The sequence below is a fragment of the Myotis yumanensis genome, unplaced genomic scaffold (assembly GCF_028538775.1).
Source record: "Myotis yumanensis isolate MYYU_CA2020_CCGP unplaced genomic scaffold, mMyoYum1.0.hap1 SCAF_23, whole genome shotgun sequence".
In the NCBI taxonomy this organism is placed as follows: Eukaryota; Metazoa; Chordata; class Mammalia; order Chiroptera; family Vespertilionidae; genus Myotis; species Myotis yumanensis.
The window spans coordinates 10,335,188-10,456,699 of record NW_027223774.1 but is presented as its reverse complement, the minus strand read 5'-3'; the positions used below and the strand labels follow the sequence as shown (position 1 = coordinate 10,456,699).

General features: G+C 49.1%; 5 protein-coding genes, 1 non-coding gene and 1 pseudogene across 6 annotated transcripts; 2 read left to right on the top strand and 5 right to left on the bottom strand.

The window, feature by feature from the left end:
- Positions 1 to 8,848: 8,848 nt before the first annotated feature.
- LOC139000343 (tetrapeptide repeat homeobox protein 2-like) lies at positions 8,849 to 10,778 on the bottom strand. The gene is made up of 3 exons (XM_070402574.1): positions 10,583 to 10,778; positions 9,941 to 10,110; positions 8,849 to 9,433 (listed from the first exon to the last, which is right to left on the bottom strand). Exons 1-3 carry the CDS (start codon positions 10,776 to 10,778, stop codon positions 8,849 to 8,851), a joined length of 951 nt encoding a protein of 316 aa, XP_070258675.1.
- Positions 10,779 to 14,037: 3,259 nt separating this feature from the next.
- LOC138999727 (large ribosomal subunit protein uL4 pseudogene) lies at positions 14,038 to 15,307 on the top strand (annotated as a pseudogene).
- A 10,179-nt stretch (positions 15,308 to 25,486) lies between these two features.
- LOC138999488 (cone-rod homeobox protein) lies at positions 25,487 to 28,003 on the bottom strand. Its single transcript, XM_070401606.1, has 3 exons — positions 27,904 to 28,003; positions 27,112 to 27,263; positions 25,487 to 26,134 (listed from the first exon to the last, which is right to left on the bottom strand). Exons 1-3 carry the CDS (start codon positions 28,001 to 28,003, stop codon positions 25,487 to 25,489), a joined length of 900 nt encoding a protein of 299 aa, XP_070257707.1.
- Positions 28,004 to 30,638: 2,635 nt separating this feature from the next.
- On the bottom strand, positions 30,639 to 30,749 carry LOC139000416 (U6 spliceosomal RNA). The gene has a single exon (XR_011469593.1). It is a non-coding gene; the product is annotated as a U6 spliceosomal RNA (small nuclear RNA).
- Positions 30,750 to 45,921: 15,172 nt separating this feature from the next.
- On the bottom strand, positions 45,922 to 60,389 carry SULT2A1 (sulfotransferase family 2A member 1). Its single transcript, XM_070401977.1, has 6 exons — positions 60,186 to 60,389; positions 58,048 to 58,256; positions 55,061 to 55,187; positions 50,475 to 50,569; positions 49,753 to 49,933; positions 45,922 to 46,466 (listed from the first exon to the last, which is right to left on the bottom strand). Exons 1-6 carry the CDS (start codon positions 60,316 to 60,318, stop codon positions 46,354 to 46,356), a joined length of 858 nt encoding a protein of 285 aa, XP_070258078.1. The 5' UTR covers positions 60,319 to 60,389; the 3' UTR covers positions 45,922 to 46,353.
- Positions 60,390 to 92,473: 32,084 nt separating this feature from the next.
- BSPH1 (binder of sperm protein homolog 1) lies at positions 92,474 to 102,567 on the bottom strand. Its single transcript, XM_070402573.1, has 6 exons — positions 102,518 to 102,567; positions 102,276 to 102,364; positions 98,288 to 98,308; positions 94,513 to 94,542; positions 93,287 to 93,418; positions 92,474 to 92,637 (listed from the first exon to the last, which is right to left on the bottom strand). Exons 1-6 carry the CDS (start codon positions 102,565 to 102,567, stop codon positions 92,474 to 92,476), a joined length of 486 nt encoding a protein of 161 aa, XP_070258674.1.
- Positions 102,568 to 110,322: 7,755 nt separating this feature from the next.
- ELSPBP1 (epididymal sperm binding protein 1) lies at positions 110,323 to 121,205 on the top strand. The gene is made up of 6 exons (XM_070402346.1): positions 110,323 to 110,396; positions 112,496 to 112,499; positions 114,524 to 114,653; positions 115,083 to 115,229; positions 117,647 to 117,805; positions 121,048 to 121,205. Exons 1-6 carry the CDS (start codon positions 110,323 to 110,325, stop codon positions 121,203 to 121,205), a joined length of 672 nt encoding a protein of 223 aa, XP_070258447.1.
- The last annotated feature ends 307 nt before the right edge of the window (positions 121,206 to 121,512 follow it).

The following is a 121,512-nucleotide window of genomic DNA, read 5'->3' as shown; positions in this document are numbered from 1 at the left end:
TAGCCTTCTCTCCCTGTCATATAACAACACCAATGCTTTTCACAGCCAGGTGTGATGTAGGTACTCATCTCAGTTGTGATGCTCTGGCAGGGGCCCCTGCTTGGGGATTAGATCCCAGAGTTCTCAGTTGCAACTCCCCACAGCTGAGATATCTCCGGAACTTCAGTTGCTGCCTGTGGGCACCTGGCCAGCCCTTGCGCCCCTCCACACCACCTACCAATCTCTGCAGTCTCCACTATCAGTCCTTGGGTATCAGGGTTCCATTGATTATGCAGGAAGTTTTTCTGTATTTTAGTTGTAATTCCAGTTTGTTCCTGGGGGCATGTTCTTGCAGCATCCCCTTGCTCTACTGCCATTTTTAAACTCCTCAAGAATTTTTTAAAGTAGTTTTGTTATTTATTGATGAGAGAGAGAGAGAGAGAGAGAGAGAGAGAAACAATGATGTGAGAGAAACATGGATTGTTTGCCTCCCACAAGCACCCTGACCAGAGCCAGGGATAGAACCTGCAACCAGGTATCTTCCCTTGACCAGGAATCCCTTGACCCAGAATGGAGCCCTCAGCTTTCGCGTGCATGACACGACCTCTCACCTACTCAGCCACACCAGCAGGGCTCTGTTTGTCTTTCCATTGGAGCATGTCATCGATTTATATTTAAAGGGATCATTGCTAGTTATGTGTGCTTCCCATTTTATGGTTTTCTGATTGTTTTTACATATTTGTCCAAACCCATGGAATGTAAAGCTCCCAGAGTGGACCTGAATGAATATTGTGGATTGGGAGTGATACTGAGGTGTCCATGTAACTCCATGGATTGTCCCCAATGGCCCATGCTTGTGTGGATGTTGACAATGGGGAGGCTGTGCATGTGGGGGTACATGGGAAATCTCTGGACTTTCTGCTCCACTTTTCCATGAATATAAAACTGCTCTCAAAAAGGAAAGTCTATTTTACAAAAACGAAGGAGGCTGACACTATGATGGATGGTTCTGAATTAACTAGCCTGCATGTGGCCTGAGCTTTGAGAGTGTTTAACTCTCTCCCTGGGTGATTCCACATGTGGCCAAGGTCAAGACTCTCTGAATTTAGGGCTGTTGGAGAGCTTTACAACCAGGCAGGAAAACAACCTCCTGAGACAGGCATCCTATATAATAAAAGCCTAATATGCTAAGTATCCAGTCGTCCCGTCACCCATTCAACCAATCAAATTGTAATATGCTAATGATATGCTAAGGCCACCCAACTGCTTGCTATGATGTACACTGACCACCAGGGGGCAGAGTTAACCGGTCGAACAGTCACTATGATGTGTACTGACCACCAGGGGGCAGATGCTCTGACTGGTAGGTTAGCTTGCTACTTGGGTCAGGCTGATCCGGACTGGATACTCCCTGGAGCTCTCCGCGGTCCCACCCCCCACAACCCTCCCGCTGCTGGCCAACCTCCCGTGTCCCTCTGTGGCCCTGATCGTGCACCAGTGGGGTCCCTTGGCCTGGCCTGCACCCTCTCACAATCCAGACACCTTGGGGGATGTCGGAGAACCGGTTTTGACCCAATCCCGCAGGCCAGTCCGAGAGACCCCACTTACTTACTAAATAACAGAATAAACTACAAAGGAAGCTGAGGCCAGGTGGACAGTGGAAAGACATTGAAGAACATCTGGACTGAATGATGCATCCAGCTCCTTTTGAAGCACCCATCTTATATAAAAGCTGCTGTTTGAAATTTTAACCCTGATAGTATGGCTTCTGCAAATACTTGCTTGCTTGCTTAAATAATAGAGAAAATAAGACCGCTCCCATTCCAAAGAGGCCATAAACTATGCCCCAGACAGAGCTGTCAGTGCTGGCACCAGGCCAGGCCTTGAGATGGGGTCTCATGGCTCCTTCCCAGCACGCAGGCCTTCTTTCTCAGAAGGCCCGGAAGTCTCATTCCAAATTTGGGAGACAAAGGACTAGAAAAAGTATAAATAAAGAGAGTTTCCTCCATGTTGGGGGCCCAGAACTTGAAAGACAAATTTTTCTCGGGGCCTGCAAAGAATTTAATAATAAAATGCAACTCCTTTTCTCTAAGCGTGGCTTGGTTTTTCTCCGGTCTTCTGCAACATTTGAGATTGCACCCAACCAAACCAATTATAAAAAGACATCTTTGTGAATATCTGAGGAATTAAAAATTGGGCCAAGGATTATTTCATATTCAGGAGTTACTACGTTCATTTGTATAATGATCTTCTATTTATTTGTAAAAAGTAAAATCTAGCCCAAGAGAATGGGAAACAAGAGCTGAAATAAAAACTTGTGCACAAATGTTCACAGCAGCCCAACTAACAATAGTCAGAAGGTGGACACGACCCAACTCTCCATGAACTGATGGATGGATAGACAAATTGGGATGTCAAGACAATGGAATATCGCTCAGCCATAAACAGGAATTAACTTTATTTTTAAATATATTTTATTGATTTTTTACAGAGAAGAAGGGAGAGGGATAGAGAGCCAGAAACATCGATGAAAGAGAAACACCGATTAGCTGCCTCCTGCACACCTCCCACCAGCGATGTGCCCGCAACCAAGGTATATGCCCTTGACCGGAATCAAACCTGGGACCCTTCAGTCCGCAGGCTGATGCTCTATCCACTGAGCCACCCCAGCCAGGGCAGGAATGAACTTTTAACACATGCTGACATGGATAACATTTTTTAAATCTCATGATTTTTAAAGAATGTTTTGGGGTGACATTGCTTAATGAAACTATATAGGCTTCGCCCTGACCAGTTTTGCTTAGTGCTTACAGTAGCCACCCAGGTACGGAAGGGTCTTGGTTTGAATCCTAGCCAAGCGCACCTACCTGGCTTTCAGGTTCGATCCTGGACCCCTGTTGAGATGTACCCAGGAGGCAAACAATCTATGTATCTCTTCTCTTCTCTTCTCATCTCTTCTCTTCTCTTCTCTTCTCTTCTCTCCTCTTCCCTTCTTCTTCTTCTTCTTCTTCTTCTTCTTCTTCTTCTTCTTCTCTCTCTCTCTCTCTCTCTCTCTCTCTCTCTCTCAGCAATAAAAAATAATTTTTTTGGAAGTAAAACACTTTATTTAAGGAAAAGGCAGCTTGGGGGTGGGCAGAAAGCCTAACAAGTAACCAATGGCGGCTGCCTTCAGCACATTGAAGCCAGTGTCTGCGACAGCAATGAAAACATGACCAGAAACTGCTTCACCAGAAATGAGTCCAACTCAGGCTGAGTGTTGCAGGTGTCCCTGTCGGATGGTAGGCTTTTAAAACCCACTTTATTGAGGGACAATGGACATACAAAGCTGTATATGTTCAAAAGATGCAACTTGGTGAGCTTGGAGACAAATAGACTTCAATTTTTGTTTGAAAATGCAAATGCAACCAAGGATGTTTGTGAACATCTCTACTCAGTCCATCCTCTGCCCAAGTCACTACAGATGAATCGCAGCCACAAGACACTGCGCTTCTCTGTCTCTCCCTGAGAGCGACTCCTGGGTCTCGCATGGGGGAGGGGATCCCAGAGACTCCGACGCACCTGCAGCCCAGGTCTCACAGGCACCGAGGAGGCAGGAGAAGGTGGGAGCAGGGCTTGAGAAGGGTATAGACCCCCAGGCCTGCAGGGGGAACATAATTTGTCCATATGACCCATGTCCCCTTCATTTCTCCTCTGACCTGGCTGAGGTTCTGTGGACATTGACTTCCCGGGCCTGGGCTGAAAGGGTGGGAGCAGGTGGTGAGTTAAACCAGGTCAAGGCCAGGGAAACCCACTGGGGAGAAGCCCAGAGACTGAGGAGGAAGGAGAGAAACCAGAGGAGAAGAGGAAGGGAGAGCAGGGCATACACAGTACACACAGGTGGGAGGGGGCAGGTCAGAGGAGGGGTCACAGAGACGGCATCTAAGTGGCAGGATGGTAAGACTCCCATTGATTCAGGACCTGTGACCCAGGCTCTGTGCTGAGCATGTTAATGGCACAACACACTGAGTGGTATTCACCCCCACATGCGTGGAGAAGGTGATGTCGTTACCCAAAGTCGCATGGATGTCCAGCTACCCACATGTCCTTCAAGAAGCAGGTTGGCTGGACCCAACTCCCAGAGCAGAGGGTGGGGGCTGTGCTCTCCAGCTGGGCAGCCGGCTCCCGCAGCTCAGATGCTGGCTGTCTTCTCAGAAAGTTGCTGGAATGCTCTGGTGCGTGGTGGGGCCTCCTGTTGGCATGGGATTAGGCTGCCGGCCTTAATGGACATTTATAGGGACATTAGACTACATGGGACAGCTGCTGTGACATGGGAAGTGACCAAAGCTGGGGGCACCCTGGCTTTTCTGGTTCTGAGATCAAGAAATGTCCCTGCCTCGGTTTCCCCTTTCTCCGTAACCGCCATCTCGCCCCTCTCTGCACCTATGTTTCCCCTTCTGTGTCCCCTCTCCTGCTCCTCAGTCTGTCTTCCTCTGTGTCCTCCTTCTGCAGTTGTGCTCACCCCTCAACCACAGCCTGTCACGTGTCCCTCCAAATCCCTGCTAAGCCTCCCTATATTTTGCTGAGGTTGGCCTGGCTAAGAGGATTGGAGCCTTTGCTAAATGGGACCGGCACAGGGTCAGAGGAAGGCTTTGGGAGACTCAGGGGCCAGGGCAGCCACAAGAGGGCGGCAGAGGAAGCTGGAGACTGGAGTCAGACGGAACATGTAGTTCAAGCCTGTCAAACTCCCGGCCGGCAGCCCGCATGGAGCCCACAACGAATATTTTTGTGGCCCAGGCAATATAACGATATGTAAGAAACGTTTAACTAAAAATTCTATAACCTAATTTTTTACAATATTCTGTTGTGCAAAATTATTAATAACGAACCACAACGTTCCCTAATGACCGATTACTATAATCGTGTTGCACTCATTTCCCTTAAGCGCCTTGTGCGCAGGCGCACCATTTCTCTCCACTAATATTAGCAGCGAATATTGTAGCAGCCGATGGCCACGTCATTCGTCCTGGACTGACTTGTTTGGTGTGCGCAGCAGGAAATATTTCACTTTCGGAGAACTAGAAAAATAGATTTATTTGCACCGTGCTCATTAATTTGTGCAGTGATTCAGTGTCTGGTAAGTTAATGTCCAAGAAAAAAATGTCAGTTTTTATTAAAATGTTCTATTATTTTATGTTAAGGATTGCTCTTTATTTCAGCCCTTTGTATTCAGCATGTCTCTATCGAAATAAACCTACGTTTTATGAAAATTGAAGCTTTTGTTCTTTGCGGCCCACATAAGCTTAAACCTTGTTTATTTGGCCCGTGTTAGCCTTTGAGTTTGACATGTTGATGTAGATGGTCAAGTTTATAGATAATGTGGATGCAAAATGCAGTCAACCTTGGTTCTCAAACATCTCAAACAACTAGGATCTGGATCCAGAAAAATGTCGGTTGTCGACCCAAACTTCAGTGTTTGACCTGACAATCCCTTCCTGCTGATACCTCAGCGTGACAAAAAGCACCTCTCGGGCAAAAAACAAAGGAGATAGAACACTTTTGCTGCTGGGGAAATCCACCCTTAGCACATTTTTTAAAAGATAAGCCATCAAGAGTGCTGACATTGCTAAGGGTGTGAAAGTGCTCCCAACACTACAATTCCAGGCACTTGAATAGATAGAAACCCTGTTGTTGATTGGAGAAAGGAAAGCCTTCAGGGCTAGTAGGGTGTGGTTCAATACATTTAAATAATCTGTTTATTCACACAAAGGTTAAACCCTTTTTATCAGTTGGCGGTCTAGAACAGATTAATGCCATTTACATAATGTCTAACGGGGAGGGGGGAATGCTTGGGTTTTCAAACAAATTGCTTCGCTAATGGCCTTCTAGAACTAATGAAGTTTGAGAAAGAAGGTTCCACTGTACAGATTTTGCTCTACAAAGCAATGTTCATTGACCCTTGACTTACTGTTTATTTATACATGATTCTTTTTAACAATTAATTTTACAGAGAGGAAGGGAGAGGGAGAGAAACATAGAAACATAGGTCCCTTGCCTCCAGAATGCTCCATGATTGGGGATGGAACCCAAAACCTGGGTCTGTGTCCTGAATGGACCGCAATCTGCCACATTTTAGTGTCAGGGACAAGGCTCCAATCAACTGAGCCACAGCTTCCGGGGTGACTTATTATTCTTTTCATTGAAAAAAAAGGCTTTCAATTAGAGTTGACATTCAATATCATATTACCTTCAAGTGTACAACATGATGGTTAGACATTTCTATAACTTGGAAAGTGATTTCCCCGGATAAGTTTAGAGCCCTCACGCCAAAACCGGTTTGGCTCAGTGGATAGAGCGTCGGCCTGCGGACTGAAGGGTCCCGGGTTCGATTCCGGTCAAGGGCATGTACCTGGGTTGCGGGCACATCTCCAGTTGGAGATGTGCAGGAGGCAGCTGGTCGATGTTTCTCTCTCATTGATGTTTCTAACTCTCTCTCTCCCTTCCTCTCTGTAAAAAATCAATAAAATATATATTTTAAAAAAAAGTTTAGAGCCCTCTGGCACCATGTATGCTATTAGTATGTTACTAAGCATATTCCCCATACTGTGCTTTACATTCCCATGACTATTCCATACCTGTCAACTAGTACATCTCCATCTCTTCACCTTCACACCCAGCCACGCCAACCCCTCCCATCTGGCAACCATCCATTTGTCCTCTGTATCTGTGAGTTACTTTCTGCTTCTCCCTCCCCCCTTCTGATTCCACATATAAGTGAAATTACATTACTGTCCTTTCTTGTTTGACTTATTTCACTTATTAGCATAATATCCTCTCTAGGTCAATCCCTGTTGTTGCAAATGGTAAGATTCCATTCTCTTAGTTGTTGTTGTTAATCTAAACCCAAGGATATTTTTCCATTGATTTTTAGAGAGAATGGAAGGGAGGGAGGCTGGGGAAGAGAGGGAAAGAAGGGCAGAGAGAGGGACAGAGAGATATGAGAAAGATCCATGGATTGGTTGCCTCTCGCTCCCACACCAAATGGGGTGGACAATCAAACTTGAAACCCGGGTTGTGCCCTTGATCTGAATTCAAACCCCACACCCTTCGATCTCACTGGCCAGAGCAAGATTTCCTTCTTTATTATGGCCCAGTGATATTCCATTGTCTATGTGCACCATACCTTCTTTATCTATTTGCCTTTCTATTGGAGCAATTAATGTAAAGTCATCATTGTTGCCCTAGCGGGTTTGGGTCAATGGATAGAACTTCGGACTGTGGAATGAAGGGTCCAACGTTCGATTCTGACCAAGGGCACATGCCTGGGTTGAAGGCTCGATCCCCAGTAGGGGCTGTGCAGGAGGCAGCTGATCAATGATTCTCTCTCATCATTGACGTCTCTATCTCTCTCGCTCGCCCTCCCTTCCTCTCTTAAATCTATAAAGAAATATATTTAAAAATAATGAATAAAGTCATTGTTAGCCCTAACCGGTTTGGGTCAGTGGATATACCGTTGGCCCAGGGACTGAGAGACCTCAGTTAGATTCTTAACAAGGGTACCTACCTGGATTGTAGGCTTTATACCTGGGCCCGGTTGGGGGGCCTGTGGAAGGCAACCAATCGCAGTGTCTTTCTCACATTTCTGTTTCTCTCCGTCCCTTCCACTCATTCTAAAAACGAAAGGAAAAATATTCTGGGGTGAGGATTCACAATAATATATATAATTTATTTTAAAAATATACGACAATCATTGCTATTCATGTAATTATTGCCATTGTTTCCTGGTTGTTGTTGCTTTTAATCTTCTTCCATTCCTTTCCTATTCTACTGCTCTATTTCCTGTATGTTGATTTTGTGTAGTTATCTTTGAATTCCTTTCTCCTATTTCCTGTGTATGTCTTGCAAGGTTTGACTTGTGATTAAACGGACCCTTCACTTATGACATATCTCCAGCCACTCTATGAATTGACAGTTGGAAATCCTTGATGAAAAAATAACCCAAAATTGAACTCCTTTCTCACCGAATCAAGACCAGATGTATTAATGGCCAGTTTGCAACCAGAAGAGGAGCTACAATGAACACGACTTCTATAAATTTGTATGTCAATTTGTAAGTGAAGCTTATGAAAGTCATTTTAATTTTTAATCCATTTATTATTTTGCAGCACCAGTTTTCCACTGATGCAAAGGACAAAGACATAATCTAACAACAGGTAATGAGTCATAGTGAAATGGATTACATTACAATCAATAAATCCTACCAATGGAAATTACAAATGTGACAAAGTTAGTAACACGTTCATTGCCGAGAAAGAGAAGCAATTCAAATACGTTATGAAAAATTAATAAAAATATAGATACTTTATGCGTTGACTATTCCTGGTGTCCAATGATGCCGCGAGAAGGGGGACAATTCTCCGAGTCCAGGGAATGCGATGGGAAAAGCACATGGAAGCCGCGAGTCACGGATGTGCACGCTCGAAAAGCTCGCCCAGTCCTACGGGCGCCAGAGCACGCCGCCGGGAGGAGCGCTGAGGCTGGGCTGGGTCCTTGGGAAGGTTCTGGCCTGCAGAACCCAGTGGATCCCGCACCAGCAGCAGCTATTGCGCTCCCACCCTGAGAACAGGCAGCGAGGTCACGTGCCCCCTAATGGGCTCAGCCTGGACCACGGACTCAGCAGCTGGACGCCACGCGCATGCGCAGTGGCCACGAAGGGGGCCGAGCCCAGGCCACCTCCCCAAGGTGGATGCTTAGAGGTGCGCCGACTCTGCACAAGAGCAACTGGCGGCCAAGACACACTGACCTGCGCTTCTCACACCCGCGTGGGCGCACACCCGGGTCCCCCTCTGGTCCATCCCGCGGCATCTGCAGGACTTGGCGGGGACAGAATCCCTTAGAGATCCAGGAGCTTGTAGGAATCCTCCTCATGCTCAGCCCAAGGCTGAGAGGAGGAAAAGTGCCCCTCCCAGGGGCCTTTGGGTGAGCCCAGCTCTGTGACTCTCGGGGTCACAACAGGGTTGGTAGAGCAACTTAAGTCGTAGGGGCCCTGAGGCCAGGCTCCGGCCTGGGCTGGAGCTGGACCTGCAGCTGGAGCAAGTGCAGCGGGGACCGTGCCCTGGACGCCCTGCGCAGGGCCCCAGCAGGCCTGGCTGTAGTTGAAGGCGCGGTGATCTGCTTCAGAGAAGACTTCGAAGGGGCTGTGCAGAGGAAGGCTGCAGAAAGCTGGGCCCCCGTGGTACAGGGGGGCGGCGGGGAGCACAGGGCCGGCTGGGAACACAGGCTCCTCAGGGAACACAGATGAGGCAGGCAGCACAGGGCTGGCAGGGAGCACAGGGTTCCCCTGGAATGCAGGGCCCCCAGGCGCAGGCTGAGGGGCGCGGACCCCAGGTTCCTGGGGCGCAGCGTGGGCTCCCTGGCCTTGCTGCCCGCTCAGTCGCTGCAGCCTGCGGTCTTTGGCCCTGCGGTTCTTGAGCCACACCTGGGGAGAGAGGGGACAGGGAAGGGAGCAAGTGAAAGCGGGGAGAAGCTGGGCGCAACCGCCTGCGCCCAGGGCTGAGGAGGCTCAGGGAAGAAGGGCCGGCCTCACCCTCTCCCTCCGCCCCCAGACCCAACTCTCGGCCCGGGTTGGCTTGGGCTCCAGGGAAGGCGCAGAGGGCAGGAGAGGCAGGGCTTGGACACCCAGGGACCAGGGATAGAGGGTCCCCGGGTTCCCAGAGGCCCGGAGGTCTGGGGCCGGGCCTGGAGAGAAGCGAGGGGCTGCATCGTGTTGGCGGGTTTGCCCCACACAGGGCTGAGGTGGACTCGGGGTCCAGCCCCGGACCACACGGCTGACCTAAGGCAGCACTTGGTCCTTCTGGCCTGGTTTTCCCTCCTCCTCTCCCGCCCGCCCCTGCTTCGCGGAAGGGCATGGATTGGGCCAGGGTGCAGCGGGCAGTGGGAGCGAGTGGGGTGGTCCCTGGGGTGGGGGTGGGAGTGGGGGCGGTACCTGTACTTGGTGCTCTTGCACCTTCACCTGCTTCGCCAGGGTCTCGCGTTCCTCGTAGGTCCCGTAGCGTTTCTTCTTGTAGAATTCCTCCAGCTGCAGCCGCTGTTCTATGCTGTACACCGTGCGCTTCTGCCGCTTCTTCCTCCCATGGGCTGGGGAAGATGGAGAGCCTGGAAGAAGGGGAAACAGGCTGAGATGAGACCCACAGACAGTCCGCAGCTCACCAGGCCCTTGTGAGACGTGGGGTCCCCAGGCGCAGGGCCGCTACCGCGCTGTGGATAAGAGCCTGCCAATCTGACCCACACCCCCAACTGCCCGCCCCGACCCCTGACCTCTGTAGGCCTGGGCGTCCACATCTCCGAAAGGGGCCCGGGAACAGCGCCTGCGTTCTTCTTGCGGGGCCCACAGCCAGGCACGGCGGTGGCCTCAAACTCACCCAGGCTGGTGCCCCGGGTGGGCTTCCCCTCCCCCGGCCCTCACCCCGACGGCCTCATTCCATCCCCCAAACCCACCAAGCCTCCCAGAGAAGCTGGCCCTGGTCTGGAAGCCCAGGAGACTTCAGCCCCGGCCCCAGGATCACCCCTCCACAGCCCTGTCTTCTGTCCTCTCCTGCCTCCCAACCCTCCGACTTGGCAGACTCACCCGGGGGCGACTCAGGTTCCTGCATCCTGGATGCTGCTGGGTCCTCTGGGCTAGAAGCTCTTGCCACCAGCCGTGCGAGTGCCGCCTTAAATACCTGGTAGGCACCCACCACCCGCTGGGCCCACCCTAAGGCTTCTGCCAGGGACTCCTCCTCGCCCCGCCCGGCCCTCCTGGGGGATTGGAGAAGCGCAATCATTGTTTAGTCCTTTGATTGCGAATCTATTGCACCTGGACCTTTTCCTGGGGGCTGGGAGACCTCAGGGGCCAGACAGCCTTGGTCTTGTCCCCAGGGGGACGCAGTAGTGTGTCTGGGTGAAAGGGTCCCTCTAGTCGCCAGCCATGCTCAGGGGTCATCCTCTCCCTTCCCGAGGGGATGGGGAACCCGGCCTCTCATGCCTTGGAGTGTGGGCTGGTTTCTGAGACAGACTTGGTGATATCTGTTTAGGCCCCTCAGCCAAAGACCATGAGGAAGACCAGTAGTTGAGCAAATTTGGGTTTATTTGTTTGTATTTATGTGGGGGAGGTTACTTATTTTTAATAAAAATTTTAATTAAAAATTTTATTGATTGACTTAAGAGATAGAGAGAAGAGGAGAGAGAGAGACATCTTATTTATACGTTCATTGCTTGATTCTTTTTTTTTAATTTTTTTAAAATATGTTTTATTGATTTTCTACAGAGAGGAAGGGAGAGGAATAGAAAGTTAGAAACATCGATGAGAGAGAAACACCAATCAGTTGCCTCCTGCATGCCCCCCACTGGGGATGTGCCCGCAACCAAGGTACATGCCCTTGACCAGAATGGAACCCGGGACCCTTGAGTCCGCAGGCCGACGCTCTATCCACTGAGCCAAACCGGTTCTGGCATCATTGCTTGATTCTTGTATGTGCTCTGACTCGGTATCAAACCCACAACCTTGGCATAGATGGACAACTCTAACCAACTGAGCTACCCCGTCAGCCAACTTGGGTATATTGTCTATCTCTAGCTTCACACCCACCTGGAAGCTGACATCAGCTCAGGTGAGAAATGGTCCCAACAGCTGAGAGAACTCCCATTGTTTCCCAGGTTTGTGCCCAAGGCAGTGCTGCTCCACCTTTTCTCCACCCTTCGGGAGATACTGATCAAACGTTATTACCGGAAATCCAGCCTCTCTCCTCCCACAGCACAGCCAGGAATTTTCACGGGCTTGTGGGTATCAGAAACCCCCAGAGGGCTTTATTCCCAGATTTAGTAGGTTCAGGGTGGGGCTCCAAAATTTGCATTTCTTTTTGAAAAAAAATATTTTTAATGTATTTTATTGATTTTTTACAGAGAGGAAGGGAGAGGGATAGAGAGCTAGAAACATTGACGAGAGAGAAACATCGATCAGCTAGCTGCCTCCTGCACATCACCCACTCGGGATGTGCCCGCAACCAAGGTACATGCCCTTGACTGGAATTGAACCTGGGACCCTTCAGTCCGCAGGCTGATGCTCTATCCACTGAGCCAAACCAGTCAGGGCTGAAAATTTTTTTATGTATTGATGAGAGAGAGAGAGAGTGAGAGAGAGAGAGAGAGAGGGCTTTAAGCATTTTTCTTAAGTGAGGCACATTTCTAGGTGTTTTATAATTATTCACTGGGGTTTCACTGGCTGCATCCCCTACCCTTAGATCCTCCCTCTATCACGACAGACTCTCTATCCTGCATGCACCCTCCTCTATGGACAGGTTCTCTATCCCTCAGAGATTCTTGTGGCCCCATCATTCCATTCCATATCAATTTTCTCTCTACTTTTGTGCCCTCCGAAATCTTCCCTCCTGCCCCCAAACTATCCACTCTTCAAATTCCAGTGCTGGTTTTAAGATCATCCTCAGTCCATCCATCCATCCACCCACATATCTTTGCATTATCTACCCATCTGTCTATCTCCCAGTTGGTTCTGAGAACAGAGGTTTCTTGAACCAAACTTGAGGAACAAAAAGGAAAGCAAGGACATGTAGAAACAAAGATGTTACCACACAGGGGACCTGGCCTGAGCGGGTCTGCCCAGGGCCAGCAGTAGTATGGATTTCGTGCAGGAAAGATTTCACAAACGAGTCCAGGTGATTATGAGAGTTTGTTTGTTAAAGCTGGTGGACAGTGAAACAAGAAAAAGCTTAGCATAGAAGCAATAGGAGAGCCTAGGCAGGGATGCTTTAGTTCACTGGGAAGTCAGAAAAAAGGGATTCTTGGAGTTAGGTTCAGTGGATTAGCCTGGGACAAGCTGGCACTGCCCGTTTCTCCCCTGGTTGCAAGTCTTGTGGGGTCCCTTAGAGTTCAGGAAGTGCACACCTGTGGGGGAAGAGAGGGAAAATGGAAAGGGAGGGAGAGTATAGACTGGGTCCTTTTTTTGAGTGTTTTTAAAGGCTGAGAGTTTAGGGGAGGTCAAGGGGAGATCTGAATAGAATATTCATTCGCTTTTCCAGGCGTGCTCTTGCAGGGTCGTGGTCTCCACTGATTGGTCAGCGCCAGGGCAGGAGGTCATTAGTCATTGCAACTGGTGATGGCTGCTTTTCTGGGCCTGGAACTGAAATACAACTGAGGCCTAGATGTCACTTCTAGGAAGGTGACCTTCTGTGTCTGCTGTAAATTGCTCCACCAGTTTGTCCCGCTATCTGTCTTTCCCCATCCGCTTGCCAAGGAATTTTCCTAGTTTCTTACTATCCTGCCTCACAAAGAGGAAATAGGTACAATTTTGCTTCCACATGCATAGCCTGCATCTAGGAGAACATACAAGAAGCTACTAAGAGTGGTAGCCCTGTGGGAGGACAACTGTGGGCTGGGAGAACTTCCACAGCTCTCATGACCAATTCCCCACAGTGCAGTTATTAATGGTCAAATCCACATTAAATAAAATGAGGCCTATTCTCTTTTTGGAAAACGGGTTCCATTTTCTGATCTCTCCGGGAATGAGGCATTTTTCCCCCAAGTTCATCTGAGCCTCAGGTTGACACCATGGAAATTAACCCTTTTCCCATTTACTGCTCTGTGTTTCAGTTTTTTTCTGAAAAATGTCCCACCTATCTGGGCCTCTTTTTTGTCCTCCCTGGAAAAATTGGCTTCAGCCTCATCTTCAGAGAAACATAAAAAAATAAAATAAAAGAGGCCGTTGCTGGGTAGCTCAGTTAGGTCATCATTCCGATACACCTAGGTTTCAGGTTCGATCCTAATCAGGGCACATTCAAGATCAACCAATGATATATAAATAAGTGGAACAACAAATCAATGATATTCTCTCTCTCCCTTCCTCTTTCTCTAAAAAAAAATCCATAAAAAAACAAAGTAAACAAATAAATAAATATTTCAGTGAAGGATAACACTGCTTGAGAAAAATGCACAAATTAATAGGTTATCAGAAAGTGAGCGCTTTTCCTGTGGGAGCCGCTGGGTAGAGAGGAGTGTGGCTTTCTCCTCTCCCCGCCATGGCATGTGCTCATGTACTCTGAAAAGGGGGAAACATCTGGCAAAAATGTCACTTCCCTGCTGTGTCCAAGGCTCCCATTCGACCAGATATTGTAAATTTTGTTCACACCAACTTGCGCAGAAACAATAGACAGCCCTTTGCTGCCAATGAATTGGCAGGTCATCAAACCAAGTGCTGTGGCTCGAATTCCCAGAGTCCGAGGTGGTGGAACTCATCAGTCTGGCCAGGGTGCTTTTGGAAATATGTGTCTTGGGGGCCGCATGTTTGCACTAACCAAAACCTGGAGCCGTTGGCACTGCAGAGTAAACACAACACAGAAACCATATGCCATCTGCTCTGCCCTCGCTGCCTCAGCCTTCCCAGCACTGGTCATGTCGAAAGGTCATCCTATTGAGGAAGTTCCTGAACTTCCTCTGGTGGTTGAAGATAAAGTTGAAGGCTACAAGAAAACCAAAGAGACTGTTTTGCTTCTTAAGAAACTTAGGGCCTGGAATGATATAAAAAAGGTCTACGCCTCTCAGCAAATGAGGGCTGGCAAGGGCAAAATGAGAAACTGTCGTCTTATCCAGCGCAGGGGACCTTGTATCATCTATAACGAGGACAACGGTATCATCAAAGCCTTCAGAAACATCCCTGGAATTACTCTGCTTAATGTCATCAAACTGAACATTTTGAATCTTGCACCTGGAGGGCATGTGGGCCGTTTCTGCATTCGGACTGAAAGTGCTTTCCGCAAGTTAGATGAGCTGTATGGCACCTGGCGTAGAGTTGCCTCCCTCAAGAGTAACGACAACCTTCCCATGCCCAGGATGCTCAATGCAGACCTGAGCAGAATCTTGAAAAGCTCAGAGATCCAAAGAGCCCTCCGAGCACCAGACAAGAAGATTCGCTGCGAAGTCCTGAAGAAGAATCCACTGAGAAGCCTGAGAATCATGTGGAAGCCAAACCCATATGCAAAGACCACGCGCAAACACCATTCTTCGTCAGGCCAAGAACCACAAGCTTCGGGCGGATAAAGCAGCAGCAGCACTAGGAGCCAAATCAGATGACAAGGGGGTTCAGGCCAGAAGCCTGTGGCAGGGAAGAAAGGAAAGAAGGCTGTTGGCCTTAAGAAGCAGAAGAAGCCTTTGGTGGGGATAAGGCTGCAGCTACCAAGAAACCAGCAGCTGAGAAGAAGCCCGCAGAAAAGAAACCCACCACAGAAGAAAAGAAGCCGGTGGCATAAACTTACATTTGTTTATTCCATAACGGTCAAATCACTTTGGACAGCTAATTTTGAATAGAAATATGATCAAAGGCAATGAGGAAAAAAAAAGAAAGTGAGCACAGAATATTTCCAGCAACACCGAAGCTCCCTCATGGGAGCTTCCATTCTCGACCAAAGGTAATCATTACCCTGCTTTCTAATACTACAGGTTTGTTTTGCCTGGGTTTGAACTTTACATGCGTAGAATCATAGACAGTGTCTTCCTTTGTGTTCGCTTTCTTTCATTCACCATTGTATGTAAGAGTCATCCCTCGTGCCTTAGCAATGGTCTGTCTGTGTTCTGATGTCGGTGTCGTTAGCCATTACATGATATAGCACCATTAATCTATCCAGTCTCATTGATGTGAGTCTAGATTGGTTCTGGTTTGGATTATTACAATGATGCTATGAACATTCTTGTGCCTGTCTTCTGACACACACAACTATATGTACATTTCTGTTGGTATATTCCTATGAGTGGAATTTCTAGGCCATGGAGGAGGCATTTGCTTAAATTTAGTAGATAATGCTTAATAGATTTCCAAAGTTATTTTACTTCATATCCTCACCAAAACTTAGCCGTGTCTGTCTTTTCATTTTAGCCACGTGAATTGGTATGTAGATGAAGATCATTGTGGGCCTGTATTTTCCTCATAACCAGAGGAAATGAACACATTTTCCATTCATTATGGTCCACTTTATTTTATTTATTTCCCATACCCACCCAACTAGGTATTAAACTTAAAAACTAGGTATGTGCCCTGATCCAGAATCAAACCCGAAACTTTTTGGTGTACTGGACAAGGCTCCCAGCAACTGAGCCACCTGGCCAGGACATTATAACCTACTGTAAATCTCCCCTGACCCTCTGTTATATTGTAGAGATTATATCTATGTAGAGATTATACACAGATTTTGTTAGACATTTTTCCCTCCTAAAGTATTTGATATTATTATTGATTGTGTCAGTTTTTTTCAAATTTGTTTCCTGTTTGTGGCTGGAGTATAATAAAAAAAAAATATGTTCTTGTTGACTTATATCCAGGAACCTTGTCAAATTTTCTCATTACTGTTAAATAATTATGCATCTATAAATTCTTTTGAGTTTTCTACCTAAACAGTCATGTCATTTGTAAAAAAATGATAGTGGTAGTTCTTTATCTTTCTTTCTAATTCATATACCCTTTACTTCCTTTTCTTTCTTGATTGCATCTTTATTTTTTTTATTTTTTTTAATATATATTTTATTGATTTTTTTACAGAGAGGAAGGGAGAGGGATAGAGAGTTAGAAACATCGATGAGAAACACCAATCAGCTGCCTCCTGCACACTCCCCACTGGGGATGTGCCCGCAACCAAGGTACATGCCCTTGACTGGAATCGAACCTGGGACCCTTGAGTCCGCAGGCAGATGCTCTATCCACTGAGCCAAACCGGTTAGGGCTTGATTGCATCTTTATTTCCTTACTAGAGGCTCGGTGCAAGAATTTGTGTACTGGTGGGGTTCAGCCGACACACCCACATTGGGGCCTATCAGGCTGGGCTGGCCAGCGGGGAGGGGATGAGGGAGGTTGGCAGCTGGTCCACCCTGAGCAGGGTGTGTGGGGTCTATCGGGGGTGGGGCCAGCTGGGGGGGGGGGAACTCCGGGGTCAAGGGGACAATTTGCATATTACACTTTTGTTATATAGGATTGAATGGACCTTTACTATAGTGTTGAAAGAAGTGGTGAGAACTAGATGATTGTCTCATTCCCAGTAACAGAAGAAAATCTTTCAACATTTCAACATCAAACATAATGTTTCCTACAGGATTATTCTGCAGATACCCTTCATCAAATTAAGGAATTCACTCTCTTCCTCATTTCTTTTCCTTCCTTCCTTCCTTCCTTCCTTCCTTCCTTCCTTCCTTCCTTCCTTCCTTCCTTTCTTCCTTCCTTCCTTCCTTCTTTTCTTTCTTTCTCTTTCTTTCTTTGTTAACCTTCACCTGAAGATAGTTTTTCCATTACTTTTTAGGAGTGAAAGGGAGGGGTGGAGGTGGAGGGAGGGAGAGAGAGAGAAAAAAAAAACTTGGAGGTGAGAAAGACACATCCATTGGTTGCCTCCCACACCCACCCTGACCAGACCTGTAACCGAGGTACGTGCCCTTGATCAGGAACCGAACCCCAGATTCTTTGTTGCACAGGCAGACTCTTCGATGAACTGAGTCACACTATCCAGGACCCTCATTTCTTTTTTATTTTTATTTATTGACTTTAGAGAGAGAAAGGGAGAAAGAGAGGCATATCAAGTTGTTGTTTCACTTGTTTATGCATTTCTTCATTGGTTGCTTCTCTTTTTTTGTATAGTCACTTTATTATTTACTTAAAATTTCATTAGATATGCATTACATTATTGTTGTGTTTCTTTAACTGGACGTGGCTTTATTAACTTTTTTTATTTTTCTTTCCAGGATGGCAAAGAAAACTAACTCCGTTGAAACTTCAGGGAGGAAAGTAGGTAAGCACACGTAATGACAGAACTGGAACACCTCCCAAATGCCAGGGCTGACATCACAATATCTCACAGCAACATCTGCAGCCACAAGTGGTTTCCGATGAGCCCAGTCCGTCAGTGTCCACTTCCCCAAAGGCCTCTTCTCGATCCTGTGTGAAATATGCCACCAGAGAGAAACCCACAGTTGAAAACTCCATGGGAACCAGTGCTGGGGTAGGGCCATCAGAACTGGAACCGGTGAGGTGCAGGAGGCTCAACGTGGAACACTTGTGAGAGGCGGGAAAAGGAACCATTTTCCATTTGGTTGCTTCTTGTATGCACCCTGACCAGGAATGGAAGTGGCTACCTTTCAGTGCACTGGACAATGCCCAACTAACTAAGCCACTCGGGCCAGAACAAATTTTTCTTTATTTTAATGTTGTTGCCAGGCATTTTACACCAAAGTTATGCAGGTCTCATGAAATAAAATGAGAAATGCTTGTTCTCTTTCAAGGCCCTGAACATTTTTTTCAGACCAACGTAATTTCCTTCTTCTTTTTTTTTAAATATATTTTTATTTGATTTCAGAGAGAAGGGGAGGGAGAGAGAGATGGAAACATCAACGATGAAAGAGAATCAGTGATCGGCTGCCTCCTGCACGCCCCCTACTGGGGCTTGAGCCCGCAACCCAGGCATGTGCCCTTGACCAGAATCAAACCCGGGACCCTTCAGTGTGCAGGCCAACACTCTATCCACTGAGCCAAACTGGCTAGGGCTGTAATTTCTTTTTTAATTGTTATGTGAAAGTCTTTGAGGAAGCCAAATGGTCATGGAGTGTTCTTTGTGTGAAAATTTTTAATTATGGATTACTCTTTGCTAATAGATTTCCTGTTTTGTGTGTGTGTTTGCTTTGGGTAATTGTATTTTGATTAGTTATATTTTGCTAGAAATTTGTCATCTAAATTTTCAAATTTCTTGGCATATAATTGTCCATAGCATTCTCTTACCATCCTTAATGTCTCTAATGTAGGATCTTTAGTAATGTCCTCTTTTTCTTTCTTTTTTTAAAAAACTTCAATCTTTTTTATTATAACTTTATTCTCTTTTTCATTCTTAATGTTGGCTTTGGGGGAGCTATTGATTTTATTTAGCTTTTAACAAAACATGTCTTGGTTTTTTCTACTGTACATTTTTTTATTTTCTCAATTTCTGTTCTCATCTTTATTTTTTCTTCCCTCTCTCCTAATTTCTTGAGATGATGTTTAAAATGGTTGATTTTAGTCTTTCTTCTTATCTGACATCTGTGATATCACTTAATGCTATAGATACATGAAATGGAAGTTGGAATATTATGAACAAACATATGCCAATAAACTTGACAAGTTAAAGAGAAACAAGTTCCGTGAGAGATACAACTTTCTTCAGCTGGTTGAAGCATTGTGGGGTTTGAGTCCTGCTCAGGGCGCATGCCCAGATTGGGGGTTTGATCCCAGGTGGTAGGCGATTGATATTTCTCTTTCGCAGCTCTCTCTCTCTCTCTCTCCCTCTCCCTCTCTCTCCCTTCCTCTAAAAATGTTTTCAAAAATAATACAAGATGAACAATTGTATAGCTGGTCCATGAATTAAATACATAATCAACCTCACTACAGACAACTCCTGGCACCTGCTTGCCCTTTCTTCCCCTGCCTACTACTGTTCCTCCTTGGAAGGCATTTTCCCCTCCGGCCCCCCATCTGGGCTTCCCTCTCATCCACTCCATATTGTGAGTGTACTGAAAGTTGCACCTCTGAAGTCACCAAACAGGAGCTGCCCTCAAGGATGGTGGCCACAAGGTCATTCCATTCTCACCTCTGGGCCCGAGACGCCCAGAAAGCTGGGACTGGATTCTGGTTTGTCTTGGGAAAGTCACCTAACCCCTCCGGACCCATAAAATAGGGGACAGGGAGATGGCCCCTCCCTCATGAGGTGTCTGAAGAGGCAGAGAGAAATGACAAGTACTCACTAACAGTGCCTGGCACGTGTCAAGGGCTTGATATTTTTCTTACTGTGTGTCCCAGGTGGGATTTCACCTGGAGGGGGTGGGAGTGGGTGGGCAAGTATCTGATGGGGAAAACTCGGATGTCTCTGCGAAGCCCCTCCCCCGTGGGTCTGGAGTCTGAACCCAATCCCCGCTAATTCCCTGTGGTGCGCTGAGGCTGGGCCCTCTCCTAAGAGGATTAGAGCGTTTGCTGAATTAGTGCTGTTCTGGGAGAGGGAACAGCCAGGGGCAGTCTCAGAGATCAGGGAGGGACACGGGGGAGGAGGAAGAAGAGGGGTGAGGGGAGAGATGGAGAGAGGAAAAGAAAGCAGAGAAATACTCAGGCCTGTAGTGAGGCCAGGAAGGAAGAACCCGGGAAGAGAGAAGCAGGAGTGAAAGGCAGGACCAAAAATCGGGGAGGCGGGGGGGGGAGGGGGGGGAATTGCCAGGAAGGGCTGCATCCCAACAAGATACACAGAAATCCCAGTTCTACCTCTTCCTAGTTGTGGACTTTGGGCAGGTTACCTACCTGCCTTGCCTCTGCCTCAGTTTCTCATCTGGGAAATGGGAATAATAAGAACATACATCAGAAAAAAAAAAAAGAACATACATCTGAATATAACAGCATGTCTGGTGGGCTGTGCTGAGAATTAGGAGTTAGGATTGGCTTTCACCTGGGTCTGGAAAACAGCTCAGTACGTTTTTCGTTTTTCCTTTTTGTTTTTAAATATATTTTCATTGGTTGCAGAGAGGGGGGAAAGGGAGGGAGAGATAGAAACATCAATGATGAGAGAGAATCATTAATCGGCTGCCTCCTGCACACCCCCCATTGGAAATCGAGCCCAAAACTTGGGCGTGTGCCTTTGACTGGAATCGAACCTGGGACCCTTTAGTCCGCAGGCTGACGCTCTATCTACTGAGCCCAAACCAGGTGGGGCTTTCTTTCTTTTCTTTTCCATTGATTTACTGAGGTGTACTATATATACTATACAATCCACCCATTTGCCCAGCCGGTGTGGCTCAGTGGTTGAGCATTGACCTATGAAACCAGGAGGTCACGGTTTGATTCCCAGTTAGAGCACATGCCCGGGTTGCAGGCTCGATCCCCAGTAGGGGATGTGCAGGAGGCAGCGAAGCAATGTTTCTCTCTCATCATTGATGTTTCTATCTCTCTCCCTCTCCCTTCCTCTCTGAAATCTATAAAATAAATATTAAAAATAAAATAAAAACAAAATCCACCCATTTGAAGCATAAAGCTTGGAGGGTTTGGGCAGTTGCAGACAGTCATGGAAGCACTCCCATAATCAAGATATAGAACAGCGGTTCTCAACCTGTGGGTCGCGACCCCTTTGTCAGTCGAACAACCCTTTCACAGGGGTCGCCTAAGACCATCCTGCATATCAGATATTTACATGACGATTCATCACAGTAGCAACATTACAGTGATGAAGTAGCAACGAAAATAATTTTATGGTTGGGTCACCATGTGAGGAACTGTATTTAAAGGGCCAGAAGGTTGAGAACCACCAATATAGGACATTTCTAGCCCCTGAAGATTCCTGTGTGGTGACTCCTGCTTGCTGATCCTCAGCTCCCAGCAACCACTGTTGGCTCCCTGCCACTGCAGCTCCCCCTTTTCTAGAATTTCATGTACATGGAATCACACGGCATGGACCGCTTTTCACCGTGTTGTTCTGTTGGCCAGTTCATTGGTTTTTATTGGTGAGAAATATTCCATTGCCTGCATGCACCTCGGTTGGTTTATCCACTTGCCTGTGGACGGGCATTCGGCTGGTCTCCGGTTTGAGGCCGTTATGCATGAAGCTGCCATGAATGGCGCAAGTACAAGTTCAGTAAAAAAAATAAAAATAAAAAACAATGTCAGGTTAAGGTAAACATTTAGACTTGGCTTGGGGTGGCGAACACACAATTCAGTCTACAGTTGATGTGTTGTAGAATCACACACCTGAAACCTGTGTGATTTTGTTAATCAGTGTCGCCCCAATAAATTCAACAAAAAGAGAGGAAAGATAAACATTTAGCATGATGTTTTCAAGGCCCATCCATGTTGTCAGAGCTTCATTTCTTCCCCGCCCCCCATTGATTTTTAGAGAGAGTGGAAGAGAGGAAGGGAGGGAGGGAGGGAGGGGGAGAGGGAAAGAGAGAGAAACATCAATGTGAGAGAGACACATGGGTTGGTTGCCTCCCAAATCTGCAACCCAGGTATGTGCCCTTGACCAGAAATCGAACCCAAGGCCCTTCGGTGCACAGGCCAATACTCTAACCACTTAGCAACACCGGCCAGGGAAGAATTTCTTTTAGAGGCTGAATAATAGTCCATTGTCTGGATCTACCACATTTGTTAATCCATTGTTGACTTGAAGGTTGTGTTTGTTTCCATATATTTTTTGTCTGTACACGTTTTTGTTCAAATACCTGTTTTCAATTCTTTGGGGTGAAATTGCTGGGTCACTATCTTATTTCGACCTTTTTTGTCACCCAAATAGAAGCCTTGTACCCATTAAGCAGTCTCGCCCCTCCCCCTCCCGCAACCCCAGGCAACCACTAATCTGCTTTTTATCTCTATGGATTTGCCTGTTCTGGACATTTCATATTAACGGAATCCTATAATATGTAGCCTTTTGTGTCTGGCTTCTTCTGTGAATGCACTTAATGCCACTGAATGGCACACTTCAAAATGGTAAATTTTATGGAATGTGTATTTTAACCACAAAAAGAAATGGCTATATATTGGCCTGTTAGCATGCACCAGTCTTCAGGACCACCTGCGGAATATAACAATCTCATTGAATTCTCTCAAGGTAGGTCTTCTCGATGCCCCATGTGGGGAAACTGAGGCTGGGAACTGAGGCTGAAAATGAATCACCCGAGGTCATGTGACCAGCAGTCTGTCTCATCCCCATCGATCCTGTGTTCCGCCCACATGGGACTCAGCAACTGAGAGGGACAGGAGCAGCGAAAGATGACAGAGGCGGGGGAGCAGAAAGGCAGAGGCAAAGGGAATGAGAAGAAGGAGAGAGAAGGAAGAAGACAGAAATACAGCAAAAAGAAACGGACTGGGGAGCCCAGGAGACAGTCCAGATGAAGTGAGATAGAGAAAACAAGAGATTGGAGAGAAATGGTGGGAAGTGAAAGTGATCCAAGAACAAGAGATGGAAGGAGAAAGGTGTAGGATGAAGCCACGGAGGTTGAGGGGGAGGCTTCATTCCCTGGGCCACTGAGGCAGGAAGCATGGGAGGCCCAGCGAGGCCCTGGCAGGTGGAGGCTGGTCATCTGGAGCCCATGTCCCTGCTTCACTGGCTTTAGGGACATGGCAAGGAAAAGACGGAGGAAGCACATGGACGGGCCTCCAGAGACAGAAGGTGGGGGGAGAGGGCATGGACAGAGCGACCCTGTTTCTACCTTTTCGGCCTGCCCTTCCATGGAAATTTAAAAAATCACCCAGACGTTAAGTGAATTCAACATTTTAATCATTTTCACTCCGAGAGGGGCCAGGGAAGGGGGATCTAGAGTTCCGGGGAGCGGGAAAGGGGAGGACAGAGGCCCTGGGGTCCCTTCCTTCCGTCCCCACTTCCCTTGTCACTCTTCCCAGTTTTGGAAAGTAGATGCTTTGACATGGACAACTGGAGAGCCAAAGGCTAGCCCAGGAACCTCCTGAACAAATCTATCCTGACTCTTTCCAAGTCCTGGAGAAGTCTTGAAAGACCCCCAGATAGGGATGCATGTGTCCCCAGCCCCTGTTGCCCTCCAGCCTCCTTCAGAACATCGTGTCCATCCACCAAGCCCTCCTCGAACCCTCTTATCACGCTGCCTTTGAATTGTTTGCACAGACACGCCTTCCCCGTGGATGAGGAACTCAGTCCTGTTTACGCCCAAGATCCCAGCCTCCCGCACAGAGCCTGGGGGTGTCTACAAAATGAATAACGAACACTGCGTTCTGGTCCCCACTTGGGCACCGATCCAGAGCACAATGTCGCCTCTGCCAGTCCCTCCGCTGTGAATTTTGTCTGGATCCCCCATCCTGCACCCCAACATGTGCCATCCTCCTCTGCTTATCAGGGTCCCACTCTGGATCCTGAGCCTCTCCCGGGCTTCATGTCCCAGAGCCCAGCAGCGCCCAGCCCCACAGAGGTGACCAAGTGTTGTGTTGAGTAAAACATTTCCGTGGGCTCTAGTGATCACACTGTGCCCCTCGGGGGTTCAGGCTTAGGGACCTCTCTTGGCCTGTACCCAGGAAAACCATCTGATGCCTCCCAGCCTCTCTTCACACCTTGGCTTCCTCCTGATCCCTCTTCCTGCTCTGGGGGCCTGGAGCCAGTTCCTACCGGGTCATGAGCACAGATTACACACATCTCTTCCCAGCCCTGAGTTCAGTGACCTCAGATTCGTGCCTTGAACTCAGCCATAGCGGGAGGATTTACACCACAGAAATTGGCAAACGCTACCAATCAGGGCTCTTCCTCTTCCTGGAGAGCAAGTTGTCCGCCATCTCCCAGCGTACCACGGCCTCCCACCCCACTCTCTTTCACCGCGTACCTGGCGAAACCCACGAGTGAAAGGCTCCTGGCTCCTGCCTCCCCTGAGCTCGAAATGAAAGAAGTCAGATGAGGAGGAAGAGGCCAGAGCACCAAACTTCCAAGAGTGTCAAAATGCCCGACTCTTCCCTAAAATTCTCACGGTGCTCTTCTCTTTGCTGTGGGTCGAATTATGTTGAAAGAAATATGGCGTTGCCCCAGGGGAAACATCCTCAGGCCAAGCACTGTTGTCCAGTCCCACAGTCGAAACTGCAAGCGAACAGTCTAAAAGAGGAATTGTCTATTTTAAATGTGGGCATTCCTCCAAATCCGGTTCTCACCCCACCCCTACTTTTGTGTATTTATAGGTCGGGAAGCCTGTCCACCTCTTTTTCTCTATGAAATCCCCACAATTAGGGCTGGTCCACCCCTTGAAACTACCCCAGTTCCTCCCATGTTTGGGTGAACTTCACCTTTAGACAACCCTAAACCAAAAGGAAAAAATATACTAGTAGACATGGAGCAGGCAGCTTGCCTTCCATTCTCCTACCAAGTGTGTCCATTCCCAATGTCCAAATGAATGAATGACCGAACGATGAAGTATCTTTAAGAAGAAACTAAGAAATAGATACTAGATACATAGCAGACAGGCCCCTGTACCCACCATGTAACTGTCATTTGTAAAGTGGGTTATCATAGACAAATACATGGCCTAAGGTTCCACGATGGGGCCTCTTAAAGTCTATCTTTGCAAGTTCTAGAAGGATCGCCAGCCAGGTGCTAAAGAAGAGTTTAAAATGGAAAGTTAGGGAATCAAACCTCCCCACTGGTTTGTTCAAGGGCATCTCGATTGCAACCTAAACATTACCCCCAGATCAACTGTGAGTTTGGTTTCGTGTCATCTCGGGGCCAGTTCTCAGTGCCAGTTTCTGGAGTCTGGGGCTCATGTTTGAAAATGCCAGTTAGAATCGGTGTGAGGTGGTGCTGGGTTGAGAGAGTTACTGAGCCCTGCTGAAGGAGCCCCTCTCCCAGGGAGGAAAGGGGTGGACTGTATTGTGTTAAGGTGCTCAGGGAGTCAAAGTGGCCACAGCCTTTGGCAGGATGGCTGGCTCCTGCTGCTTTCTCAGAGCTGCCGTCCAAGTACCTAAGCTTCAGGGAGGAGACTTAAACAAGAGGTGGAGAAGTCGCTTCTATAAGATCTGAAACTTCCAGGCACTCTGATCTTTGTAGTCCAGAGGATCCATGGGGTTGTAGGCAAATTTCCAGGTGCCTGTAGGGTCCTTGAATTCCAAGCTGTCCATGGGGCTGTAGGCGCCATAGCTCTGGCCTGACAGGGAGGTGGGTGACTGGGCCAGGGAGGAGCCCATGGAGGGGCCGGAAAGGGGGCTGAGAGCCGGGCCCCCCAACTGGGGCACCATGGGAGAAAGATAGGGATCCAGGCCACTGAAGAAGGAGCTGGGAGACCCATAGGCTGAGGGGGAAGAGCAGAAAGCGGAGGCTGGGGCGTAGGTCATGGCGTAGGGTGCTGAGGTCAGAGAAGACCCCGAGGCCACTAGCCCAGCCCTCTGGGCCTCGGGCAAAGGGGACTCTGAGGCTGGACTCCAAATGGACACAGTGGCCACTCCCGTGGTGGGGGAGCCTGAGGGGCCAGGCAGAGGGGGGCTGTAGGAATCTGAGATGCCCAGGGGGTCAGGACAGACATCAGTGGAGGGCCTTGGGGATGTGCCCGCCTTCCTCTTGGCAGGACGAGCCTTGGCTTGCGCCCCTGGGGGCTGCTGCTGCTGTTTCTGCTGCTGCCGCTGCTGTCTGCACTTCGCCCTGCGGTTCTTGAACCAAACCTGGGGGGTAAGAAGAGAGCACGGGGCGGGGGGAGAGGGGGAGTAAGAAGAGTGCGGTGGGGGGGGGTGAGTGGGGAGGAGGCCCTCATGGTGCTCAGAAATGATGCTGCTCATTGGTGAGACACGCCAGAGTCCTACCTCTTCACTTTGCAGTCAGATATGGACCACTCCATCCATCCATCCATCCATCCATCCATCCATCCATCCATCCTTCCAACCACCCAACCATCCAACCATTCATACATACAACTGTACATATATACGTTCATACAAACACACATCTGCGCACCCATCCAGTCATTCATATGCACATAAATACATCCATCCATCCAATGCATACATACAGTCACACAGATATACATATAACTGTGCACACATATCCATCCAGTCACGTGCACATGCATACAATCATCCAAACACACATGTATATATTCATCCATTCAATCAGTTGATAAACATGCTCTAACCGTCTTCTACATCAGTGAAGCTGACATTCTAGCTGAGAGAGACAGGTTATAAACTGTAAGCCAGTAAATCGCATAGTATTTTAGAAGGCGATAAATACTATAGAAGAACCAATTGAGCAGCCTAAGGGGGAGCAGTAGAGTTGGCGGGAGGGGAAAATTGCAACTTTAAATCTGACCGTAGGTAGAGGTCTCACTGACTGACACAGTGACTTGATTGGCTGGTGAAGATCTTGAACAGGTGATGGGGAGTAGCCATTCCAGGGAGAGGGAACAGAGAGTGCAAAGGTCCTGAGGCAAGCGTGTGCTTGCAGGCGTGTTAGAGGGGGAACCGGGGCCAGTGGCTGGAGGGGAGTGGGAGGGGTAGGAGTGGGAGAGACAAGGCCAGTGACGGGGTGAGGACTTTAGGCCCCTTTATGACTGACGGTGGGGATCACTCTGGGACCTCTCCTTCCTCCCCTCACTCTGGGCCCCAGGAAGGGCTGGGAGGGGCCCAGGGAACAGAAATCCCACCTGAACCCTGGACTCCGGCAGATTGATTTTCAGGGCCACCTCCTCGCGGGCGTACACATCTGGGTACTGGGTCTTGGCAAACAGGGCCTCCAGCTCCTCCAGCTGGCTCCGGGTGAAGGTGGTCCGCTCCCGCCGCTGCTTTCTCGGGGCGCCTTGGGAAGGGGGGCGGGCAATGGAGCTCTCAGGTGACCGGGCCTCCCATTCTCTTCCTCAGCTGGTGTGAGGCCCTGAGGGTGCGTGGGACCCCAAGAAGCCCTTTCTGGGTGTTCATCTGACCTGCTAGACCTCCCTCTGCCTCCCTCTGACCCCCTTTTGCCTGTCATATTGGGGCTCATGCCTCACCCCGAGGAGAACTGGCTTTAGCCTTGCAGGGAGGTGTATGGATTTATTTTTTTGTCCCCGTTCCAAAATTCCTTAGGCACGAAGACATAACGCTGTGGATATCCAACCATTTCTCGCCCATCACGGTCCGTAATGTTCAATTTAATGGGGCAAAAAGCCCAGCTAACAAACAATGCCCCCAAATGGAGAGCTCACTTCCCTAACAGATTGGAATCCCGCCGGGTCCCCGGTCCAGATCGCTCCCCGCTCCCCGACCCCAGAAGGAACCACCGTCCTACATCCTAGGAATGTCCATAGGCTTCCCTCCAAGCCGCATGGAGTAGTGTTTGCATTTACGTGTGGGCCTGATGTCACCCCTGTGGGTGCCCATCGTCTTCCTGAGGGCAAGGGACCCCAGAGGCCCCAAAAGAGGGGGCCAGCCCGGGTGGCGGGGAGAAGGGCTGCACTCACTCGGATAGGACACGGCCTGGTGCATCAGATCCACGCTGGGGCCGCTCAGGGCCAAGGCGCTGACGGAATAGTGAGGCCCCGGGTTCATATACGCCATCATGGTCTTCGCGGACACTGGGGACCAGGTGAGTGGGCCTGCAAGAGAAGGGGTGGGTGGGGCTCCAACTCTCCCCTGCTACCTTGTGGTGACAGGAAGGCTTGGCTTCAAATCCTGCCTCAGTCTCTTTGCCTCGGTGCCTCAGTTTCCCCTCTATAAAAATGACCTGCTGCTAAGGGTCCCAAAGCTTCACTGAGCCCTGGCCGGTGTGGCTCGGTTGGTTGCAGCACCATCTTGTACACCGAAAGGTGGGGGGTTCCATTTCTGATCAGGGCACATACCCAGGTTTTGGGCTATTCCCCAGGTTTCGGGGTACGTGCAGGAGGCAATCGATCCGTTTCTCTCTCTCTCTCTCCTTTCCTCTATTTAAAATAAATTTTAAAACATTCTGGTGTCCTGGCTGGTGTGCCAAGTGGTTAGAGCGTTGGTCCTATGCACCCAAGTGTTGTAGGTTGCTCCCCAGCCCTGGTTGAGGCGTGTGTGGGAGGCAACCAATCTATGTGTCTCTCTCTCACATCAATGTTTCTCTCTCTTTCATTCTCACTAAAAGTCAATGGGAAAAATGTCCTCAGGTGAGGACTAACAACAAAAAATACTGGTAAAACCAATTAAAAAAAAAAGTGTCACCAAGACTGTGTGTAGGGCAGAGCTGAAGCTGTGAACAGACACCATAAATAAAAGTTCTTCTTCCTACTCTGTCCTTTAAAAAGTCTGACCCTGCCCTCTCCCTCACCAAAACCTTTCCTTCTAGGACCCCGGAAAAGATGTCCAGCCTCACGCAAACCAGGGAGACCAGGTGGCCAGCTGTCCCGGTCGCGTGGGACACAGGTTTCTGGAGATGTGGGGCGCCCAGAATCAACCCAAAGATTCCCAGACCAGCTGCGTGTCACCCTGAGGGAAGGCCACATTAAAGCACCAGGTATTGCTCTTCCACGCCCACGTCTTAGGCATGTATTGGGTGGGTGAATATATCTGTGTGTGTATGAGGTGAGATAGATGGATGTAGGGATGGGTATGTATGTGTTTGTATGAGTGTATGTATGTGCAATTGTATGTATCGAATGGTTAGGTGGATGCATAACTATGTTTACCTCTGTTCCTTGAATTCACCTCAGAAATAGTTGGTCCCTAATGACTTAAATAAACCTTTCACCTGTGTTTATTACATATGTGTCTGAAAGATTTTGAAATATTTTTAAATTACAATTTGAAAATAGGGATGAGTGTGTGTATATTTTAGAGAACATATACTACCATATTAAATATAATGTAAATTACATAAGATATACATATACAATATATATATTCAAAAATATGGTTCTGAGCAGTACGTATAACATGCTACCATTTGTGATTTTATTATCCTATATAATAAAAGCCTAATATGTTAAGTATCCGGTCGTCCATTCAACCAATCAAAGCATAATATGCTAATGATATGCTAAGGTTGCTCAACTGCTCACTATGATGTGCACTGACCACCAGGGGGCAGATACTCTGACCAGTAGGTTAGCTTGCTCCTGGGGTACGGCTGATCGGGACTGAGCGAGATGGGCTGGACACACCCTGGAGCCCTCCCACAGTCCCTCCTCAGCCCCAATTGTGCACTGGTGGGGTCCCTCAGCCTGGACTGCGCCCTCTCACAATCCGGGACCCCTCAGGGGATGTCAGAGAGCCGGTTGTGGCCAGATCCCACAGGCCAGGCTGAGGGACCCCACTGGTGCATGAATTCATGCACTGGACCTCTAGTTTTATTATATTTTAAAAAACTTGAAAAAAATGTTCTTTTTTTGGGAAAAAATTTGAACTACAGTTGACATTCAATATATTAGTTTCAGGTGTACAGCATATCATTTGTGATTTTTTAAATCCTTAGTCAAACATATGTTTATTGATTTGAGACAGAGAGGAAGAGAGAGAGAGAGAGAGAGAGAGAGAGAGAGAGAGAAATGTGAAAGAGAAACATCCATTGGTTGCCTCCCATATGCCCCTGACCAGGAATCGAACCCACAACTTAGGTGTGTGCTCTGACCAGGAATCAAACCTGCAACCTTTCCGTGTACAGGACGATGCTCCAACCCACTGAGCCACCAGCCAGGACTGGATAACTTTTTAGCCAATATATACATGTAACCTTTTCAAAAACAAAAGCAACCATAAACTTAAAAAAAACAAAACAACAAAAGCAAATAAAGGAAAAAACCATGAGAACCTTTCCATAGGCCTTTAATGCCCTTGTTAAGTTTACCTCGCAACTTCCCAGGGACAGCACGTGCTGTTCCCTGAACCAGGAATGCCAGTCCCCAGTTCAAAGTCCCCTCAGTAGCGAACCCCTCCTGCTCTCATTTCAGCTCAAGCATAACCTCTTAGGAAGGGGCCACCTGACACCTTCAGCTGGATGTTACCCTCTCTCTCTCTCTCTCTCTCTCTCTCTCTCTCACACACACACACACACACACACACACACACACGGGCCCATTTCTCTCCTGCTCCTCAGAACTTTGCACGTATTAAGTAGAACACACAGACATTTGTCTACCCATCTGTCTCCCCCAACTCTGTCAACTACCCGAGTGCAAGGACGAGATATATTTCTGTCCCTGCTGTGTTCCCAGCACCCCCGATAAATATACACATTTTAAATATGGAACGCTTTACGAATTTGCGAGTCTCATCCTTGCGCAGGGGCCATGCTGACCTCTGTATCGTTCCAATGTTAGTATATGTGCTGCCGAAGCAGAGCGAGCACGCCAATAAATATTGGAAAAGCAAGTGCATTCACCCGGCTCTGAGAATGAGGGGTGCAACAAGAAACAAGACACACAGCCTCTCTGTTCTCATGGGAGTGAACTTCCAGGTTCCAGTCAGATAAACGGGCAGTGAACAAGGAAGTAGATTTGATTTTTTTTTCCCCTCAGAAAATCAAAACGCTTTCAGAGAGTTTCAAGAACTCCGAGGAAAACTAATCAGGGGTGATATCATAATGGCGGCTGTGGGTGAGGGTGAGGCATCTAATTCAGATCAGGGAAGACCTCTCCGTAAGGGGGTGACCTTGGAGCTGCCAAGGGAAGGACTCCATGCCAGCCATGGCCAGATCTCAGGGCCCACGCTGTTCCAGGCAGAGGGAACAGCAGGCGCAAAGGCCTGGAGGCTGGGATCGGTTCTCTTTCTTGTTGGAGGAGAAACAAGGTGTGCAGCGTGACTATAAGGAGCAATCAAGAGGGAACATGGACTAAGGTTACGTAGAACCTGATAGGAAGGTCCTGGGGGAGAGGGGCTCAGTGCTGGTAATAGTAACAGCAGAAACAGTAACATCCTATATAATAAAAGGGTAATATGCAAATTGACCCTAACAGCAGAATGACCAGGAACAACTGGTTGCTATGACGTGCACTGACCACCAGGGGGCAGACGCTCAACGCAAAAGCTGCCCCCTGGTGGTCAGTGCACTCCCACAGGGGGAGCTCCGTTCAGCCACAAGCCAGGCTGATGGCTGAAAGCGCAGCAGCCGTGGCAGGAGCCTCTCCCACCTGCGCAGCAGCGCTAAGGATGTCCGACTAAAGATCCCCCGGGGAGTGGGCCTAAACCAGCAGGTGGACATCCCCCGAGGGGTCCCGGACTGCGAGAGGGTCCAGGCTGGGCTGAGGGACACACCCTGAGTGCATGAACTTTTGTGCACTGAGCCTCTAGTTAAGTCATAAGGATCTATTGGTGTCCTAGCAGCACCCAATCATCTTCACCCAATGATGATTGGTCTTCACGCCCTTGAACTGTCCTTCCCACTGAGCAGGGCTGATGTGTGCAAGTAACAGGCTGTCAGAAATGACAGTGAGACTTCGCAACTGTCTCCTTCCCCGGAGGGCGCTCAAGCCACCTGTAGGGAGGTCTGAGCAGCCAGGAACCGAGGCCTCCTGCCAACAGCCATGGGAACGAGCCCCCAGTCAAGCCCTCAAACACGCAGCCCTGGTGGGACTCTGAACACGGCGGCCTGAGTCACCCGAGCCAGAACCAGGCAGCCCCACTGCTCCTGGACTCCTGTCCCTCAGAATCTGTGGGACATCATAAACCTTTACCGTCTTAAGCTTCAAGGCTTGGGGTAGCTTGTTACACAGCCACAGATCACTCACACCCAAGCCTTCTCCTTGGAGATGCCACCAACTCCTCAGCACAACCCATCAAGGTAGAACCTGTATAACTAGGAACTCCCCATTTTACAGATGAGAACATCTGCAGGCTCAGGTGCCGGGACTCGCCCAGGCTATGTGTGGGGCCCTGGGATTCCTGGAGAATTCCTGACGGCCCTGTTCTCCCAGTCCCCTCCCTCCCCCACCACCCCTGCCCCTGGCTTCCCTGTGTCCTCTCTCTCTTCTCCAGGGAGCGATGATGTTCCATCGGAACCTCCGGAGAGAGTGGAAACATGGAGAATCATGAACGTGTCCAGCTCCGGACAATTTGCTGGGCCCAGAACAAGAGCAACTACTTCTAGCGTCTTCGCCCTGGAATCCTTGCCGGGCTATCGTGCCAGCGGCTGGCCTTCCGGAAAGCCTGGGATTCCATCCTGTGGGTAGGGAATGTGAGCCTCGCTCCCCATCAAGCATCTGATAATGATAATGACCTCCGGGACATAGGGTTTGCCCACTCCTCAGACAGCGGACAGGATTTGAGCCAAGAATAATAACAACAAGCCCTGGCCCGGTAGTTCAGTGGTTAGAGTGCCGCCCTGATACGCCAAGTTGTGGCTTCGAATCCTGGTCAGGGCACATACAAGAATCAGCCAACGAATGCATAACTAAGTGGAACTACCCAGCCGGCGTGGTTCAGTGGCTGATCATGGACCTATGAACCAAGAGGTCACGGTTCAATTCCCATCAAGGGCACATGCCTGGGTTTCGGGCTCGATCTCCAATGCGGGGGGGGGGCGTGCAGGAGGCAGCCAATCAATGATTCTCTCTCAGCATTGATGTTTCTATCTCTCTCTCTCTCTCTTCCTTCTCTGAAATCAATCTCTCTCTCTCTCTCTCTCTCTCTCTCTCTATATATATATATATATATATATTAACAAAATCCATGTTCCTCTCTCTTTCTCTCTCCCTTCTTCTCTCTCTAGTCAATACATAAAATATTCAAAATAATAATAACAACAAAAATAGTAGTGGACACTCATTGAAGACTCTGGGTTTGGCAGTGAGGCAGCCGATGCTCTCAGGATGTCGGGGCTGCTTCCCTCGGCGGCCACCCGGCCGGAGCCTGTGTCTGGCCTGAAGGAGCTCAGACACCAGCATTCGCCTTTTGTTAGAACTTACACCAGCCAGGCAGCAGCCCTGTGACCAGCCTGCCGGGTGACCTTCAAGGCCACGATGTTTCAGGATCCCAAAGAGTAGGAAGAGGGAGACCGTTGTCCCTGCCCTGGGGACCCACCTGCAGGTGCTCGGGGCTCCTGGGGTCCACCAGCCACTGGGTCCAGGCTCCTACCTGGGCAGGTGCTCTGACAGGTGCAGCCTGGAGGCTCACACCCACCTTGTGGGGACTCACGGATATCATCCCATTCTACAGGTGGGGAAACTGAGGCTGGGGGTGGGGAGGAAGGCCCCCCCGCCAGGTCCGGCAGCCACAACCAGGCGACCTCCAGTTGGGGTGCCCAACTGCTCGGACACTGCAGCCAGGGCCTCAGAACAAGACCTTGGGAACAATAATCCAGTGAAAACTTCGTTATCATCCCACGTCGCAGAGGGAGAAACAGGCTTAAAGGCGAGTCCCAGTCCCGTCTCGCACCGGTGGCAGAGCCAGGGCAGAGCCAGTGCCTGTCCCCTGAGCCTGCGCCCTCCTGATCACCAAGCTACGCGGCCTCTTAGGACACACCACCACCCCACGGAGCTCGGACGTCCAATTCTCCAACGAGAGAACTGAGGCTGAGTGTGGTTCTGCCCGTTCTCAAGGTCACACAAGGCGTGTCTGGCACAGCCGGGAACAGAACCCAGAGAGCTCAGGCGCCAGAGCCTTGCCCTTGACCTTCAAATCTACCCGGGATTCTCCCAAAGCAGGATGAGGCCAGTGACACGGGCTGGCCATGGCTCATCTGCCAGAGGCCCAGAGAGGGCACGTGAAGGGCCCAGGGCTGCACAGCGAGAAAGGGCAGGCTTCCCGCCCAGACCCAAGAGCTCCACGTCAGCCTCGGCAGGACTCCCCCAGCTCAGCCTCATTCCAGGTCCTCCTTCTTCAGATCTCCGTGGCCTGTGAGCTCCTCCATCCGTGGGACCAGGACTGGAGGCGCATGTGCCACCACCCGAGAGGGGACCTGGGAAAGCCAGAGCCTCTGGGCGCAGTGAGGTCCCCAGGTAATCAGTTCACCAGCACTGTGACCCCCAAATCGTCCCCTACCCAGGCCCCTTGGGCATTCATTCTCTCAGTCTCCCTTCCCTCCCTCCCTCCTGTAGCCCCGAAACCTTGGCCCTCTGTGTGTGGCCTCAATTCTACTTGTCACTCATCCATCTATTCAACAAATACTTGGGCATCTCCAGCACATGCCGGGCATGGGAGGGAACCCAGGTTCCGTGGACAAAAGCACAAAGGATAAGGAAGTTTCAAGCAGTGAGGAGTTTTTAAGAAAATACCACAGGGAGGTGTGCTGGGTGCTGTCAAGCGGGCGAGAGGCCCCAGCCCTGGGAACCGAGAGAGCTCGGTGGTGTCATTGCCCCTGACTCCTCCAGTGTCCCCAAGCCATGCCCCCACCCCTGCCCCATCCACCCTCATTCTCCCCTGCTGCAGTCACAACCCAGCGGGGGTCCCCCACCATCCGGTGGAACCTCTGTTCCACGTGGGATTCTGCCATCAGACACGGAAACAGTCTGGAATACAATGAGCCCGACTTCTGCCCGCGCCTGTCCCCTCTCTCACGCCCGTCCCCGTCCCCTCCGGTGCTCCCGCAGACACTCACCGTCAGGACGGGGGGACAGGGCCCACGTCCAGGACAACTGTGAGATGGCAGAGGCTGAAGGAGACGGATCCCCTCACATGGGGAGAATTTAAGCCCCGGCTGCCAGTGATGTCATTTGCCATGTGGCCTGGATCTCGGAGGGTAATCCTGGCCCGGGTGGGGGACTGGGCCCCGGGAGGTGACATTGGCTGGGAGGGGGAGGGGCACCCATCTGCCTAATCCCCTCCTCTCCCCACCATGACATCTTGGCAATTAGGGCTGAAGGGAAGCAGGGGGGGGGGGGGGGGCAGCTCCTGCCTGTGACCAGGCGCCCCCATTTCTCAGGAAAGTTCTTCCTTAGGACTCATTGGTGAAAGAGGAGGAAAATGCCGGGATTCCTGAGAGATTGTTTGAAAAATGAGGAAGCAGGGCTTTCTGGGGCCCTCTCCTGGGTGACCCCTTCTCTCCCAGCAGTCTGTCTGCCGATGAATTCAGCTCTGCTCTGCTCCATCGCTCTCTTGTTCTGCCTCTGTTTCCCCTTTTTGGCCTCAGCCCCCATCACTCTCATCTCTGACGTTCCTGTGTCTTCACCTCCAGACATGAACCCCTCACACTTGCTTGTTCTCTCTCTCCCTCCCTCCTTCCCTCCATGTCAGTGGTCTTTGTTTGGGGTCTCCGTGCCTCAGTTTCTCTTTTCTTTGGGCCTCAGATTATACCTCTGCCAATTCGCCTGTGTGTCCCTGTCTCTCATTCTCCATTTCTGTGTCTGTCCCTTATCTTTATCGGTTTTACCCTACATTCCTGTGTTGGTCTCTCTTGTTCTCTTTCTCTCCTTCTACTTTTCTCTCTGTGACTCCGTCTGTCTGTGTTTTGGTTTTGGCATCTGTGTATCTGTCTCCCTCAGCCTCTGTGTCTCTCTATGCCTGTCCACCTCTCCCTGTAACTCCAGTCCACCCTCAGTACCTCGATCCTTTTTTCTCCCACCTCTTAAGCTCCAATCTCTCTTCCTGTTTCTTTCTCTCTTCCCTGCTTCTTCCTCTGATTCTTGTTCTCTTTCTCTTCATTTCTTTTTATTTTTATTGATTTCAGAGAGGAGGGAGGGAGGGAGGGAGGGAAAAGAGAGAGAGAGAGAAAGAGAGAGAGAGAGAGAGAGAGAGAAATTGATCAGCTGCCTCCTGCATGTCCCACACTGGGGATTGAGCCCACAACCCAAGCATGAGCCCTGACCAGGAATCGAACTGTGACCTCCTGGTTCATAGGTCGGCACTCAACCACTGAGCCACACCGGCCGGGCTCTCTTCATTTCTTTCTCCCTATCCAGGCACCTCTCTCGTTCTGCACTTCTGATTGTCCTTGTCTCTATGGCCCTCTGTTTTCTGCTCTCTGTCTGCCTCTCTGTCTCTCTCTTTAGATATGAATGTCTCCCTGAGCTCCTGGCCCCCACATGAGTCTGTTCTACTTCCCCGTACACCCAAACACGCACGTTCACACACACATGCTCGCCCACACATACGTGCATGAGGTCATGGTAATCCTGTCTTGTGGCTGGGACCTTGTGTCTCACCATCAGGGGCCCTTTCTTTCTTGGCCTCCCCCGAACCCCCTGCTGGGAGAGATTAAGGCCAGCAGCCTGGCTGGGGAATCAGGGCAGGTCTCATTAGCTTGAGGAGCCCAGGAGGACCGGGAGGGAGAGAGGGGCTTCCGGACCCACAGAGGCCAGTCAGGAGACTACTTGGTGGAAGAGTCCTTCCCACAGCAGACCCACCTGGCCCACCGGAGCAGGGAAGGGCAGATGGCCATGCAGGGGAGGAAAGAGCTAACAGGTCTTTGCAGGCTCCTGGGAGAAGGTGTCAGCTCCTCTGTGTCACCTCCTCCTGGAACGTTGGCACTAATTGGCCCAGAGGCTCAGAGTGTCAGGGTGGGAGGGTGTGGAGAGCTGGGTTTCAGAAGGTCTTTGCATGCACGTGGCCCTGAGGTCAAGTATACCAAGGCCAAACCCGTGGTGGTTAGCCTGGGACAAATTGCTTTCTTTTTCATCTAAACCCAGTGACTCAGAAGGAAATCTTGGCATTTACCTTTGCTCTCCACATTTTTTTTTCTCACCTCCCGCATCCAATCCATTCATAAATCCTGTCATCTCTTCTTTCAGAGAATGGTCCTGTTGGAATCTACAAAATGCAGCCGGGAGAAATTTTAAAAGACCCACGTCAATGGTGAAATATACCATGTTCATGGATGGGAAGAATTAATATTGATTGTTAAGATGGCCATCCCTCTCAAACGTATCTTTAGGTTAACTGCAATCCCAATCAAAATCTCAGAAGGATATTTTCATAGCAATTGACAAGCTGATTCAAAAGTCTATAGGAAGCCCAGCCAGTGTGGTTCAGTGGTTGAGCGTGCCTCACATCAATGTTTTTTCTTCCTCCCTCCTTCCCTCCCTCCCTCTCTTCCTGCTTCTCTCCCTCCCTCCCTCCCTCCCTCCCTTCCATTCACTCTAAAAATCAATGGAAAAAATATCCTTGGGTAAGAATTAACAACAATAACAAAAAGGTACACAGTTTAATGTTTTATAGTTTATTCACCGAGTTGTGTATCTATCACCACAATCAATTTGAGAACATTTTTGTCACCACAGATCGACACTCCACACATACATATAACCAGTTATTCCCAATTTCCCCTCCCCCCAATTCCTGGCAACCACCCATCTACCTCTGACTCTGGATTGGCCTATTCTGGGGATTTCCTATACATGGAATTCCACAATATATTACCTTTTGTGCCTTGCTTCTTTCACTTTGAGTAATGTTTGAAGGTTCGCCCATGCTGCAGCGAGGGTCAGTACTTAATTCCTCTTTATGGTTAAGTAATATTCCATTGTATGAATACGTGATGTTTTGTTTAGCCCTTCATCAGTTGACAGCGGTTTTGGTTTGTGTCTGCTTTTTGGCTGTTGTGAATAGTGCCACCATGAACTTTCCTCTATTGTAATGTATATTCTCATAAAATAGCATCAGTGACCGTGTCCTTCCATTTGCAGCTCTATTGGCCAAACATGTTGCTACACTCCCAAATTCTTGAGGGCAGGGAACATGGCTTTCCTGGTCACCACTGCCTCCCTAGCATTTTTTTAAAAAAAAAAAAGATTTAAAAACAACAACAACACATTTTATTTGAGAGAGAGAGAAACATTGATTTGTTGTTCCACTTATTTATGCCTTCATTGGTTGATTCTTTAAAAAAAAACATTTTTATTGATTTCAGAGAGGAAGGAAAAGGAAGAGAGAGATAGAAACATCAATGATGAGAGGGAATCATTGATTAGCTGCCTCCTGCACGCCCCCTACTGGGGATCGAGCCCACAACCCAGGCATGTGCCCTTGACAAGAATCCAACCCTGGACCTTTAAGTCCACAGGCCAATGCTCTACCCACTGAGCCAAACCGGCCAGGGCCATTGGTTGATTCTTGTATGTGCCCTGACCAAGGAAGACACATTGAGTCTTCCCATCCATGACCATGCTATATTTCATCATTGACTTGGGTCTTTTAAAATGTCTCCCAGCTGCATTTTATAGATTCCAACAGGACCATTCTCTGAAAGAAGAGATGACAGGATTTTTGGGTGATTGGGCATGGGAGGTGAGGAAAAAATGGGGAGAACAAAGCTAAATACCAAGATTTCTTTCTGAGTCACTGGGTTTAGATGAAAAAGAAAGCAACTTGCTCCAGGCTAACCGTGGCCTCAGTGTGATTGACCTCAGGGCCACGTGCATGCAAAGACCTTCTGAAACCCAGCTCTCCACACCCTCCCACCCTGGGGCCACTCTGAGCCTCTGGGCCAATTAGTGCCAACGTTCCAGGAGGAGGTGACACAGAGTAGCCGACACCTTCTCCCATGAGCCTGCAAAGACCTGTTTGCTCCAACCAACTGAGCCACGTGGCAAGGGCCCACTTCCCAGCATTTATAAGGTGTGTAAACCTGCTAGATGATAAGAGTTGATGGATTGTGGTATTTTCCACTACAGATCATTAAGTAGCAGTTCAAAAAGAAGAGCCAGACATAAAGAAAAATATCTATATGTTTTATTTGATTTTGACCTTTCAGGTCATTTCCAGCTTGCTGGATGGTGAGCCTTCTCAGTGAGGCTTACCCTGACCCCTGACCCCTGACCCCACAAGGGTCCTGGCACAAGAAGATGAGGTCCCAGGAATGTGCTCCCAGGAAGCAGAAATCATGTCCAGTGAGGGGAGACCCAGCAAGGAGATCTCATATTTTTGGGGGTTCAGACGGTGAGCTGAATCCAGCAAGGAGATCTCATATTTTGGGGGGGTTTTTGTATTCGATCACCCAGGCCATTGTCTCTCCCGTGGATTCTAATAAAAGTCCTCTGGGGATGAGCATTGCCAGTTGTCCCGTCTCTAGACCTGAGTCCCCAGCAGACCCTGGACAAGCAAGGGGTCCAGCCCTATGTTTAGACACAGGCCTGTGCAGTTCAGAGGGGCTGGACTGGGTGACCAGTGACACATAGAACAGACCCAGGTCATTCATTCACAAGGGAAATCGGCTAACTGCCCACCTGCACCCCATCTCCTCTTCACCGCACAGGGAAACCAGCCCAACCCCAAACCACGGTCAGGGCCAGCGTGTGTGAAGTCTCCCACCTCCAGGACCTGGGGAGAAACGTGGAGGATGGACTGGAGAAGTGGGAGTGGGCGCTGGGGACCTGGGAGGAGGCAGCTGGATGGTGGGAGAGGTGGGGCTCCCAGGACCGGGAAGGGAGAGGATGACCCCTGGGCACTGACTGGTCTACAGGAGAGACCGTTTACTGTGATGGGGACCCCCCGCAGACACAATGCAGGGTCCCCCTAAGTTAGAGCCCGGGACCAAGGCAGTCTTGCCACTGAGATCTCCCAGCCCCCAGGACAGGGATTGGGTGCAGTAGCTGTCAATCAAAGAACTGATCAATGATTGTGGCTCCCGCAGGAGCGGGCAAGGGAGGGTGGGTCCCAGGACCCTAGGGTGTGCCCTGTGGGCCCACCAGTAGGTGCTATTGAAGCTCCAGGCCTTGTGGACAGAGTCTTATGTGCAGAGTGCCTCACCCGGCACTGGCGCTCAGAGCAAGAGGGAGCTTGTAAATTCAGCTCATGGTGCCGGCCTTTTAGGAGGAGCAGCTGGGTCTCCAGCAGCCTGTGTGTCACTCAGTCCCAATCCGCAGTGATTTTTTAAAAAAATATATATTTTATTGATTTTTTACAGAGAGGAAGGGAGAGGGACAGAGAGTCAGAAACATCGATGAGAGAGAAACATCGATCAGCTGCCTCCTGCACACCCCCCACTGGGGATGTGCCCACAACCAAGGCACATGCCCTTAACTGGAATTGAACCCGAGACCCTTCAGTCCACAGGCCGACGCTCTATCCACTGAGCCAAACCGGTCAGGGCTCCGCAGTGATTTTTAGAGTCCGTAGTTCTTACAGCCCATAGGGATTTCTTCCCCCAGCTCTGGGACCCTGGGCTGGGGGTCTGGTGTGGGGCTGGGACTCCTGGCTCCTCCAGGCGGCCTCCACCGAGGCCATCTCCCTCCTGATGAAAGAAGCGGCACGCCCAGGTGCCGGGCCAGCCCGTTCTCCACCTCTGCACCTCCCGCCAGCCTCAGTGTGCTTTCTTCACCTCCCTAGTTGTAGGACTTCCACTCAGCCCGCTTTCCTGTGGTTCTGGGTGATAGTTGTTCTGTATTTTAGATGTAGCTTTTTTTGTGTTGTTTTTAAAAATATACATTTTATTGATTTTTACAGAGAGGAAGGGAGAGGGATAGAGAGTTAGAAACATCGATGAGAGAGAAACATCGATCAGCTGCCTCCTGCACACTCCCTACTGGGGATGTGCCCGCAACCAAGGTACATGCCCTTGACCGGAATCGAACCTGGGACCCTTCAGTCCGCAGGCTGACGCTCTATCCACTGAGCGAACCCGGTTAGGGCTTTAGTTGTAGTTTTGATGTGGTCGTGGGAGGCAGCAAGTACAGGTGTTTACCTATGCCGGCATCTTGGTTCTTCCCGCCGGTTACTCTTCTGCAGCGTTAAGACACCTCCATGTATCCAACTTGGGGAGGTGGCATAGCTGTGTTCCCTGTGCGGCCTCCGCATCCTCGCGGTGTTATTTAGGGTGCACATGACCTCACGGTGGGTTCTCAGGGCTCGGAGCGGAATTGCTGCTCCCGGTGCATGTTCTGCTGTAGTGCTGCTGCCCCTGGACTTCCCAAAGGACCCAGCCCGGCCTCGTAGGCCATTGGATTTGAGTTGCATTAAGTCCATGAACGTTTCTGGCGGCAATTGACATCTTTATACACTACTGAGCTTTACAAGCTAAGTGGGATATTCCTTCCTGGGGTTGTTTACGGAGTCTTCGTGAAGTGTTATTTTCATCATCGAGGCCTGAGGTACATATTTTTGAAGGTTTATTTCTAGTACTTTTTTTTTTTTTTTTTTTTTTTTTTTTACAGAGAGGAAGGGAGAGAGATAGAGAGTTAGAAACATCGATGAGAGCGAAACATCGATCAGCTGCCTCCTGCACGCTTCCTACTGGGGATGTGCCCGCAACCAAGGCACATGCCCTTGACCAGAATCGAACCTGGGACCCTTCAGTCCGCAGGCCGACGCTCTATCCACTGGGCCAAACCGGTTACGGCTTTAGTACTTTTTTTTTTTATGTATTTTATTGATTTTCCACAGAGAGGAAGGGAGAGGAACAGAGAGCTAGAAACATCAATGAGAGAGAAATATCGATCAGCTGCCTCCCGCACACCCGCCACTGGGGATGTGCCTGCAACCAAGGTACATGCCCTTGACCGGAACAGAACCCGGGACCCTTCAGTCCGCAGGCCGACGCTCTATCCACTGAGCCAAACCGGTGCTGGCCCTAGTACTTTTTTATTGTCTAACATTTTGGATGGTATTTAAAATATCTGTCCTGTTTATAGGATTTGGTGGACATATTACTTTGTTATCAGTTGATTCTAAATTTTGAGCCAGGGACCTGACTCAAATTGTTAAAACTCTGTAACTTTTTTGAACATTGTTTGGGGCTTGATTGTTGGAAATTTAATAAAGTGCATGGTTGCCTTGTTTCCTGCAGAGCCTGTGAGTGTTGCCCCCTCTGATAGCCCCCACCCTACCCCGGTAGGGTAGGAGCCCTGCTCACCCCTTCTCCATCATTGGCTTCCTCTACCATCCCCTAGTAACCATCCTGGCCCCTGCGTCTCCCACAGCTGGTTCTCTGACCCTGTCCTGGTCCCATTTAGCAAATGCTCCAATCCTCTTAGGCCCCGCCAGCCTCCCCAGAATAGAAAGAATTAGATCCGATTTGGGGGCTTGGAAGGGGGAGGAGGGCACTCGTGTGAATGGCTCTAGTGGGGAGTGCTGGGGTGGGGGAGGGGAAGACAGACCGCCAGGGTGTAATGAAGGCCTCTCCTGTTTATCTGACGCTAAAACCACTGAAACCACAACTCCATTCAGACCCGGATACTGTCGGAGGGGCAGGAAGAAATTGAAATTTCCATCTACCTCAGGAGAGGAAGCTGAGGTGGGGGAGTCCATGGGGGTAGGAGGCAGGAGATGAGATTCAGGTCCACACCCTGGGCAGGGAGCAGGGCGGGTGGTGCCCCTGGGGTCCTCCAAGCATCCAAGGACCATCAGCGAATGGAACCAGAATTAATATTTTAACGAATGGAGATAGAGTTTGGCTTAGTCCTGACCAGCTGAGTAGAAAACAGCTGGATTACCAGTAAGTGAAACCAGATCCCTCTCTTCTTCATCTTCTCAGTTCCATTTCAGCTCTTCCCCAGCAGGACCAGCACCCCTTCAAACCTCCTCCTGAATTCTCTCATCTCCTAGGAGACTGCACCCACTTCTCCTCACAAGCCCAGCTGTGCCCTGACCATCGCCCATGAAAGCATCCAGACTGCCCCCTCAGCTCAGGATGGAGGAGGGTGGTGACTTGCTGAAGGCAGGTCTTGGAACGTCCCCATATCTGAGTCTTCCAGGTTAGTGCCAGAGCAAGAATTTCCCTTTGTTTGCGTACCTGTAGCACAAATAATAATAATAATAATAATAAGAAGAAGAAGAAGAAGAAGAAGAAGAAGAAGAAGAAGAAAATAAATTGTTGCACCATCAATCACATGGCTGTGGGTAGCCCCCACCTGGCCAGTCCCCTGTCTGCCAGCAGCCGCTCCCATGCGCTGACAGCGCTGGCCCCGCTTGCACCCACTGAAGGCGTGGAGTGATTGGGGCTGGTGCTGTCAGCAGGTGCGAGCAGCAGCAGCTGCCCTGATCACCCCTCAGGAGCAGGGGGAGGTGGAGAAACCCTCATGGGCGATCAGGGTCTGCAGCCACTGTTCACACCCACTAATGGCACAGAGCGAATGGGGCCAGCACCGACAGCAGGTGCAAGCGCCGGGCGGGACTGTGGTGCATGGGAGCAAATAATTTTCAGTAACCACCAGAGGCTTGCCCTGATGGCAGCAACAGGCGCCCCGCCTTGGTCTGGCACCCCCGCTCATAGGCTCCACTATCCCACCGCAGCCAACGCCTGCCATGTTCCACACATGCCCCTTTGTGGTCAGTGCACGTCATAGCAACTGGTTATTCCGTTGTTCTGCCATTCAGTCTATTTGCATATTAGCCTTTTATTATATAGGATTTTATTGATTTCAAAGAGGAAGGGAGAGGGAGAGAGAGAAAGAAACATTAATGATGAGAGAGAATCATTGACCTGCTGCCTCCTGCATACCTCCTACTGAGGATCGAGCCCACAACCTGGGCATGTGCCTTTGACTGGAATCAAACCTGCTACCCTTCAGTCCACAGGCCAATGCTCTATCCACTGAGCCAAACCAGCTAGGGCTGACACCTGGAGTTTTAACATTCTGATGCCCCAGGCCAGGTAAGCAGTGACTCTGGGAGTGGGATTTGGGCACCAAGGTGTTTAAAGCTCCTAAGGGACCCTGGCTGGTGTGGATTAGTGGTTAGAGCGTTGGCCAAGCACTGAAGGGAAGCAGGTGGGATTCCCAGTCAAGGTCATGTACCTGGGTTGCATGTTCCACTCCCTGCCCCAGTTGGGGTGGATGTGGGAGGCAACCAGTCAATGTGTCTCTCACACAGATTTTCTCTCTCTTTGCCCCTCACTTCCTTACACTCTTTAAAAATCAATGAAAAAAATATCCTCGGACGACGATTAATAACAAAAAGTTCCCAAGGGATTTTAAGGTGCAACTCCCGGTCAAATTTCTGCTGAGGAGCCGATGGACTCAGATAATATATCGCTGTCATTACTGAGACCAGACCTAGACTTTATTTCGTGAAAAGAAAATTCAAACTCACTGTATCTTATTCCACCTAAAATATCAAGTGCTATAAAAAGAAAGATTTCTTAAATGGTCACCATTGTTTTTTTTTATAGTAAATGAATACAGTATCTGCCCATAATTTTGCTTGTAAAAAAACTTTTTTTAAGCATTGTTTGATGCTGTACTTGAAATTCCTCTAAATAAAAGGCCTAACGGGAAATAACTCTAAACTAATGCCGTTTTTAAGTCGTTGTCACAGTGAACAACTTGCAAGAGACACAGTTGGGTCAGATCAAAGATGAGGTTCATTCAGGGGCACCCGTAGGACTGGGAGAGACTGGGTGTCCACATACCTGTTGTGATGCCTTCCGGCCAGCAGGGGGCACCCATACGCCACTGCTCCAGAGCTGGAGACCTCGGGTGAGATGGGAGAGCTGTTCCACATTCAAGCGGGAGGAAAGCAGAGAAAAGACACGGGGGCGACATTATCCTAGTATTTGTTTCCACTGGCATCACTCAAAGCTAAAGCCGAACAGCTGGGAAATGCTAATTTGGCAAGCGTCTGGATCCACGGCAGGTGGGAATTTAAGTTGAAACAGCCCCTTTGGAACACCGACTAAACCCTGACGCACACACGGCTTTAGGGACCCGCAGTTCCAGTCCTGGGCGCCTACCCAACAGAAATGTTCACCAAGAGACACACAAGAAGGCACATTCAAACGCGCATTACGGATCATCAGTCCAAACTAGAAACTTCCCAGATGCCCATGAACGATGTAATGAACCAAGTAAATTTCGGTACAATCGCCCAATAAAATACTCTCTGTGAGCACAAAACCCTTAAGATGGTGAGATGCACCATCTTAACAAATTGTAAATGCACAAGACGGTATCGTTAGCTAAGGGTACAGTGTGGGGACGCTTCGGCAGCGGTTCTAGAAGTTTTCATCTTGTATAACTGGAACTTTGTACCTTTTGAACAGCGACTCCCATTCTCCCTCCCCCAGCCCTTGGCAACCACCATTCTACTCTCTTTCCAGGCGTTTGGCTTTCAGATTCCTCACCTAAGTGAAACCATGCACTATTTGTCCTTCCGCCTGGCTTATTTCACTCAGCATAGTGGCCTCCAGCTTCGTCCATGTTGTCGCAATGCGCAGAATTTCTTTCTCCAACGCTCGATAATCCTCCATTGCTGTAGAGATCCCATTGCCTTTACCCATTCATTGTCGAACGTGTCCCAGGATAGAGCGAGCACATGTTAGGCCACAGTAGTGTTTTAAACAGGGAAGACTTGGGAGGGAAGGAACCCAGATTCATCCCCAGGAGAAGGGGTCACTAAAATATGTCTCAAGACTAAATATTAAACCAGTTATATAAGCAACATGGGTGAAAACCACATATAAAACACTGAATCCAAATGTTAGTTGATGAATGCATCATACAGCGTGCCATTTATCGAAGATCTAAAAGCCTCCACAAATACCACATATTGTTTATGGTCAAACACCACATAGTAAGAGAATAATGTAATTATATACTGCAAGGTCATGCTAATAATAACCGATTGGGAAGATACCCAGTTTCTGTCATTTAATGTTTTATTTTTATTAAAAAAGATTTGGCATAGCTTTGGGTAATACTTGCATTCTGTATGTATTAAATATTTTTTTTTAAAGCTGGGATGCCGTGCAGTGAATTATAGGTATCCTGGTAAATTTTTTTTAATTTTATTTTTTATTGATTTCAGAGCAGAAGGGAGAGGGAGCGAGAGAAACATCAATGATGAGAATCATTGATCAGCTGCTTCCTGCATGCCCCCCCTACTGGGAATCGAGCCCAAAACCTGGGCATGTGCCCTGACCGGGAATCAACGGTGACCTCCTGGTTTATAGGTTGACGCTCAACCACTGAGCCGCACTGACCGCACTACCCTAGTAATTTTTAACAGTCAAGTCGTCAAAGTTCAGAAATCTGATGATTCAAAGCTCCAGGATGAAGTAACAGGTTTTATGCAATTGCCCGCAGTCCTTCACATGTACACAGGCAGGAGAACAAATATTTATCTCCGTGAGCTCTAGACATCTTTGAACGTTATTCCCATGGGAACAGCTCCGGAGGCAGGCCCGCCATCTTTTCCCGGAATAGCCTGTCGAAGACTTCAGCTTGGGCCACTGTGAAGTGATTTTTCCAGTCTCCAGAAATGCCTGGCAAACATAAAATAGAGGCTCATATCAGATGGAGGGGTAGGTCCCAAGGCCCCAAGACATCTCCTTCTCGACCGATCCCTCTCTCCCCTTGACATGGAAATTGCGGCTAATATAGCAGAAAGGGCAGTGGGTCACGGTGGGCCTTTGACTGCCTGCAGTCTTACCCATTTACACGTTCACCTCGTCTGAACACTATTTCCTACCTTCTCCTCTCTCCCAACCTGCCATGTGCACAATTCATCAGCGATACATGCAGCTCTGTGTTCTGATGCAGCTAGAAGCGCGACACTTCTCACCACTTCTCTTGCCACCACCTTGGCCCCGGCCAATCTCATTTCTCACCTGGATTATTGTATTAGACTTCTCATGAGACTCTCTGTTTTGAGTCTGTCTCCTTTATAAGCTTTCCTCAGCACGTCAGCTACCTAGATTCCTAGAGAAACAAGATGACCTGATTCCAGATCACGTCACTTCCTGCTCCACTTCTCCAAGGACTTGTGGTTTCACTCATTGAACCGGTGCACAGGACGATGCCCAAGCACCTGAGCCATACCAGCCAGGGCCATTGCTTGATTTTCGTATGTGCCCTGACCGGGGATCAAACCCGTACCTTGGCATATCGGGACAGCGCTCTAACCAAATGAGCTACCTGGCCATTGTATTTGGGAAGCTACCTAGTGCTTGCCAAAAGGCTTATGGCTTCCAAAGGGCTTCTGGTAATTTGGTCCCCTCTCAGTTCTCTGACTCCATCTCTTTTTTAAAAAAATATATTTTTATTGACTTCAGAGAGGAAGGGAGAGGGAGAGATAGAAACATCAATGTGAGAAAGAATCATTGATCAGCTGCCTCCTGCACGCCCCCTACTGGGGATAGAGCCCACAACCCAGGCAGTGCCCTTGACCAGACTTGAACCCGGGACCCTTCAGTCCACAGGCCGACGTTCTATCCACTGAACCAAACTGGCTAGGGCTGACTCCACCTCTTAAGGCCATCCACTTGCTTACTCAGCTCCATCATGTGGAGTCTTCTCATTCTGCCTTAAACATGCTAGGCATCCCCCCTTCTCAGACTATTTGAAGCAAAAGATTTTGACATCAGAAGCCATGCTCTTAATTTATTATTATATTATTTTATATCATATAAATTAATACTTAGATGTTATATTAATATCTTAACTAAATTAATACATTGATTAAATTAATATACAATGGAATAATGTATAATCATATATAAATTAGTAATATATATTATATACTTATATGCACAGAAATCATATAACAGAATGTTTAACAAATAATTGGTACCCTATAAACATCTGCTGTTACTCTTGTGTTCATCACCTTCATTACTAGAACAATTTTTATTATAATAGATTCTTATCCTCCATAACACACCTGACTTGGAGTGAGCCAGATTGAGCGCTTGAGGAACCAGAATCTCTGTAAATTCAATATGGCTACCCTCTTTGCAGCATCAGATCGAGAGAATGTTTCCTTGCAGGTGAACCTGCGGAACCAAACATGTTATCTGCTTCCTAAATACAATGGTATGGTCCTGGCTGGGTAGCTCAGTTGGTTAGAGTGTTGTCCTGATTCGCCAAGATACGGATTGGATCCCTGGTCAGGGCACATACAAGAATCAAGCAATGGCCCTGGCCGGTGTGGCTTAGTTGGTTGGGCATCGTCCTGTGCACCAAAAGGTTGCCAGTTTGATTTCTGGTCAGGGCACATGTCTCCTTTATAAGCTGGGTTGGAGGTGTGGTCCCCAGTGGGTGCATGCGAGAGGCAGCCGATCAATGTTTCTCTCCCTCTCTCTCTCTCTCTCTCTCTCTCTCTCTCTCTCTCTCTCCTGTCCTCTCTCTCTAAAAATCAATTTTAAAATATTTTTAAAAACATCAACCAATGAATGCATAAATAAGTGGGAAAACAAATCAATGTTTCTCTCTCTCCCTTCCGCTCTCTCTAAAAGCAATAAATAAACATTTTAAAAATTACAATGGGCCCTGAGAGGTGTGGCTTAGTCGGTTGGAGTGTTGTCCCAAACACCAAAAGGTTTGGGACTCTGTTCCCAGTCAGGACACATACCTAGGTTTTGGGTCCAATTCCCCAGTTGGGGCACATACCAAAGGCAGCCAATCAGTATTCTCTCTCACATCATTGTTTCTCTCTCCCTTCTCCTCTCTCTAAAACAGCAGTTCTCAACCTGTGGGTCTCAACCCCTTTGGGGATCGAACGACCCTTTCACAGGGGTCGCCTAAGACCATCGGAAAACACAGATATAATTACATATTGTTTTTGTGATTAATCACTATGCTTTAATTATGTTCAATTTGTCACAATGAAAATACATCCTGCATATCAGATATTTACATTACGATTCATAACAGTAGCAACATTACAGTGATGAAGTAGCAACGAAAATAATGTTATGGTTGGGGGTCACCACAACATGAGGAACTGTATTAAAGGGTCGCGGCATTAGGAAGGTTGAGAACCACTGCTCTAGATTGTAAGGATGGAGACTCAGCCTCTTTGTCTTGATGCTCTGGCCTCCTGGCCCACTGGAATGGTGGCCCCCAACCCTTCTGCCCTGGGTGGTGGCCCCACCTATTTGAGGTCTTTTGAAGCATTTAATTTCTTTCTTCCATGGATCATCCTGGATAGACTTGAACTATAAGGCTCTGGGGAAATGGGCTCCTCCTCTTCCATGCAGTGGACACACTTCACTCATCTTTAGCCCAAAGATATGAACATGATTAATCATTCCCCACAGGGTCTGATAGCAAGACAGGCTCTCAGCAAAGAGAAGTCTCTCCTCTCTCATCTCTCTTCTCTCCAGCTGAGTCGTTGTTTATACATTTCGTTGTTCAGAATCGTTCTCCATGCTAACTCAGCCATGGGGTGGCACCAACATGACCAACCCCACTCCTGTCCTCACTTCCCAGGACAATCACAGCTGGCAGGTTGGCAGGTGTAGAGAATTCACATGGGCACCACTAGCAGAGTGGCTATCCCCCACACCAAATTCGTAGAAGGGCGAATCTGAATGACCTGCCTAAGTCAGATGGCCATTCCGGGTCTAATCAACTTCCTCCAAGTGTCTGCAGCCCACATCAGTACTCTGAAAAGAGACTCCCTGATAAGAGCATGTGAGAAGTTCTCTGGGTGATGAACAGTTAAGGTTCATAACACTCCCTAGTCCCAGCTGCTAGTGTCCTGCTGTAAGCACAAGAATGCCCTCTACATATTCTGATATCTTCTGAAGTCGGACCATTTGCTTTTACCTTTTCTCATAAGTGACCCATTCTTATCCTCTATAAGCCAACCACGCAGGAGAGTGTAATTGGACATCTTGTTTTCTTTCATGACCTGGAAGGAGCTATGCTTGAGGAGTGAGTTCAGCTCTTCTGGTTCTAATTTCTTGCCCAGGAAGCGACAGATCTTCTGTACAACACTTCTTGTGTCCTAGAAGAAGAGAGAGCAAAAGAGAGGATATGAAAGACAAAGAGCATAGACAGGAGATGAGCAGGAGGGAATGAAGGGCAGAATGAGGAGCAGAAGGAGAAGGAGGAGGGAGAGGAAGAGAGGGGCAGCACAGACATGAGACGTGGTGAGTGGAATGGGACCAGGATGAAGAAAGGGGAGAAGGTGAAAAGAAAGAGCAAATGTCAAGGTTGTGGGCTCAGTCCCCAGTTGGGGTGCATATGGGAGGCAACCAGTCCATGTTTCTCTTTCTCCCCCTTCCTTTTTCTCTAAAATCAATGCAAACATTAAATAAAAAGGTATCCGGAAACAAAGAACATATGAAGAAGTAGAGCATGGCACTTGGGGGTGCCAACCAGAAGTGGGACGATGGAGACCAGGGAGCTTCTTTCACTCCTCACGAGCCTTCACAAGGCTAAACTTCGACTGAGAAGGTGGACTAGAGACACAGAGGGGTCGATGGAAGCTAGAGGGAGTGACGATGGTGATGAGACTATGTGCTAACCACAGGAGCAATAGTTACCTGTTTTAGCTCTTCATAACTCACTATCAAAACGTTCTCCTGCCCTCTCAAGGACATCCAGCCACGGGTGTGGTCAAACCACGATCCAAACGCCACTGTGTGGGGGAGGCAGAGAGAGCTGTGGGTTACAGACGGTGACAGCAGGGACCCACCTGTCATGTTCAGTCTTGTGGGCACACTTGCTCACACCATGTCCGGCACATAACTATTTGCTGAATGAATGAGTGTAGAGATGGGAAATTATTATCCAACATCAGGCATTTAGCTTGTATGAGCCTAGTTCATTGAGAGCAGACTCTGTACCCAGTTTTCCCATTTAAAAAAAATTTTGGAATTGATTTTAGAGAGAGAGAGAGGAAAGGAGGGAGAGAGAGATCTGTTGCTCCACTTATTTGTGTACTCATTGGTTGATTCTTTTTTTTTTAATGTGTTTTTTTATTGATGAGAGAGAGAGAGAGAGAGAGAACATTGATTGGCTGCCTCCTGCACGCCCCCTACTGGACATCAAGCCTGCAACCATGGCATGTGCCTTGACCTGGAATTGAACCAGCAACCTCTTGGTGCACAGACAACACTCAGCCAACTGAGCCACACTGGCCAGGACTCATTGGTTGATTCTTGTATGTGCCTGGACCAGGGATAGAACCCACAACTTTGGTGAATCAGGATAATGCTCCAACCAACTGAGCTACCTGGCCAGGACTGTACTGAGTTTTCTTTTTCACTAATCATCACCTGAGAATTAATTTTTAGAGTGGTAGTGGGTTTGGGAGGGAGAAGACAAGAAGAGAGAGAAAGAGAGAGAGAGAGAGAGAGAAAGAGAGAGGGGTGTTGTTCCATTTATTTATGCTTTCATTCATTGCTTTTTGTATGTGCCCAGTCTGAGGATTGAACCCACAACTTTGGTCTATCGGGGGGATGCTCCAACCAACTGAGTTACCAACCAAGGCTGAACCCAATTTCCAAGGGTCTCTAAGAAGACCTTGTCAGAGCCATGTGGCCTAACAAGAATGGTATTCTTGCTGTCCCAAATCTGTTCACCATTTAGAATTTTGGGTTGTCTTCTTGCTATCATTATTGCTGTTGTCATTACTGTTCCTTTGGAAATCATCTGCCTTTTCTCTGGTTTAAGATTTCCTTTCCCTTTTTCCCACTGCAGCTTTCCTAGAGACCAGGTGAAGAATAATTTGTCATCATTCTTTGTGAGGCTTGGTGTGGTTCTTCAACCTGAGACTTCATCGATGCAGGAAATTCTCAGGCACATCTCCTTGAAAACTGCCTTTCCCTGTATTTTATATTACCTTCTCAGGAGGTAAATCTTCTCACTCCATCCTCTATATTTTAACTATTTTATACTTTTTAATGGTTGTCTACCATACCTAACCCCTTCTTGACCCCAAAGTGTACTGGGGAATTACCGGCTGAGAATTCTACTCAGTTCATCTATCACTCAAAAATGAGCATAGCTCTGGCCAGTGTGGCTCAGTTGGTTGAGTGTCATCCCATGCACTGAGAGGGTACCGGTTCAGTTCCCGTTCCCCAGGTTGTGGGCTTGATCACTGACTGGTTGGGGGCATGCAAGAGGAAGCTGATCAATGTTACTCTCTCACATCGATGTTTCTCTACCTCTCTCTCCCTTTCCCTTCCTCCCTCTCTATAAAATCAATAATAAAAACATTTTTAAAAAATCTTCAACAAAATATTATCAACTTGCATATAAGAGTATATTGAAAGAATTATACACTAAGGGGTGCACTGCTATTCAATATTGTCCCAGAGCCCTGGCCAATGAGGTAAAAGAAAAAAAGTAAAGACAATATATAGGTATTAGAAATCAAGATAATAGTCATTACTTGAAGGTTACATTTATGCTTTCTAGAGAACCAAAGTTAGAATTAAGAATAGAGTTCATTCAGATTGGCGAATCCCCAATCAACAATTAAAATCAGTTACATCCCCCCCCCCCCCCAAATCAGGTACAAACAACTGGAAAATCCTATATAATAAAAGGCTAATATGCAAATCGACCACTCGCTATGATGCGCACTGACCACCAGGGGGCAGACGCTCAGTGCAGGAGCTGCCCCCTGGTGGTCAGTGCGCTCCCACAGGGGAAGCACCTCTCAGCCAGAAGCCGGGCTCATGGCTGGCAAGTGCAGTGGCAGTGGTGGGAGCCTCTTGTCCCTCTGCAACTGTGCTAAGGATGTTGGACTGAGGGCTTAGGCCTGCTCCCTGTGGGCTCCCAGACTGCGAGAGGGCGCAGGCTGGGCTGAGGGACTCCCCCCACACACACACCTGAGCGCACAAATCTTGTGCACCAGGCCTCTAGTGTAATATAAAGATGTCATGATCTAAGTAGAAATGAAATGCATCCAAAAAAGAATTGAGGCTCACTCTCCCCACCAGGAGCATGCCTGTGCCTTCCCCTTCCCCTCTCCCCTTCTTCTTCCCCCACAGGCCTGCATCTCCTAAGCTCTAAGGGTCCCCAGGAGACTTGCAACCAGGGCAGCAATGGGCTCCTCCCAGGCCAACCCCCTGAACCTGTCTCCAAGACCCCTTTTCTCTGGCTTGCACCATTGGGCTTCACTTTGCCTTTTTCTTCTGAAAGAGTAGCCTGAAGCAAAGCAGGAGATGGGGCTTAAGAGTTCAGCCAGGATCAGCTCAACAAGAAATAGGACTGTGGATTTGCGACAGCATGGATGGAACTGGAGAGCACTATGCTAAGTGAAATAAGCCAGTCGGAGAAAGATAAAATATCACATGATCTCACTCCTATGTGGGATATAATGATCAACATCATTTGATGAACAAGAATAGATCCAGAAACAAATTAGGGGAGAGGGGGCAGTTAGAGAGCAGCCAAAGGACTTGTATGCATGCATACTAGCATAAGCAATGGACACAGACATTGGGGCGGTGGGGGCTTGCCTGGGGTGGGAATGGCTGGGGGAGAGGGGGGTCAATTGGGGGAAAAGGAGACATATGTAAAACTTCAGACAAAAAAAAGCAAGAAATACGACCGTGGGCTTTGAAAATTGACCTTTATGCTGAGGACAAACACTTCAGGGACTGTGTACTTGTCCACACGTAACAGGTGATTGCAACATAGCCTAGAAAGACTAAAGGGCATGCAGACGAGGACACCGCCAAGTCTGTTAGGTTAATCTAGGTGGGGAGTAATAGTGAAAGGGATCGCAAATAAATACTCATTATTTAGGAAGGTGTATTAGCTGCTTACTGTGTAACAAGCACCACTGGAGGACCTGAGGTCAAGAATGAACAGCCCAAAGAGCTCACATTTTAGTCGGGGAGACAGGCGGAATAAACAAAGAATCAGAATGCATACTCATCGGTGATGAGTACTAAGGGGGGGGGGGGGGGGAGATAATACTATAGAGATGGGGAGGGGGCAATTTTATATTGTGTTGAAAAGGGAGATTTCTCTAAATAAGGAGGCATTTTAGCAGAAACCAGGATGAAGACATTACTCAAGGTTGTGGGATTTGGGTAAAGGAAAGAGGTGGGGGCCTGGGGAAGTGAAGCGGAAAATAGATGACACTTGGGGATGTCAGACTCATGCCCTTGGATGAGGGATGGTTCTATCCTATATAATAAAAGGCTAATATGCAAATCGACCGAACAACAGAATAACCGGTCGCTATGATGCACACTGACCACCAGGAGGCAGACACTCAATGCAGGAGCTGCCCCCTGGTGGTCAGTGTGCTCCCGCAGAGAGAGTGCCACTCAGCCAGAGGCCCTGAGCCAGGCTCAAGGCTGGCGAGTGCAGCGGCGGTGGCGGGAGCCTCTCCTGCCTCTGCGGCAGCGCTAAGGATGTCCCATGTCCAACTGACGGCTTAGGACGTCCTCCAAGGGCTTCCAGATTGCAAGAGGGCAAAGGCCGGGCTGAGGGACCTGCCCCCAAGTGCACGAATTTCGTGCAGTGGGCCTCTAGTTTATTGAATGAGATAAATACGCAGTAGGAGCCATTGGGGGCAATGCGTTCGATCTTGGACACATTGAATTTGAGGTTCCTGTGGTTCTCCAGGCAGATGTCCGTAGGCTTTAGAGAAACAGGTCTGAAGCCAGGGAGACGTGTCACTGCTGAACTATGGGGTTCACCATATAGTTTGGGGGGAAAGTGCAGAATTTCAATGATCTGAGAAAGCCTAGAGACTCTGCGTAATGAAAAGGATGGAGATCCAAGGGTGTCACACACATCTTTGAGACCAAAAGGACAAGAGGATAAAGGGAGCTTGATAAGGATGCATCTGGAAAAACGGTGGCAAGTCAGGCTTGTGTTGTTCAGGAGCCCGATGAAAAGCTGACTCTTAGAAAGCCACACGTGGGAAGGGAGAGGGGAAGAAGCTGAGTGCTCCGTGTGAGTATCAGGCAGCTGGGTGTGCTGAGGGGCAAGCTGAAAGGCCGGCTGGGGCTCTGATCGGAGAGAGGCCATGGATTTAGAAGGCTTGGGTTCCAATGGTGATGGGCCCTGTCCCCCAGGGGAGTGGGATGTGGACCAGCAGGTGGGCTCTGCGATGGAGTCTGTCGAAGGACCCTGACATATTTTACATATTTTCACTCACCGTGTCCTTGTGTGAACCACTCGAAATACTGTTCCAGGGACTCTGGTCTCTTCACGAACTTGGAAATAATCCAGAAAAAGTAACCAGACACGAGAATATCTCTGGGATTTCGGATGAGATAAATCACCTGGAAGAGAAAAGTGGGGCGATGAAAGTTTCCCATCCTCCCTCATCTTCACAAAAACAGAGAACAAAAAGCCAGTTCCTAGAAAATGCCTATTAAACATCAATGGGTTCTTTATTTTATTTTATTTTATTTGCTAATCCTCACCTGAGGTTATTTTTCCATTGATTTTTAGAGAGAGTGGGAGGGGAGGGGAGAGACAGAAAGAGAGAAACGTTGATGTGCGAGAGTCACGTCAATTGGTTGCCTCCCACACATGCCCCGACCAAGGACAGGGATCAAGCCTGCAACCGAGGTACATGCCCTTGACTGGAATTGAATCTGCGACCCTTCAGTGATTGGGTCTAACCACTGAGCAAACTAGCTAAGGCTCAATGAGTTCTTTTTAAAAAATATATTTTTATTGTTTCCAGGCAGGAAGGGAGAGGGAGAAATAGAAACATTAATGATGAGAGAGAATCATTGATCAACTGCCTCCTGCATGCCCCCTACTGGGGATCGAGCCTGCAACCTGGGCATGTGCCCTGCCCAGGAATCAAACTGTGACCTCCTGGTTCCTAGGTCAACTGACGCTCAACCACTGAGCCACACTGGCTAAGGCTCAATGGCTTCTTTTAATAAGTTAGCTATTGCATTCATTAGTCAAATACATATTTTAAAGTTCACGGGATAATATCAAGAATATAACAATGGATAAAGAAAGCATCGCCCCTTTCTTCTGGGACATTATGCACGTTGGGAAGCAACCAGAGGCTTTGGAAGGTGAGCGGGATTATATTTACTTTCTATGGTTTAAAGATTACTAATAGGAGGAAGGACTAAGAAGTCATGCTACATTCACCGATACTCAGCAGACGTTTGTATGGTCCAAGTGTATGTAAGTGACGTTGGAGGATGAGCAAAGGAATCTATAGAGTTAGAGTCAGTGGGTGGTCGCTGCTGTGGGTGAGCATTGACTGGGAAGTGCGTGAGGGAATTTTGGGGGGGAGAGTAAAAATATGCCACATCTGATCTGAGAGGTAGCTACGCAGCTGTGTGCATAGGCAAGGGTTCAACAAGCTGATACTCCAGGTTGGTACACAGACAGGCACAAAGGTGCAAGAATTCGGATTCAGCACCAACTTTCTTTGTGACGTGATTCTAGACCCCAGCTCTCTGTAGGCCTCAGCTTCCCCACACGGGGATTTAACAAACACCGAGAAATCACAATGTGAATATGCTTAACACTATTTATAATAATAGGTGTGTCATAAACAAGCTTGAGAAGTGACAGGTTAACAAAAAACACACTTTATTTTCTTTCTCCAATTGCCTATTGAAGGACACTTGGGTTGCTCCATGTCTTGGCTATCCTATATAATAAAAGGCTAATATGCAAATCAAATGAACAGCGGAACGACCGGTTGCTATGATGCGCACTGACCACCGGGTGGCAGACACTCAACGCCGGAGCTGCCCCCTGGTGATCAGTGTGCTCCCACAGGCGGAGTGCCTCTCAGCCAGAAGCCAGGTTCACGGCTGTTGAGTGCAGCGGCGGTGGCAGGAGCCTCTCCTGCCTCTGCGGCAGCACTAAGGATGTCCTAAGCCGGTAGTCAGACATCCCCCGAGGGCTTCCAGACTGCGAGAGGGTGCAGGCCGGGCTGAAGTACCCTGCCCCTGAGTGCATGATTTCGTGCACTGGGCCTCTAGTTCTAAATAATGCTGCAATGAACACAGGGATACATATGCCTTTTCAAATTAGTGTTTTAGATTTCTTTGAGGATGTAAAGTACAGCAAAGGGAATATAGCCAGTAATATTATGGTAATATGTCTGGTGCCAGGTGGGTACGAGACTTAGTGGGGACCCCTGCATAAGTTATACAAAGGTCTAACCACTATACTGTGCACCTGAAACTATTGACTAGCAACTGTAATGGAAAAATTAAAAATTAAAAAAAAAAAAAAGCTTCATGGTGCTGTCACACATTGTGAACTCTCCGAGAGAAGAGAACATTATTCTAAGCGTCGCCATCGAATTTAAGCATAAAACATATTTTTAAGTCACAAACCAATGCGCACCTTCCAGGAAGGGGTGTTTCTAAAAGTCATCTGAGCTATGCCAGGTCCTGGATTTCCACATCCCTTCTGGGGATCATCGGTTAGCCCATGAGAGATTCGTGTGGCTGCTACACCCAATAGACAGCTAGACATAGGAAGACACAGCAGTTAGTAAAACCATTATGATGCCCAATAGACAGCTAGACATAGGAAGACACAGTGGTTAGTAAAACCATCAATCATGATGCCCAATAGACAGCTAGACATAGGAAGACACAGCGGTTAGTAAAACCATTATGATGCCCAATAGACAGCTAGACATAGGAAGACACAGTGGTTAGTAAAACAATCAATTGTGATGCCCAATAGACAGCTAGACATAGGAAGACACAGCGGTTAGTAAAACAATCATGATGCCCGAGCATTCAACCCAGACTTAGCCTTGAATTATGAATTTCCTGCCTATCTAGCAGCCAAACTCAGTGTCTGCTGCTTCTACCTGAGTGGCAGAAGGCAGTTTTTTAATTAAGATCGGCTAATTATTTTTTAGAGCAACAAAAGGGGAGTCGTCTAGTATGGAACACAGTTATAAATTCTGCTTGGGTTTAAAACGTGGTTTTCTGAGACCCTGGCATCACCATTTCGCTTTGCCTCTGGTTTACCTCTGGCGCAAGTACGGACCGTGGCCTCGCCAAATGTGCACTCACGGCCCCACCCCAGACCTACTGGGCGGCATGGCCACTCCGCCAGGCCTCCAGGTGATTCCCAGGCACGTTCGAGTTGGAAAAGCAGGAATCAAACATAGCTCGACCATTGTGCACTGACCTTGGTCTTGGACTTGAAGATAGACTTGGGGAAGAGGTGGATGGGGACATGGGAGGTGATGAGACGTGGGCCTTCCTTATCCTTTAGGATTTGATACCCATGCGTGTTCTCTACCCAGGGAGAGCGTTCCCAGATAGGCACAGATTGGACCCACGCGGGGTCTCCCTTGGAGTATATCAGGCAGAGGATTTCAACCAACCAGTTCGTTCCTGGATAAAGAAGGAAAAAGGATGGTCACTCATTCTTACAATCTGACTTTTAAAAACAGTGTGATAAACTGCACCCTCTTAACCACTTTCTGTTTTAAAGTTTTATTTATTGATTGAATTTAGAGAGAAGAAGAAGGAGTAGGAGAAAAAGAAGGAGAAGGAGAAGAAGAAGGAGGAGAAGGAGAGGGAGAGGAGGAAGAGGAGGAAGAGGAGGAGGAGGAGGAGGAGGAGGAGGAGGAGGAGGAGGAAGAAGAAGAAGAAGAAGAAGAAGAAGAAGAAGAAGAAGAAGAAGAAGAAAGCGAGTGAGTGAGAGAGAAATCTATTTAGTGTTCCACCTTTTTATGCATTCATTGGTTGATTCTTACATGTGCCCTGACTGGGAATCGAACCTGCAACCTTGGTGTATGGGGACGACGCTCTAACCAACTGAGCTGCGCTGCCAGGGCTCGCCAGTTTTGAGTGTACCGTTCAGTAGTGTTAAGCCTGTGTACGCCGTTATGGCTCCAGAACTTTCTCATCTGGCGAAACTGAAACTCTGTCCCCATTAAACAACAACTCTCCATTTTCCCTCCCTCCAGTCCCTGGCAACCTCCGCCTTACTTTCTCTTTTAGAGTTTGGTTACTCTACGCATCTCATTGAAGTGGGTTGTACAGCATTTCTCCTTCTGTGACTGGTTTATTTCACTTCCCATAATGTCCTCACAGCTCATTCGTGATTAGCATGTGTCAGAACTTCATTTCTTTTTAGGCTGAATAATGTTCCATTCTACATATAGACCACAGTTTGGTTATCCATTCATCTGCCAATGGACATTTGCCTCAGTCCTCTTCACATGTTCCCATTGCCCTTGACTTTTCACAACCACGCCTCTTCCAACATCTTCAGCCTCAGTCCTTGCCCAAAATACAGTTCATATCCTTTCAATCCCTTGAATTTGCCAGGCTCTTTTTCCTTTTCTTTTTAATTGATTTCAGAGAGCGAGGAAGAGAGAGGGAAAGAGATAGAAACATCAATGAGAGCAAAACATCGGTCGGCTGCCTCCTGCACTGGGGATCGAGCCTGCAACCTGGGCATGCGCGCTGACTGGGTCTCGAACCCTGAGACCTCTTGGTGCAGTGGTTCTCAACCTTGGCTGCACATTAGAGTCACCTGGGAATCTTTTTAAAATCCTGATTTCTGGGCCTCATCCTCCGGAAATTCTGTTTCTTTGTTATGGGGTGGGACCACAACATTAGTAACAAATAAACAGAATTTCCGGAGGACGAGGCCCAGAAATCAGGATTTTAAAAAGATTCCCAGGTGATTCTAATGCGCAGCCAAGGTTGAGAGCCACTGCCTCAGTGCATGGAAAGATGCTCTCCCAACTGAGTCACACTCACTAGGGCACTCTTTTTATTTTTAGATTCTCACTTGAGGATATGTTGAAAGAGAGAGAGAGAGAGAGAGAGAGAGACAGAGAAACATTGATGTGAGAGAGTTGCCTCCGGCACTCGCTCCAATTGGGGCCAGGATCAAACCTGCAACCAAGATTCGCGCCCTTGACCGGGAATCAAACCTGAGACCCTTCAGTGCTTGAGCTGATGCTCTCACCATTGAGCAACACCAGCCAGGGCCCCTTTCCTTCTATTTTTTTCTGTAAGGACATCACTGTTCATTGCCTCCACTTCTCCATACAAGCACCCGAATCTGCTCTAGGATGTGTTCCCTATGGGTTGCCCTAAGACCTTCCATTAGCCCCTCCAAACACTCCTCTTCCTGTGTAACAGCCTGGTCACCTCCTCTTCTCTGGAAATTGTTGGCATCCGGGCACAGCTCTATGCCCCCACAGCCTTGTCATTGGCTGGCAAAGAGAAATCTCTCCATGCGCCTAGTGAACGGCGGAGGGACATAGGCCCAGCCAGCCTCAGTGTCTGGTCCAGCTTCCTTACCTGATTTGGGGAAAGCCACTGTTAAGACATCTTCATCCTTAAACACAAAATCCTGCATTGCTCTCAGGTGCTCAGGGGTGCAGTCCACCAGAGGGAAAGGGATCCCTTCAAACCACACATACCCGTCTGACATCACCGCGAGCTCTCTGTACCTGCTGTGAGAGTTCCAGCCGTAGCCACGGCGAGAGGCTGTGGCAGCTGTCGCCAGATCACCTTTTATAGTAAAGACAGAGCAATCATTAACCGCTCCAGTGTGTGGAGGAGCTGCCTGCTGACAGAGAGAAGTAGATATCGTAACGAATAGATGATCACACGGTTGAGGGTATTGAGCAACCGTGAAGTCATTCGGAGCACGCCGTTGGGTAATCTGAGTTTGAATTCTTGGGAGAGAACCAGGAATTCAACAACGAACGAGCTCAAGGGATGTAGAAACGTGGGTGAATTGCAAATGTGTTTAGTTCCATTGGTTGGAGCTGTAGTGTGTGGGCTCCTGACTTCGTGCAGGAAAGATTTCACCACAGGAGTCCAGGCGGTTGTGAGGGTACGTTTACTCAATAAAGCCAGGACTGGGACACAGGGAAGGGCCGAGGGTGGGAGCAACGGGAGAGACTGGAGGAGGCTGCTTTGGCTCTAGAAACTTTACGGGAAAGAAGGGAGCCACAGTGGGGCTGCTGTCAGCTCGGAGAGTCAGAGAAAAGGGAGCTTTGGGGACAGGTTCAGGGAATTAACCCAGGATGCTGCTGCCCGTTGCTCTCCTGGTTGCAAGGCTCGTGGGGTCCCTTAGCGTTGAGGAGATGCGTGCCTGTGGGGGAAGAAGAGGAGAAGGGAAAGTGAGGGTGTGCTCAAAGGAGGGCACAGGGGAGTCCCGGGGGAACATCTCACTGGTTCTTAACTCAGGCTCAGCTGCCCTCACTCTTCCTTCGATTCCTTTTTTTCTCTAAAATTCCAAACACCACCCAGCTGGTGTGGCTCAGTGATTGAGTGTTGACCTATGAACCAGGAGGTCATGGTTCCATTCCCACTCAGGGCACATGCCCGGGTTGCAGGCTCGATCCCCAGTGTGGGGCGTGCAGGAGGCAGCCGATCCATGATTCTCTCTCATCATTGATGTTTCTATCTCCCTCTCCCTTCCTCTCTGAAATCAATAAAAAATATATATATATTTAAAAAGCTATCCTATGCTCTTACTGGATATTGCTCATTTAGGTATGAAAAAATTAGTGACCTTTTTATGTCCAATACTTTCTAAGATATGAGACAGTATAACCTGCCACAATGGGAACATACATTTTTTGAAGGAATAAAATATCCCCAATATAGTGGAGTATGACTCAAAATGTTATCTGTCTCTTACATGCATGTACCAAATGTTTACTTTTCCTTCCAGTTTGACCATGACCTTAGAAGGTTATGATTTTGAAAACACAAATGTGGCCCTGGCTGGTGTGGCTCAGTAGTTAGAGGGTCAGTGTGCGAGAGGCAACCAGTCTATGTTTCTCTCTCTCTCCCTCTCTCCCTCCCTGCCACTCTTTCTAAAAATCAATGGGAAAATATCCTTGGGTGAAGATTAACAGCAACAAAAAATACAAATGGGTTATGCTCGTTGTCTTTAAAGATGTTCAAAAGCGAACTCCTCTGGTTTATGAAATGATTCCTGCTGGAGGAACTCACCTTTGTATTAAAGAAGAAAACACCTGCCCTAACTGGTTTGGCTCAGTGGATAGAGCGTCGACCTGCGGACTGAAGGGTCCCAGGTTCGATTCCAGCCAAGGGCCTGTACCTTGGTTGCGGGCACATCCCCAGTAAGGGGTGTGCAGGAGGCAGCTGATGGATATTTCTCTCTTATCAATGTTTTAAACTCTCTATCCCTCTCCCTTCCTCTCTGTAAAAAACTCACTAAAAATATATATTAAAAAAGAAAAAAACACCATTATTTTAAAATTTCTATCTTTGTTTTTGTGCACAGAGAGGTGGGCTTGGCGGGAATTATATAAAGTTGTCGGTAAGACTATATTTGAGAAGCATTTAATGGGTTTCAGGGGTGCGCAGGGCTAAGGGCCAATAATGGATGGGCTGGCTCATGGGGACCATCAAGAGCTAAGTGCCACTGTCACTCCAGCCTAAGGGGGTGGGGAGAGGGGATGGCGCCAGAGCTCAGACAGCCCAGCCCCGAGGCTGTAGATGGCGGACAGGCTGCCCATAGGGGCTGTGGCCTCCAGCAGAGCAGCACAACAGAGAATGTTGGTGAATTAAATATTAGACATCATTCTTTTTTAAATATATTTTATTGATTTTTTTACAGAGAGGAAAAGAGAGGGAGAGGGATACAGAGTTAGAAACATCGATGAGATAGAGACATCGATCAGCTGCCTCTTGCACGCCCCCCACTGGGGATGTGCCCGCAACCCAGGTACATGCCCTTGACAGGAATCGAACCTGGGACCCTTCAGTCTGCAGGCCGACGCTCTATCCGCTGAGCCAAACCAGTCAGGGCTAGACGTCATTCTTTTTTTAAATCCTCACCGGAGGATATATTTATTGATTTGAGAGAGAGAGAGAGACCTCAGTGGGTTACCTCCCAACCAGGAGTTGACCCCGAAACCTAGGTATGTGCCCTGGCCAGGAATCGAATCCACAACCTTTGGGTGCATGAGGTTCCAGCCAACTGACAACCTGGTCACTCCGTTCCCTCTGCCCAGTCTCTCAAAGGTGCCTCCAGTGGCAGCGCCCAACCAGAAGCCAGGGGGCCGGGACCTGACTGACAGCACAGGGAGGGCCGCCTCCCGGGACAGGACCGGGAGGGGCACACAGAGACCAGGGCCCTGGCTACTGTGCCGGCACCTGGGCTCCGGTAGCCACTCTTGCTGTTTCTCAAGAGAACTTGGAAACCTGGGCTTTTCCAAATGGTTGCATTTGTAAAGGCCGATGACCGAACTGGAGGTGTTTCCCAACTCTGTGCGATCCGTTCTATGTAGGGGTGGCAACCAGCTGTAGAAAATAATATATACAGAGACACCTTAAGGCAGTGGTTCTCAGCCTTCTGGCCCTTTAACTACAGTTCCTCGTGTGGTGACCCCCAACCATACAATTATTTCCGTTGCTACTTCATCACTGTCATGTTGCTACTGTTATGGGTCGTCATGTAAATATCTGATATGCAGGATGGTCTTAGGCGACCCCTGTGAAAGGGTCGTTCGACCGCCAAAGGGGTCTCGACCCACAGGTTGAGAACCGCTGCCTTAAAGTGTAGCCAGAGCAACAAACAAAAGGGGAGCAGATTCACGGATACAGAGGACAGACTGACAGCTGTCAGAGGGGAGGGTGGAGAGGGGCTGGGGGCAAAAGGCGAAGGGATTAAGCAAAAAACAACAACTACAAAATAAACCCTTATAGACAGACAACAGTATGGTGATCATCACAGTGAAATGGGGGTAAGGGAGGTAGGAGAGGATAAAGGGGGTGATGGAACGAGTCTTGACTTGGGGGTGGTGAACACACGATACAACATACAGATGAGGTGTCATAGAATCGTACCCCTGAAACGTATACGATTTCATGAACCAATGTCGCCCCAATAAATTCGACGTTAAGTGAATAATCAACAAAACGCAGCCGGAGCTGCCATCGCAGAGGAAGTGCCCTGAACGTTTTGATCCCCCCCCCAAAGCTCTGGAACGTTAAAACAGGGCACGGTAACCTCTGGGCTGGGGTTAAAGCCGCGTGGTGCCCACAGCACTGCTTGCAAAATAACAAGGAGGCAGTATTCTAACTCTGGCTACCGGACTGATGGGTGACTACTGGGCTGACCACCTAAAAAACATTTTTTAGAATTAACATCGCTGCGTCCCCTTATCTGCACCCACAGACACGCCTCCTTCTATGGGTGTCCTTGTATCCCTGCCCTTTCTCGTGACTCACCTCCCATCGGAACACCATGTGGATTTCTGCCTGAGCCACTTGTTTCCTGAATCGCTCTTCTTTTTTTTTTTTTTAATCTCTGGGACAAGGTTGATGCCCCTCGCCGCTGCCCTGGGCACGTGACAGTCACTCACCGGAACTGGGCTGTGCAGGGTGCTCCTCAGAGGAGGAGGGTGTGATGGCTTCATGGGTGGGGCCCTCGGCTGTCTTCCCTGAGGACCTGAAACCCCAAAGCCCTCCTACTCCTGTGCACCCCCTAGTCCTTCCCATCTCCACAGGCTCTGCCCATGTCCCGCGTCCATTCTCAGGCAACGCCCCAAACCCTCTGAAATCCCCAGGTGCCGGGGACACCGCTCAGCACCATGGTCAGCAACACTCCTGTGAGGCGGGCTCCCCGAAGACCACACCCGCCAGCCTCTTCCCAGCTCCACCGACTGGCATTCTCCATGTGGAGGAAAACAGCCTAGCCCTGTGGACAGGTCCACGGACAGGCAGGGTCCCCGCGGCAATGCCAGCGGTGGGCCCTGCAGACAGCGGCCACTGGGGACCTGGGCCAGGAGAGAGAATCAGGGCCTGGGCCTGACACACTCTTATCCCCGCTCCCAGGCCCACCCCCAGCTTGTGGCTTTCTCTCCCACTTCATTTAATGAGCCTTGGTTTTCCATCCGCCGAGAGGCAAGGTGTTCTGGTACGAACAGCATCGTTTCTAGCGTCGAACAGCCTAGGTTCCCGTGTCGGCTGTGTGACGCTGGCCATGCTCTTACCCACTCTGGGCTTTGGTTGTCTCTTCTGCGTCCTGTGAACATAGCCCCGGAGTCCCAAAACTGGTTGTAATTCTGATGGAATTTCTTATTCAACAGCACGTGGCTCTGTTACAATATTTACTTTTCCGTGTGTGTGTGTCCTCGATGGTAGAGATACGTGTGAATTTTCTCTGTAAGGAGCACTTGGCTGTCCTCCCACGTCCATGCAGGAAACAGATGAAAAGCCTGCTGGATTTCTCCTGCAAACTGAAGAGTTTGAGTCTTGTCTTGTTTACATTCATGTAAACTACTGGGAAAGAAGGATGCAAAGAGCTTCTAGATGGGCCCTGGCTGGTTCGCTCGGTGGATAGAGCGTCAGCCTGCGGACTGAATGGTCTCGGGTTCGATTCCTGGTCAAGGGCACATGCCCGGGTTGCAGGCTCGATCCCCCAATGGGGGGCGTGCAGGAGGCAGCTGATCAATGATTCTCTCTCATCATTGATGTTTCTATCTCTCTCTTTCCCTCTCCCTTCCTCTCTGAAATCAATAAAAACATATTTTTTTTAAAAAAAAGATTTACTAACTGGAACATTCCAGAAAAGGAGGAAAATCCTGCCTCTGCCCCCTGGCTAAATATCCTTTGAAGCCGTTCATTTCTCCCCATCCTAAGTCCACGACCACTAGGATGCCTCATCTGCTCTCTTCTTGGTTTCCCCACACCCCAGCCTCAAACCCTCCACACAGCAGCCAGAGGGGCTTTCCAAGGACGACCTTGACGCTCCCCCTCCCTTGCTGAGGACCGCCCATGGCAACCCAGTATCCTTAGGACAAAGCCCTTCCCTGATGAGCTCACCCTTGCAGACTCCCCCAGCCCCACCACTCACCCCTCCACACCGCCTACTCTCAATCCAGGAGCAAAATCCTACTTCAATTCATGTTCCCTCTTGCCTCAAAACCACCCCCTATCCTCTTCCTTCTCTGGAAGGCTCCTCTCCGAGACCGCTCTCCCTCACGAACTTACTGGGCCTTCAGACCTCATGGTAGACACCACCTCTCACCATGAGCCTTCCCACATCCCGCTGACTGGTGAGGGGGGCTGCCTTTGGGTCCCCCAAATCCTCTCCTGCCCCAGCAGCACTTAGGACACTGTGTTTTCCCTGCCGGAGGCTCGCTCTCCTCTCCCCGAATAGCTGTGAGCTCTGAGAGCCATGGCTGTCTACCACCAAGTGTCCCACACGTGGATCAGCAGAGAGAGAACAAAACAGATCTTCTTGGTTTAATGACTGAAATAGGAAGGAAAGAGAAGAAAAATCGATGCATGTAACCCTTTGTCTGTATCTCCCTGCTACATAACCGTATAAAAGTGGGCCTGCTTCCTGCCCCTGCACAGACCTCTTCCTCCAATCTTCTCACCTCAGTTCATGGATTCTGTAGCCTTTGAGTAGCTCAGGCTAAAACGCTTGGACTTGTTCTTGACTCCCTCTCGTTCTCTGTTGCTCCATGTCCACCAGCAGCCAATCCTGTGAGTTTGATATTCGGAATATCTCCGTGGTCCCATCCCTTCTCCTCACCCGCCGCTGCCATCCTGGCCCACCCCATCATCTCTTGGTGGGTCATCGCTCTAGGTCACCATGAGAGGGCGCCTTGCAGCCTCCGATGGCTGGAGTTTACTTCGCCACAAGCCCAGCTGCTGTCCCCTGAAATCCACCCCCAGCCCTCCCGTGGGCTGCGCCCTGCCACTGCCTGAGTGTGTTGGGGAAACTGAGGCAGGCCCCTTCCTGGGAGACTCGGGACTTCCGACAGCCTCGGCAATGTCCCTTAGACCACACGGTGGTCCACACGCTTCCACCCAGCCTCCTCCCTCGCTCTCCCTCGGGGTCTCAGCCCATGGCTCTCCCAGCCTTCCCGGTTCCTTCTCTACTTGTTCTCACAGGAGCGTCTCCCCTAATGAAGTCCTTGGTGTATAATCCCACTTCACCCCACCTCGGCGTCTGCCTCTCCCAGGACCCGGACAAGCACTCTCTCTACAGCCTCCTCCCTCTCTCCTGCTTCCACTCTGTAGATAAGGGCCAGGGGACCGTGAAACTTGTCTAGTCCTGTCGCTCCTCCGCCCAGAGCCTCTGTGGCTCCCGGCGCCTCACCAGGGCCCCCGGGGCCCTGCACGCTGCCCCAGCCTGTCACCTCCAACCTCTCTGCTCCACTCCCCCCTGATGCACCTCTCTGGGCACTTGGCCTCCTCGGGCCTCTGACATGCCACGCTCAGCCTGCTCCCTGCCCCGGACGCTTCCCTTCGCTGCCTGCATGGCTCATGCCCTGCCTCCCTCCATCTGTGCACAAATGCCACCTCCTCAGGGAAGCCTCCCCTGACCACCCCAGCTAAGACTGCACACCTTCCCCTCCCGCCTCCCTGTCCCTCTCACTGCCTCACGGTTCCCCTTCGCCTGGGCCCCATTGTCACACCGTGTGTCTCCCTTGCTTAGCTGCTAAGTCTGTCCCCCCCCCACCCGAGCGTAAGCTCCATGAGGACAGGCGCTTGGTCCTGCCGGAGCCCAGACGTTCCTGGCACAGAGCAGGTGTCAATCACTGTGAGTGAATGGTGAGAGGAAGGACGAAAAGCGAGGGAGGAGGAGGGGAGAAGGTCCAGGCTCGGGGTCACTCACAGCTGATGGCCAGCCTGAGGGGGTCACTCTGGGCCCAGGTGCCCCAGGTTCAGACCGCACACTCTGAGGGCCCTTGTTGACCTCCAGAGGTCACAGATGACCAGGGGCCTGCTGCAGCGACAGCACAGAAGTTGCTGGGCAGGAGGGGCTGCGGCTCAGTAACCACTGGACTCCAGCCCCCTCCTGGTGGCTGGCAGCTCAGGGCCAGGTGCTGGCGTTCTCTACAGGGTCCAGGTGTGGGACATGATGCAGGGCTTGGTCAGCCTCTCGGGAATCACATGTATTTAACCCTTTTTCATCACCCACAGCTGGGGAACGAGGAGAGCGAAACAGAGGAGGGGAAGGTGCAAGGGCCCTTCCCAGGCTCCTGCCCAGGCTCCTGCCCAGGCGGGGCCCTCAGGGCTTTCCAAGGATGTAAGTGTCGTGTTGTGGGGTGTGTGTGTGTGTGTGTGTGTGTGTGTTTATGTGTGCTTTGCATATGGCTGCATTGTGTGGGCAGTACGTGCAAGTCTTTTGTGCATGAGTGTGTGTTGTGTGACGATGATGTGAACATATTATGGATTTTGTGTGTATGGAGTGTGTGGATGTGTTTTGTGTGTGTGAGGTGTGTCTGTTGTACATGTGTGTGTTGTGTGTATATGTCCTGCAACTGTGAGGTATGGGTGCTGTACATACGCATGTGTGTGGGTGTGTACTGTCATATGTTTTTTCTGTACATGAGTGTATGTTGTCTGTGGTATTGTATATGTTATGCATATGGCTGTGTGTGTAGTCTGTGGACACACTGGATGTGTGTCTTCTTGTGTGTCAGTTGTGTGCCTGTATGGAGGGTGTTGTATGTACAACATGTGGTGTTTTCTGTGTTGTATGTGAAAATCTTGAGTGTCTGTAATGTGTGTGCTGTGTGTATGTTATCTACAGGGTGGGCAAAAGTAGGTTTACAGTTGTGAGTCCATGAAACAGTTTATTCTAGTGTTATTATTTTTTTTAAAATATATTTTATTGATTTTTTTACAGAGAAGAAGAGAGAGGGATAGAGAGCCAGAAACATCAGTGAGAGAGATCGATCAGCTGCCTCCTGCACGCCCCCAGTGGGGATGTGCCCGCAACCAAGGTACATGCCCTTGACCGGAATCGAACCCGGGACCCCTGAGTCTGCAGGCCGACGCTCTATCCACTGAGCCAAACCAGTTCGGCTAGTGTTATTATTTTATTTATTTACTAGAGGCCCAGTGCACGAAATTCATGCACTTGGGGCAGGGGGGAGTCCCTCAGCCTGGCTTGTGCCCTCTCACAATACAGGAGCCCCAGGATCGATTGCTTTGAAGAGGTAGGCCCTGCCCACCCGGCCAGAGGTCTGCGATGGATCGCCCCCACAGAGGGAGGCCCCACCCACCTGTTGCAGCACCACCATGGGATAGCCTGGGCCTCCCTCTTTGGGGCGATCGTGGAGCCCCTCAATTGATCAATTGCCCAGCTGGCCTGTGGCCTGGGCCTCCCTCTGCAGGGTGATCATGGGGCCATGGCCGGGCCCCCAACCAATCGCATTGCACCTGCCTTGGCTGGCTTGGTGCCAGTGGGTGTCATAGCATGGTCGTCCAGAAGGTCATCAGGATGGTCGTTCTGCTGTTTGGTCGTTTGGTCAATTTGCATATTACTCTTTTTATTAGTATAGATTCTTTTTTTAATCCTCACCCAAGGGTATTGGTTTTTTAGAGAGAGGGAGGGAGGGAAAGGAGGAGAGAGAGAGAGAGAGAGAGAGGGAGAGAGCCATTGATTGGTTGCCTCCCATATGTGTCCCCTATTGACCCAACATTGAACCTAGCTATGTGCCCTGACTGGGAATCAAACCCACAACCTTGGCATATCGGAACGATGCTCTGACCAACTGCTCTACCCGGCCAGGGTGTGACGAGAACCTTTTGGAAGTAAAGGTGATGTCTGAACAACTTTGCAACTGTACTCAATGCCACTGCATTGCTATCTTTAAAGTAGTTCATTGTACGTCATGAATTTTACCTCCAACAATTAAAAGGGTACATTATACTTAATTAAAAATTTCCAGAATTGTGTGAGGGGAAGCTGCAGTTTCTCTGAGAATTTAGTTAACTTGCCAAAGAGGATACTGTCAGTGATTCCTCAGGACCTTGTTTTGAGTGCAAGTTCTTCCCCCACTGACGCCCTGCTGGTCCCCCGCCCCCAGGGCCAGGGAGGCACTGGTTACCACAGAGCTTCAGCTGTGCCTGGTTTCAGAGAGGGGGTCATCCACGTGGGAGAGGGATCAAATCTTTATTGGTCAGAATGATCTGGGAAAAGATCCATTTTGAGAGGCAGCAGATGAATCCTATAACTTCTGTCCGTTCGTGAACACCAAGACTTACTATAAACTGTGGAAGAAAAGCAGAGTTGAGGGTCAGGATCCGTCTCCATCTTCCTGGATAACCTCTCCCCGATGGGAGATCTGGTCTACCCCCAAGAACTAACATGGGCACGTAGAATGGGGGGAAGGTGGAAGGGCGTTAGAGGTCAGTGGCCTAAGGATAGGTGGAAGCATTTCTCTCTCACTCTCAAGCACAGTATGCCATTATTGATTATTTTAGTCCTTGGTTATTTTTTAAAATATATTTTTACTGATTTCAGAGAGGATGGGAGCTGGAGAGAGAGATAGAAACATCAAAGATGAGAAAGACTCATTGATCGGCTGCCTCCTGCATGCTCCCTACTGGGGATCGAGCCTGAAACCCTGGCATGTGCCCAGACTGGTAATTGAACCGTGACCTCCTGGTTCATAGGTCGATGCTCAACCACTGAGCCACGTTGGCCAGGCTACTTGATTATTTTAATTGATTACTTTAACATAAGCTATGTAGTCTATACTTGGAGCAAATTTATTAAATTGATGATTTTCAGTGTTAAGGAAGTTGTTAAAAATGGGCAGTCTCATATGATTACTGAGGATAATTTAGAATAAAAAAGTTTAACACACACACACACTTGACATGTACGCATCCACTGACCCAGTGACTTCACTCAGATAATCTAATAATACCACAAAAACACCCTCACACACTTACTCAAAAGTCAATGTAGAAGGTACCCATTTGGTCACGGTCATAGCAAAATATTAAAAGCCATCCAGTTATGCTTTACTTGGGGAAGAGTATATCCATATTTTGAAGTTTTAGGAAAGCATGCAGAAAGGTGGTGTAGATTTATGTCTTCGCGTGGAAAGTTCTCCATCATGAAGATCAAGCCACAGGGCAAAGGGGATTGGGCCTACACTGGCAGTTGGACATCCCTCTCGAAATCCCATCTGGGACCGCTGGCTCCTAACTGCTCACCTGCCTGCCTGCCTGATCACCCCTAACTGCTCTCCCCTGCTGGCCTAATTGCCCCTAACTGCCTCTGCCTCGGCCCCCAGTCACCGTGGCTTTGTCTGGAAGAAAGGGAGGACGACCAGAAGATGTCCGGTAGACCTGGTCTAATTAGAATATTATTCTTTTATTGGTATAGATGGCTGTACTAACTTTTTTGGTCACTGTGATGGCCATCGTCTTACATACATATTTGTGAAGTTGTCCAAGGTTTTCTATGGTATATATCATAGAACGGAAATTGCTGGGTGGAGGGAAGAGCTGTTTATGGACAAAGAGAGTCAAGATCGCCCAAATCCTGCTCACCTGCAGCAGGTACAGAGGCTCTGTGTTCTGTTCTAGTCCATTAGTTTCAGGGAAGGCTCTGTCCTGAGTCCACTCATCCCTTCCAAGCCCTGACTGTGAGCATCCTCCCATACATCACCTTCTTCTAATTAACACTAAGTTTAATTTTATATGGCCATGCACTCCATCTTAAATCTCTTTTTGTTGCCCAGCCAGCATGGCTCAGTGGTTGAGTGTTGACCTATGAACCAGAAGGTCACGGTTCGATTCCTGGTCAGAGCACACGCCCAGGTTGCAAGCTCAGTCCCCAATGTGGGATCTGCAGGAGGCAGCCGATCCATGATTCTCTCTCACCATTGACGTTTCTATCTCTCTCTCCCTCTCCCTTCCTCTTTGAAGTCAATAAGAAAATATACTCTTAAATCTCTTTTTATTTTTAAAAAAATTGGGAAAGTAAGGGGGAAGGGGGGGAAAGGGAGAGAGAAAAGGGAAAATGCAAGGGTGAGGGGCAATGTGTGGGGTCAAGGACAGATCATTCAAATCTGGGGCCAGCAAACTGGAGCCCAGAGGCCAAATGCAACCCGCACCCCATCCGTTTTTTTTGTATGGCCCATGAACTAAGGGTTTTCTCATTTTCAAATGGTTGACAAAAACAGAAATAAAAGACAAGAAATATTTTGTGATACCTGAAAATGACATGAGATTTAAATGTCAGGGTCTATTGATACAGTTGTATTGGCACACAGTCATGTTTACTTGTTTTGTTGTTGTTTTTTTTTGGCTAATCCTCACTGGAGGCTATTTTTTTCCATTGATTTTAGGGCGTAGAAGGGAGTGGGGAAAGGGAAAGAGGAGAGAGAGAAACACTGAACGAGAGACCCATATCGATTGGTTGCCTCCTGCGGGGAACCTGCAACCCAGGCACGTGCCCTTGACCGGACTTGAACCCAAGACCCTTCGGCCAACACTCTAACCACTGAGCACTCCGGCCAGGGTTTTTTTTTTTGTTGCTGTTGTGTTTGTTTGTTTGTTTGTTTTTAACGCTGTGGCTGCTTTTGTGCCACAAGGCAGAGTTGAGTATGTGAGAGACCATACGGCCTTCGAAGCCGGAATGACTTACTATTGGGCCCTTACAGTAACGTTTGCTGACCCCTGGCCTGAGCCATCAGCAGATCATCTAGACCTCAGCTTCCCTCTCCATCAATCCAGAGGGTTCCCCACTTTAAGAGATGTCTAAGACCACCCCCCCACACACACACACACACACTCCATCCTTCCAGAGCCAACGTACTTGTAAGGAGAACACTGCTTCCATTTTCCATCTGCATCGTAATTACTGGTCAGCGAGCACCACGTCCGATTAAAAATGTAGCCTACCTTGGTGCACGTATCAAAGAGTCTATCCTTGAAGCGGAAGGGGAAGGTACACATGGGGGGGTCTGCAGAGAGAGGGAGAAGCAGGAGGAGAAATATGAACATAGAGTGTCTCAAGGTTGCCTGGACCAGTGCTCAGTGGTTAGAGCGTTCGCCCGCGGACCAAAGGCTCAGGGGTTCGATTCCTGATCAAGGCCACAGACCTCGGTTCCAGGCTGTGTGCAGGAGGCAACCCATGCATGTGTGTCTCTCACATCAACGATTCTCTCTCTCTCCCCCTCCTCCCTCCCCTCCACTTTCTCTAAAAAAAAAAAAAAAAAAAAAAAAAATCAATAGAAAGCCCTAGCTGGTTTGGTTCAGTGGATAGAGCATCAGCCAATGGACTGAAGGGTCCGGGGTTCGATTCCAGTCAAGGGCGCATGCCCGGGTTGCGGAATCTATCCCCTGCAGGAGGCAGCTGATCAATATTAGTCTCTCTCATCATGGATGTTACTATCTCTCTCTCCCTCTCCCTGAAATCAATAAAAATATTTTTTTTTCAAAAAAAACACGTGTTTCTCTTTTTAACAAATCAATGGAAAAAAAAAATATCCTCGGGTGCGGATTAAGAAATAATAATAATAAAAGGAAGTCGTATGGCTGACCATTATGAGACGAACAGCGCCGGCTTTCTCTCTCGCACCCAACTAACTGCTTTCCAAGTGGTGAGAGCAAGTAGAGAAGCCAGGATCCGACCTCATTGTATCCAACACCCCAGATCGCCTTCCATCGCCTCTTGGACCAGAGGCATCGCGACAGCCGCCGGGAGGGGCGCTCACCGTTGGCCGTGCAGTAGCGCCACCTGCCGTGGAATCTCTCGTCCAGGGAGCACCAGGCATAATCGCTGTGCACGGAGGTGCAGCTGTAGTAGGTCAGGTCACCGTACGTAAATGGGAAGACACAGGGCGCCTTGAAATATTCTGGGACAAAGGGGAACATGGCCAACGGGGTCTCCGCTGCCCCCACATCCACGTGGCCAGTCCCTGGCGCCCTCCCGTGTGCGCGGCACAGAACGTACCTGGGTCAGAGGAGGCCTGACCTCATCCCGCAGCGGGGAGCCGCCTGGAGCAGGTGGCTTCGGTCGCAGGCAAGTGCCCCCGAGACTGGACACCCGTTGTGGTCCCCCTTCCCCCTCTCCTAGGAAAAGAAATCTCTCCGCCTCCTGAAGGTGGCTACCCCGACGCATCGCGCAGGGGGATTCGCTTCCCTGCGCGCCATTGGTCACCAGTGAGCATTGCGCCTCAACCTTGACCACGGCAACAGGTTATTATTCCTGGATACTCTCAACCTTTCCTCCCATCGTTCTGCGCGAGAATGTTCTTTCTGAAGGTTCTAGCCTGACCTTGCCAGCGACTTATTGCTCTCAAGGCAAGAATCGGCATTGAAATGGCTAGTTCTTGATCTGGTTCCCCAAACACCTCGAGCCTCACCCTGACCACCTGTGATCCGCTCTGGGAGCTGGCAAGGCCACGCCCCTTCCTGCTCCCATCAGCCTGTAGGTGAATCTCCATGAAACCTCCTTGAACATTCACCCTATGCTAGATCCACTTGCCCCCTTTTTTCCATTTATTTGACGTGTAGTGATCTGTTCAGGGTCTCTCTCGTTTGTCAGGAATGACCACAGGTTTCCTGTTCAAAGCTAGACCCATATTATCAACTGATAGGAGCTGGCACAGAGCAGAAACTTAATAAATATTGGTTGGTCTTTCATAATAAGCCTGAAATGATTTTGATGCAAGATTCCTTTATTTATTTTTTACTATTTAGCAATTATTTATTCTTTATCAATATGCATGATCTATATTTACTATTTAATAATAATTACATTATTATTTTAACAATTACGTCAGGACTTTTATTATTTTACTACTTAACTATATTGTTATGTTTATCATTTAATATTTAAAACCAGAGACCCAGTGCACTAAATTCATGCATGGGGGGGGGGGGCAGTGGAGGGAGTCCCTCAGCCCAGCCTGCGCCCTCTCACAGTCCAGGACTCCTCGGGGGATGGCTGCCTGCCGGCTTAGGCTCAATACCTCTGGGGATCAGGCCTAAGCTGGCAGTCGGACATGCCTCTCACAATCCGGGATCCCTCGCTCCTTACCACTCAGCTTGCTGCTCCTTAGCGCTGCCATGGAGGCGGGAGAGGCTCCCGCCACTGCTGCTGAGCAGCCGCTCCCTCTCTGGGAGCGCACTGACCACCAGGGGGCAGCTCCTGCGTTGAGCATCTGCCCCTGGTGGTCAGTGTGCATCATAGCAACCGGTTGTTCCACCCTAGTGGTTGCTTAGGCTTTTATTATATAGAGTAGTATAACAATTTTATTAGCATTAGTTATTACCATGTTCATGATTAATGGACTATCATTCGTATGAGAAGCTATTTTATAGCCTACCCTGTGCTGCTGGACATAGTGTTCTGCATGATTTACAAACGCCAGCGTTTAATGATTTCCTTACTTCAGTCCAATGACTTGGGTACTGTCATTGGGCTCCTTCCCAGGCCCACTTTGGTCCTCAGCCTGTGTTCCCTGCACACAGAGCAACCCTGCTGTCCGCTGCTCTGGAAATAGCTTCCTTCTGACGCCAAAACAAGAAAGCTGAAGGGCTAGGGTTCCCTACCATATACTCTAGGCCATGTTGGCCAAACACCCGAACAAGTAATTGCTGATTGAAATAGTTTTAAAAACCAACCAACATATCTGTAACCCTTTCACTGGCTTGACTATCCCCATAAAGTGTTCCCACATCTGCATTTCTCTCTTAAAACTCCCAACTCCATGAGAGCTACAGGTTACAACTGAGCACCAGCTGTCTACATGTGCATATGGTTCCTCTCGTCCAAGAATGGAGACACTGAAGCATAGTTATCTACAGTGAATCCAGGTGAGCTTCATGATTAACTTTTTAACTTAAAAAACAGATACAAAAGGTCACATGCATCTGAAATGTCCAGAAAAGACCAAGCTAAAGAGAAAGCAGATTAGTGGTTGGTGGGAATGGGAGTAAGGGTGACAGCAAATGAACACAGGGATCTTGTGGGGCCGTGGTCAGCAAACTGCGGCTCGCAAGCCACATGCGGCTCTTTGGCCCCTTGAGTGTGGCTCTTCCTAAGCCTTAGGAGGACCCTAATTAAGTTAATAACAATGTACCCACCTATATAGTTTAAGTTTAAAAAATTTGGCTCTCAAAAGAAATTTCAATCATTGTACTGTTGATATTTGGCTCTGTTGACTAATGAGTTTGCCGACCGTTGTCTGGGGTGGTGGAGATATTCTAGAGTTGAATCGAAGTGATGTTTACACCACTCTGAGCATTTACTAAAAATCAGTAAATGGTATATTAAAATGGGTGAATATTATGGTATGTGGGTTATACCTCTACATAGAATAGGTAGTTAAACGTAACAACCAAACAAACAACAAGACCCACAAATGCTGATGTTAGTACCATAGAAAAAGGGTGGGGGAGGTCATCTGGGAAGGCTGGCTGAAATGGATCTTGAACTACAGGATTTGGCTGCCATGACCAGGGAGGGCCTTTTGTGCCAGAAGAAAAGCAAAGGAAAGAGTGAAACAGTGGGTAAATGCAATGAACTTTCAGGAATATGATACTGTTTCGCAGGCACAGGGGGGTGGGAGTGGGGAGGGGGCCTAACATTTCAGATGCTAACAAATAAAGAAATGTATTCCCACCTGGACCTGGAGGATGGAAATGGATATTCAATTCTGAAAGAGAAAAAAAAATGGGCAAAATTTAGACCCTCTCCGAAAATACTCGAGTCATTCTGAGACTGTTAAAGTACCTTGAAGTTCATATAACCAACTGCTCTCCTGTTGGGGAACAACCTTGGCTATCACATTTCGGATGACTTATGATTGCTTCTCATTGATGAAGGGCACCCCAGGCACAGCCCATTCATTCAGCCTGAGTCTGATTTTTTTCTTCGAGTAACTCCCGTGCCACTCAACTTCCCCCCCGACGGTTGAAATTCCACAAGTCTGAGCATGAGAGGGACCATCCTAGCTTTTCGCCACATGTCAACATTTCAGACAAACAACCTATCAGTTCAGAGTGAGAGCACTAACTATTCCCAGAAGTCTCGGTTATTCTGTTTTGTGTTCTAGAAAAGTTTGCTCTTTTATCATCCCCCAGCCAGTTTTCGGGAGTGTCTATTATTATTATTACTGTTATTATTATTATTATTATTTTAAAATTGATTTTTAGAGAGAGAGGAAGGGAGAAGGAGAAAACGCCAATGTGAGAATGAAACAGTCATCAGCTGCTCCTCTTACTCGGGATGGAGCCCCAGACCCAGGCATGTGCCCTGACTGAGAATTCAACCAGCAACCCTTCCGTGCATGGGCCGGCGCCCAACCCATTGAGCCATATCAGCCAGGGCTCTGGGGGTATCTTGGTAGCATCCCCACCATAAAGCCAGGTTAGACTGGGTTCAAGACGAGCCAGGAAATATGAAGCTGTTTTATCCAATAATAATTGGCCATTCCTATGTTCCAATCATTGTCCTTGGTTTCCCTCGCCACAGCCCTAGGAAGGAGAAATTATAACTTAGAGTTCTCTTCTCCTTCCCTCCCCCAAGGTTGCCAGGTGGGAGGAAAGGACACGGGCCACTGAGAGCCCCTGGAATGTACTTGACCCCTGACGGGTGGGAACGAGGTCGGACTCGAGAAGTCTGACTTCTGAGACTGCGATCCGAACACAGTACCGATACGACCTTGGAACGTCCCTTACCTGTCACTGTGCACGTGACTTAACGCACGTGCCTCACTTTCTGTACCTTCGAGAAAACGTTACTCATCTACGGTTTGCGCCAGACGCTAGCTGGGAGCTGCTGTATGGTGAGTGTGGCATCGTGTCAGCTGATCGTGGCCCTGCTCGTCAGAAAGCAGCTAACGAGATGTCAACATTTAAAATTTAAAAAGGAATTCAGTGATAGCCGACATACAATGTTATATTAGTTGTAGTGCCTTATGCTAATTGTCTCCAGGAAACCGAAGCTTGCAATGGCCCTGGAAGGTCCGTCTTATTATCTGTTGCATTTAAACTTTTTTTAAAAATATATTTTATTGATTTCTTACAGAGAGGAAGGGAGAGGGATAGAGAATCAGAAACATCGATGAGAGAGAAACATCCATCAGCTGCCTCCTGCACACCCCCTACTGGGGATGTGCCCACAACCAAGGTACATGCCCTTGACAGGAATCGAACCTGGGACCCTTGAGTCCGCAGGCCGACGCTCTATCCACTGAGCCAAACCGGTCAGGGCTTATTATCTGTTGCATTTAGAGGTGATGTGTTGCTAGCGGTGATCTCCAGTTTGTAAATGCGGAAAGGGAGGCTGAGAGAGGGAAGTCACATGTTCAAAGCCACCGGACTCGGAAGCAGTCCAGGTCCTCAGACTCCAGAAACTGAGCCTCTAAAACAGTGGTTCTCAACCTTGGCTGCACATGAGAATCACCTGGGAATCTTTTTAAAATCCTGATTTCTGGGCCTCATCCTCCGGATATTCTGTTTCTTTGTGATGGGGTGGGGCCACAACATTAGTAACAAAGAAACAGGATTTCCGGAGGATGAGGCCCAGAAATCAGGATTTTAAAAAGATTCCCAGGTGATTCTCATGTGCAGCCAAGGTTGAGAACCACTACTCTAAAATAACCCTGCCTTTGGGGGGCGCTGTTTCTCACCTCCAAACTCTTTTTTTTTTTTTAATCCTCATCGGAGAATACGTTTTTATCGATTTTAGAAAGAGAGGAGGAGGGAAAGAGAAAGAGAAACATTGATGGGTTGTCTCCCTCACGCCCAAGTGGGAATCAAACCTGAAACCTTTGGCTGTACCTGACGATGCTCCAACCAACTGAGACGCTGCCCGGCCAGGGCCCAAAACTCTTTTAAAGAGGTGCTGCCACCACCGGGGCCTCCCCCTGCGCAGGGCAGGGTCACGCTGTGTTGTAAGCACCGGCTGTCCCCGGATGAGTGTCCTGCTTTGTCTAGTCACAGCGGTTAATCCTTAAAATCTCTTACCTCTCCTCTCCTTAGGCCCCACAGCCGGCTCCTCATTTCACAGGTGAAAGAACACAGAGATGCTCTCCCTGAAACACTGTCCGCTCGGTGACAAACGCGTGCAGCCTGGACTCCCGTCCAGCGCCACCTGGTTCCTGGGAAGAAGCGATTTCTTGCCCTGGCCGGGCTGCTCAGTGGTTACAGCGTCGGCCCATGGACCGAAGGGTCGCAGGTCCGACTCCCAGTCAAGGGCAAGTACTTCGGTTGCAGGTTCAGTCCCCGGCCCTGGTCCGTAGGGGCCCATTCCGGAGGCAGCCAAGTGATGTGTCTCTCTCCCGTGGATGTTTCTCTCTCTCCCTCTCTACCCGCTCCCTTCCACACTCTCTAAAAACCTATGGAAAAAAATCTCCTCACTCCTCGGGTGAGGATTAAAAAATAAAAAAATAAATAAAAATTTTACAAAAGAAGCGATTTCAGACCCTGGTGCCCCCAGAAACGGTCCTTTGCCTTTTCACTCACTGATAGTGCTGGACACAGCCACATCCTCACACGTCTTCTTCAGGCCTTGCACGTTACCTTGTTATCCCATCACACCTCAGCCAAGCATGGCCGTTTTTACCATTTGGTCCTCCCCCACTCCTCCTCCCCTCCCCCTCCTCCCTCTCCCTCTCCTCTTTGCCTTCCCCTCCTCCTTCTCCCCCTCCTCCCTCTCCCTCTCCTCCTTCTTCTCCCCTCCTCCCTCTCCCTTTCTTTCTTCCCTCACCCTCCTCCCTCTCCCCCTCCTCCCTCTCCCTCTCCTCCTCCCCTCCCCCTCCTCCCTCTCCCTCTCCTCTTTGCCTTCCCCTCCTCCTTCTCCCTCTCCTCCTTCCCTCCCTCTCCTCCCTCTCCCCCTCCTCCTTCCCTCCCCCTCCTCCCTCTCCCCCTCCTCCTTCCCTCCCCCTCCTCCCTCTCCCTCTCCTCCTCCTCTCCCCCTCCTCCCTCTTTCTCTCCTCCTCCTCTCCCCCTCCTCCCTCTCCCTCTCCTCTTTGCCTTCCCCTCCTCCTTCTCCCTCTCCTCCTTCCCTCCCTCTCCTCCTTCTTCTCCCCTCCTCCCTCTCCCTTTCTTTCTTCCCTTCCCCTCCTCCCTCTCCCCCTCCTCCCACCCCCCCTCCTCCTTCTCCTGCCTCCTCCAGTTAATGACCACAAAGCAGCACCATCCCCAATACCGACTGAGGATTTAGTGTGTCCAATGTGCTCTGAGACAGAGGACACAAAAGACAGCGCCCCCCCCCCCCCCAAAAAAAGCCACACTGTCATCCTGGTTCGGACTGAGCAACCTCACAGGATCACCACCTCAGATGAGAGCACTCGGAGATCTCGAGGAAACAAGATACAGCAAGTCCCCTTCTGAACTTCGCCTGAACGCAAAGACAAGGCCACCGTGTCCCAAAGGACCTAACACCTCCTCCCGTGGGCTGGCATGAGTGCCGGCGCTTCTTCGCCCACACACCTTTCTCCTCCTCCTCGCCCTTCTCCGTCGAGACCCAGGGAGCCACCCCTTTCTGACAACATCCACTGTTGAGTGGGCCCGTCTTCCTTAATCCCCCTGAAACCTCCCAACCAGAGCCCAAAGCCTAGAATAGCTTCTGACGCCGTCGTGCTTAGAACCCCCAGGTGCCCCATGGCACCCCAAGGTGCGTGGTCCTCTTGGCTCCAGTGAGTGATACACCAACTTGTGCCGCTCCCACCGGCTCCCCAGGGGCTTGGGCTGCAGGCGTCCACAGCTCCCGGGGCTTCGCCCACCTTTTCTACCTGAACCCTTACAAGGACTATGAGAGGCAACCATCGCGTCCTCTCTGTTGCATTTGTTTTCGGCAGGCAGTGGGGCGGGGGGGGGGGGGGGGGGGCGGGGGGGGAGTCACACGGCTCAAACTCACACAAGTTATAAGAGGAAAACCATAAAAATCCTCCCGGCCCCACCACCCTGTCCCCCTCTCCACAGGTAACGGTGTTGTCATTCCTGTGACCGGCAGAGACAGCTTATGAATATTCAAGGCAAGTGTTTTTTTTAAATTGATGAGAGAGAGAGAGAGAGAGAGAGAGAGAGAGAGAGAGAGAGAGGAAGGAGGAGAGAGAGCAACATCAGTAGCTGTTCCCACTCATTACACCTTCATCGGTTGCTTCTTGTAGGTGCCCTGACCCGGGATTGAACCCCCAACCTTGGCGTATTGGGGCGATGCTCTCAACAACGGAGCTGCCCGGCCAGGGCTCAGGGGCAAGTATTAACAGCCTTTCAAGTCTTTTCTACACAAAGGATAGCCTAGCCTTCATCGGTTTATTCTGAACCTTGTTCCCTTAACCAAAGATCTTAGAGAGCATTCCCGAGCAACCCCTGGTAAGCGTCCCCTTTCTCTTCTTTTTTGAATCGTGGTAAGAACTCCTGACATGAGCGCTGCCTTCTTAGGGAATGTTGACGTGCCCAGGACGGCATCGCTGACTGGAGGCATCGCGACCCCGCACAGCAGGTCTCTGGGACTTACTCCTCTTGCGTGTCTGGCTCTACTCCTGGAACAACTAACTCCCCACCGGCCTCCTCCCGGCCCCGGGCAATCGCTGTTCCACTCTCTCTGTCTGTGGGTTTGACTATTTTAGATCCTTCGGAGAAGTGGGGTCAGGCAGGCAGTATGTGTCCCTCTGTAACTGGCTGACTTCACTTGCCATAAGGTCCCCGGGGTAGGAGGCGGGACTTAGGAGCTCCCTCTTTCTTAACAGCGCTTGCCGTTCTCTGGATGGGAAGACTGAGGCGTCAGGAGAGGCCGAGTGACTTGCCCGTGAGCGCACCCAACCAGCAAGAGGAAGAGCAGGGATTTGAACTCGGGGCTCTCCAAGTCCTCCGCTCTGCACCAAGCATTGTGCTGCATTTAAATGACAGCGCGCGCCCCTACCGGGTGGCTCAGTTGGTTGGAGAGTGGTACCAGGCACCTGAAGGGTTTCAGGCTCCATTCTGGGTCAGGGCACATACCTAGGGGTCGGGTTCCATTCGGGTTGGAGCTTGTGTGAGAGGCAATGGATCAATGTTTCTCTTTCACATTGGTGTTTCTCTCTCTCCCTCTCTCTCTTTCTCTCTAAAAATTAATATAAATATATTCTCGGGGAAGGATTGACCACAACAAGAATAAATAAATAAAATAAAAGATATTAGGGACAATGGATAGATGCTGTTTCCTGCCCGTCTCACCCCAAACCACCGCCTCCTAGGTCTCCCCTTCCTCCGGCTCCTCTCCCCCCCTGCCCGTGCCTTCTCACCTGCTTGCAGCCCACACATACAGAGCGCCAGGGACACCCAGCCTGCCAGCTTTCTCATCACCTCTGTCTACCTGCAGGCGGCCTGCCCCGGCACAGGTTGCCTCTGACTTTATACTCCCCAACGCCCGCCCCTCCTACTCGAGCTGCTCCGGGCCACACGGACTTACTCCAGAGCACCGTGTGCCCTGCCCTGAACCTCAGGGCGCACACGAAGATCAGGAACATCCCTCTCAGAAGCGTGGCCCCAGACCAGCTCCATCCCCCTCACCGGCAAGCTGGTTGGAAATGCAAACCCTCAGGCCCCACTCCAGACTCTGAAGCTCCGGGGAAGGGACCCAGGGCCTGGGTTGTAACATGCCCTCCAGGTAGGTGAACCCAGTGGTGGCTAAAAGTCTGAGAACCATCGCTCTGGCTTAATACTTTCATATCCACCTCATCTCATTTACTCCCTTCCTAATTTTTTTTAAAATGAAAGTCCACCCTGGCCGGTGGATCAGTGGGTTGAGCATCTTCCAGTGCACCAAAAGGTTGCGGGTTCAGTTCCTCGTCAGGACACATACCCGGGTTGCGGGTACGATCCCCGGTTGGGTGGGTACGGGAGGCAACCAATCAATGTTTCTCTCTCTCCCTCTCTCTCTCTCTCTCTCTCTCCCCTTCTTCTCTCTCTAAAAAGCAATGGAAACGTATCTTGGGGTGAGGATTTTAAAAATGGAAGGAAGGAAGGAAGGAAGGAAGGAAGGAAGGAAGGAAGGAAGGAAGGAAGGAAGGAAGGGAGGAGAAAGAAAGTCCAGTGAGAAAGGCAAAGCCAGGTTAGCCTCCTGGGTAAGTAAGGTCAGAATGGCCAAGCATCATGGCTGCGGTCTGCCAGTCCGTGGGAAGGACAGAGGGACCTGGGAGCACAGAAGAGGAAAGAGCACTTTATGAGAGAGAAGAGGTTGGGAGAGTGAGAACCAATAAAGAGGCAGGTGTTCTAGTCCCCCACCTTCCCACCAGGGCAACCCAAGACGAGGGACAGACCGCCCTGGAGGCCAAGCGTCATGAGAAGGGAAGGGACTGACTCATCCTTCAGCATCCGTCTGTGCTGACGCCAGTACGTCCGTCACGCGCATTTGTAAACATACAGGGACAGGTACTGCTTCTACACGTATTTGCCTTTTCCAAACAGAGAGGAGAGACGTGGAGAAACCCTGATAAAGGCACAGGCTCTGGAGACACCGAGCTTCCCCTGTCTGACACGCAAGCTGTGGCTTTTTGCTGTTTTGCTGAAATGATGGATAGTGACACAGCCTCTGGCCTCTTCACCGGTCATGAGGCCACCTGTCAATCAATCACGAGCAGGCAACATGGGTCGGCATCCCTGCGTCCCCTGCAAGCGCTGGGAGAAGTCCCCCTACGGCTCCATGACGTGGGCACCGGATTCCTTGTTTGAAATCTGGGGAGACCGAGGCTCAGAGAGCCTCCATCTCCTGTCAGAACAGAAGTGGCAGCCTGATGTCAAGCCTTCTTGCGCTTCCTCGCCCCGTTGTCACGGGGGTCTCACAGGCCAAGAGCCTTCAGCGGAAGCCGGTCCCTCCACGGTCACAGGTTCAAGGCTCGCTCTTGCCTGGTCCCCAAGACAGACCTTACCTTGTTTCTGACACCTGCCAGCTGAGTGACTCTGCAAAGTGACTTTCGTTTTCTAAGCCTTCAGCCAAATCTCTAAAAATGTCTGGGCTACATGCATTGATTGGAGAGCTCAGCAAATATTCTTTCTTTCTTTCTTCCGAGTTAATTCCACTTCATTATTTTCCATCATGCCACAGTCTCCAATCCACAGCTAGCATTATCAGGACACATACAGACAAATTCAGTGGGAATGTGAGACCAGTTTTCCCATATTTCTTAATTTAAGAAGCTGACGTTATTTATTAGGGAAGATAGGGCATCTTTGATTTCTCTCTCCCTCTTTCTCTTTGGTGCATTTTACAAAATGTTCTTAATTCTACTCGTAACGTCTCCCAAAGAGGATGGGAAGTTGTATTCCCAAGTATTCATGGTTTACGGGGGTGGCGCTGAACGCGTGCCAAGTTGCTGAGGCACATTCTAGAGATTCACCCACCCCACACCCCAGGGGCATGGACAGGACACTCCGAGCAGGACCCAGCACACCCTACCCCCCTGGAAGGGTCGCCGTGGACGTTAGCGAGAACCCATTATTCCTTCTTTGCTTAACTGAACAGTCATTACGTCTCCGGGCACGCAACCAACTGTGATCAAATATTTTTCAGAACCGAAGTTGGTGTCCGGCCAACGGTGTTGGGTGCGCTGGGTGAGGATGAAAGAAAAATCTACCAAAGTCATAAACCAAGATGGGCCTGGACTCCAGAGCTTCCCTGAGAATAGCACTCTTCACAGGCAACTGGAGAGAAATGACCAGTGATTACAGGCAGAGAGGGGACTATGTGAGGCTCGGTTTTATCCTCTGCAAAAATGAAAAGACAGAGGACAGAGGAGAGGTGGGGGTGGAGGTGGAAGAAGGTACGGGGGGGGAGGGGGGGAATAAATGCTGATAGAAAAACAAACCAAAGAAAAGAAAGATAGATAGCGCTGGGTATGGATTCAGAATGTCAGCTGGCAATGCCAGCTCTGAAACCAGTGGGAAATACATGAGCGTTGTTATCCAATAGACTAACTTTAAAATCCTAGATTTCCTGCTGCTTAGTTGGGAACATTAGCTAAATAACTTGCCCACTATTTTTTTTATGGGGAGTAGTTTGATATCTATGCTTCATAGATGCACAGCACAAGATGAACACCAAGCATTCAACCTCCACTGGTATTTTGTTGCTTTCAAAAGCTGAGTACTGCCCTAGCCGGTTTGGCTCAGTGGATAGAGCATCGGCCTGCAAACTGAAAGGCCCCAGGTTCGATTCTGATCAAAGGCATACACCTGGGTTGTGGGCTCGATCCCCAGTGGGGAGCGTGCAGGAGGCAGCCAATCAATGATTCTCTCCCATCATTGATGTTTCTATCTCTCTCTCCCTCTCCCTTCCTCACTAACATCAATAAAAATATATATATATTTTTTAGAACTGAATACTTGTAGATAAGATACATAAATCTCCCTGAAATCCTATGTATTCATCTGTTAGGGCCGTCATAACAGACTGTTACAGGCTGTGAGGCTTAAACAACAGGCATTAATATTTCACAGTTCTGGAGGCTAGAAGTTCATGCTCAAAATGCCAGGAAATGTCTGGTGCAGGCTCTCTTCCTGACTTGTAGGCGACCACCTTCTCGTAGAGTCCTCTGTGCTCATGTGGAGAGAGAGAGGGAGTTATCTCTGTTGTCTCTTTGGGGGTTTATGGTGTCAATATATGAATTGCGTGGGGAGACACAGTTCTACCCATAACACCCTGATTCGTCTCTGCTGAATGAGAGTGTTGGTCTCAGTCTTGTTTGCGTGTTGGGCAGATCGAGATCACCAGCGTGAATTAAGAGTCAACATATAAAAAGCAAAGATGTCTCGATTCTTGGGAAAGTTAAACCATATGCACATCTAGACAACTAGTTCTTCATTTTAACCTATCGCTCACGGAGTTGAGGTTTTCAAGAGAGAGCTGGAGACGTGAGAATTCACTGGCACACGGAGAGGTGGTGAAGAGAAAGTGGACGAGCATTTTGAGAGTCAGGAATGCCCGGGTTTGATTTGAATGCCCACCTCTTTCTCACTGTGAGACTCTGGGCAGCTGGCTTAACCTCGTTCGGGCTTGCTTTTCTCATCGATAAACCTGGAGTCATCAACATGCTCTTCATTGCCCTGGCCGGGGGTGGCTCAGTTGGTTGGAACGTTGTCCCGTGCACCAAAAGGTCACAGGTTCCATTCCCGGTCAGGGCACAGACCTAGGGTTTGATCCCCAGTTGGGGCATGTATCTTTCATCGATGTTTCTTTCTCTCTCTCTCTCTCTCTCTCTCTCTCTCTCTCTCTCTCTCTTTCTCACCCCCTAAAAATTAATGAAAACATATTTTTGGGTGAGGATTTTTTAAAATACTCTTTTTTTAAAAAATATATATATTTTATTGATTTTTTACAGAGAGGAAGGGAGAGAGATAGAGAGTTAGAAACATCGATGAGAGAGAAACATTGATCAGCTGCCTCCTGCACATCTCCTCCTGGGGATGTGCCCGCAACCCAGGCACATGCCCTTGGCCGGAATCGAACCTGGGACCTTTCAGTCCGCAGGCCGACGCTCTATCCACTGAGCCAAACCGGTTTCAGCTAAAATACTCTTTATCTTCCCACCAAACCTGCTCATCCTGCCATCCCCTCTCAGTACCATTCAGCCAGATGCATGGCTCACACTGGAGTCACCCATGGTTCCTCCCTCCTACCCTGTATCCAGTGCACCAGCCAGTCCTACCCACTTCACCATGGAAATATGTCCTGGATCCAGCTGCTTCCCTTTTTTGCCAATGCTGCCTCTCTCTGCAACCACCATCCTCCTCCCGTGTTCCACGCACCTGCCTAACCAGCCTTCTCCCCAACCCCCCCCCCCCCACACACACCGCACTCTTGGCCTTTGCCTCCCTTCATTCATTCTCTCCACACGCTGCTGGAGCGAGATCGTGTTGCTGCTGTGGTGAGAACCCCAGACAGCCTTCCATGACTCTTAGGAAAAGCGCCAAAGCCCCTAGTTGACTTGACCTCTGACGTTCCCAACCCTCACTCAGCCCAAGCGCCCCCCCCCCCCCCCCCCGCCGCTTTGCCTCCAACACCCCAAACACAAGGCCGTCGCAGGGCATCCACACCCGTGTGTCTGTCTGCCAGAAACCCTATCCCAGGACACCTCAGGCAGGACTCCCTCCGCGCCTGTTTCAGATCTCCGGGATCCAATGCCACCTGCTCAGAGACCCTCCTCAGCCACTCTCTGTAAAGCAGGCGCTCCCACAACCCCTCCCTGGCCCGGACCCTGACTTAGGATTTGACATGGCAGTCACCTGTCCCTGACTTAATAACTCTCCACATTCACGCCTGTCTCTAAACCCACGTCCCTGTCTATAAATGTGTGTGTGTGTGTGTGTGTGTGTGTGTTTGTTTATGCGCTTCCTCCCCAACTAGATTGCAGACCCTGAAGACGAGGACTTCCTCTTGTTCATTGCTTATCTCAGGGAAATAAAAAGAGGGCTGACAAACAGCCATGGTCAGTAGCCGCTGGTTGGGACATTGGCCCATGATAGGCCTCTCATGGGCTTGGTGTGAGGGTTTATGAGACGATGTGGTGATGCAGCTGGGGCAAAATGTGGGGCAAGATAAGCAGTCTTTTTTTAAAAATATATTTTTTATTGATTTCAGAGAGGAAGGGAGAGGGGGAGAGAGAGAGAAACATCAATGATGAGAGAGAATCATTGATCGGCTGCCTCCTGCACGCCCCCTCCTGGGGATCGAGCCCGCAACCCATGCATGTGCCCTGACCAGGAATCCAACTGTGACCTCCTGGTTCATAGGTCGATGCTCAACCACTGAGCCACACCAGCCGGGCAAGATGAACAGTCTTAATGGTGGTCACCGTTATTGTAGTCCAGTGGTTCTCAACCTTCTGGCCCTTTCAATACAGTTCCTCATGCTGTGACCCCCAACCATAAAATTATTTTTGTTGCTACTTCATCACTGCCATGTTGCTACTGTGATGAATCGTCATGTAAATATCTGATATGCAGAATGGTCTTAGGCGACCCCTGTGAAAGGGTCGGTCGACGGCCAAAGGGGTCGAGACCCACAGGTTGAGAACCGCCGTTATAGTCAATCTTCAGACTGCGACTCGCTTTGTCATCATCGGAAAGTCACTGCTGGCGCTGGGCGGCAGACAGGAGGGGGGATGGCTTTCTAAGACTTTCCCAGGGCCAGTCCCAGAAACCGTTCCCACGACACTCAGAAAAAAGGACTTAGGTTTGCGTGAGAAACTAGCATTTCTGGTTCTGAAGATGTGAGAGCCAGGTTAGCCCTTGCTGACGGCAACACTAAAATTGTCCAGTGAACCTCTCTGGTACTTTGCAAAAGGCAAGGATTGCCTTGTGTGGGGCCCAATGGCATGTTTTTAGCATGCCTGCATGTCCTCTTGTTTCTCGCGTGTGTGGAACACTGCACGAAAAAATATATATGTATGTATTGGGGGGGAGGGGGGAGGCTATTTAGTTTGATGGAAAATACTGTGAACCCTCAAGTCCTATTCATCTGAGTTTGATTCTCACACTGCCCCCAAAAAAAACAGCAGCATAATTGATTTTAAAAAAATTATTGATTTCAGAGAGGAAAGGAGAGGGAGAGATAGATAGAAACATCAATGATGAGAGAGAATCATTGATCAGCTGGCCCCCTAATGGGGATGGAGCCCATAACCCGGGCATGTGCCCTTGACCGAAATCAAATCCAGAACCCTTCAGTCCGCAGGCTGACGCTCTATCCACTGAGCCAAACCAGCTAGGGTATCATAGTTTATTTTAATGTTAAGAATGTTATTCCTGCCCTGGCCGGCCGGCTCAGCTGGTTGGAGCATCATCCCTTATACTGAAAGGTAGAGGGTTTGATTCCCAGTCAGGACACATACCTAGGCTGTGGTTCAATCCTTCAATCCCTGGTTCAGACACGAACAGGAAGCAACTGATCAATGTTTCTCTCTCACATCGATGTCTCTCTCTCTCTCTCTCCATCTGGTGGGGATTCAAACCCCATGTGTTCTGATTCCCAAGTTCTGTAGCCACTATGCCCACCCAGCCTGCGGTTCTGATGGCCCCTGAGGTAGAGCTTTGAAGAGTGATGGGCTCAAGCCTGACCCCTAGTGATTCCCCCAAGGAAAGCATGTGAGAGTTCCTTTTCTTCCACACGCTATCCCAGGGGTCCTCAAACTTTTTAAACAGGGGGCCAGTTCACTGTCCCTCAGACCGTTGGAGGGCCGGACGATAGTTTAAAAAAAAACAACTATGAACAAATTCCTATGCCCACTGCACATATCTTATTTTGAAGTAAAAAACCAAAACGGGAACAAACACAATATTTGTATTTGCATATGGCCCGCGGGCCGTAGTTTGAGGACCCCTGGCCTAGACAACACTTACTGTGGAAGACCAACTATTGTCTTCACTAGCTGATAAGTATAGACAGAACCCCCGCCCCCCCCCCCCCCCGAAGGCTGGGTACCTTTGAAGCCCTAGCAAAGGTCGGAGCTAGGCGCCACCTCTCTTTGTCCAGACCAGGGGTCCTCAAACTACGGCCCGCGGGCCACTTGCAAATACAAATATTGTATTTGTTCCCGTTTTGATTTTTTTACTTCAAAATAAGATATGTGCAGTGTGCATAGGAATTTGTTCATAGTTTTTTTTTTTAAACTGTAGTCCGGCCCTCCAACGGTCTGAGGGACAGTGAACTGGCCCCCTGTTTAAAAAGTTTGAGGACCCCTGGTCCAGACAGTGGTAGCTGAAGCAACTTCCCCATTTATTATTATGTAAATCCTTGCTGATGGGCTAGTCTGCCTGTTGCTGGGGGGTCGCCTGCCTAAGGGCTATGCGATGGGTGTGTCCCAGATCAATAAAAGCTTGGTGAGGCCTGAGCACCAGAGGAAGTCCTTCCTCCGGAGTTGGACTTGCCCGCCTGGTCCCCCAATATTTCCAAATTATCTCGTGTCTTTTCTCTTTCATTTGTGTGCGGCTCCGCTTCCAGATCCTGAACCCTGATCCACGCAGGACGTGGAGGGAATCATTTACCAACAACTTACCTTTTTATTCATTGTTAGAGAGAGAGGAGAGGAGAGAGAGAGATAGAAACATCAATGAGGACCATCATCAGCAGGCTGCCTCCTGCAGGCCACCTACTGGGAATCGAGCCAGCAACTGGGGCCTGTGTCCTGACCTCCTGGTTCATAGGTCGACACTCAACTACTGAGCCACATCAGCCGGGCAGATGTTGACATGGGGTCCTGGAGCCAATCCCGGGATGACTGTACTGTATGATTCAAACTCTAGGACATTCCGGAAAAGGAGAAGTCCTGCCCTTCTGAAGAGGGGTCTTGGGAGGTCAGAGAAGGGGTGGGGTGGGTGGGGGACACTTAGAAGTGCATGGACTAGAGGGCCGAGTGGGCAGCGTCGCTTCTGTAGGAGAAAAGAGCACAAAGAAGAGAAAGATCTCCTCTGGAGACTGGCTGGGGAGGAGAAAAGGGAGGGAGACACTGTAGGATATCACTAAATAAAACCAAAAAATTAAAGAAAGCAAACTTTCCCACCTTAAAAGCTATCCTGGTGCCCTAATCAGCTTGGGTCAGTGGATAGAGCTCAGCCTATGGCCTCAAGGGTCCCAGGGTCCATTCCGGCCAAGGGCATGTACCTTGGTTGCGGGCACATCCCCAGTAAGAGGTGTGCAGGAGGCGGCTGATCGATGTTTCTCTCTCATCGATGTTTCTAACTCTAGCCCTCCCCCTTCCTCTCTGTAAGAAATCAATAAAATATATTAAAAAAAAAAAAAAAAAAAGCTATCCTTGAAATAAGCTGCCCTTCACTACCTGGACGGCAGAGGGCGCCCTCGAGCTGGGAATCTTACAAACTACTCCACCCCGCCCACCGGGCTGTGAAATTCGCAGACACGCGCAGAACCACGAAAAATTGGGAGTTCCCTCCCCCACGGGCCCGGGTTCAGCTTTCACGCTGCAAATAGGTTTCCTTTTCGCTGTTTATTTAGCGCTGCGCTGGGTGCTTTGTGTCGGGGAGGGTTTTGCTGTGTAACGTGCGGTGCTGAAGTACAAGCTGGCGCCCCGGGCACAAGGAGGAAACTCGCCTCGGGCTCCAGGGACAGCGCGCGGGCTGTGCGCTCAGTGAGTCAACAACATACACCGAATAGGTGTCTCCGGACGGAAGCACACGTCTGGTCGGGTCGTGTACTGAGCAGCTGATGGGCATGTGCCAACGCTGCCTGCAGGAGCCCAGCCCTGTGCTGCCCACCGGCCATGGTTCAGGGCTCGCTCGTTCAGGGTTCACAGCCACTGCGTAGAACGCAGCTGCCACACATAATGTGTCACCTTATTCCCTGTGCACGAAGCACCACGAGACGTCTATTCTCCTTATTTTATTTTATTTATTTACTAGAGGCCCGATGCACGAAAATTCGTGCAAGAGTAGGCCTTCCTTCCCGCCCCCCCGGCTGCCGGCACTGGCTTCCCTCCGGCCCCGGCTTCATCAGGAAGGACGTCCGGAATGACATTCGGAAGACGTCGGTCTAATGAGGATATTGCCCTTTTATTATCATAGAATTTTTAATATTTTTTTATTGATTTCAGAGAAGAAGGGAGAGGGGGAGAGAGAGAGAAACATCAATGATGAGAGAGAATCATGGATCGGTTGCCTCCTGCAGCCCACCCCCACACTCCTTCTGGGGATCGAGTCTGCAACCCCCGGGATGTGCCCTTGACCTGGAATCCAACTGCGACCTCCTGGTTCATAGGTCAACGCTCAACCACTGAGCCACGCCAGCTGGGCTGTTTAGCTTTATTTTTTAAATATTATTTTTCCATCACCGTTTCTCCCCTCTATGCCCTCTTCCACCTGCTCCCACCCCCGCACCCCCCTGGTTAGCTGTTTGCTTTTATCGCCGGTTGATATTGTAGCAGCCCTATAGCCATGTACCTCTTTGAAAATTAGTTAATGCACCTGACTCATCGTTTCTGAAAATGGTGCCAGTGTTCACCTCAAGGGGTTGTTATAGAGCTTGGTCATAACGCACATAGCATATCATCTGTTCTCGTTGTTCCATAAGCTGTAATGGTGGAGACATAAAGCTTGCTGATTTCCTGGAAACGGGGACCTCCCACCAGGTAACCGGCTCCCTTCGGCCTCGTTGCCCGGTGCACATGGTTCGCATCTGAGTTGCTTCACCCTCCGATAACACTGCACAGGCAACGCGTGTTCCCACCTCAGGTCACACTCGGTTATCATTTTGTTCTGTTTCAAAAAGAAGTCGTGCCCCAGCTGCTTTGGCTCAGTGGCTCGAGCGTCAGCCTGCAGACTGAAGGGTCCCGGGTTCAATTCCGGTCAAGGGCACATGCCGGGGGTTGCAGACTCGATCCCCAGTAGGGGGTGTGCAGGAGGCAGCCGATCCATGATTCTCTCTCATAATCTCTCTCTCTCTCTCCCTCTCCCTTCCTCTCTGAAATCAATAAAAATCTATTTTTACGAAAAAGAATTCTTAACTCGGGTGATGCGTTTCATAGTGGCCTTTATTTGGGGGAGCAGTTTTAGATTCACAACAACATTGAGCCGAGTTCTCACAGACTCCCTGACCCCACACGTAAGCACACCTTCCCCAGGATCAACACTCCCCGCCCCCACCCCCCACCCCCAGGCTGGGGCATGTGTGACCGCCCATGACCTTCACACCTCACTATCACCCCCAGTCCATGCACTAGGCCTCATGGGACACAGTTAGCAGGGGAAAGCGCTGAGGTTAGGATACGGGTCTCCATACAAAAGCCCACCACCAGAATCAAAACCCCATGTTCCTCGCAGACCGGATCCCCTCCCCTCCCCAGCAAACACTGTGGGCTCGCTCCCCTGAGGTTCCATGCGCCCCTTCAGGGTTGAGGCAAGTACATGTCATCGCAATACCTCCAGACCTTCTCTATGTTGAAATTCTGAGTCAGCGAGCACCATCTTTTCCCAAATGCTTCCGAGTCGTCCGTACACCCCCAGTAGATGGTGCGTCTGAACCAGAAGGGAAACACGCATTTTGCGAAGTCTGCAGAGAAGAAAGAAGCCATGGGAATAAGAAACCTTCCTATCCGGTGCCTCCTCTTCATCCTAACACACACACACACACACACGCACGCACACCCGCGCACGCGCGCAGGAGCACGAGAGCGCGCGCACTTTTCCACTCTGGCTCTATTCCACCCAACGCACACGGCAGCGGCATTGGAGGCGGGCAGGGGTCCTGCAGCTGACAGATGTATCTGCATGCGCTTGAAGCACTCGCCTGTCTTTGGTGCCCTGTGGTTTTCGTACCATCAGAGACCTGCACACAACTTATTTTCACAGCGTAATGGCCTGCGCGTTCCATTTGTTTTGTTAATCCTCACCCAAGGATATTTTCCCAATGGTTTTTAGGAAAAGTGGAAGGGAAGGGTAAAGGAGAGAGAGAGAGAGAGAGAGAGAGAGAGAGAAACATCGATGTGAGAGCAACCCATCAGTTGGTTGCCTCCCGCAGGTGTCCCCAACCCAAGTACATGCCCTTCACTGGAGTCGAACCCGCAACCCTTCAGTCCACAGGTCAGCGCTCCCACCACTGAGCCAAGTGGCACTAGGACTGTGCGTCCCATGTATGAGGATCTCAGAGAAGCTCAGCGCTGGGCCCAAGATGCCCCCCTGAGGTCCCCAGAGGCACTCACCATTCTCGGAGCAGTACTTCCAGTAGCCTTCAAAGTTCTCCGTCAAGGAGCACCACTTGTGCTTGGCCTTGAACTTGACACAGTCGTAGAACAGGCTGCTCTTATAGCGGAACGGAAAGAAACACTTGCCATCTAGAGAAAACGAACGCACTGACTCCATCTCTGGGCGGCGGGTTGAGGTGCTGCCACTCCCCTCTTCTCCGAAGGGTGGTTCCGCCCGGCCTGGAGCCCCGCCTCGGTTCTGCTGGAGCTTCTCCACCCCCAGAAGCGGGGCTGCTGGGCCTCTCTCCCCAAGAAGGGTTAGCTTGAGACACTCACCCCTGTCCCACTATTCCCATCGCATGAACGGCCTTGACATTTGGCTTAGCATCCGGCCCCAGTTCCAGAAACCGACCCTAAGCTTAGAAACATACGTGTGGCCATTTATCTATTAAACGATTTCCCTTCTGCCTCTTTTCTTCACCCTCTTCCTTCTTCACACACACCCATGTGCACACACACGTGCACACAGACACACAGAATGTAGATAGGCTGGCTTGTATCTTTCCACACTTTTTCCAGGCCCATACGGATGTCTGAATCTACCCATCTCTCTCTGTATATATAAAAGCCTAAGCAACCGTTACGACCAAATGACCAGAATGACCAGAACGACCGGTCGGCTAGTCGCTATGACTTGCACTGACCACCAGGGGGCAGACACTCAACGCAGGAGCTGCCCCCTGGTGGTCAGTGTGCTCCCACAGGGGGAGCACCACTCAGCCAGAAGCCAGGCTCACAGCTGGTGAGCACAGCTCCGAAACAGGAGCCTCTCACAACTCCACGGCAGTCCTACCAATCGGCAGCGGCAAGCACAGCAGGCCGGGATGAGCACTATTTTTATGGCTTATTTAAATATCTGATAACACAGGTGCTTCTCCACCAGCACTACTTTTGTTCATGATTTTTAAATCTGTTTACAGGTACTTATATCACATTTTATGAAAGGAGAAAAAGGAATTTGTTGTTGTTAATCCTCACCTGAGGATATTTTTTTATTTTATAGATATAGATATAGATATAGATATAGATAGATATATAGATATTTAGAGAGAGTTAAAAGGGGGGAGAGAAGGGGAGAGACAGAGAAACATCTGGAACCAGCAACCCTTCAGTGGGCAGGCCAGCGCTCTAACCACTGACCCACACCAGCCAGGGCCATAGTAAACGTTTTATGGTCAACTTACGTTTTATTTCTGGAAAGTAAGGCATCGTTTCTGAAAAATAAAATTTGAAGCTGATGTTTATTTCGCTGTCATGTCTTCCAACCAAGAACACGGCGTGAGAGTCTGTCTTTCAGAATCGCTTTCTGTTCTTCAGGATGATGTTGTCGTTGACTTCCCCTAAGTCCTGCACGTTGCTTGCCAATTTCACTCCACGGCGGTTTTCACCATGGATGTAAAGTAGAGTGCTTCCTTTTTCATCAAAGTGTAGTAAGTTCTTACCAGCAAGGAGAAAAAATGATTGACTGTATGTTTGTCTTATATCCAGCCACATAGCCAGATTCTCCTGTTGAAACTCGTCATCTTTCCCAGTGCTCCTAGGGACTTTTAAGTCTACAGTCATAAAATAATGCTGCTCATCATTTTCTGTAGGCTTACAGGCTATTTCCTTTTTGCAATATCACCTACGTTAGAACACCCCCTCCCCCCGATAATGTGAACGAGCACTGGTCAAAGTAGACACCCCTGACCTCTGTACTTCCCTGGTTTTGGTTGGGATGACATTCAGGTTAAGAATGTTCATTTTAGCATGGCTAATAATAGCACAAAAAACAGAAATCAATCCAAAAATGTTCATCACTAAAGGAATTTTAAAGTAAAATATGGCTTTATAACGTCGTACGGGCAAAGAGGAGATAGAACATAGGCATGGAAAATTTTGGACTTCATCTGTAGGTGACAAAAGGCATCTCTTATTTCGTTATGTTCTATAAGACTAGTTCTGCAAAATGAAAGTCACATTATAAGGTTGTATATAATGAAATATTTGATCGCGTGAAAATATTAACAGTAAAATTGATTGCTCTCTTCCTTTTCCTTAATGATTTTTAACATAGAATGTACTTTTTTTATGTTCAAGGGCATGAAGTAGCAGTTTTGCATAAAAAAATATGATTTCTTACAGGAAAAAAATATATAATGTTCAACAACTTCACGTTTTATTGGGAAATATAAAAAGAAACTGTAGGTGGAGAAACCAAGATGGCGGCATAGGTAAACACCTGAAATTGCTGCCTCGCACAACCACTTCAAAAATACAACTAAAAGACAGAACGGGCATCATCCAGAACTACAGGAAGGCTGGCTGAGCAGAAATTCTACAACTAGAAGGAAAGAGAAAAGCACACTGAGACTCAGAGGAGGTGCAGGAGTAAAGTGCAGAGGGACGGAGGCGCGTGCCCGCGGAAAGGGCTGGCAACGGAGGACGCCGGTGTCTTTTTCAATCGGGAGTGAGTCTCAAGCTTCCGACTGCTCTTAACTCCAGTTTCAGGTGAGTTTCTGGGGACCCAGACTAATACAGGAGAAACTGGACTGTCTGGCAGCAGGCAGAACTCGAGGGCGGCTTTCTCTCAGGTGCTTGTAGCGATTACTGCGGGACACTGAGACGATTCACTGAGACGCAGGGCCTCTTAGGGCAGGACTGAGGACCAGCCATAGCTGTTTGCTCCATCCTGTTGATTCCTTGAGACCCCGCCCCACCCAAGCTGCGAGCAGAGGCTTTTGCATATGAATGGGCTGGCCCTTTGAGATCTAAAATTACCTAACAGACTGCAGCTGGGTCAGAGAGACCCAGAACATCCAAAAGAAGGCCCAAGGCCCCACAGCAGCTTGCATTGCTTCACAGCTGGGCCTCATCTGGGCACCTCCAAACCCCAAACAAGGAAGAGGAATCTGCAGATCTCTCCGTAGCTCCTGCTGGGTAGGCTCAGGCAGAGGCTAAATTAGCACCTCCTTAGAGATCCAAGAGCCCGTGTACCTAGTGGTCAGAGTGGGACCATCCAGATTACAACTCCTCAGATCCATAAGGGACACACTTAGGGGGCAGACTCAGTGAGCACCAAAGCCCCACTGAAGCAAGTCTTGCCCCAGAAGGGTGTCTTCAGCACAGAAGTTCTCCCATTGCAGACACAGCTGATTCTCACAGACAATTGGCCTGGAGGTCAAATCCTCCCAGTGATACCAACTACAATCAAGGCTTAACTACAACAAGACTGTGCACAAAGCCCACAAAGGGGTGCACCAACAGTGTCCACCTCAGGTAATTGGGGAGGCTGAGCCACTGAGCCCTATAGGACACCTAGCACACAAAGCCACTCTGTCAACACAGGGAAGCAGCCAAAATGCAGAGAAATAGAAACAGATCACAAATGACAGAAATGGAGGAAAGCAAACTACTGGATATAGAGTTCAAAACCACGGTTTTTCAAGAATTTTCTAGAAACCGCCGATAAATTTATTGAGACCCTCGAGGATATGAAAAAGGACCAACTAGAAATTAAGCATACACTGACTGAAATAAAGAATAATATACAGAGATCCAACAGCAGACAAGAGGATCCCAGAATCAAGTCAAAGATTGGAAATACGAAGAAGCAAAAAACACCCAACCGGAAAAGCAAAAAGAAAAAAGAATCCAAAAATATCAAGATAGTGTAAGGAGCCTCTGGGACAGCTTCAAGCGTACCAACACCCCAATTATAGGGGTGCCAGAAGAAGAGAGAGAGCAAGATATTGAAAACCTATTTGAAGAAATCATGACAGAAAACTTCCCCTACCTGGTGAAAGAAATGGACTTACAAGTCCAGGAAGCGCAGAGAACCCCAAACAAAAGGAATCCAAAGAGGACCACACCAAGACACATCATAATTAAAATGCCAAGAGCAAAAGACAAAGAGAGAATCTTAAAAGCAGCAAGAGAAAGAAAATCAGTTACCTACAAGGGAGTACCCATACAACTGTCAGCTGATTTCTCAACAGAAACCATGCAGGCCAGAAAGGGAGTGGCAAGAAATATTCAAAGTGATGAATAGCAAGAACCTACAACCAAGACTACTTTATCCAGCAAAGCCATCATTCAGAATTGAAGGGCAGATAAAGAGCTTCACTGATAAGAAAAAGCTAAAGGAGTTCATCACCACCAAACCAGTATTATATGAAATGCTGAAAGGTATCCTTTAAGAAGAGGAAGAAGAAGAAAAAGGTAAAGATACAAATTAGGAACAACAAATACATATCTATCAACAAGTGAATCTGAAAATCAGGTGAATAAAAAATCTGATGAACAGAGTAAACTGGTGAATATAATAGAATCAGGGACATAGAAAGGGAGTGGACTGACAATTATCGGGGGGGAAAGGGGTGTGGGGGATGCGGGAAGAGACTGGACAAAAATTGTACACCTATGGATGAGGACAGTGGGGGGGAGTAAGGGCAGAGGGTGGGGTGGGAACTGGGTGGAGGGGAGCTATGGGGGAAAAAAGGAGGAACAACTGTAATAATCTGAACCATAAATATTAAAAAATAAATAAATAAAAAAGAAACTGTAATAAAAGAGTTTTGAGTCACTCACCTGCCGTTGCCATATCATAAACTGAAAGACACAATTTTAAACAAATATTTATTTCACTAGAGTTAGCCTTGGAAATAAAATACATTTTACCAAATTATATCCTAGTAATCATAATATTTTAAAGGTGAGGCATCCAAATTTCAATAGGGCTCATTTTTAATGAAATATTTGATCACAAGAAAATATTAACAGTAAAATTGATTGCTCTCTTCCTTTTCCTTGATGATTTTTAACATAGAATGTACTTTTTTTATGTTCAAGGACATAAAGTAGCAGTTTTTCATGAAAAACATGATTTCTTACAGGAAAAAATATATAATGTTCAACAACTTCACATTTGATTGCAAAATATAAAAAGAAACTGTAATAAAAGAGTTTTGAGCCACTCACCTGCAGTTGGCACATCATAATCTGAAAGACACAATTTCAAACAAATATTTATTTCACTAGATTTAGCCTTGGAAATAAAATAAATTTTACCAAATTATATCCTAGTAATCGTAATATTTTAAAGGTGATGCATCCAAATTTCAATCGTGCTCATTTTTAATAGCGTGATTAGAAATTAGATTTCTAATTTTCCCCTTTGCCTTAACTATAGTTTCCAAATATTGTTATTGAACAGGACAAATTAAAATTATTTTTAAAACAAAAAAATTCAGCAGGCAACAGCAATTAACTTCTTCCACACTTTCCTGCAAAATAAACCACATCATAGTAGGAAAAAAATGTGTTCTATCATTTCGCCCTTCTTTTCTGTTCTTATTTCTTATTGGTCCTCTCTGAAAGGTACAAGTTGAAGAACATTTTATGGAAGTATCCTTGGCTTTTACAATGAGATCAAATTAGTTTTAGCATCTGCTAAAAAAAGAACCTTTGCATTCAACTCGATAGGTTCGGTGTGCCTCAGTTGATTGGGCATCGTCCTGTGCACCCAGAGGCCACCGGTCGATTCCTGGTCAGGGCACATGCCCGGGTTGTGGACTCAATCCCCAACAGGGGACCAGCAGGAGGCAGCTCATCGATGTTTCTCTCTCACATCCCTGTTTTTCTTTCTCCCTCTCCCTTCCTCTCTCAAAAAAATTAAATAAAATAAATTTTAAATAACTGTGAATGAACATGTACCTCAGTGCTCTGCAGCACACACAGAGCATAGAAAGCACTTAGCAGATGGTGACAATTTTGTTGCAAGGATAAGGGGTTCTCTTCTTACAGAAATCATTATAATTTCCTCCCCTATCCGATGACTCGCTCAGGTCGGCAATACATGTTCACAAACCATAGAGCACTTATATCCACTAAAAATTGCTCCAGAATTCAAGTTTAGGGGCCTTTAGTGTCTGGCAAATATTGAAGTTACAGGAAATCTCAAAGAAAGTAATAAGGCATTGGCCATTGTTCGCAGATCTTCAACTGCTTCTCTAAGACCAGGACGCAGGCTGCATCTCGGTGCCTGTAGGTTCTAAACAGGCAACCTGTACAAAAGATGAAACTTCTTTCTCTAGGAGCAGGAAATGCGGCAGCAAGAGGGAGAGAGTCCCTTACAAGTGAAAAGTTCCAGTAGGAGGACACAAATATGCACGGACAGTGCGGAGATGTGGCTAAAGAAGGGGAGGGTTGAGGGGGTGCGGGGGGTGGTAAGAGATCAACCGAAGGACTTGTGTGCATGCCTATAAGCATAACCAATGGACGCAAGACACTGGGAGGGGGGTGAGGGCATGTGCAGGGGGTAGGGGAGGCTGGGGGAAGGTCAATTGGGGGGAAAAAGGAGACATATGTACTACTATTTGTAATACTTTAAACAAGAAAAAATGTTAAAGGAAGGGAGGAAGGAAGGAAGGAAGGAAGGAAGGAAGGAAGGAAGGAAGAAAGGAAGGAAGGAAGGAAGGAAGGAAGGAAGGAAGGAAGGAAGGAAGGAAGGAAGAAAGAAAGAAAGAAAGAAAGAAAAAGAAAGGAAGATGCTCTCTCCCCAGCTGGCGTGGCTCAATGGTTGAGCGTCGACCTATGAACCAGGAGGTTATGGTTCGATTCCAGGTCAGGGCACATGCCCAGGTTGTGGGTTCCATCCCGCGGCGGGGCGCATACGGGAGGTAACCAATTGATGTTTCTCTCTCTCTCCCTGTCCCTTTTTCTCTCTTTAAAATCAATGAAAACATATCCTCAGGTGAGGATTAGAAAAAGAAAGGAAATAGGCTATCTCAGAATCTTTAGCGCAAATCCCAGTTGTCACTCGCTATCTGAGTGGCTTTAGGAATATGACTGAGCCCCTCTGTGCCTCGGATTCTCTCCTACAAAACTAGGGCCATGATGTCACCTGCCTGGTGGGTTATTATGAGGAACGGATATATTATGCATATAAACTCCTTAGAATAGCATCCGGAACAAAGAAAGCACTTTGCTCTTGCTCCCAACAATGTCCTAACCATTGAACTGTCAGCAGCAGCATCACCATCTTCATCACCGTCGCCTTTACTTCATCACCACTGTCTGTCATTAGTAAGATCCAGGCTAGTCTTCGGGGAGGGCTTGGTGGTGTTTCTGATATGGAACACGATATGTTTTTTCATGTTTGTCACCCTTCTCACTCCCTCCTGAATTCTACTCTCAGGGATTCATGCCTTTGGAGCTGTCGCTGTCTAAATGGAAATCCCTTCCTCAAGGAAAGAGAAATGAAGACGAGACCACTGGGGTACGGAGGGGAGGCCAACGCACTGAGCCTCTTCCATGTCCCGGGCGCTACGCCGAACGCATCAGAACGTTGGGAGACAAGCATTCTGTCCACCGTCGCACAGACCAGAGAACTAACACCCCGAAGAGGCAACTGGGCTCCGTAAGGTTCCTGAGTGGGTCTGGCTGTGGTATCACATGATCTCACTCCTCTGTGGGATCTAATGAACAAATAAACTGACGAACAAAATAGATCCAGAGACATAAAAGCAAAGAATAGAATGCAGAATCTCAGAGGGAAGGCAGGGGTGGGTGGGAAGAGATAAAGCAAAGAATTCATATGCGTGTCTGCATAACCCGCGGACACAGACAATAGTGTGGTGAAGGCCTGTGAGGGGAGGGCGGGGTGGTGGGGAGGGAGTTAATGAGGGAAAAGGGGACAGCTTAATACTTTCAACAATAAAGATAAATTGAGAGAGAGAGAGAGAGAGAGAGAGAGAGAGAGAGAGATGGATCAGTTGCCTCCTGTATACACGGAATCCTAGGTATGTGCCCTGACCCAGAATGGAACCTGCAACCTTTGGGTGGGTGTGACAATGCTTCCTGCAGCTGAGCCGCCGGCCAGGGCTCTGAGACTCCTCACGCGGAGATAATATGCGGGAAAACATGACGGGATGTTTCAGGAGGCCAGACCCTCACATGGAAGAGGTTTAGGGCCATCTTCACCAGGTCTTCCCCTTCTATGGGTGTTTTAAATGCACACGCAGAAGTGATATCCCATAAAGAGATGTCTGTCTGGGTCAAACACTGCTCTTTGTCAATCAGCAGGAAATGAAACATCCAACTGATAAGCAAGCAGTGCTCACAGCTCACTGAAGAACATCTTTTCTTTTTTTCTGGTTGTTTATGGGGTTTTTTTAGACCTTTATCAACCCCCGTGTTTGATTTCTTTTTCTGCAAAGATGGCCTGGAAATATTTACAGTCCTGCATGCGCCCTAGCCGGTTTGGCTCAGTGGGTAGAGTGTTGGCCTTCGGACTGAAGGGTCCCAGGTTCGATTCTGATCAAGGGCACATGCCCTGGTTTCGGGCTCAATCCCCAGTAGGGGGCGTGCAGGAGGCAGCTGATCCATGATTCTCTCTCATCATTGATGTTTCTCTCTCTCTCCCTCTCCCTTCCTCTCTGAAATCAATAAAAATATATTTAAAAAAATAATGAAGTCGTGCATGCAAGATCCTGGTCCCTGGCCATCCCATAAAACAGTGGCTTTGGCAGCTCTGGGTAACCCTCGCCACATTCCTGGGAAATGCATCCGCCACGAAATCTCTTCCTCTGTCATCAAATTATCGTTGTTGAAGGTGACATGTTTGGTAAAGGAACGAGACAGGCGTCCCAAACCTTCGTTTCCTTGCAAACCCCTACAGGAGGCATTTAACACAGACTGGGATGGAGGGAGGCACCGCTTCTGTCAGTAGAACTTTCCAGCTGACATTCCCGGTCTTTCGTGTGTATTACTGGAGTCCCTTTTTATGTTTTCTTTTGTTTTGTTTGAAAGCCCAGCAGTGGACCATGTGTGTGAACTGGACAATGTAGAGAGCGTCTTTCTCCTTCTCGGAGCCCAAGACATAAGGGTGAGCCTCGCCCTCCCGGGGCCCGGCCTCCGTGGCCCAGGCAGGTGTGCCCAGCCCCACACACCGTCCCAAACTCCTCACCTTCGGCGCCGATGGCGCTGAGGAGCCCGCAGGCCCACGCCAGCAGGAGCCCCGATCGCCGTCCTCCCATGCTCCTCCTCCGGCCGGGACTGGGGAGCCCAGATCACCCTCAGGGTTTATAACCACAGCCAGGCCTCCTCCTACTCCCTCCTCCCTCCTCCTTCCATCCCCCCTTCCTCCTCCTCCTCCTCCTCTCCCTGGCTCCACTGTCCCAACTCCTCCTTCTCTGGTCCCCTTCCTACTTCTCATCTCCTTCCTTCTCCTCCTCCTCCTCCTCCTCCTCCTGCTCCATCTCCTCCTCCTCATCTTCTCTCTCTCTCCTGCCCTCTGTCTGTCTCTGCTCTCTCCCCTTCTCCCTCCCTCCTCCACCTCTTCTCCCTGGCCCTCCTCCCTCCTTCTTCCTCCTCTTTCTTCTCCTTTTTCTCCTTTCCTCCCTCCCTCTCTCTGCCCCAAAGCCAGATACCTACTCTGCATAGGAAGAAATACAGAAGAAAAAAAATACTTAATTGGCACTAACTATAGACAAGAGAGTCACCGAAATACGTTCAATAAAAAATAAATAAATATAGGCGAGGATTTGAAATTCCTGATGAAGAATTTCAGGTTGTTGCCAAGACAACAGTCTTCAAGAATCAAGGCAGCCACAGGCATATCTGTGCCCTAGAGGAGCATGGGAGGACGGCCTGTGCCCCCACAGCAAGGAAGGGGGGGTCTATCAGTGTCTGCAAGCTGGGTGTCTGCAAGCCGGGGCAGAAGTCCCTGGCACGGCTCGGGGAGGCTCGGGGAGGCTGCAGGAGCAGCGGGTTTGCTTCTTCTTCGTGTTCGTCCCACGGAGCCTCCGTGCAAGAGCCCTGTGCCCCGGCCACGCTTGGCGATTCGCCTAAAGAGCCGCGGGGCCTTGCAGTTCTCAGGAGTGAGTGACGCAAGATGCACAGTCACCGACATTTCCCAACTCTGGAACGTGAGACTAATTGCAAATTCTGAAACACACTGCCTTGTATTCTTTTTTTAAAAAAAAATATGCTTTTATTGATTTCAGAGAGAGAGGAAGAGAGGGAGAAAGAGAGAGAAACATCGATTGGTTGCCTCCCATACGGAGCCCAACTGGGGGTGGAACCCACAACTAGGGCCCATGTACCAGCCGGGAATTGAACCGGCGGCGGCGACCTTCTGATGGACGGGATGATGCTCAACCCACTGAGCCACATTGGCCAAGGCTACTGACAGCATTTCTACATCTAAAGTATATGAGATCCCCTTGCTGGTGGGTCTACAATGCAGGCTCATATTTAGAGGTGAATGTTGCCCTGGCTGGTTTGGCTCAGTGGATAGAGCATCGGCCTGCGAACTGAAGGGTCACGAGTTTGACTCTGGTCAAGGGCACATGCCTGGGTTGCAGACTTGATCCCCATTGGGTGGTGTGCAGGAGGCAGCTGAGCAATGATTCTCTCTCATCATTGATGTTTCTATCTCTCTCTCCCTCTCCCTTCCTCTCTGAAATCAATAAAAATATATTAAATACATATATATAAAATAAAGGTGAATGTTAACATAATGAAATGAATTTAAAACATGACTTGTTAGCACTGCTGAGGTTTTGCATATTAAAAATGAAAACGGCCTCAATGATCTCAATGAATATTGGTCCAAGCATTTGGGGATTCCAGGACAGATACTGAGAGAGGTAATTGGACTGTCTAACCAAAAGTCCAGGTCACGGCTGGGGTGGCTCAGTGGTTGAGCATCAACCCATCAACCAGGAGGTCATGGTTGAATTCCCGATCAGGCACATGCCCAGGTTTTGGACTTGATTCTCCAGTAGGGGGCATGCAGGAGGCAGCCGATCAATGATTTTCATCATTAATGCTTCTCTCTCTCTCTCTCTCTCCCTCTCCTTTCCTCTTTCTGAAATCGGGGAGTGGCGGATGGGGGGAGGGTTAATCAGGGGGAAAAAGAGACATGTAAGAGAGACATTGCCCTGCCGGCGTGGCTCAGTGGTTGAGCTTTGACCTGTGAACCAGGAGATCACAGCTCGATTCCCAGTCAGGGCACTTCCCTGGTATGGGGCCTGCAGGAGGCAGCCAGTCAATGATCCTCTCTCATCATTGATGTTTCTGTCTGTCCCTCCCTCTCCCTTCCTCTCTAAAATCAATAAAAAATATATTTTAAAAAATAATAAATAAAAATAAAATAAAATGAGGCCCCCAACTACACTGTTTCAGCCCCACCATCCCCACCCATTGGCTGTATGGCTTTTGCCAAGTCCCTCAACACATCTGTGCCTCAGTTCCCCCATCTGCAAACCGAGGAGTCCTGCTTGGGACCCACGGTGCCCCTGGGTAAGGCCCCGCACGCCCACCCTCTGATGCCAAGGGAGGGCCTGTGGGCTGTTAAGGAGCTTTCCGATGATGGAATAGAGTTCCAACACCAGGCGAAAGCACCGTGTGTCCGAGGGCCGGTCCTGGTTCCTGGGGCTCTTGTCTCTCATTATTCAGCTGCTCCCCATCCTCTTCCTCGTGGCTGTCGAAGGAGGCGCCCTTTCCCCTCCGCTCATTACTATTCCTGCCCGAGGCTCCAGCCCCCGTAAAGCCCATTAATGCACACATGATTGAACCTTATGGGCTGATGAATATGGATGCACGCAGGTCAGGGCCTGGCTCACCACGGGGCCATTCCGTCCAGAAGGGCCCCCTTGTGACCAGTCACTCAAAACGTTCCCCGAGGCTATAGCTCATCCTACAGATAGGCCGGGGCCGCGCGGGAGGGCCAGCCCCCAGACAGTCCAGAGGCCGTGGGAGCAGGACCCGAACTCTGGCCAAGAAGGACGCTCTCACAGGTACAACTCAACGAGAAACCTGGGGGTGGGTGAGAAGCCAGGCCTGCGCCCCCACAGCAAGGAAGGGGGGTCTGGGGCAGCCTGTCCACTGGGGAAAGGTCCCGGGAGCCACCTGGGCCAATGGGCGGTTTCTAGGATGACACCTCCTTTTTAGAAAGTCATTGGAACAGGAGCCATTTATTTTTATTTTTTTAAACTAATGATACATTGCTATCTTTCTTTTTTATTTTTTTAATATATATTTTTATTGATTTTTTACAGAGAGGAAAGGAGAGAGATAGAGAGTCAGAAACATCGATGAGAGACAAACATCGATCAGCTGCCTCCTGCACATCTCTTACTGGGGATGTGCCTGCAACCCAGGTACATGCCCTTGACCGGAATCGAACCCGGGACCCCTCAGTCCGCAGGCCGACGCTCCATCCACTGAGCCAAACCGGCTTCGGCTGCTCTCTTTCTTTTTAAATATATTTTTATTGATTTCAGAGAGGAAGGGAGAGGGAGAGAGAGAGAGAAACATCCATGATGAGAGAGAATCACTGATCGGCTGCCTCCTGCAAGCCCCCCCACTGGGGACCAAGCCCATAACCAGGGCCTATCCCCTTGATCGGGAATTGAACCAGCGACCTCTTGGTTCCTGGGTCGACGCTCAACCGCTGAGCCACACCCGGCTGGGCAGGTGTCATTTATTTCAGTAACATGTGTTGGTGAATCATGGTATCCAACATCGGACCGTTTCAACATGCAATCGACACAGAAAATGATGGAGATGTTTACCTTCTTTTTTCACACTCGATCTTCAGAACCCAATGTGTGTCTTACTCCTGTTTTATGCAAATGGTAGCTAGAGCTCATGTCTTAGGGCCCAGAGAGCCCGGAGGCTGGCCGCCCTCACGGGGGGGGGGGGGGGGGGGGGGGGGGAGGGGGGGGCGGGGGGGGAGGGACAGGGGCCTCGGGAGCTCTGGGAAGGAAGCGCTGAGAAGATGGGAAGGCGGCCTGGGGGCAGACTGGGTCCTTTCTCTGCTAAGACATCTGAAGGAGCGGGAGTCTGCCTGCGTCCTAAGTTTTGGGGAAAGAGATGGAAGAAAAAGGAACGAGGCTGGACACATTGCCTGTGAGCATCTTCGTGGTTCTGAGTCTTTGCACCCACCCTCTGAGGCAGCAGCCTTTCTTATCTCACGGCACAGACACTGTTACTAAAATTCTGCGGCACACCAAAAAAAAATATTATTTTTTTTTTTTTTGCCGACCTGACCAAATAAATAGGTATTCTGACTCATTTACCCTGATCTGCTACTGTTGTGTTGGCTGTTGTCATTTTTTAAAAATATATTTTTAAATATATTTTATTGATTTTTTACAGAGAGGAAGGGATAGAGAGTTAGAAACATCAATGAGAGAAACAACATCCATCAGCTGCCTCCTGCACACCTCCTACTGGGGATATGCCCACAGCCAAGGTACATGCCCTTGACTGGAATCGAACCTGGGACCCTTCAGTCCCCAGGCCTACGCTCTATCCACTGAGTCAAACCGGTTAGGGCTAAAATATATTTTTATTATTGATTTCAGAGAGGAAAGGGGCGGGAGAGAGAGATAGAAGCTTCAATGATGGGAGAGAATCATTGATGGGCTGCCTCCCGCACGCCTCCTACTGGGGATGGAGCCCGCAACCCGGGCATGTGTCCTGATCAGGAATCAAACCGTGACCTCCTGGTTCATAGGTCGACGCTCAACCCCTGAGCCACGCCGGCCGGGCAGGACTCAGCATTTCGGAGACACACTCTCTCCAGTGACCTTACGCCCATGGGCGCCTGTGCCTCGCACAGTGGCTTCCATAGTCGGATTGTTATGTCCACGTAACAGATTGGACACCGGAGGTCAGAGAGCTGAGGGGGCCTTCCCAGGGCCGCCCAGGGGCTGAGGCTAATGAGCCCACTGAGGCGCAGCTCTGAATTGTTGGTGAGGCAGGCACGGAGGCATGAAACTAGGAGGCCAAGGGCGTGAGCAAGGGCCACACCGTGCCTCTCTCCTGCCCATCAGCAGCCCTGAGCATCCCCCTCGCACGCCCTCTGCCGTCTGCACAGGACTTTTCAGCATCGACTGCACTTAACAGCGGTTCTCAACCTGTGGGTCGCGACCCCTTTGGGGGTCGAAGGACGCTTTCACAGGGGTCGCCTAAGACCATCGGAAAACGCATGTATAATCACATACTGTTTTTGTGATGAATCACTATGCTTTAATTATGTTCCATTTGTAACAATGAAATCGGGGGTCACCACAACATGAGGAACTGCATTAAAGGGTCTCGGCGTTAGGAAGGTTGAGAACCACTGGCTTAGAATAAGGCCTTGAGGTGGGGCTTTATGCTCCCACATTTGACGATCGGGAGAGGCACCCCGGTCTGACTGTGGTTTGACTCCAGAGCCGCAGCACCCCTCTCTCTGAGCGCCCGGCAACCGGTGGCCCGATGCCAGCCCCGACGCCCCCACGGCCTGGGACAGAGGGTCATCCAAGCGTTTGAACATCCTCAGCCCTAAGGGGAATGTTCCAGACGTGGGTGTCTGGCTATTAAGGCTCCTTTTACGGTTCAGCCACTGTCTTGAACTGCCTGCAGAATATTTTCTGTTAATATCCACATCGTGATCCAAGCGGACTCATTACCGTCCCAGAACGTCAGTCCATATCAACTCCTCGCGTCTGCACAAAATCCTTTACAGCGCAAAGAAGCGAGCCATGCAGATGGCACGCGTGGTCTGGAGGGGGGCGGGGGGAAGGAGGCATGCATTGCAGGGCAGAGAGAAGCGCAGGTGCAAAAGCCCTGAGGCTCAGCCAGCTCAGCTGGTGCAGGAAACAGTGAAAAGGTTAGTGCAGCTGGGGCAGATCCAGGGAAGGGAACGTGAGGGCCGTGGTGTGGACTGTGGATTCTGTTGTAAACCTGATGGGGAGATTTGGATGAATGATGCCGCCTCCCCCACTGTATCCCTCCCGTGGTTTCCAGCTGCGTTGAGAATATAAAGAAGGCTCTGCAGGGTCCGGCCCCACCCTCCTCGCCAGGCACCTCTCTAGCCTCTCTGCTCCCAGCCCCAGACACAGCAGTTCGACTTGTTCCTTGAACACAGCTAGCTCTTTCCCATGCCAATCTCTGCCCGGATGAGCCCTCGCCCCCTCTATACACCCCAGCTCCCCCCATATCTACCTCCTATTTCTCTTCCTCCAGGTCTCCGTTTACACATCGTCCCGATCAAAAAGTAACTTTGTGCCGTTATTTCTTATCGCCGCCCGTGTTCTCAGTCTTCATGGCAGAGATCACAGCTAGGAGTTATACGTTTGTCTCTGGTTCACTCACTTCCTGTCCGTGACCTTCGTAGACAGCCCAGTGAAGGCAGGGACCATGCCCGGTTCACACGCTGCTCTACACTCACCCTCGAGCCCTGCACCCCACGCAGTGGAAACGCTCAATAAACATCTGTGTCTGATTGAGACCATGAGGACACGCACCAAGAGAGAGACCCTACCCGCAGCGTGGAGGAGTGGACAGGGCAGAGACTGGAGCCAGGGGGATCAGGCGGGGAACGTGACAACAGCTTAGGGAGAGATGGTAAAAGCCTGACGTTGTCAGTAGCAGCAGAGGCAGGGAGGGCGGAATGGATGCCAGAGCTGTTCAGAAAGTAGAAGCAGCTGGGTTTGGTGACTGATAGGGCACAGGGAGGGGACAAGAGAACAAAGCCTTACTTTTGGGGTGATAGCTTGAGAGACTAGGAAAAGCATTGTCTTAGCCTTTTCCAGCTGCTGTAGCAGAAATATGGTAGACCAGATGGCTTATAAACAACAGATAATTATTTCTCCTGGTTCTGAGGCTGGGAAGTCCAAGGTCATGGCCCTGCAGATTCGACGTCTGGCGAGAAGTCACTATCTCTTTATTGTCCTCACAAGCGAAGAGGGCGCTCTTTGGGCTCTTTCCTAAGGGCACTAATCCTATGCAGGAGGGCCTCACCCTCATAGCCTAATCATCTCCCAAAAGCTCTACTTCCTAATACCATCATCTTGGGGGTTAGGATGTCAACATATGATTTTTGGGGAGACACAAACACTTAATAGCAAACATAGTGCAACGAAATTAAGTAAAGGGGGAGGGGTGCCAACCAGTGTGGCTCAGTGGTTGAGTTTTGACCTTTGAACCAGGAGGTCATGGTTTGATTCCCGGTCAGGGCACATGCCCGGGTTGCAGGCTCGATCCCCAGTGTGGGGCGTGCAGGAGGCAGCCAGTCAATGATTCTCTCTCATCATTGATGTTTCTCTCTCTCTCTCCCTCCTTCTCCCTTCCTCTCTGAAAGCAATAAAAATATTTTTTTTAAATAAATGAAGTAAAACGGGGAGAATAAGATATTTGAGGCTACACATCAAATGCCAGATGTCGGACTTTGAGGTGCTTGATCCAGAGGGACATGTCCAAGAGGCAGTTAAAAAGGCAATTCTGGCCCTCACCAGTTTGGCTTAGTGGATAGAGCATTGGCCTTTGGACTCGGGAGTCCCGGGTTCAATTCCGGTCAGGGGCATGTACCTTGGTTGTGGGTACATTCCCAGGGAGGGTGTGCAGGAGGCAGCTGGTCAATGTTTGTCTCTCATCGATGTTTCTGGTTCTCTATCCCTTTTTCTTCCTCTCCGTGAAAAATCAATAAAATGTTTTTAAAAAAAAAAAAAAAAGACGATTCTTCTGCAGAATTTTAGTGATCAGTTTATGGCTGGACGTGTCTGTTCTGAACAATGATACCATTGGGCTGACATTCATAATGTGCTTAGCACACAGTAGGTCCCACGCCAAGCCTAGAGGCAGCATCAAACAGTGGCCAGGAGCCCAGTGTCCAGAGTTAGATTGTCAGGGCTCAGTTACCAGCCCACCACTGACAACGTGCGTGGTCTTCAGCAAGGCTGCTTACGCTTTCTGTGCCTCAGTTTCCCCATCTATGCAATGGGGGTAATAATACAATCCAGGGCCTTGGGCTATTATCAGGAGTTTAATGCATTTAGAGTCCTGTGCCTGGAGCTCAGTGAGTATTACCTGTTCTGTTCTAGGATCCCAGTGAGTCATCATGGTAGATGGGATGGCAGGCAGGACATCAAACTTGGGTGTGGGTGGAAGAGGAAAGGGACCCACAGGTGCCCAATTATTTTTTCTTCCGTCAATCCAGCAAGAAGAGGCTGGCCGAGATGAACCGATGGTCCACTTACCTGTTGGGATGGACCACCTTCCTCCTCTACTCCTACGAGACAAATGGAGGTGAGTGTCCCGGGACATGACGGGGAGGATTTGGAAACTGGAAAGGATGAACGGGCAGCAGTAACGACTCCTGAATCCAAGAAGGCTTGGTAGGAACCTCAGGCAGACCTGGGGCTTGGACCCGTCTGCGCTGTGTGACCTCGATCAAGCAAGGCAACCTCTCTGAGGTCACTTCTCAACTTGTTGAAGAGGAGCAGTGGCGTTTACTTCATGGGGCTATTTTGAAAACTAAATAGAAAGGAAGAAAGAAAAAGAAAACTAAATAGAATAGACACAAGCATCGTTCAAGATGCTCAGTATTTGGTAGGGGGAATGCAATGGAATGCAAATGCAATGTTCATTTAAAAGGGGGGCTCTAGCCCTGGCTGGTGTGGCTCAGTTGGTTGGAGCATCGTCCCCTTGAGTGTGGCTCTTCCACAAAATACCACGTGGGGGCGCGCATGTACAGTGAGATTGAAACTTCGTGGCCCATGCCCAGAAGTCGGGATTTTGTGGAAGAGCCACACTCAAGGGACCAAAAAGCCGCATGTGGCTCGCGAGCCGCAGTTTGCCGACCACTGTCCTAGTTCATAGCTCGAAGCTCAACCCCTGAGCCACACCAGCCGGGTCCATGAAGTTCTTTTTCAATGACCACATTCTATATTCCAGAGATTCCTAACGTGGGGCCACTAGGCAAGCACTCGTGTCCATAAGAGCCTGGATTTGTATTTTAAAAGTATGTATTTATTGCCGAACTGGTTTGGCTCAGTGGATAGAGCGTTGGCCTGCGGACTGAGGGGTCCCGGGTTCGGTTCCGGTCAAGGGCATGTACCTTGGTTTCGGGCACATCCCCAGTGGGGGGCGTGCAGGAGGCAGCTGATCAATCTCTCTCATCAATGTTTCTAACTTTCTATCCCTCTCCCTTCTTCTCTGTAAAAAATCAATAAAATATATATTTTTAAAAAGTATGTATTTATCAGGGTAGTCAGAACAGCTATTGTAACAAACTCCAAAGCATCAGAAGCTTCAACCAAGAACATTTTACTTCTTGCTCCTATGAAATCCAATGAGGGTGCATCTAGTTGGCAGGGATCCAGCTTCTTTTATCTTGAGGTTCCACCATCCTCAAGGACTTCAGAATGCTCTGTGGATTCTTTGCTGATAGACAAAGACCAAGAGAGTCTAGAAGACTTTGGAGGAAAGCCTATGTTTGGCCAGGCCAGGAAGTAACATCTGTCACTTCTTCCCATTTCCACCAGCCAGAACTCACATGATGCTTAGCTGCAAGGGAGTCTGGGCAGTGTCGTTCAGCAGTGCATTTGGGAGGAAAATGAAGCTGGTTTTGGTGGACACACTGCCGTCTCTACCAGAAGGGCATACGAAGCTTTTCCTAGAGAGGAGGTCTGGTTTCTTAAAACAACAGAGAAGTCCCCAAAAGATTAAGAACCCAATTTATTCACATAGGGAGCAATGCGCTTGATTAAATGTCAGCCTTTCCACTTATGGGTCTCATTCTGGTCAGCCATGCCTTCCTGAGCCCACACCCACATTCCGGTGCTGAAACTCAGTACCCCTTATCCCCCTCCACATGTATTCATAAACTCATTTATTCTGTACATACTTGTTGAGTGATTTCTAAGTGCCGGTCACAATACTACGGGCCAGACACACAGCAATAAATAAAAGCCAGGCCTTGCCCTCGTCAGTTTGGCTCAGTGGATAGAGCATTGGCCTGTGGACTGAAGGGTCCCGGGTTTGATTCCGGTCAAGGGCACATGCCAGGGGTTTCAAGCTCAATCTCCAGTAGGAGGTGTGCAGGAGGCAGCCAATCAATGATTCTCTCTCATCATTGTTGTTTCTATCTCTCTCTCCCTCTCCTTTCCTCTCTGAAATCAATAAAAATATATTTTTTTAAAAGGCCAGGCCTTATATTCAGAGAGCTCACAGTGAATAGGAGTGATAAATACAAAAGCAAATCATTATATTCTTTTAAAAATTGGTGAGTACATTTTCAGAGATCGGCTCAGAGTACTATAAGGGCAAGGAAAGCCCTAGCCGGTTTGGCTCACTGGATAGAGCGTCGGCCTGGGGACTGAAGGGTCCCAGGTTCGATTCCGGTCAAAGGCATGTACCTTGGTTTCGGGCACATCCCCAGTAGGGGGTGTGCAGGAGGCAGCTGATCGATGCTTCTCTCTCATCGATGTTTCTAACTCTCTGTCCCTCTCCCTTCCTCTCTGTGAAAAATCAATAAAATATAGAGAGAGAGTGAGGAAGAGTATTAATCCAGACTGGACCAAGTCTTCATGGGGGAAGAGCAGGGGATAAAGCTAGGAAGAGAAGAAAGCCACTCAGGGCAGGATAGAGACCATGAGCAAAGCCCCCAAAGGCAAGCAAGAGCGTGGAGTAAGGTCAAGGCAATGTTCATCAGGACGAGAGAACAGAGAGGTCAGCGGGGCCTGGATTATGGAGGATTTTAACCCGGTTAAGAAGATTAGACCATCTGCCGGACTACTTTGCAGATGGCTAATAGGGTCTGTTACGTGTTGATTCTTACTCACAGCTCCCAAGGATAGCCTTAATGCTGTGTACCTGCCTGCCTCCCCCTCACCACCAGCACCCCATTGACCCAGTGCTGCCCATCATTGAGGAAACTCACTGATGACCATGACAATGACAGTGATGATGACGATAGCTGACATTTGTTGAGCCGCTGCCACGCTCCAGGCACCCTGCTAAGTACTTTCTAAATCTTAGCTCTTTAAACTTGGCAAAAAAAAAAAAACAAGACCAAACAGTTCTGAGACCCAGAGGTAGGAAATGCAATATTGCTGAGGAACCTTAGTTGTACCCACCCATGGGGGAGGCTCAAAGATGGAGTTCTACCTTTTCCGTTCTGCCCCCAAAACATCCTTATCCCTGTCATGGTCATTGCCAGGTTCTCCAGGGGGAGGGTCTGATCCGGAACAAGAGGGGGCTACTAGGTTGAAGATAGGGGCTTGTGTCTTGTCCGCCTGTATGAGTAACAGACCAACTGTTATAACAAACAGCTCCCGCATGTCAGTGGCTGAACCAAGTAGGGGTTCAAGTCGAACACATCTGATTCAGAGACACCGGGTCCTTCTGCTGTGTGACCCCACCATCCTGGGGGGCGGGGGTAGTCAGCGTTCTCTACCAGCGCCTCTTTATCCAAGTTTCTCAGCCTTGGCCCTACTGACATTGTGGGGGATGGCTCTTTGCTCTGGAGGGCTGTCCTGTGCCTGGTGAGATATTTAGCAACATCCCTGGTCTCTACCCAGTAGTTTCAGCAGCACCCCTGCCAGTCCCCCCCTTCCCAGTTGTAACCACCGAAAATGGCTGCAAACATTGTCTCACGTCCGCTGGGGAGGTCATCATCGCCTTTCTTCTGTCAGCTGGCAGACAGAGGAAGACGGGAGCTTGAAGACTTGCTTGGGATGTTATTTTTTTTGGGGGGGGGGGGGGGGTTGAGCCAGAAAATGAACACCATTTCTGCCCAGATTCTATGAGTCATCGTGTATGAGTGTGTGTGTGTGTGTGTGTGTGTGTGTGTGTGTGTGTGTTAATCCTCACCTAAGGATATTTTTTTAATATATTTTATTGGTTTTTCACAGAGAGGACGGGAGAGGGATAGAGAGTTAGAAACATTGATGAGAGAGAAACATCGATCAGCTGCCTCCTGCACGCCCCCCACTGGGGATGTGCCCGCAACCCAGGTACATGCCCTTGACCAGAATCGAACCTGGGACCCTTCAGTCCGCAGGCTGACGCTTTATCCACTGAGCCAAACCGGTCAGGGCACCTAAGGATATTTTTTCCATTGCTTTCAGAGATAGTGGAAGGGAAGGAGAGAGAGAGATGAGAGACACATATAGATTGACTGGTTGCCTCCCACATGCGTCCCACAAGGGGTGCAAGGAGTGAACCAGCAACCCAGGTATATACCCTTGATCAGGAACTGAACTGTGATCTCCCGGTTCATAGGTCAACGCTCAACCACTGAGCCACGCCAGTCGGGCAATATATAAATATATATATTTAAAAAAGAACTAGTTGTTTACATGTGCATATGGTTTAACTTTTCCAAGAAAACAAGACATCCCCTCCTGTTTTGTCTTCTGTTCTTCAGATGGCCAGGCTCCATGTGTCTTTCCCTTCATCTACAAGGGGTCTGTTTACTTCTCTTGCACCAAGAAAGGTAGCCTTTCACCTTGGTGTGCAACCAAAGCGGTATATGACAGACACTGGAAGCCATGCTTGATGGAAGGTGAGTGGAGCCACACTGTCCCATCAGCGGGTTTCTGTAAACCATGGGCTACAAAAGAGACAGTGTGCGTGTACGCATTTTTTGCAGAAGGGTTATCATAGACATGTGTGCATGGAAAATGCTCTGGGAAACTAAACAGGAGTGTTAATGGTGGGTGATAATGTTCACCAAGATAGTGCTCTCTCAATGGACGGACTGTAACCAGTAGACCATTGTATTCTTTGTCTCTTTCTTAATTTTCTAAATTAATAAGAAAAAGAAAGAAAGATTCCGTTTATGTTCTTTTTGCTAAGCCTCACCCAAGGGTATTTTTTCTATTGGTTTCTAGAGTGTGGAGGGGAGGGATTGGGGCGGGGGTGGGGGAGAGCGAGAAACATTGATGTGTCTTTCTCACATCGATTGGTTGCCTCCTGCATGCTTCCCATACAGATTACCCACGATGTATCTTCCCCTTCATCTATCGGGGAAAGTCCTACAGCAACTGCATCACGGAAGGCAGCTTCTTTGGAAAGCTGTGGTGCTCAGTCACCTCCAATTATGATGAGATGAAGCAGTGGAAATACTGTGCAATCAATGGTGAGGCACTGGAGCCAGGATGGGGTGCGTGGTGGAGAGGAGAGAGGAAGTCATTGGTCCTCATGACGGGATGGTGGCAAGGTGGAGAGCTGAGCACTAGTCTAGGAGCCAAGGGTCTTCTTTTTTTTAATATATATATGTTTTATTTATTTCAGAGAAGAAGGGAGATGGAGAGAGATAGAAACATCAATGATGAGAGAGAATCATTGATTGGCTGCCTCCTGCATGCCCCACACTGGGGATCGAGCCCGCAACCCAGGCATGTGCCCTGACCGGGCATCGAACCCTGACCTCCTGGTGCATAGGTCGATGCTCAACCACTGAGCCACACTGGCCAGACACCAAGCGTCTTCTCAGAGAGTACACAGTGACCAGCACAAGGACTCATCAGACAGGAGCTGGTGAGAAGGAAAGTGGTTTATTCAAGAGCCAGCAACCTGAGAAGATGGAGGACTCTCCTCCCAAGGACCATCCCAACCTCTCAGTGCAGACAGAGGTTTTTACAAGAGAGAGAGGGGGGAAACAGAGCAAAGAGATCCAGGGGCGGGGTGGAGAGTTGTCTGTGGAGGGGACTAAGTTCTCACCAGCACAGTCTATCCTCGTTCGGTCCTTGAAACTGATCGAGTGAAACCCTTCTGGGTTTTTGTCATCCTAGTTTTATGTCATCCTGGTTTTACAGTTGAAGGTCAACAAATTTCCCAGCACTTGGATGACGGAAGGTCAGAGTCTGTTATCTTTTAAAGTTAGGTCCTGAGATTCTTATACCGACACGCTGATTATCTACAACTACATATTAGTCAGAGCCAGCATTTACAGAACAATGTCAAAAGAATGGGGTGGTGGGTTGCAGAGGTTAGAATTTGCTTAAATCACCAAACAGATGCCCGAGAATAGGTCCTGGAAGAAAAGGTACTCTTTAGCTCTGGCTTCCTCCGCTACATCGGGAAAGTTATCAAATCTCTTGGTCAGTTTGTTGCCTTCAAAATGAGGACACTAAGGCTGAATTCAAGGTTTTTTTTTAAAGATTAGAGTTCATTTTTATAAAGGATCTGCCACTGTGTTTTAAACATACCACATGCCGCAGAAATAGGAGTTTTCCACCTTGCCTATCATCTGAAAAATGGGCTTTGAAGTCAGACCTGAGTGAGACTCCTGCTGTTACCACTTACCAGCTGTGTGATCTTGGGCACATTAAATAATACAAATAATAATAATGGTCATAATATAGTGAACCTTTTAGCATTTGAAGGGCAATAGTAAGCATTTGCCGTGTGCCTGGCATTGTTCTAAGAACTTCACATGCAAGAACTCATTTATATGCCACAACAACCCCTATGAGGTTAAAAACTATATATATGACCAGTAGCCCCATTTTTTAAATATATTGTATTGATTTTTTACAGAGAGGAAGGGAGAGGGATAGAGAGAGAGAAACATCGGTCAGTTGCCTCCTGCACACCCCCTACTGGGGATGTGCCAGCAACCAAAGTACATGCCCTTGACTGGAATCAAACCTGGGACCTTTCAGTCCGCAGGCCGACGCTCTATCCACTGAGCCAAACCAGTTTTGGCAGAAATTGTTCTCTTAATCACTTAATCCCTCTTCCTTTCCCTCTCCCTCTACCTCTCCCTCTTCCTCTTCGTCTAGATCTACCTCTCCTTCTCCTCCTCTCTCTTTCCCTCTGCCTCTAAACCCAGGCCAGGCCCCTTGGTGTAATTCTGATTCCTCATAAAACCCACCAAAGCAGCCTTTTAATTAGGCGATGCTGAGTTTATTGCATAATGTAAGGGAGAACACCACCTTGACAGTGTCTTAATAGCATCTTGGAGGGAGAAGAGCAAAGTCAGGATGTTAGTTAGGTTTTGGGGGTCTTTCAATGTGGGGATGTGATGAGGATTGGGTGTGGGTAATAATATCGTTTAGAACTGGTGGTCACGACAAGGTGACATTTCTGAGAAGGATTCAAAGTATCTTAAAGAGTAAATCATCTTTTAAACCTTTTAAAATTTATTTTTCAATTACAGTTGAAGGGTAAATAGTCCTTTTGACATAATTTATTGGAAAGTTGAAAAGTCTGATGTTTATTTAAATGGTTTTTCAGGAAATTCTCGGAAGTTACAATATTTGCAACTTTGATCTTCCCGGGCAAGAATTTCTTAGAATAGTAGAGTCCTGTTGATGAAGCCCATGGAACAAGAAAGCCCAGTTCATGTAGACAGTAAACTGTGTGGGTGTCAATGGTTTTGGGTTCTCACTTATCTGTAAAGCAGAAATAATAGCATCATGAGAAGTTGCTTGGGAGTGTCCAATATTATATTACCTTTCATGAGCCAAAGCAAGGCCCATCGTTGGTGTGTGATGAATGGAAGTCCTTTTCGTCTTCTTGACCCCCTAACCTTTGTACGGTCATTTTCAGAGTTTGGAGGGAATTCCCTCAGCAAGTCCTGCATCTTCCCCTCCATCTACAGAAACTCTGTGATCTCTGAATGCATTGAGAACGAAGACAACAAGCTCTGGTGTCCAACCACAGAGAACATGGACAAGGATGGACTGTGGAGTTTCTGTGCCGACATCAGTAATCTGGGAGTGGGGATCGGGTGGGCGTGGGACACCCCCTCATTTGTTTACTCAGCAAATGCTACTCCAGCCCTACTGTGAGCCAGACACTGTGTGAGGCTCAGGGGATACGGTGACGAATGAGGCAGAGTCCTGTTCTCATTGGTTTGATGAACAAGTAGCATAAATACGATTTTAAAGGGGTTTTTGTTTGTCTTGTTTTGCTTTGTTAATCCTCACCCAAGGATATTTTTTCCGTTGATTTTTTTTTTTTAGAGCAAGTGGAAGGGAGGGAGAGAGTGGGGGGAGAGAGAGAAACATTGATGTGAGAGACACATCAATAGGTTGCCTCCTACATGCGCCCCGGCCAGGGCCAAATATTGCACCTACAGCCCAGGTACGTGCCCTTGACCAGGAATTGAACCTGAGACCCTTCGGTGCATGGGGCAAAACTCTACTCATTGAGCAACACTGGCCAGGGCAATATTTAAGGGGTTTTTGTTTTGTTTTGTTTTGTTTTTTTTAAATATATTTTATTCATTTTTTACAGAGAAGAAGGGAGAGGGATAGAGAGTTAGAAACATCAATGAGAGAGAAACATCGACCAGCTGCCTTCTGCACACTCCCTACTGGGGATGTGCCCGCAACCAAGGTACATGCTCTTGACCGGAATCGAACCTGGGATCTTTCAGTCCACAGGCCGACGCTCTATCCACTGAGCCAAACCGGTTAGGGCGGGATTTTTTTTAATCCTATATAAAAAACCTAACATGCTAACTGTCCGGCTGACCAGTTGGCCATTCAACCAATCAAAGTGTAATATGCTAATAATATGCTAAGGTCACTCAACCGCTTGCTATGACGTGAATTGACCACCAGGGGGCAGACGCTCCAACCAGTAGGTTAGCTTGCTGCCAGGGTCCCTCTGATTGGGACTGAGCAAGACAAGCTGGACAGGCCCTGGAGCCCTCCCTGGCTGGCCAACCTCCCTTACCCGTCCCCAGCCCCGATCATGCACCAGTGGGGTCCCTCGGCCTGGCCTGTGTCCTCTCACAATCCAGGACCCCTCGGGGGATGTCAGAGAGCCAATTTCAGCCCGATCCCACAAGTCAGGCCGAGGGACCCCAATGGTGCACGAATTTGTGTTCCGGGCACCTAGTCTATTAACAAGAAAACTAGAAGGATAAGAAAGCCAGTTCAAAGGACAGATTTCTTCACTGAAATAATATAATCAGTGAAGAAAAGAATGCTGAGCAGAAACAAGATTGCTAAATTAGACATAAAATCCATTCACATCTAAAGGGCTATCAAACCTTTGGGGTTATCCTATCTACCAGATAGAAACTATTGACATCTCTATTGAACAAAAATTATTTGCAGCACATCAATCTTCTACAAGTTATAGAGTTGGGGCCTCCAATCCATAGCAGATAGTAAGTGAAACAAAGTTATATTTCCCTAGAGCAGTCGTCTGCAAACTCCTACCTATGGGCCAAATCTGGACGAACTCTTCTTTCTTTCTTTTTTAAATTGGTTTTTTTTTTTTTAGAGAGAGAGAGAGAGAGAGAAAGAGAGAGAAAGAGAGAAGGAGAGAGGGGAGGGGGAAGAGAGAGAAACGTCGATTTACTGTTTCACTTATTTATGCATTCATTGGTTGACTGTGTGTGCCCTGACCCGGGATTGAACCCACAACCTTGGTGTATCAATCGACGCTCTAACCACCTGACTAGCTTGGCCAGGGCTGGACAAATGCTTCTTTTCATACAGCCCCCAATCTAATGATAGTTTTTACATTTTTGTATATATATGTTTTTTAAAAAAAAAAAAAAAAGAAGAAGAAGAATCACATTTTGTGACAGGTGACAATGACATGAAATTCAAAATTCAGGGTCCACCTCAGTTGTTAGAGTGTCAGCCCATGCACCAGGGAGTCAGGGGTTCAATCCCCAGCCAAGAGCACATACCTGGGTTGCAAGTTCAATACACAATTCGGTTGAGGTGCATGCAGGAGGCAAGCAAGTGATGTGTCTCACCTCTCTCTCTCTCTCTCTCTCTCTCTCTCTTTCTCCCCCCTTTTCCCTCCCTTCCACTCTCTCTAAAACCTAATGGGAAAAATATTCTTGGGTGAGGATGAACAAAAACAGAACAAAATCCAGGGTCCATGTATGAAGTTTCATTGGCACACAGCCATGCCCAATATTTACAGACTAGAAGCCCAGCGCACGAAATCACGCGCAGCCTGACCCACCCGCTGTCTGGGCGGTACGGCGTCACGGCGTTAGGGCCACTTGCTTTTTATAACATAGATTGTCTGTGGCTGCCTTCCCGCCACAATGGCGGCGTGAAGATCCTGGCAAACACTGCGTGATGCTCAAAGCTGCAAACGTGGACCATCCGGCCCTTTTACAGAACGTTTGCTGGCGCTGAGCTAGAGAATCAGGTGACCCTTACGGGCTGACCTTGTCCACAGACACTGGTCTGGAGCGACAGGGAAAGGTCATGAGGCAATACGTTAACCCCTCTTTCAGGTTTTAGATCATTTTTGTTAATGGCCAATAACCGGTGCCCGGAAGGAGCTCCTTCATTAACACATTTTCTCCAAGAGACACGTGGCAGCCGCCTTGAGCTTGGGGAAGGAGCCAGCACCCCAGCGCTATGCGCGGGGCCATTGAAAACGGCGACATCGCCAACCAGAAGCACAAAAAGACAAAAGGGGAAGGACTGTGTGTGCCACGGGAGGGCCCTGCCTGCAGCAGGAGAGCGGGAGACGGCAGAGGGTGGCCTGTTGGCCTTGGGCTGGGGACGCGGGCCTGGGCGGCTCCTTTTTCACCGCTTGGTGTGTCCACCCAGGACTGCAGACCCACCGCCAGCATGGACTTAGGGGCCCCAAAGACATGTCAGCGAGCAGGCGAGTTCTCCCATCGGGGGTCTGTGAATAGAGAGGACCCACTGTCGCTTGTCCTCTGTGAGCCTCACGCCACTGCCTGGTTCTCCCAGTGACAAAACTCTGTCCCTCTCCCGCCACCTCTGACCCCCCTCCCCCCTGCTTTCCCCTTGCCCTCCCCCAGCTCCACCCCCACCTTCTCCAAGTCCTAAACTCATCTCGTTTCCCAAGAAAGAGAACTCCTCTGGCATTTAGGTTTAGGCCAGCGTTTCACCCCCTCCCACGGGAGCCCGCCGCGCCCACACCGCGTGCCTAAGCCTCCGCGGGTGCGTAAAGGCGCGGGGATAACCATTCTCTGGTCTCCTTCTTCTCCCAAGGGATCACCTCCTTGTTGCCCGGCTCCCCCTGCCACTTCCCCTTCATCTACAAAAACAAGAATTATTTCAACTGCACCCGGAAAGGGTCCAAGGAGAACCTCCTCTGGTGCGCAACCTCCTACGCCTACGACCAGGACCACACCTGGGTGTACTGCTGAGGCCCAGGTGAGAGGGCAGCGCGCGCAGGGGCCCAACTGGGGGCGTGGCTGATGTGAATGCGGGATCAGGGAGCACCCCGGGGGGGAGGGGGGGCACCGCTGATGTGAAGGTAGGATGTGTTCCTCCCAGTGTGTGATTTGCCCAGGTTCCCAGCCAGGCGAGCGGCCTTTCCCAGGGATGAGATGGAGTGTGTGGGGGCGGAGTAGGGGAGACAAGGGGGGCAACTTGCCAAATGGGAAGGCGGGGAGAAATCGGGGTGCCCATGGCCAGCAGGAGAGCAGGGGGAGGAGGTGGGGGAAGCTTCGC

Coding starts and splice junctions, on each gene's coding strand:
- ELSPBP1 (XM_070402346.1), top strand. CDS start 110,323: ATGAACCGATGGTCCACTTACCTGTTGGGATGGACCACCTTCCTCCTC. Junction 115,230..117,646: donor GAAATACTGTGCAATCAATG/GTGAGGCACTGG, acceptor GGTCATTTTCAG/AGTTTGGAGGGAATTCCCTC. Junction 117,806..121,047: donor GAGTTTCTGTGCCGACATCA/GTAATCTGGGAG, acceptor TCTTCTCCCAAG/GGATCACCTCCTTGTTGCCC.
- LOC138999488 (XM_070401606.1), bottom strand. CDS start 28,003: ATGATGGCGTATATGAACCCGGGGCCTCACTATTCCGTCAGCGCCTTG. Junction 27,264..27,903: donor CCAGGCCGTGTCCTATCCGA/GTGAGTGCAGCC, acceptor CCCCTTCCCAAG/GCGCCCCGAGAAAGCAGCGG. Junction 26,135..27,111: donor TGCCGGAGTCCAGGGTTCAG/GTGGGATTTCTG, acceptor CTTACCCCCCAG/GTTTGGTTCAAGAACCGCAG.
- SULT2A1 (XM_070401977.1), bottom strand. CDS start 60,318: ATGTCAGACGGGTATGTGTGGTTTGAAGGGATCCCTTTCCCTCTGGTG. Junction 58,257..60,185: donor AGTGGCTTTCCCCAAATCAG/GTAAGGAAGCTG, acceptor TTCTTTATCCAG/GAACGAACTGGTTGGTTGAA. Junction 46,467..49,752: donor TGGGTCACTTATGAGAAAAG/GTAAAAGCAAAT, acceptor TATGTTTGCCAG/GCATTTCTGGAGACTGGAAA.
- BSPH1 (XM_070402573.1), bottom strand. CDS start 102,567: ATGGAGCAGGAGGAGGAGGAGGAGGAGGAGGAGAAGGAAGGAGATGAG. Junction 98,309..102,275: donor CAGCGCCATCGGCGCCGAAG/GTGAGGAGTTTG, acceptor TGTGTCTTTCAG/ATTATGATGTGCCAACTGCA. Junction 93,419..94,512: donor TTACTTTCCAGAAATAAAAC/GTAAGTTGACCA, acceptor CGTTTTCTCTAG/ATGGCAAGTGTTTCTTTCCG.
- LOC139000343 (XM_070402574.1), bottom strand. CDS start 10,778: ATGATTGCGCTTCTCCAATCCCCCAGGAGGGCCGGGCGGGGCGAGGAG. Junction 10,111..10,582: donor GGAACCTGAGTCGCCCCCGG/GTGAGTCTGCCA, acceptor CCCTTCTTCCAG/GCTCTCCATCTTCCCCAGCC. Junction 9,434..9,940: donor TGCAAGAGCACCAAGTACAG/GTACCGCCCCCA, acceptor CTCTCTCCCCAG/GTGTGGCTCAAGAACCGCAG.